Genomic DNA, 144,179 nt, shown 5'->3' on the forward strand with positions numbered 1-144,179 from the left:
CACATGTGCCTCCCCAAGTCCACTGATAGGGGAGGTCCTCCTCTCCCTCCCTATGATCATTGTCTATCAGGGCTCATCCCAGATAGCTTCACTGTCTTCCTCTTTGGCCTGGTAATGTTGCTACCCCCTCAGGGGGAGGTGATCAAAGAGTAGGCTAATCAGTTCATGTCAGAGACAGTCCCTGTTCCCATTACAATGGAACCCACTTGGACGCTGAACTGCTGTGGGCAACATCTGTGCATGGTTCTAGTTTATCTCCATCAATGGTCCTTGGTTGGAGAATCAGTCTCAGAAAATACCCCTGTGTCCAGATTTTTTTGGTTCTGTTGCTCTCCTTGTGGAGCACCTGTCCTCTCCAGGTCATATTATTTCCTACTTCTTTCATGAAGTTCTTTGCACTCTGCCCAAAATTTGACTACAAGTCTCAGCATCTTCTCTGATACTCTGCAGGGTAGAGCCTTTCAGATTCCCTCTTTGGTAGGCTCCTGTCCTGTTCCCTGTTTTCTCCCTCTTCTGATGTCCACCATCTTTGCCTTTCTGAATGAGGATTCAGCATCTTTGCCAGAGTGATCCTCATTCATAAATTTCTTTAGTTGTCTAGATTTTAGTATGTTTATCCTATATTTTATGTCTATTATCCACTTATGAGTAGTATATACCCTGTGTGTCTTTCTGCTTCTGGGATACCTCACTCAGGATGATCTTTTCCAGTTCCCACCATTTGCCTGCAATTTTCATGATTTCCTTTTTTTTATTGCTGAGCAATATTCCATTATGTAGATATACCACAATTTCTGTATCCATTCCTCAGTTGAGGGGCACCTGGGTTGTTTCCAACTTCTATTACAAATAGAGCGGTTACAAACAGCTATTTGGACAAATGTCCTTGTTGTATACTTGAACATCTTTTGGATATATGCTTAGGAGTGGAATATTGAGGAAGCAGTATTCCTAATTGTCTGAGAAAGTGCCAGATTGATTTCCAAAGTGATTGTACAAGTTTATATTCCCACCAGGAGTGGAGAAGGGTTCCTCTTTCACAACATCCTCTTCAGCATGTTTTGTCCCTTGGGCTTTAGATCTTAGCTATTCTGATTGCTGTAAGGTGAAATCTCGCAGTTGTTTTGATTTGCATTTCCCTGATGACTAAGGGTGTTGAGCATTTCTTTAAGTGTTTCTCTGTCATTCCTGTATTGAGAATTCTGTTTAGCTCTGTATCCCATTTTTTTAATTGGATTACTTGAGTTGTTGCTGTTTAACTTCTTGAGTTTTCTATATATTCTGGATATTAGCCCTCTTGTCAGATATAGGGTTAGTGAACATTCTTTCCCAATCTGTAGACAGGGTTCTTTGCTTTACAGAAACTTTTCAGTTTCATGAGGTCCCATTTATTGATTGTTGTTTAGAGCCTGTGTTGTTGGTGTTTTGTTACACCAGCTAAGACACAGGACCTGAGAAAGAGATTTTCCTGGCACAGGCAAGAAGAGCATAAGAGTCCTTTCCAAAGCAATGGTTTTCGTTAACAAAGCAATCACCGGAATTTACTTAGGGCATATAGATAAGTTCAAATGTGGATTCACCTACTCAGAGCCATTCTAAATTAAGTCCTATTCTCAATAATGTAAAAATAAGAGATAAAAAGCACTCTTGGCTCAAAGTCATGCAGAAATAAATGTAAAAAATTTAAAATTATGGACAGAAATGCCTCTGGAATGTTTTGACCATAAATTCTTATCTCAAAATGAAGTAAAGGAGGCCATGAAAGTAGATTGCTCAGGGAGCAATGCCATCTGGTAATAATGTCTTATCTATGAGGGGGATGTTACAATACTACAGTTTTCACTTACAGAAAGGACAAAGCACAATTTCAGAAAACTTCTAACGTCCCTGTGTACACTATCCCTCAGGAAAAAAATCTATACCTTGAAAGATAGTTTGCATTTTGAAATCATTTTGTAGCCATGCCTGTTTTAGAAGTGTCCGTGGAGATGTGCATGGTGGCACACAGCTGTAATCCCAGCACTCAAGGAAGATGAGGCAAACAGATTTATGTGATTTTGAGGATGGCTGGGTCTACAAAGTGAGTCCAGAACAGCTAAAGATACACAAGAAAATTGTGTCTCAAAAACAACCAAACAAACAAACAAACTGAAAACACACTCTGTGGAACAATCTGGCCTCAGTCTGAAAGATTAGCCTGCACTGAATAATAGATTTAGGATGACAGGGATGCATTTCTGAGCTAAGCTATGATTTTTAAGTGGTCTATCCTTGAATCAAGGAATTAAAGAATAAAATAAGATGTACGAAGGAACCATTTTCCTTTTAATGAACAGCAATAAGTCTTCATATTCTACAAATAATTTCTGTTATCTATAAATGGCTGCATTGCTTTGTTAACTTCATCATTTATAACCAGATACTAGACATATAAATATAGGGTAATCATACTAAAATCTGTAGGGCTAAAGAAGCTAATCAAGAAAGAGGACCCTGGGTAAGATGCTCAGTCTCCATTCAGAAATAGAAACAGGATGGACACCAGAAGAGGGAAAAAGCAGGGAACTGGACAGGAGCCTACCAGAGAGGGCCTCTGAAAGACTCTATGCAGCAGGGTGTCAAAACAGATATTGAGACTCATAACCAACCTTTGGGCAGAGTGCAGGTAATCTTATGAAAGAAGGAGGAGAAAGAAAGACCTGGAAGGGACAGGAGCTCCACAAGGAGAGCAATAGAACCAGAAAAATCTGGGTACAGGGATTTTTGGAGACTCATACTCCAAACAAGCACAAAGAATGGATATAATGTAGTACCCCTGACAGATTTAACCCATTGCAGCTCAGTGTCCAAGAGGGTTCCCTAGTAATGGGAACAAGGACTGTCTGTGACATGAACTCAGGGCCTGGCTCTTTGGTCACCTCTGCCTGCATGGGGAACAGTCTTACCATTCCACAGAGGAAGACAATGAAGACAGTCCCTGTGAAACCTGATAGATTAGGTTTAGATGGATGGAGAGAAGTACCTTCCCTATCAGTGGAGTGGGGGGGGATAGGAGAAGAAGAGGGAGAGAGGGTAGGATTGGGAGGGGATGAGGAGGGGTCTATAGCAGGGATACAAAGTGAATAAACTATAATCAATAAAAATAAATTAAAAAATGCTGGAGTGTGTTTGTGTATACATACATGTTATTGTGTATATGTGCTAGTGAGAGTACAACTTATTGCTGTTTATTATCTACATCCCATATATAAGTTCTTGACATGGAACACAATGAGTCTTTTGGCCAGTGATGACACTGGCCCTTATTTAGCCTGAAAATATATTTACATATCTGCTAGTGTGTGAATTTGCATATACAGCAACCCAACTATAGAAACATTAGAAAAATCCGTAGCAGTGATATGGACTACTCAGGGATTGAGCTCAAATCATCAGGCTTAGCAATAACTAAATTTACCCACTGAGACAATTCTCTGACATTCACTTGCAGTTTTGAGAAAGTCTTATGAGTAAGTCTTTACTCCTAAGAACCAACACGTTCCAAAATGAGACAGGAGTGTATAATTTTCATTTGCAAGTAGCATTTATTATTCAAATCATTTTATATTATTCCATTCTCTGATGACAATATATTCATAATCTGAATAAAATACAATATTGTACTGATGTAATGTTTCAACTAATTTTGTGCATGTCAGTGAGCTCAGTGGGAAGACTGTTATGCAAAACTGACAACATAAACTTGAAGATCATATAAGCATGACTAAAATAAACCCCACAAAGTGTCAGACAGTCTTCATATATCTGTCATAGCCTAAGAATGAATAGTCCACTAAACACACAACATGTTTTGAAATAAATCTCATTGCTGTTACATTAACTAGTACCTCTAGATAAATCTCTAAGAAGGCTAGATAATCTCTAAGAAAGCTAGATAAATCTCTAGGAAGATGATGTGCCATATAGTAAATGTGGGAAAATGCAGAAACATGGAACTTCAAACAACATATACATATATATACACACACACATACTATTGAGCATTTATTAATTATTGATATCCAAGCAAGGCTTAAAAACAAACATTTTAAATGAATTTGTGAAAACATAAAAAAAAAAATACCACACGTCCTCAGAGACCCTTCCTTGAAAACTATGATCACAGACTGCCTGATATAAATAAGCAATGGACCACATAGATGATGGGGATCCCATTCTATACATTGCACAGAAAAATACCTTTCACCAAGTGGAAATGCATTAGAATACGAACAGCCACCACAGAAGGAATATCAGAACAACCTCATAAACTTCTGTGAATAGATTTGCTACACATACAGCAAATTCAATCCCTACTCCAATGTTCAAAATTCAGACCACAATCATAAATGGTGTTCTGCTCCATTACATTTAAGGGAACATGGTAAATAATTTACTTCCTCCAAGGCTATGATAAAAACAGATACAAAAAAGGTTCTTTTCTTGAAAATGGATACATTTATTATGTACAAAGTAATCAACTCCTTTGTACAAATAGGGTTGCTCTCCTATGAATTCTTTTCTACTTCCTGACATCACGATAATATAAGATATTTACAGTACTAGAGACATGGCTTTGCAGTTAAGACAAGTTCATTCCCAGGACCTAGGTAAGGTTTTTGACAACTTTCTAGAATTCCTGGTATGAGAAGATCTGGTCTCAGAAAGACCAGACGATAAGGTCTGGTCTTCATGGAAACTAGAAAGGACAGGCACATCAAAAACACAAAGACAAACTGTTATCACATAATGGAAATTAAAACTAATTCTTAAATATGTTTACTCATGAATGTTTTACTTATATAAGCATTCATTACTGAACTCAGGTGTTGAGGCAACTACAGGCTTATCTATAAATGTTTTCTTCATCATGAATTCTTTCATGTAACAGAAATCAAACACGTACATTTGAAGTCAGAGAAATGAATCCTTCTCAGTTGGTGGTATCATTTGGGAATGTTTATGAAATGTATCCCTGCTGGAGAAAGTATGTTACCACATAGGTTACATTAATAAGGTTTCTCTCGAGTGTGAGCTCTTTTATGTATAAGGAGATGACTGTTACATGCAAAGCCTTTCCACATTGCTTACATTCATATGGTTTATCTCCAGTATGTCTTTTTTATGTCATAGGAGATTACTATTATGTCAAAATGCTCTATCACATTGGTTACATTTATAATGTTTCTCTCCAGTGTGCATTCTTCTATGTAGATGGAGATTATTATGGCATGAAAAGTTTTTCACACGTTGTTTACATTTATAGGGTTTCACTCCAATAAGTGTTCTTGTTCAAGATGACTCTTACATGAAAAGACTTTATTATGAGACTGTTGTAAAAAGCTGATTCCACATGGCTTACATTCATAAGGTTTTTCTCCAGGATGTGTTCTTTTTGTCTTCAGAGACTACTCTGAAATGCATAGACTTTATAGACTACTCTGAAATGCATAGACTTTATCACTTTGGGTACATTCATAAGATTTCTCTCCAGTGTGAATTTTTTTATGTACTACCAGATGACTGTTCTGTGCAAAGGCTTTACGACATTCATTGCATTCATAAGGTTTCTCTCCAGTGTGAGTTCTTTTATGTCTTAGGAGAACACTGTTATATGCAAAGGCTTTACCACATTGGTTACATTCATAAGGTTTCTCTCCAGTGTGAGTTCTTTTATGTCTTAGGAGAACACTGTTACATGCAAAGGCTTTACTACATTCGTTGCATTCATAAGGTTTCTCTCCCGTGTGAGTTCTTTTATGTATTTGGAGACTACTGTTCTGTGCAAATGCTTTATCACATTGGTTACATTCATAGGGTTTTTCTCCAGTGTGAGTTCTGTTATGTACTAGGAGAGTATACCTCTGTGCAAAGGTTTTACCACATTGGATGCATTCATAAGGTTTTTCTCCAGTGTGAGTTCCTTTATGTCTTATGAAATCACTGTTACATGCAAAGGCTTTACCACATTGGTTACATTCATAGGGTTTTTCTTCAGTGTGATTTCTTTTATGTCTTAAGAGATTACTGTTACATGCAAAGGCTTTATCACATTGGTTACATTCATAACGTTTTTCTCCCGTGTGAGTTCTTTTATGTATTAGGAGTTCAGTGTTAGATGTAAAGGCTTTATCACATTGGTTACAGTCATAAGGTTTTTCTCCAGTGTGAGTTCTTTTATGTCTTAGGAGATGACTGTTCTGCGAAAAGGCTTTACCACATTGGTTACATTGATAACGTTTCTCTCCTGTGTGAACTCTTTTATGTATTAGGAGAACGTAGTTGGATGCAAAGGTTTTACCACACTGATTACATTCATAGGGTTTCTCTCCAGTGTGAATTCTTTTATGTAGTAGGAGCTTTTGTTTAGATGAAAAGGCTTTAACACACTGGTTACATTTATAAGGTTTTTCACCAGTGTGAGTTATGTTATGTACTAGGAGAATATACCTGTTTGCAAAGGCTTTACCACACTGGTTACATTCATAGGGTTTCTCTCCCGTGTGAGTTCTGTTATGTAATAGGAGTGTACACCTCTGTGCAAAGGCTTTACCACATTGGTTACATTCATAAGGTTTTTCGCCAGTGTGAGTTCTTTTATGTATTAGGAGACCACTGTTGTATGCAAAGGCTTTACCACACTGGTTACATTTACAGGGTTTCTCTCCCGTGTGAGTTCTGTTATGTAATAGGAGAGTACTCCTCTGTACAAAGGCTTTACCACATTGGTTACATTCATAAGGTTTTTCTCCAGTGTGAGTTCTTTTATGTATTAGGAGACCATTGTTGTATGCAAAGGCTTTACCACACTGGTTACATTCATAGGGTTTTTCTCCACTGTGAATTCTTTTATGTCTTAGGAGATCACGGTTACATGCAAAGGCTTTACCACACTGGTTACATTCACAAGGTTTTTCTCCACTGTGAGTTCTTCTATGTCTTAGGAGATAACCATTATTTGCCAAGGCTTTACCACATTGGTTACTTTCATAACGTTTCTCCCCAGTGTGAGCTTTTTTATGTATTATAAGAGTACTGTTACCTGCAAAGGCTTTGCCACATTGGTTACATTCATCAGATATCTCTGCTATATGTGTCCTTTTATGTCTTAGGAGATGACTGTTATGTGCAAAAGCGTTACCATATTGGTTTGATTCATAGCGGTCCTCACGAATATGCTTACTTTCATATGTGTGGGGACTCCTGTGATGTGTAAAGACTTCACCATATTGAGTATCTTCAGGGGGTTTGTCTCCACTATGAGTATTTTCATACCTGCAAAGATAATTGATACATATGAAAACTTTACCACATTCATTACACTGATGAATCTAATTGTCCATGTCACTTAATTTTACAATTTGGTGTAAAGATAAATAGGAATTACATCTTAGTTTTCATCATTATTTTCACATTCACGGTTTTCTCCTTCTCTAGGGGGTGTTTTGCATATTTGAAAATACCTGTGATGGTGAAAATATTTGTCACCTTGCTCACATTTATACTATACTTTCTTACTTTATTCTTTAAGATGTTTTACCACATATTTGTACAAAACTGCAATACCTCAGAGTTTTAACTCACTGATTGGGTTAATAAATTTCCCTATACTGCACACCATGGTAAATAGGCAAAGTTAACTGTGAGAAACAGAATAATTTATATATTCCTAAAACTACATTTTCTGAAGTGTGATTTTTGTGAAAATTCCTAATGAAGTTGAATAACCAGTTAATTGATGTTGTCGTAATATTATGTGAAAGTGTGTCTGTGTATTGGAATGCTGATTGCTGAGACAGCAGAAAGCTAAGTGCTGAGCAGATTGCATAATTCTCTTTTTATGGTCCATCACCTGCCCTATATTTTGTAAACATTTGTCCTTCCTTACATTGGAAATAATAAAGAGCTGACAACTGATAGCAGGGCACAAAATGGAGGGCAGAACTTCTGAGTGAGAGAGGTTTGCTGGAAAGAAGAAAGCAAATGACAGGCGATTCACCAGCAGGACAGAGGGGTTAAGAGATAGACATGAAGATGAACAAAGAGGTAGTGCTGCCCATGCAGCAGGACACTGTATTAGGTTTGTGTTAGGGAAAAAGAGGTTTCAGAATCCAACCAGTTAAATTGCCTAAGCTTTAAAATATAAAGTAGTCTCTGTGTCATTATTTATACTGCTTGCATCTCTGAATAGTCCATATAAAGCATAATAGGTATCCCCATTTAAATATCTACTCATACTGGGGACTACTATTTATTTTAGTTGTTTTGAGTGGTATATTGTTTCTTTCAATATATCTATGACTTGTATTCATTGTGATATATGATATCCCTATTAAAAGAAGAATAATAAATGACATGGTTTCACGTTGCATTCACACATTTGATTTTTGTTCATTATAGATATGTGCTACAGGGATTATGGTTTTTCCACAACAACATTCCTGACTCTAAAAATCTGTCCTTCTCACAAAGCTTAGCAACATTATTACAAGTGTATGAGTAACCCCAGCTTTACTATGGACTACTTTAGTATAATGTTTTCTACATACTTTCAGCAACTATTTACTGTGAATACCTTTAGCAATATCTGAGTTGTAGGAAACTAAAGAAATGCAGCTCCACCTCATAGCGCTAACAAGGCTATGATTTAAATATTGATCTTGCATGAGGTATGGTTTCCTTGCATTCTTAGAGGAGTGCCTTGCAAACACACATCAAATACCTAACATGGAGGTAAATAGTTTAGTAACAAGTTAGTAATCATCAGTAAATATACTTAAAACATTCCATTTACACTGTCCCTTTTCTTTCAAATTTCCAAGACACATTAACATTTTCTCAGAACCATATTCATATCAGCTTACATATGAAAATTACCTTATATGTCTTCTAGAACTCTGACAATGCTTTTCAATATTATGATCTTCCCAACTGTAGCCTAAAATACAATACCAGAAAATGTATGTTTTATTATTGGAAATAAGGCAAAATTTAGGTCATAATCTATGATCAATCAAAGAACCATTCACTTTAGTCTTCCCCATGGGCAAGTGAAATTACAGAAGTACATCAATAATAAATAAAGAGTTCCTCCCTCATTTTAAAAAGTAAAGATTATTCACTCTCATACCTATAGCAGTGAGATTCCTGTAGGTCTCCAGCATCACATCTTGGTAAAGATTCCTCTGGGAAGGATCCAGCAAAGCCCACTCTTCTCGAGTGAAGTTCACATGCACATCATTGTAGGTCAATGCATTCTAAAATATTCACACATGTGTACAACAGAAAGCATGAAACGGACAAAGTATACTGGAAATGTATACTTCGTTTACAATATTTTCATTGAATTCTGGCATTTCTTCTACTTATTTTCTGATACACAGGTTCTAATGTAATCATGAAATCTTTTTAGGAGGAAACTGAATAGTGAGGTTCACCTCTCTAATTTCTGCATCCTTTCAGGAGGATATAGCCTTGCAAGAGAAATGCCAATTCACAGACATAAAGAGAGAGAGAGAGTAAACACTAACAGTAATGAGCACATATCAGATAAATAGTATGAACAATCCCTAACTAAAATAACAATGGACAAGCTGGGTGTATTTTCTCAAGTCTTTTATTCCAAGAACACTCAGGAGACAGGCCCAGGAGTATTTCATAGAGCTGGATGCTAGCCTGATCTATCCAGTAAGTTCCAGGACAGTCAGGGGTATGTAATAAAAACCTGTATATTCTGTAAAAATTAATCAATCAAATAAAAAACAGAGACACCTCTGTGAACACTACACCAACAGCTCAGACAATAAGATCAACAATTAACAAAGGGACACATGAAGATGAAAATCACCTGGAAGGTAAACAACTCCATCAATAGAACAAATGATAGCATATGGACTGGGAGAGGACCTTCACCAACCCTATCTCTGACTGAAGGATAATATCTAAAATAAAGAATTGAAGAAATTAGACACCAACAAACCAAATAACCCAATTAAATCATGGCATAAAGAACTAAACAGACAACCCTCAACAGAGGCAGTGCTAATGGCTGAGACCCACTTAAAGATATGTTCGTTGTCCTTAGTCATCAAGGAAATGCAAATCAAAAGGACTCTGCATTTTGAGCTTACATTTGTCAGAATGGCTCAGATCATGAACTCAAGGGATAGCACATGGTGGTGAGGATGTGGAGTAAGGAAAACACACCTTCAGTGCTGGTGAGAATGAAAACTTAAACAACCACTTTGGAAATGCATCTAGACATTTCTCAAAAACTTTACAACAGTCCAACATCAATACCTATATACCTGAAGAGCTATACTACTCCGGGGAATATACCCAAAAGGTGTTCTACCATAACACACGGACACTTGCTCAACTATGTTCATAGCAGATTTATTTGTAATAAACAGAAACTGGAAAAAAACTAGATGTCTTCTGTTGAAGAATGGATAAATAAAATGTGATACAGTTATACAACCGAATACCAATTAGCTATTAATAACAAAGACTTCATGCAGTCAGCCAGAGAATGGATGGAGCTAGGAAAGATTTTTCTGAGTGAGGTAACCCAGACCCTGAAAGACCCACATGGTACCTACTCACTCATAAGTGGAAATTAACCATAAAGTACAGGATAACCATGGAACAATCCACAGACCCAGAGTGTCAAGGAGAGCAAAGGGAGGATGTAGGAAACTCACTCAGAAGAGAAAATAATATAGGTATCTGAATTAAATGGAGGGAAGGAATAGGGTGGGAGAGGGAGTGAGGAGGATAATGGGGATGGACATCAGCTTTGGGGAAAGTAGAGGCAAGGAAGGAATCAAAAGAGAGAATAGAAATCAGGGTGGGTGAATTTGGAGGTCATGGGAGGCCCCTGGCAGGATACAGGTGTGGCCCTAGATGAGAAACCAGAGCAGCATGGGTTATGGACCATGAAGTTACCAAATGAGAAATATAATATGCTCTGTTAAATCTCAAAATTCAACATGTGGATGAAGATCAATTGAAGAACAGATTTGATATGTACAAATACCTACATTTCAGGTCATCAGCCAGTAATATAAAAACAAAACAAAATTACAAAGCTAGCACTCTAGTTTAAGATTCAGATGAATCTCTATGTCTGAGGCTTCTGATTTACAAACCTACTTACAGGACACACAAGATGGGAGAAATTTTTTCTTCAAAAACAAAACCAATAAAATTAATAATATAAAACAATAGATCAATAGTCCCTTAGAAAATGGAAGCAGTAATTAAAAGTCTGCCAAACACACACACACACACACACACACACACACACGCCCTGGGCTAGATGGTTTTAGCATTGACTCATACCCGATTTTCAAACAAAAGTTCATACCAATATTCATCAAAGTATTCCACAAAATACAAACAGAAGGAACATTGCCAAACTCATTGTGATGGCAGTCACCCTAATACACAAACCAAACAAAGTCTCAACAAAGAAAGAAAATTTCAGAGCAATCTCACTCTAGAACATAGAAAAAAACATATTCAATAAAATACTCACAAACCAAATCCAAAAACACATCAAATATATACACGATGAACGAATAGGCATCATCTCAGGGATACCAGGATGGTTCAAAATCCATCAGTGTAATCCACCATATAAAAAAACAAACAACAAAATCACATGATCATCTCATTAGATGAGAAAAAGCCTTTCACAAAATCCAACACCCCTTCATGTTAACAGACTTAGAGAAATCAGACATACAAGGAATTGGGCGCACATTTAACATAATAAAGGCAGTAAAAGGCAAGCTGAGAGCCAGCATTAAATTATTTGGAGAGAAACTTAAATTCCACTAATATGAGGTACAGGACAAGGATGCCTACCCTCTCCATATCTTTTCAATATACTACTTAAGTCCTAGCCAGAGTAATACCACAACTGAAGATGATCAAAGAGATACAACTTGGAAAGGAAGAAGTCAAAGTATCACTATTCACACATGATATGCTAGTATACATAAAGATCCAAGAAATTCTACCAGAGAATCCCTACAATTGATATATACTTTCGACAAATAGGCTGGGAACACATTTAATGAAAAAGATCATTAGGCCTTCTGCTTACAAATGAAAAATGGGCTGAGAATGGAATTTGGGAAACAACACCCTAAACAGTAGCCACAAACAATATGAAATATTTTGTAGTAACTCTAACCAAATGAAAGACCTCTATGACTAGAATTTCAAGTCTTTAAAGAAAGAAACTGAGGAAGATATCAGAAGATGGAAAGATCTCCCAAAATCATGGGCATGTAGGGTTAACATAGTAAAACAGCATTCTTAACAAATGCAATGTACAGATTCAGTCCATTTCCCACCAACATTCGAACGTAATTCTTTAAAGACCTGGAAAGAGCAAACAAATTTCATATGGAAGTTTGAAGTTTGAAGTTTGAAGTTTTCATATGGAAAAATAAAACACCCTTTTGAGCAGACCAATCCTGTACAACTAGAATAAGGACATAGAAATAAACCCACACGCCTACTGAAACTTTACTTTCAACAAAGACAAAACCATACAATGGGAAAATAACAGCATCTTCAACAAATAGTTGTGGTCTAACTGGATGTCTGCCTGTAGAAAAATGCAAATAGACCCCTTTGTATCCCCTGAAGAAACTCAAGTCCAAGTGGATCAAAGACCTTGACATAAAACTAGAGCCTCTAAATCATTTAGAAGACAAGGTAGAGAAAAGTCTGGAACTCATTAACATAGGAGACAATAGAACAAATCAGCACAGGCTCTGAGATCAACAATTAATAAATGGGATCTCAAGAAACTGAAAAGCTTCTGTAAGTCAAAGGACATTATCAAAAGAAAAAATGGCAGCCAACAGATTGGGAAAATAACAACACCAACCCTACATCAGACAGAGCGGTAAAATCCAAAAAGAAATCAAGAAATTAAACACCAACAAATCAACTAATCCAATTAACAAATGGGGTTCAGAGCTAAACTGAGAATTCACCACAGAGGAATCTCGAATGGCTGAGAAGCACTAAAGGAAATCATCAAAGTCCTTAGTCATCAGAGAAACAGAAATCAAAATGACTCCAGGATTTCATCTTACACTCGAATGGCTAAGATCAAAAACTCAAGTGACAACACACGCTGGTGAGGATGTAGTAAAAAGGGAACGTTCCTCCAACTTCTCTGGAAATCAATAAATCTGGTGCATTCTCAGAAAATTGGGACTAGTTCTACCTCCAGACCCAGCTATACCACTCCAGGGAATATATCCAATAGTTGTTCTCTTATATTATATAACAAGGACATTTGTTCTACTGTGTTCATAGCTGTTTATTCATAACAGCTAGAAACTGGAAACATCCTAGGTGTCCCTCAAATCTAGAAGAATGGATAAAGTACTTCTGGTACATTTACACAATGGAATACTAACCAGTTATTAAAAATAAGAAATAATGGAAACTGCAGGAAAATAGATTGAACTAGAAAAAATCATCCTGAGTGAGGTAACACAGACACAGATAAAAACACATAGTATGTACACATTTATGAGCGGATATTAGACCTATAATACAGGATAACCATATTACAATCCACAGACCCAAAGAAGCTAAATAACAAGGAGGGTCCACAGGAGGGTGCCAGAATATCACTCAGAACAGAAAACAGAATAGACAGCAGAATTGGATGAAGAGAGGGAACTGAGCAGAATTTTTTTTTCTATCTGTGAAGAATAAGAATAATATACTTTTTATTGCATTTGTATTGAGTTTGGGAATAGCTTTCAGTTGAATGGTCATTTTCAAGATTTTATCTTTATCAATCCAGGAACATGGGATGTCTTCCATTTTCCAGTGTCTTTCTTGATTCCTTAAGGTGTTTGAAGTTCTCATTGTAGGTATATTTTTTCTTTCATCTGTTTATTACTAGATATTTTACTTTCCTTCAGACATTTCTGAATATATGTTCAAGATCACCTTTGAATGTTTGATGTTGGTATATACAAAAGTAAATAGATTTGTGTACGCAGATTCTGTATCCTGTCACATAGGTATACTTTTTAATCATTTCAAAATTTTTTGTGATAGAATTTTGGGGAATTTTAATGCATATTATTACATCATCTGCAAAGAGTGATAGTTTGAATTCTAATTTTCCTATTTATATTTCTTTACTGCTTAAACTAACACTTTGAGCAAAATATTGAAAAGGACTGGGGGTGGTGGACATAGATGACAAACTTCAGACCTGAGTAAACTTGCCTGGACCTTTTCTCCATTAGGGATGATTCTGGATGCAGGTTTCTCACCTATAGCTTTTATTATGTTCAGAGGTGTTGCCTCTAGCCTTACAACTTTTGAAACTTTTATGATAAAGGAATGTTGGATTTTTTTCAAAGATTTTTGTTGTTTTTCTGTTTAAAATCTTGAGATGTTCATGTGATTTTTGTTTATACATCATTTATGTGATTTTTATATTTATTGACGTATGTTGTGCCATATCAGGGAAAAGAAATTTGTTCAGAGTGGATAATAATTTTGATGTATGTCTATATTCTCTTTACAAGAATTTCATTAGAATTGAGTCTATTTTTATTAATTAATTTTTCAATAAATTAGTTTATTCACTTTGTATCCCCACTATCCCACTCCATCATCCCCTCCCAATCCTACCCTCCCTCACTTATGTCCTCCCTTTTCCCACCACAAAACGACTAATTGGGGAGGTCTTCCTCCCATCCCTAGCTGACCCTAGCCTATCAGCTCTTGTCATGACTGGCTGCATCGTCTCCTGTGTGGCCTGTTAAAACTACAGTCCCATTAGGGGGAGGTGATCAAAGAGCCAATCACTGAGTTAATGTCAGACAGTCACTATTCCCCTTTCTAGAGAACTAACTTGGAGACTGAGCTGTCATGGGCTACACCTGTGTAGGGGTACTAGGGATTCTAGGTTATCTTCATGCATGGTCCTTGGTTGGAGTAGAAGTCTCAGAAAAGACCCATATGCCAAAGTTTCTTGGATCTGTCATTCTCCTTGTGGAGATGTTGTCCCCTCCAGGTCTTCCTACCTCCCCCTTCTTTTGTAAGATTACCTCCTCTGTGCCCAAAGTTTGGCTGAGTATCAGCACCTGCTTTGATATCCTGTCGGGTATAGTCTTCAGAGGCCCTCTGTGGTAGGGTCCTGTCCTATAGCCTGGTATCTCTCACTTCCAATGTCCATCCCATTTGCCATTCTGAGTGAGGATTGATCATCTAAACCAGGGTCCTCCTTCTTGTTTAGCTTCTTGAGCCATACACATTTCAGTATGTTTACCATGTATTATATGTCTAAAATCCACTTACAAGTGAGGATATGCCATGTGTTTCTTTCAGTTTCTAGGAAACCTCCCTCAGTCAAGATGAGCATTTCTAGGTCCCACCATTTGCTTGCAAATTTTATAATTTTTATAATACCTGAGCAGTATTCCATTGTGTAAATGTAACACAATTTCTGTGTCCATTCTTTAGTTGAGGGACATCTGGATTGTTTCCATATTCTGACTTTTACAAATAAAGCTACTATAAACATGTTTGAACAAATACCCCTGTTGTATTCTTGAGCATGTTTTGGATATATGCCTAGGAGTGCTATAGCTGGATCTTGAATTAAGAGCATTCCTTTTTCTCTGAGAACATGCCAGATTGATATCCAAAGCGGTTGTTCAAGATTACATTCCCACCAGAAGTGAAGGAGGGTGCCCCTTTTCTCCACATCCTCTCCAGCATGTGCTATCACTTGAGTTATTGATCTTAGCCATTCTAATGGCTATAAGGTGAAATCTCAGGGTTGTTTTGATTTGCATTTCCCTGATGATTAAGGAAGTTGAACATTGCTTTAAGTGTTTCTCTGCCATTCAATATTCCTCTATTGAGAATTCTGTTTAGCTTCATTCTGTTTACTATATTTTTAATTGGATTATTTTTGTTTAATTTCTTGAGTTCTTTATATATTCTGGATTAGCCCTCTGTCAGCTATTGGGTTGGTGAAGATCCTTTCCTAATCTGTAGGCTGTTGTTTAAGTCTGATGACAATGTCTTTTGTTTACAAAAACTTTTCAGTTTCATGAGGTCCCACGTATTAATTGTTGCTCTTAGAGCTTGAGCTGTTGGTGTTCTGTTTAAGAAGTACTCTCTTATGCCAATGAGTTCAAGGCTCTTCCATGTATATGTAGGCTTTTTGTTATTTCTGGTGTTATTGAAGTCTAGTTTTAGGCCATGTGGTCTGATAGGATACAAGGGATTATTTTGATCTTCTTGTATCTCTTGAGGCCTGCTTTGTGCCCGATTATATGGTCAATTTTAGAGAAAGTTTCATGTGGTGCTGAAAAGAAGGTAAAAGAAGGTATACTCTTTTGAGTTTGGGTGAAAAATTCTGTAGACATCTATTAGGTCCATTTGATTTAGGACCTCAGTAATTGTCATTATTTCCCTATTTAGTTTCTGTCTAGATGATCTGTCCCTTGGTGAGAGTAGAGTGTTGAAGTCTCCCAATATTAAAGTGTTGAGATTGATGTGTGGTTTAAGCTTTAATCATATTTCATTTGCAAATGCAGGTGCTCTTGATTTGGGGGCATAGACGTTCAGTGTTGTAATGTCCTACTGGTAGATTGTTCTTTGATGAGAATGGATTGCCCTTCCTCATCTTTTTTGATTAATTTTGGTTGAAAGTCTATTTTATTAAGGATATTGGCCTATGGTTTTCTTTTTGTGTAGTTTTAATGGGTTTGCAAATGACAGCAATGCTGGATTTCTAGAAAGGGTTTTCACAGGCTCCTTCTGTTTCTTTTCATTTTTTTCTTTTCTTTTCATGATAGTTTAGGAAGGATTATTGTAGCTCCTTTTTGAATGTCTGGTAGAATTGTGGTGTGACTTCATGTTAAGCAGACACACCCAAGTGGAGTAGATGATTAGAAATAATCAAATTCAGAGCTGAAATCAATGTATTAGGTACAAAGAAAACAATTCAAAAAATCAATGAGACTAACAGCTGGTTCTTTGAGAAAATCAACAAGATAGACAAATCCTTAGCCAAACTAAGTAAAAGGCAGAGAAAAACTATCCAAATCAGCAAAATCAGAAATGAAAATGGGAACGTAACAACAGACATTGAGGAAATCCAAACAATCATTAGGTCTTAATACAAAAGCCTATATGCCATAAAATTTAAAAAGCTAAATAAAATGGACAATTTTCTTGATAGATTCCATTTACCAAAATTAAATCTAGATCAGATAAATAAATTGAATAGTCCTATATCTCCCAAGGAAATAGAATCAGTCTTCCAAAAAAAGAAAGCTCAGGGCCAGATGGTTTCAGCGCAGAATTCTACCAGACGTTCAAAGAAGAGCTAACCCCAATTCTCTTCAAACGAATTCACAAAATACATACAGAAGGAACATTATCAAACTCATTCTAGGAAGCCAGTCACATTGATACCTAATCCACACAAAGATCCAAGAAAAAAGAGAACTTCAGACCTATCTCTCTTATGAATATTGGTGCAAAAATACTCAATAAAATACTTACAAACCATATCCAAGAACACATTAAAGATATCATCCACCATGTCCAGGCTAGAGCAGTAAGAAAACTAAAGGAGATCAAGTGGATACAAGTCAGAAAGGAAGAAGTCAAAGTATCACTATTCACAGGTGTTATGATAGTATACATGAGTGGACCCACAAATGCTACCAGAGAACTCGTACAGCTGATCAACACCTTCAGCAAAATTGCTGGATATAAAATTAACTCAAAAAAATCCGAAGTCTTCCTGTATACAAAAGACAAGTGGGCTGAGAAAGAAATTGGGGCAACAACAACCTTCCAATATTCACAAATAATATAAAGTACATCAGTTTAACTCTTACCAAGAACGAGAAAGATCTGTATGAAAAAAAAAAAACTTCAAGTCTCTGAAGAAAGAAATTGAAGAAGATATGAGAAGATGGAGAGATTTTCCATGCTTATGGATCAGTAAGAATAACAGCAAAAATGGTCATCCTACCAAAAGAAATCTAGAGATTAATGCAATTCCCATCAAAATATCAACACTATTCCTTACAGACCTTGAAAGAACAATTCTCAACAACATATTAAAAAAAAGAATAGTTAAAACAACCCAGTATGATAAAGAACTTCTGAAGTTAACTCCATCCCTGATCTAAAGCTATACTATAGAGCAAGAGTAATAATAATGACATAGTACTGGCGGAGAAAAAGCCTTGTGGATCAATGGAATTGAATCAGATATCCAGAAATAAACCCACACACCTACAGACAGGCAGGACTAAAGCCAGAAATTTATACACTGAACCCCCACGCTATGTCCTTCTCCCTATCAAGCTACTTAAGACCTCCATCCCCCGGTACTACAGCATAGACTCTCTACTTCCCCGCTCAATAGACTACCATATCAGTGTTCTGTCTGAGAGAAAAATCCTGCTTTTGGAAATGCCTGTCTGCTCTCTTTTAAGTCCATGACACCTGCATCAATCCTGATCTAACAGACACTGCAACATGCACTGAGGAAAGCTGTAAATCATTGGTTCATATTTTAAAAGTTTTCATTCAACTAAGCATTTAAATGCAAAAAAATTAATGGGTAGACTTCTAGATGTATAAAATCTAACAACATTAAATCAAGATGAAATAAATGATTAAAACAGAAACATAACAACCAAGATAGAAATGGTAACTTAAAAATCTCTCAAAAAAAAAAAGAGAGAGAAAAGAAAAGCCTAGGTCTAGAGATTCAGCATGAATTCTACAAGAGTTGCAAATAACTCACTACAATACTCCTCAAAGTATTCCATAGAAGGGAAAAGGAAGAAACACTTCCATATTTTTGTTAAGACACCAGCAGTATTATCTTGATTAGAAAAAAATCAACTTCTGAAAATTAATAACACAACCTAATATTGTGTTAACTAATTAATAACTCATGTTATAAACAACTTCTATATAGGTACTCAGTTATTCATACAAGAGACAAACTCACTCACCTAATACATCATGACTGGAAGCCATGATTACAGACTATTTCAATATCAATGTCAAATATTACTGATCCCCATAATACTAAATTATATAGTACACACTCACATTTCATCTTTTATTTACCTATCATTGACTGAATGAAAAGTTCAACTGACTTGCTCAACAATCATCTTGATATCCTACTTAAAGTTCATCTCCAAGATTCGTAAGTGTCAACGAGTCCTAGTTTATATCTTGTTGGTTTAAAACCCACACATTATACTCATCACTAACACACTGAGTTGTGGCCCAAGCTTATGAGTACTGTCTGTGTTCTAAAATTTATTAATGGAACCACAATTTTCGTTTCACATTCATCTTACCTTATTAATACTAAATCATCTGTGAAAGCAATTACTTTTCTGTTACTGCTGACTTGAGGACAGGGTATTTATTGTCCACAAAAGGATCTTTTTATGGTCTTTTGTCATAAATACAGATTGTATTTTAGGTGAAATGGTTGCTTTGCATATGAGGCCATAGTCTATATCTTATGTCATTGGACATATTCTATGAAATCATAAAAATTTTGGTTCTTGAACTTGCTATATTTTTACACTATGTATAATTGTATCTTACAGAATTTCATCTCACACTAGGAAATCATTTGTTGAAAAACATTCAAATTTAATGTCTTCAAATGAGTGCTTTCTGTCCCCAAATCATGTAATATATACTCATACACTTTGACAGAACCTATTTCCATTTTAATTTGTACTTGCAAATATAAGATGAAAATGTTTTATAGGTTTGAGGATAGTAATTAACAATAATATAAGATCCTGATGCTTCGCTTGCTTATGAGTGAGGCTTACCTGACATGGAAGAAGCCAGTCCATGTTTCTGTCTTCTTTAGGTCCCATTTCAATTTTGCTCAGCAGCATTTTATGAAGGGCATGGGACACTGCATACACTGCATTCCATATGGAATAGCTGGGCTCAGAAACGGTCACCACATCATTTTCTTCTGGTTTAATCTCTATAGAAATTGGGTATGTGTCATGATTTTCATATAGCACAGCAGGAGATGAGCAATCAAACCTGTCAATCCAGAATTTATGGAAGTAAAAATCTCCTGGGTACTGGGAGGCTGTAGAAGACTAGAGATAGTTCATTAAGCCAGGGATAGCTCTTCTCTTCGAATATGAGAAGCCTCCTCTGAAAAAGTTCATCAAGTCATTCCTATTTGATAGGGACTCAAAATAAACTGTATTGGTTTGCCATGTTCTACACCTTCCTTCTGGTTGAAAATAATTTATTTACCATGTGGAAAAACTTCAGTTACTTATGTGAGTACAGAATACCTGCACTTTTACCTGTGTATGTTGGTTCAAATTCAGGAAATCAACACCAAATAGTACCCAAGTTTTAATTAGCTGTTGTTTTTCTGCAAAACCACACAGATTTCTTTCGTTCTTTCCTTCCTTTTCTTTCTTCTCTCTCTCCTTCCTTCCCTCTTCTTCCTCCTCCATCTCTTACTTTTTCTCTTTGCCCATATGTATATGCCTTTAGAACAGCAGAGGTAGCCAGATCCTTCTGTACTGAGTCCCCAGCACCCTAACAACTAAGCCCAGTGCACCTACCTACTCAACCCCCAGCCCCCTAAACATTATTTATAGGATCCTCCCTGCTCGTGCACCCGCAGGCCAGCAGAGGGCGCCAGAACAACCAATACAAGGTCGTGCACAGCCTCACCCAGGACGGGGTGCACCCATCTCCCCCAGGAAGCATGCAGGAATGGTGGGAGCAGAGGACTGTGCCTCCTCTCTTCCCGCCATCCCCTGCCTGCAGTTCTGCACGAGCCTCTCGGGGACTCCAGGCGGATGGATGGAAGGCGAGGAGTGGACAGAGGAGGGAAGCGGGGAACCCCAAAATCCCTCCTTCTCCCCTTCCTCCCCGCCCCCACCCCACGTGTGAGCAGGACTATGAATTCATAACTGCTTGAGATAAGAAGATTGCTGACCTGGGAAAACCGTTCCGGGTAGCAGCGCGTCTCTAGCGGAAGTCCCGCCCCTTATGGCTTCGCTTCCAGATCCGCCCCGCAGAGAGCAGAGACTTCCGGGCTCGGAGGCACCGAGGCCACCCTACCATCTCCCTGGCCTGGGCTGTAAACACAAACCCTCTACTCACAGACAGACCTTTATCCATTCGTTTCTCACTTCGGAGCTCTTGCTGGTCACGGAAGTCCCAACGGTCCAAGATACATCGCCTCAGAGACCCACCAGCCTGAGAACTACAAACATGGCTTCGGAGGCAGGACTTCCGGGATCGTATCGGAGAACTACAAAAATGACGTCGACGTGGCGCGATGCATTCTGGGATTGCTCGTAGTCCCGAGTTTGATTCCTTCCCTGTCCGTTGCTGGACCGTGGACACTGAGTCGCCTACAAATCCCAGAATCCCGCGCGCGCTTTTTCCAGCATTATAAACGCTGGGAGGCAGAGATGCACATGGAGAGACCCATGACAGGCCCGGCTTCTATATCCCTCTGTCCGGAGTAGGCGTGGGTTGATGACGCACTTCCGGCCTGGTTTGTTTTTCTCCCGCTGGCGCGCTGGCCGGGGTAGTGAGCTGTGGTGGCGGTGCTTTGGAGGAGACGGTGGCCGTGCGCCCTGCTTTCCGGGAATCTCATCGGTGTCTCGGGGCCCCGGAGGCAGCGTTGGCGGCGGCCTGCGCGGTGGTGCTGGCGTTGAAAGCAGAAGCGGAGGAGGAAGAGAAGGACCCCGGGGACTGGCGGGACCCCGACACCTCCCGGAGACGCTTCGGGCGGCTGCGCCCCGGGGACGTGTCCGGCCCGGAGGAGGCGCTGAGCCGCCGGCGGGAGCTGTGCCGCCGCTGGCCGCGGCCCGAGCGGCGCTCCAAGGAGCAGATGCTGGAGCTGCTGGTCCTCGAGCAGTTCCTCAGCCTCCTCCCGCGCCGGCTGCGCCACCGGCGCCCCGAGAGCGGGGAGGAGGCGGCGGCCTGGGCGCGCTCCCTGCATTCGGCCTCCCCGCAGGTGAGGACCCCCCCAAACCCCGAGACCGTAGGCGAATGACTCTTCCCGCCGCTGTGTTAAGGGCTCCGAGAGGGAAGGGCTTATTTTGGGGTGTCAGGGTAGAACAAGAGCCACAGTCCAGGCCCAGGAAGGTGCAGCAGGGGTGGGGCTGGTCCCCTTGTTTCCCAATTAGCGGTGAGGAGGAGGTGGACGCCGGCGCTCCCCTTGTCTCCATTCCGCACATTCAGCTTAGTCAAAGCTGCCGGGAGATGCTGGCTAGCTCAGGCTAGTCCCGAAGCCGTGTTTCCGGGGTCCCTGAGTCCAGTCGAGGTGACGTGGGTCGCTTTGTTACCCTGCCACTCGGCTCACCAGCTCCTTGCTACTCAGCAGAGAAAGCGAGTACTAACTGAGGTCTTGCGCCCCTCCAGGGCACCCCGACTTTCAAGGCCGAGGCTGAATGTCCAACCCAGGGAGAATGGCAGCAGCTGGCTGTGGATCCCCAGAACGGCTCGTGCAAAGAGAGCGCGGAGGACTAAGGGAGCACGACCGTGCCGGGTGAGTGAGGCTCCTCTCTGACGCCCTGAGGTCCACATGGCTCTGGTGAGCCAGGGTCTCCTCCTGGATGCTGTGATAAAGCGTCCTTCCCAGAATACCCCAGTTCCTGTCCTGCCTCTGGAACCCCTCTTCTTCCCAGTATCCCCCAGTTCCCATCCCCCCCACCTCCCTCTCCCTAAGCGCTCAGGGGAACAGTTCTTATAGATTGACCCCCTGACCCCACCGAGACCTTGGGTCCTAACACTGACATTGGAGTCCCGGGCTGGGCCCCTTCTCTCTCTGCTCACATTCTCCCGTTTCAGGCCTGGAGAACCAAGCTGCCTGAAACCTAACCTGATCCCAAAGCAGTAGGAGGACTACAAGGAGGAGACCAAGCCTGCGCAGGCCTGGGTACAAGGCGCGCCCCCCGTCCCCCTGGGGATGGACTTCGAAAGGGAAGAGAAACCACCTAAAGATGCTGTTCTGCCACCGCCACAGCCCCAGGGTGCTCCAGGAGAGTCAGGGCACACAGCCACCTCTTGCGTCCCTTGTGCACCCAAGGAGGAAGGGCTTTGGAGAAGTGGAGAGCCAGGTGCACGGCCACCTCATAAATCCTCTGCAGGGCCAAGGAGGAGGGGCTTTGGAAAAGTGACAACCTTGAGGTTGCCACCACCCCTGCCCTTGCTCAGGATCAACTGTGCCACTTTTGTGAAGTAGTCCTCTTTGGATAACAAGTTTGCTGTGGGGAGTGGAGGCTGGCTCATCTCCTCAGTCTGCTACTTTGAGTCTGAAAACAACTGGTGAGCCATGCTAATCCCCCTTCCCTTTCTTTCTCCCTCTACCTCCTCCTTCATCCCTTCATTTCCATCCTTCCTTTTCCAGCCCCCCACTCTTCTTAATTCATGTAGGAAGCATTTCCTCCTGACTGCCTTGGAGCAGTTGACTCTATGTGTTTGCAGAGAGGTTGTTAGTGGACTGGACCTTACTGTGGTCGCAAATGTAGTCCCTAAACATGAGCTGTACGTCAGCCCTCAGGCCAGTGTGGTGCACAGGCCTGTAATTCTAGCTTGACTTTAAGAGCAGTGTGGGGTTCACAGCAAATCAGAGGCCAGCCTGAACTCTGTATAGGAAGCTCTTCCCTGACAGAGAGCAAGCCAGCCTTCAGCAGGAGCAGCTGTGAACTGTAGGGAGCCCATGAAAATACTCAAGCCTAAGTCAAAGGGCAGCCTTACAACATTAAAAGTGCCTATATGACTTATCTCTGTAAATGTAGCTAACGTTGCTAGTAGATTTCAGAATTGAAATGGTTTTTATAAACATATAGATCAGTTTTATTTGGAGGGGGTTTATGGGGCGTCTTGGCAAATGATGCTGTTTTTGTCTGTGAAGATTGTAAACTAGGTTTTCTCCTTCCTTAGGTGGGTGAGCAAGCACATTAAGAAGCTGATTCGCTCCACAGTCCTCAGGTTGGGCTGGCACTCCAACAACATTTTGCTGGCTGCAGGGTCATGTGACTTCAAATCCAGGTGAGGATAAATGGGCACTGCCTATTGCTCAGCACTGCCAGGTACCCTTTGGGCTCCTTTATTTGCAAAGTACAGTACCATGTGAGCAGCTGGGTGATAAAGAGAGCTTCTTCGTTTAGAAAAGGAGCTGGGGCTGAGATGTGGCTCAGCAGGTAGAGAACTTGCTGAGCTGGTTACCTTCCCCCAGCACTGCAGAAGCCCGGTAGGTGCTGCACGCCTGTAAACCCAGCACTAAAGCAGCTGCACTGGTGGCTGGGTGCACAGTGTCAGCTGCTCGGCCAGTGGGAGCCGCCTGCGACAGCACAGTGTCTGTGGCTGACACCTCCAAGAGTGTTCAGTGAGTCCTCGCCTGGCTGAGGGGAGGGTTGGGGGGTACAGTTAACGATCTGTACATGCTGGCCCTACACAGCAGCGAGGGGAAGGGTGGACAGCTACCGATCTGGACATGCTGACTCTCCTTGGCAGCTGGGGGAAGTGTATACAGCTGGCCACAGTCACTCTGGACACAGTAACCTAGAGCACTACAGCTAGGGGGAGTGTATACAGCTCCCAGGATAGAGCAGCTGGGTCTCACTGGGGGTCAGTAACCCACGCCCGCCCTTCTGGCAGCACTTGTAGACAGCAGGCCTGGTCCAAGCCGCCCTCATGAAGATGATGTCTGGGAGCTGGGAGGATGGCACCTCAGATGCCTGAATGTCTCCTCACATCTGTGGTCCCCACCAGCCCCCAGGGAGATGAGACAGAGCGTGGTGGCCCAGGATGCAGAAGCAGGAGGCTCAGAAGTTCAAGGCCAGCCTGGTCTTTGTCCCAGAAAACCAGAGCTGAAGCTGCTGCCACCACCCAGCACATGCACACCCTCAGCTCCTTCCCCTGACACCACCCCAAACAGGACAGGGGCCATCTTTCTCCTGCCTTCATGCCACCCCAGGTCTTCAGGAAGAGTCTGAATGGTGCTTTTTCACCAGACTGCGGTGAAGGTGGCTCGGTGGCAAGGGAAGAAGCCCAGAGTCCGCTTTCAGGCAGCTTGGCACTTGCCCTCCCATGGGCAGCCTAGGAATGTGCCTGGGTTATTGCCTCCTCCTGGCCACCCTGTGAGGATGCAGTGGCGTGGACAGTATGGATGTGGTCCTCCCCGTGCTGACTCTAGTAGTTCTCTTATGAAAGGGTCACCATGGCAGAACTGTGCTCTGCGACAGCTTTGCTGGTGTCAAGCTTTTATTTTGTTTTTTGGTTGTTTGCATTTTGTTTTGTTTTTAAATTAAATTTCTATTTTTATATTAACTATAGTTTATTTGTAACCCAGCTGTAGCTCCCTCCCTCCCCTTGTCATTCCTCCCATCATCTCTCCCTCCCTCCCTGTCATCCCTCCCTTTCTCCCCACCAATCCTCCCTCCCTCCCACATCATCCCTCCTTCCCTCCGCACATTTCTCCCTCCCTCCCCATCATCCCTTCCTCCCTCCCCATCATCCCTGCCACCCTCCCTTCCCGTCATCCCTCCCTCCCCATCAATCCCTTCCTCCCTCATCTCCTCCCTGCTCCTCCCCCAGTCCACTGCTAGGGGAAGTGTCCCCCCCCCTTCCATATGACCCTAGTCTATCAGGTCTCATCAGGACTGGCTACAGTGTCCTCCTCTGGCTTGGCAAGACTGCTCCTCCCTTGGTGGTGGTGGGGGAGGTCAAAGAGCCAACCACGGAGGTCAAGCCAAAGACCTTGGTGTCAAGCTTTCACCCTTCCACATGAATACACTCTTGCAAGCCAGGCACGGTAGTGCAGGCCCACAATCCCAGCATCCGGGGAGCCGAGGCAAAGGGATCATGCCTTTGAGGCCAGCCTGGTCTGCAGGGTAGGACCCTCACATGAAGGTAGCACTGCCCAAGTTTGGTCCTCAGTGTGCACTTCACAAAGGAGGAGAACCATGTGTGATGCGTGTTTCCCCTGTGCAGTGTGTCGAGTCTGAAGACAGAATTTCTGCCACTGCTCAGTTTGTCCTCAGAGAAGAGCATCGTGGCCGAGGTGAGTGTGTGCCCCTCCTGGGATGCCTCCTGTGCTGGGCCCAGGACTTGCCTCACACACCCTCCCGCGCACACACTTCCCCGCAGTGGGCACCCTAGCTGGGTGCCACCCGCTTGTGCCATTCCCAGGGTGCTCCCCTCACACAGTCCCCTGCACATAGTCTCCTGTAGTGTGCCCCTTCTCAGGGTGCCACCTGCCTGTGCCAGTCCCAGGATATGCTCCGCACACCCTCCCCCACACACAGTTTCCCGCACACAGTGTGCCCACTTGCAGGGTGCCACTGCCTGTGCCAGTCAAACAAGGCGCATGTGCTGTCCAGAGCCCACACGGAGAAGGGAGAGAACAGATTCTCATAGTCGTTTACTGACCTATATACCAAAAACACAGCTTAACGAACTAATAACAACCTGAAATGATTGTGAGTGTGTAAAGGCTCTTCTCACGGGCTGTGCTGGGGCCTCCACGCCTTGAGGCCAGCCAGGCTGGCATCTGAGGAGGAGGAGGAGTCTCTCTGGAAGCTCTGCAGATGGGTTGGCTCACCCGGGTATCCCCTGTCTGCCCAGTTCTGCAGGCATCTTGGGGTGAAGGCTCTGTAAGGAGTCTCCCTATTTGTTTGTTTCCTTTGGGGTTGTGGATTGGGATGGAACCTGGAACTCCTGAAGGCCGATTTCAAAAGCCAGGAAGGCTGTGGCTGCCCAAGCAGGCTGCTTTCAGAGGCCTTGTTGAGGACTGGTTGGCTTCAGCCATGCTCCGGTCACTTTTGAGCTTGGAAGGAAAAAGTAGTTCTTTGTGTCTGTATCTGCTGAGCCCTGTTCTGTCCCTACCAGCCCCATGCTGAGGCGGTGGCCTTTTCTCCTTCCTCCCTCCTTCCCTGTCTTCCTCCTGCCACCTTCCCCTCCCTCTCCTTCCCCCTTCCTCGCTCTCCTCTCTCCTGTATCCCTCTCCCTCGCCTTTTCCTTACTTCTCCATTCCTCTTCTCTCTCCCTCTACCTTCCCCTCCTTCCTCCTCCTTCTCCCTCCTCTTTCTCTCTCCCTTCCTCTCTCTCTCCATCCCTCTCCCTCCCTCTCTCTTTCCCTCCTTTTCCCTCTCCCTCTCCTCTGCACCAGATGGCTATGAGCCACCGTGTGAGTCCTGGGACTCGAATTCAAGACCTCTGGAATAGCAGCCAGCACTCTCAACCTCTGACCCATCCCTGCAGCCCCCTGACCTTGAACTTGTAGCCTTCTGGCCTCCACCTTCAGATAGGTAGGTCTCCATGCAAGCACCAGTAGCCAGTGTATGTGGCTTTGGGGACCTGGCCAGGGCCTGATGTAGTCTTGGGCCTACCACCTGGGCCACATCCTGGGTGAGTGAGCCCTCCCACTCTAGGACAGAGTCTCGTCATGTGGCCCTGAGGAATCTGGAGCCTACTGCACCCCCAGCCATCTGTCAGTGTGGGGCTTGGGGGAATGGCCTCACTCTCTACGGACCTCATGGTCTCGCTCTTCTTTTAGCCAGGTGTCCATTTACAAGGTGGACCAGCAGGACAGTCGAAAATTATGCACCACTGGCATCGACGGGGCCATGATGATCTGGGATTTCAAGGTATGACTCTCCAGTGGCAGTTGGCAGCACTGGGGTGCAGCCCGGGCCATGCATGCACTATCCACTGAGCCACTTTGCCACAGTGCCTGGCAGAAGAGCTGGCCCCAGAGTCCCTAAGACAGGGGGAGCACAGTCCCTGGCAGGTGGGTGGGTGGTGGTTCTTAGCCACCATCATCATAAGGAAAGCTTGGTGCCGTGTTGAAGCCAGCAGCCCACACAGCTGTGCACAGACACAGCTTCTCAGTTTACACAGTTGGCTATGGGCTCGGTCCTGGAATGCCCAGGTTTGGGAGGCTGAAGCAGAGGGATTGCTCTGAGCTTGGTGCTAGCCTGAGCTAGATGATAGAACCTTACCCCACACACACCAAAAAATAATGCAATGAGCCGAGAAGATAGAACATGCATGCAACACACAAACACACACACACATACATGCAACAAGTGTGATAATACAAAAAGTAGTATAGGGCCTGGAGTGATGGCTTAGCAGTTAAGAGCACTCGCCTAGGCCTCAGGATTTGGTTCCCGACACCCCCTTGGCAGCTCACGACCAGGCCCATGAACTCTGATGCTCTTCCACCTTCCACAGACACCAGGCACACATGTGATGTATGCAAAAATACGAACATACATACATACATACATGCTTACATGCATATATACATAAATTAGCTGGGTGGTATAGCACACCTGTGACACCAATACTCAGGGAGGCGGAGGCGGGGCATCTCTGTGAGTTCAGGGCCAGCCTGGTCTACAGAGCAAGTCCAGGACAGCCAGGGCTACATAGAGAGACCCTGTCTCAAAAAAAAAAAAAAAAAAGACATAAATAAATCCTGAAATACAGGTCCAGACTTAGGGACACATGTCTTTAATTCCAGGAGTCAGATGAAGATTGGTCTCCATGGAGTTGGAGGCAGCCTGGTATACAGAGTTCCAGACCAGCCAGGCCAGGCAGTGGGGGGAAGAAGAAGTGGGAGGGGAGGAATGAAGGGAGGAATGAAGGGAGGAGGGAAGGACGGAAGGAAGGAAGGAGTGAGGGAAGGAAGGAATGGAGGGAGGGAAGAAAGGGAGAGAGGGAAGGAAGGAGGGAGGGAGGAAAGGAGGAAGGCTGTGTAGCCAGAGGTGATGTGAGCTCTTGGGGGAAGAGATTCCATGCCCTGAGGCCAGGGAGTACAGCAATGTGGCGGAGAGCCAAGGTCTCCAGGGCTGACAGAGCTCTGCTTTCTCCAGACCCTGGAGTCATCCATCTAGGGCCTCCTCAGCATGTGAGGAGGAGCCACCCACACTAGGACCGGGGCTCCTTAAACAAAGTAACATGTCTTGGACATAGTGATACTCACTTAATAAAATATATACTTTAAATATTCAAACTGTATGAGCAGGGACAGCAGAGAAACCAGCAAAATAGCATCTGGTCCATTATTACAGTGAGTAATTTTTTATGGATGAGAGAGGAAAAATGTTCAGAGGCACATGGAAGAATTCAGATCAGAGAGAAAAAGAAGTAGACTTGATATGACCAAGACTATCTCAAAGAAAATAGAGAATATTAGGAGAAAAGTAGAGGTAGCTTAGATAGAGACAAAGTATGCTTTCATCAATGCACAGGCTGTACCTAGGGCCCCCCTCACTTAAGTAGCGGGTGTGCAGCTTGGGCAACATGTGGGTCCCTTAACAATTGGACTGAGAGCTTTCACTGACTCTGATGCTTGCCCTTAATTCCCTTCCCCTTAGCGAGATGCTCTTAGTCCTGCCTCATGTAATATGTCAGGGTGGGTTGGTACACATAGTGAGCCTCTTTGAAGAGAATGAGGTCATGGGGGAGTGAATAATGATGGTAGGACTGTGAGGAGAGAAGGGATGGGGGCCTGTGATGAAGGTATGAAATTAATTAATTAATTGGTGGAAAGAAAGACAGGGTAATTTCTAGAATATTTAGAAAATTGTGATAGTGCAGAAAGAGATGAGGCTGTTTGGGAAGGCACAGGAATCTAGATGGGTGTTTTGAGGTGTGTAACAAGTACATTTACTCCCCCTTCAGGCAACCTGGAAGCCACCATGGGTGTTAATATCCTGATAGGAGCCACAGGTCAGTAGAGAGCAGTATGATCCTTTCGTCACAGCAAGAAAAATGGTTATTTTGCTGGACAAGGACTATTTCACTAATTCTGGATGAATACTGTTTTTGGTATATGTATTTATTTGTTTGTCTGTTTTTGTTGTTGTTTGTTTCTAATCACCAGAATTCCTTTGATACTGCATGTTGAGCATTTTTGGATAATTGCACTTCGTGGGACCTAACAAGTTTAAACTTGTTTTTTAAATTATTTAAATTAAATAGTGTAATCAGGAGAGCCTGATTAAACTATTCCCACCTATTATGTCCTTTTAAAAAGTAATGGGTTTAGTTATCACATGCCACTTTAGAGATTTCCTTATGATGTGTTTTTATTTCCCATACTCAAATGTGTCATATTTTTAAAATTATAATTATTTGGCAGAACATCTTTATGAAGAATCTCACAGTCTGGTAGAATTTTGCTATCTTAAAGAGAACTGTATAATTAAATGTATTAATGAAATTATACAACTTTGCAGAAGTCTAAAATCATTACTATCACCAAATACAATCACCATACAGACAGGTAATTCTAATTTTGAATGGTTTGTTCATGGTTGTTATATTTCCAAAGTATACTACATATTTTATTACTAAATGTACAGAGCATCTCCCATGTTTCAGTTACAATTCTTTGTGTATCTAGGATTAATATATAAAATTTACTGTATACTCATAAGCTTGTGTACTCCTCTCCTTCAAGCTTTCTGACTTCTCTGTGCATGAAGCTTTCTGACCATATCTCAATAAAGCGCATTCATCTTTCAAGTATTCTATGATTTTTGCATGTGTTAGACTCTAAGTTTCAGAGTTTTAATGATTTTGCATGCTGCCTTTTTTTACCTGGGCCTTTAACAGGTTAAAAAATTAGGAATTAATAATCTTTGGAGATGAATATAAATTTCCCGATATTTTTACATTACTGTCTTTTAAATATTATTATTATTATTATTTATTTCAAGTTATTCAAATTATATTGTGGCTGTGGCCCTCTCCCTCATCTCAGATCCCACCCTCTTTCCCTCTTCTCCCCCTGCACCCCTCCCCTAGTCCACTGTTAGGGAAGGTTGTCCTCCCCTTTTATTTGACCCTGTACAAGTATTCCCCCTATTTGACCCTATATAAGTATTCCTCCTATTGTTGTGCTGATAGCATTATAGTTATCTATCCTTCTATCTAACATCTATTCTTTGTCTATTGTCTATATCATATATCTATTACACACGCATACACACACACAGTTTTGAATATTTCTTCAAAACACATGTGGCTCAATTTTTGTTTTTTAAATCAATGTCTTAAAGTCAAAATTTGAAATGCATGCGTCACTTTGTCAGTTATGGCCTGAGCCTTGGAATGTTGACATCACAGTGGTTTCTCCCCCTGACTACTACAGAATGTTTACACTTCAGGGGTTTATCTACAAACTGCTGTAGCCATTTTGGTTAGTGCCAGGAAAGAAAAGGATAATTTTTTGCCCAGTGAAAGGTTCTCCATTCCAGGCTCCGATGTAAAGGTATTTTAAAATGCTCATTATGATTTTCATGCTAGACTAATGGTCTCAGGAAGTGTTCTGTCTTGAGTTCTCTAGAACCTGTGACCTAATGCTTAACAGTTTTTTTTCATGAAAAGCTACTCCTGTTAGCAATAATCAGTACCATTCCCCCAAAGAAACAAAGTTATCATGACAGAGAGTAATGCTTTGAGTTATTATAAGGAATGATAGCCATGTACCTTCAAAACTATATGCCCAAGATATGAGAGATTATTTTCTCTTCATCTAGTTGTATTACCCATTGTGCCAACAAAGTTTTGTTGGAAACTGCTCAAATTTCAGCCCCAAATTCAACAACCTTCTAGTTTCAAATATATATTTCTCAATATGTGAACATTGATTCTACTAGATAGGAATGACTTTCCAGACATACTCATTTAATTTCAATTTTATAATGAAATTGCATTGGCAATATTTTATAAAATACCTTTACATTATTGCCAGATGCATTTGATGACAACCTTGGCTGATGTCTCTCTTTGACTGTTCAATTCACAGGGATCTTTAATCCTTCCCAAGTAAAAACTATGGCTTGTCAGTACATATTCCTTGAATGAAATGAAATGACTTAGGCATAGTAATATTCACTTAATAAAATATATATGTTAAATATTCCAACTGTATGAGCAGGAACAACAGAGAAACCATTAAAATTGTAGCCACTCCATTATTACAGGGAATAATTTTATTATGGGTCAGAGAGGAAAAATGTTCAGAGGCACCTGGAAGAGTTCATAGCACAGAGAAAAAGAAGCAGACGTGATATGACCAAGACTGTCTAGAAGAGAATGGAGAATATTAGGAGAAAAGTAAAGATAGCTTAGACAGAGACAAACTATGCTTTCATAAATGTACAGGCTGGACTTAGGTCCACCTACACATATGTAACAGATGTGCATCTTGGTCAGCATGTGGGACCCCTAACATTGAACTGAAGGCTATCTCTGACTCTGTTGCTTGCCCTTAGTTTCCTTTCCCCTAGCTGGGCTGTCTTGCCTGTCCTTAGTGAGAGAGGAAGTCCTACCTCATGTAATGTGTCAGGGTGGGTTGTTACACACAGTGAGCCTCTCTGAAGAGAAAGAGGGAATGGGGGAGGGAAGAATGATGGTGGGACTGTGAAGAGAGAAGGGACGGGGCCTGGGATGAAGATATGAAATTTATAAATAAATTAATTTGTGTAAAAAAAAATCAGGGTATTTCTAGACTATGCAGAAAATTAGGATAGTGCAGAAAGAGATGAGGCTCTTTGGGAAGGCACAGGAATCTAGACGTGTGTTTTGAGATATATAACAAGTCCATTTACTTCCCCTTCAAGGAACCTGGAGGCCACCATGGGTGTTGATATCCTCATAGGAGCTACAGGTCAATAGAGAGCGATTTGTCCCTTTTGTTGGAGCAAGGAAAATGGCTATTTTGCTGGACCAGAACTTTTGCACAAATTCTTGATGAATGCTATTTTTGGTATGTGTGTTTATTTGTTTGTTTTTTGCTTGTTTCTTTCTAATCACCAGAATTCCTTTGAAAATGCATGTTGAGTAGGTCCAGGACTGGCATGTTTGGATAATTGCACTCCCTGGGACCTAAATAGTTTATGCTATTAGGAAAGCCCGATTACTTTCTTTACACGTATTTATTACTATTTTGAAAATAATGGGGTTGGTAACCACGTGACACTATAGAGATTTCCTTCTGATGTGTTTTTATTTCCCATACTCAAATGTGTTATATTTTTAAAATCATAATTATTCAGCAGAATATCTTCATGAAGAACCTAACAGTCTGGTAGAGTTTTGCTATCTTAATTAGAAGTATATAATTACACATATTAATGAAATTGCACACTGTGCAGAAGGCAAAAATTATTACTGTCACCGAAATACAATCATTTTAAAGACAGGCATTCTAATTTTGAATGATTTGTCCATGACCATTATATGTCCAGTGTATACTACATTTCTTTATTATGAAACTTACAGAGTATCTCTCATGTTTCAGTCACAATTCTTTGTTTCAACAGACTTTCATTGTTTCTGACATATTTTACGTTCTTTGAAACCTAAATCTCAATATTTTGATACAGGTTCAGACTAGACAAGAACTGTTTTCCAAACATGCTCTTTTACTTTCAATTCTGTTATCATGAAATGGAATTGGTACTATTTTTAACATAACCCTTTACATTACATACGTTTCATTTATGTGTGTATTGAAGACCATTGGCTGCTATCTTTCTTTTGATACTTTCATTCATTTCATTAAGTGTTTTCTAACTAAAAGCTATACATTCCTTGTTTTTAGCAGAGTAATAGTCACTTAAGTACAGATACATTTTAAATGTTCAATTTAAATGATCTGGATAACAGGAAAAAAAAACCACCAAATCTTAGATGATTATAGGAAAGAATTTTGTTATGGATAAAAGATGAAAAATGTTCAGAGGATTCTAGAAAACTTCAGACCTGGGGGGAGAAAAAAAATTTCATGTGACCAAGCTGTCTATGAGAAAAGAAACAATATTAAGACAGGAAAGTGGAGATAGCTCAGACAAGTAAAGAAACTGTCTTTATAAAATATTTTGCTTGAATATTTTGGGAGTTAGCAGAGTGTAGGCTTGTTTGGGAAGTAACAGGAATACAGGTGTGGGTTCTGAGATGTATAATAAGTACTTTTACTTCCCCTTCAGTTGACCTGGAGGCCAGCATTGGTGGCTGATATCCTGATATCACAGGTTGGTGGAGTGCCATATGTCGCTTTTGCCAGAGGCAAGGAAAATGACTTCTCTTGCAAATTGAGTCCATGTTTTAAAACTATGCACCCTTTGAAATTTAGTATGGATATCAGTCTTGTAATTATCCACTGAATATCTGTTCTGTTAGGTTGAGACCTGTCCCAGGAGAATCCATATTTACCCACATGGAAGCCTATGAGGAGTTCACCAACGATGGAATATACTGGACCTTGCAATGCCAAGGCTCCAGGAAACTCAAGAGACAGAACAAGGAAAAAAAAAAAACTACATCTCTCCTTGTTTAATGATGTTTTGGTTGTGACTAATAACCTATGAGTATGTCCCTCATGCCTGCCATAGTATTAGAGGCTACACTTTGATTAGGCTTTACTGTACAAAAATAAAATAGTTTTTTGTTCTGTTTTGCTTTATAATTACTTCATTATTTCCCTATTTTATTTCTTATTACACATCCTCCCATGTTTCCTTACTTGGTCTCTTTTAAAATCATAGCTTCTTTTTTAATTAATAATTGTTACACAGATATATATGTGTTAAGGTACGTATATGTGTGTGGATATATATATGTATTCGTAACTACGTAATCAGCTCAGTCAGTATAATATTAATTGTATATATATTTTTCAGGACTGACCATTTGGTATTGATAGCCAATTAGTTGCTATTCCTATGAGAGGTATTTCTCTTACTCTCAAAATTGCACAGCGGCACAGACTTTTTGAAGTAGAGTTGAAGCTTAGTGGACTTTCTTCTGTACACATTTTCACTTTGTTATCACAAATGTTTCAGTCATATTTTAAAAAATGAATTATTTAAAGTGTGATTCTGCTGTTTGAATTGAGAAAAAATAGCAAAAATCATGAAAAGGAGAGAGGTATCAGCAATTATAGTTATTTTGAAGCTGACTTATGAGTATTGGAAGTTTGTGGACTACACTAAAATTTTTCTCAAAAACTGTTTAAAATATGAAAGATAAAATCACTGGTTATATTGGTTGCTCAAAGGGGATCATATATGTAAGCCTCTGAACTCATAACTTCCAAATTAGTGTGAAGAGATGAGAAGAAGACACTATCCCTACATTCATCAGGGGAACTGCTGGTACCAAGTAGGTCCTGCTTGGTGATCCTGCAGATGCTAAGGACTGCTGTGATTGGAGCATAGAGGTGTTTTTAGGACCACATCACATATAATCTCTAGGGGCCATGATCATAGCCTTCATATTATTCTGAGAGAAATAAAATTGGTCCTGACCTCATCAAGTACATATTTTAAGGAGTATTCTTATAAGTATGTAAATAGATTTTAGGACAGACATCAATAAAACAGTCTCAGTTTGGAGCGTAAATTTTCCAGTTATTGAGTAATATTCCTGAAGATCCATTTCATAAATTGTGAAAAAAATGAAAGGAGAGAGTTCTTCTATACATTATAGAGACAACCAAATGCATACATTTTTCTCTCAACCCTGAGAGAAAACTCAACCCTCAACATTTTTCTCTCACTGTAAGCTCCCACCCTAGAAAAGGGTGACTTAGTGTCTGACCAGTGTAGGCCTAAACTAAGTGAATGGCCCAGCTGTCTGTCCATCTTTGTCATTTCTCCTCAGCTCCACTTTAGTCCACAATTGGAAATCCTAATTTTATTTTGAAAGATAGTAATCAACTCATTTAAAATAAAAAAAAAAATACTGATCATTTTCCATCAATGTGTTTGTGAAACTGGTGAATTTCACTTTGACTTTTGAAGATAATGGAAACTAAAAAATGTTTGATTTTCTTAAAAGAAAATCTATTTTGTTCCTCTTTGAAAAATCTTTTGTTCCTCTGTGGTTGAATTGGAATAGTAATTAAAAATGTTTTGAGATTATCATTTATATTATAAAAAGAGGATTATCAAGCTTATGGGATGGTTATCATTTTTCCATTTTCAATGTAGATTATTTCTAATGAGAAATATTAGAATTAGAAGTTACAGGTTTCATGAAGCATTACTTCCCAATTTTGGTTCATATATGTATATGTATATGTACGTATATATATTATGTATATACATATATGTATATATACATTCATACATATATGCATAAATTCACAAGTCTTGAGGGTGGAAAGCAAATGTAAATATGAATATTTCATATATTTGAGGTGTTTGTGTGTATATGTGTATCCTGAAGTACATGTTACATGATATGCTTGTATTTTCACTATAGGATGTTATGTTAGATGGGTGGGAAATCTTTATTTCTTCACATTTTGGATTTTAGAAATATTTACGTGTAGGATTTTTGAATCAGGTTTATACTTGTGACCTAATTTCTCCTGAATCTGAGAGAGTCAGAGTCATTATCTTCAGTCCACCAGTATCCAATGAAGAATTCCAAATTCAGGTTTACATAACAAATGCCCCAGGAAATTCTCAGTCTGTCATAAAAATAATGCAAAAGAATCACAAATGTGGGAAGGAGAACTCTCAGGAGATAGGAGAAAGTGAGAAAAATTAATCAGAACACATTACATATGTGTATGAAATTCTTAACCAACTTCATATAAAAAGTGTAAAGAAAGAATGAGACTTAGGCTCCCACGTAATTGTTTTTCAAGAACAGTTTTGATAACATCAGAATGCTTGATAAGATGCCATTTGTAATCAATGGATGAGGTTATTGGAAAAAAGAATCCTCTGTGTTACTTGCACATCGTGGGTTCACTGAAGGAGCAACAGCAGTAGGCTGGCATGACTAAGTAAATTGTCCTTTACTTAGTACAGGGTAAAGGACAATGGAATGTGAATATTATTATGTCAGACAGTATTTCTATAGTATTTATTTTGAAAAGGTTATCAAAGTTAATATAAAATTCTTAACTAATTTTTGATATGGAAATAATGCAAAAAAGGTTAGTATTTAGCCAAGTGGCGGGGGGGGGAGAAATATTGAAAGAGATAGCTTTCTAAAAATGCTAAGCCTTTAAAATCCATAGTATACCTATACTACAAAACACCAATCAGAAAAAGACCAGTCTACAGGTATTTGTGACCGTTTGTGTGTACCGAGTGACTTTTTTCAACACAGGCTTTGTTGAGGTCTGTGTACCATGGCATAAGCTATGCCTTGATCATAGAGGGGGATGAGTCCTCCTCTGCTTTGGGACAGGAAGAACTGGGTCTTACTACAAGAATTCCAACTACAATGAAAAGCAAATTAACCGATACTTGATTCTCTTTCTAGACAGAAGAAAGGTTTAAAATAAGGGTCCATTTCACTGAGTAACTTATGGATAGATGACTTTGTGGACATATTCAGGACAGAGAGCAGTTCTGCTTGCAAGTCCATTCACCTGTTTTGTCCCAAGGAACATCTTGTTGTCACTTTTCGGTAAGACAGTTTGGATCTATGTTCAGAAAAAATCTGGCTGTAGAAATTTTGTGTCAGAATAATGGTAACTCACATGGAAAATATCTCTTCTCCAGAATATTTACTAAATAATTTATTAGTGTGATTGTATGTAGGCTGCCAACTCAAGTTTTCCACTTCTGTGATGACCGAGTGTGTCTATACTTTTCATCACACACATTTCTATATGTAAGTAGGTTTTTTAAGATTTTGATCTGTGATGTTCATCAGGACTCCACAAAATCGTTGGGGAGAAAATGAAGTGCATTGTGTTACCTGAAGAACATGACAGGACCAGGCCTTACCTCATTCTTCACATTCCTCACTGCAAAATGACCTGGTATTTTCTGTGTTTTGAAAGCACATAAATTAATCTCTCCTCAGTGATATTGCATAGTATAATTGATTTTGAAAAAATACTTCCTATACCCTCAAGTTAATTTCCTAAAAGTTGTATTTGATTGTACAGATAAAAATAGTTACCCTTAGACTGCAAAAGGTCTTAAATGTCTGTGCAGCAGAATATCACTGGTGTCTATATTCAACAGGTGAGGACCAGTGTCATTAGAATATCACAGGAGACACAGTTGATTTGTGCACTACAGGTAAATTTCAAATTCACATTCTGATCTTTCAAGAGAAGATGTGATCACGGTATACTGAGAATATCTTGAATATGAAGTTTGGAATCACAAAGATTATGTAGTGTAAACCTGTTCTATGCAAGTGTATACCAGAATTCATATGTCTTTTCCACATTAAGATTTAAAGACAGGCAACCCCCTTCATTCCTCTGTCCATATGTCTAGTCTCATTACAGAGTTGACTCAACACAAGTGCTTGCAAGTTGTATAAACTTCTGGGTTCTGTGACTTTACTCTTAACCTGGAAAGCATTTCTGTAGACTTGAGGAAGATCATCTTTGTGTTGTTCTCTCAATATTTTCTTGTCCTTTGGTAATATGTCTTGCCACAGACCGACCCAGTCAGGTCCCACAACCGCAGGAGAATCAGTGATTTGGATACTCAGGAAGGCACGGGTTCAGCGATGACAGACAGACACGACACCAAGAAGGTTTTGAATCTGTTGCGATTTACTGAAGTCAAGCTAACAATTTTATAGTGATTACATAAAGAAACACCCTGAAGTTGGCATACTTCCCTGAACATTTAGACTTTTACCAACAATACAAAGTTTACATTTTAACTCGAAAGTGTAACCAGGCATAAAGCAGTGCCCACAAGAAATCTTGGCCTAAAAGCTTTTAATCAAAGCAAACAAAGGACATAAAACCTCAAACTCATGGTTATTTATGCAGTTTCATTGTTACTAACCGGTGAAGGGGAAAGCCAGGGGCTGTTATGGTCCTCCGAGCCAAGTTGGCTAAAGATTTACGATCCTCCTTAGAGATAAGGCACCAAGGGGGACACGCTCGAGCCAGTCTGTCCATAAAACTCATAGTATAACATAAAACCTTCTGACATCCTATGTTTACCCATCTTATTCCTGCTTCATCATAAACACCTGTGTATGGTAATGGTTCTGCAGTAGTTCTGTACTTTCCCATGCTATCTTTTCCTAGAGGAGGAGCCCACTATTTTCCCCTAATCTTGTAATGCTTCCTTCCATGGAATGACTGCAGTGGGAACACCCAGAGCATTTATCTTGACAGATCCTGATGAAATATTTTCCTTAGAAAGACCTAAAGCTCTTTCTCTTTCATTATCTATAATGTCTGGATGTTCCACAAGCAGTTACTGATACTGAATCTGATTCACTACTTCTAAAATTTTATTTTTCTTCCACTCTATTCTTGCTAAAGCTTTTAATTATCAGAAATGTGTTTCCTTGAATAGTTAATTGTGCTATTCCAAGAATCATAGAGAAACAACAAAAAGCTCATTAATTCAACCCCTCAACCGAGGAAGCGTAGGAATCTCGGAGTACGTCTTTTTGGCTTAGGTGGCCAGGGGCAAGCACTTTGCCAGAGACCTCCAGGGAGCTTATTCCCGAGGGAAACGTATCTCCCGTCTGGCAGCACAGCCATTGTCATGCTACACAGACAATACTGGAGTTGGTGTGGCAATATCTGAAGATTTTCTATGTTAAATTACGGTGTTTCTCCCATCTGGAATATGAGAGAATATGTCCCTAGAATATGTCTAGGGATATATGAAGTATTTACTGACATTATTCCCATTAAACTTTTATTTTTATGAAGGAGTGAAGTTTGAAAGTCAAATTGACAGTAGTGCACATTCTATTAAATATGCACCAGGCATTTTCAATAATGCATATAACCAAATTCCTTTGATGTTTCTGTCTATGTCACCTTTTAATTTGGTGATATTAGATGTATTATCTGTTTACACTTGCATATTGAGGGCCACAAGCATAATCCACCCTTCTGATAAGTGTGGTTTCAGGCAGAATATAAAGTGGGTGAGGAGTTAATAGTGGAAACATGAAAGGTGAGAGTCTCTTGTCAAGAATCAGTCACAGAGAATTTCAGAATAGATATGCAGCTCCATTTATGGATGTAGAACCATGGCAAAAGAGAAATAAAATGTATCTGAATGTTCCTGGCAACAAGGATCATAATTTTCAGAAATTTGAAATAATTCACATTTTAGCTTATGAATGAAAAACAGTACCTGGCATAGGTCTATAAAATAGTAGAATTAAGAATAGTGGACTGAGTCTTTCAGTGGCCTTGTGTGGTAGGATTCTTTCCTGTTCCCTGTTTTCTCCCTCTTTCAATGTCTGTCCCATTTGCATTCATGAATGAGAATTGAGCATCTTACCCAGGGTCATCCTTCTTACTTAGCTTCTTTAGGTATACAGATTTTAGTATGTTTACCCTATATATTATGTCTAATATCCACTTACAAGTGAGTATATACTATGTGTATCTTTCTCCTTCTGGGATAACTTAGGATGATTTTTCCTAGTTCCTAGTATTTGCCTACAAATTTCATGATATCCTTGTTTTTATTGCTGAGTAGTATTCCATTGTGTAAATGTACCACAATTGCCATATCCCTCCATTAAGGGACATCTTGGTTCTTTGCAGATTCTGTCTATTATGAATAAAGCTGCTGTGAACATGGTTGAGCAAATTTCCTTGTATATTTGAGGATATTTTGGATATATGCCTAGGAGTTGTAAAGCTGGATCTTGCAAAGGAGATGCGGAGACTCATAGCCAAACTTTGGGCAAAGTGCATAGAACCTTATGTAAGAAGGGGGAGACAGAAAGACCTGGAGGGGACAGGAGCTCCACAAGGAGAGCAACAGAACCAAAAAATCTGGGCCCAGGCATCTTTTCTGAGACTGATTCTCCAAGGAAGGACCATGCATCAGATAGTCTAGAACTGCTGCACAGATGTAGCCCATGGCATCTCAGTGTCCAAGTGGGTTCCCTAGTATGTAGAAGAGGAGCTGTCTCTGAGATGAACTCAGTGGCTGGCTCTTTGATCACCTCCCCCTGAGGGGTTGTGGGCAGCCTTATGAAGCCACAGAGGAAGACAATGCAGCCAGTCCTGATGAGACCTGATAAGCTAGAGTCAGATGGAAGGGCAGGAGTTGCTTCTCTATCAATAGACTCTGGGAGGTGCAGGGGAAGAGAAGAAGGAGGGAGGGCATGATTGGGAGGAAATAAGGGAGGAAATTACAACAAGTATACGAAGTGAATAAGTTATAAAGTAAATCAATTAAAAAAGATTGTAGAAAAGAATAGCGAAATGGGTAAGGGTTGTACTTTGGATAAAAAAGATGTTCATCAACAAAATAATGTTGATGGTGATAAGACCCATTGAATATATCCAATATAACTATTGTCTAACTCATTCGACATAATACTTTTCACTTCATGAAATCTTAGTTTGCCACTTTCATCTTAAACCATTTTATATTTGATTGTTACATGCTACAATTAAATACAGGTGGGCTCATTATTAATTAGCACCAAAGGAATTGTTCTTATGTTTCACACAGATAAAGCACTAGTTTTCTAGGAACTAATGTCTCTCATGCCAATTCTATAATTCATATCAGAAAATAATGAACAATTTTTATCGTAAAAGTTGTTTTCCCTGTTTAAGTGTATGTTCTAACCAAAGGTCATATTCTTTATGTTTGCATTAGTGTGAATAATGAAATAATAATTCCTTTCTATGTGAACAAGACATTCCCAACCAGCATCACCACTATTGTTTAATTCCAATCATGTATGTTTTCCAGTGAAATAACAGATCTAACAGCAGCCAGTCGTGTGAAGAATGCCAGCTACACCTGCATGCTTACAGATGAAAATTGGCTTTATATTATTTTTAATAAGGAATAATATTAAATACCATAGAATTTTTCAATAGCCTAATTTTTTTCACTTTTTAAATTATAGTTTCATGGACTAGAAAGAGCAGTGGTACTGTTTTCTCTAAAGGTATTTTACTCATTTTAATTCCTCATTGATAAAGCAATGGCAGTCTGCTGTATTTTTTTAAATGTGTTTCATAGACTGTTTTAAACTATGCTGTTGATTACATGTTTCCTAGCTACTGCTTTAAATTTTCTTGTTCAAATGCATATTTTGCTTAATTATGAGGAAGTTCTATATGCTATGCTCTTCATCATCTCCTCTTTCTATTGGAGGAAGCAGTCTTCTCCAGACTTATTTTAATTTCCACTCAGTAGATGTTACTCTCCCATGTATGCTCAAATCATCTGATGCTTTCTGCTTTGAAGTCAAGGAGGTTTCTGCCCTTCCCTCACAGACAAAAATTTTGAAGACTGGATGTGCTTGCTAGATCAATGTGCTATTATATGACCATGTCTTTCTTTCTGAAACATTTTGAATATTCTCAATTCTAATAATGCATAGTCCAGAAGTTGTGTTTAAAGCTAAGATAATATTGATAAAATATTGACAATGATTAGCTTGTAATACTCTACTCATCGATTCATTTTATTGTATTGTGTTTTTTTTAAATTGCATTTGAGCAGAGCCATGAATGATGCCAAGAAGGGAAACAGGAAACCTCTTCCATTGAAGATATTCATTGAGGACATCATAAGCTGTGCTAATATATGTGAATATAAAACCAAAAATGACATTCTGTGTTCATGACTAGGAGAGAGACAATTTGTAAAATAATGAAATATGGAGATATAAGAAGAGGGTACAGGAGAGAGAGTGAGAATTTAGGCAGTGGTATGTAGAAACAATATGTATATTCCATGCACATAAATGTATTTACAGTGTGATATGTAGAAAGCAATATGAAGCAAGATTGTTTCATGTTAGCTACAGTGTCACCAAAGAGAAAATAATTTTATTAAATGATCCACTAACATACAGTTTCAATCCAAATGCTCCTACCATAATTAAATTGTTTTCTCCTGGTTGTTATTGTTTATATATAGACTTACATGTTTTTCCATTATTGCTTATATTGTAAAATAAATTTGTCTAATCATAAATGATTCTAATAATAGAAGATTAACATAAATTTTAAGCAAAATATTACCAAGAATTAACATTTGATCTTCATATTTACCTGATTGGTGACATTTTACATATTTAACTATGTCCTGTATTCTTTCTCTTTCTCTCAATATGCACTCTCACACCTTATTTTAAAGCCCAGCTATATAGTCTTGGCTTCTTTTTTATATATTTGTGTGACTCTCCTAGGCATAAGGATAACTTCTGCTTAAAAATCACCTTTATAGACTTGAGTGTGTGTGTGTGTGTGTGTGTGTGTGAGAGAGAGAGAGAGAGAGAGAGATACTAACTGTGTGTTTGGTGCTTGGGATAGAGTTCATGACCTCATACATACTATACACTGAGTTACACCCATATCAAATAATTTTCTATTCTTCTAATTCTAATATTGTTTTTACATGATTGGATTCAGTGCAGATCATCAGTTTAACTATTATGTAGAATTCAGAACATTCCTTCCTAAGAATTGGATGACACGTAGCTGAAAGAATCACCATGTTTTTTACTTTTGTAAATGCTAGTGGTTATAAAACACATTTGGAGTCAATATTCTAACATATCACTGTAGAAATTGTACTAGAGTAACAAAGGTGTTTATTATTAAAAAAATTTTAGATCAACAAAGTGATATGTTCTTCATACCAGTTCTAGGTTATACAAAACAGTAATTAAACAAAAAGTGTAGTATAAAGTTAAGTACTAGCCAGTAACATAAATTGGAGAGCACTCTCACCAGCTTTGCTGAACCAGATATGTCTATCTTCAGGAAAGAGAAAAAGAGATATTCCTGTATATGAATGTTCTCTTGCCTCTTCTTGATTGATTTTAACTGTGGCAAATGTTCAGTATTGTATGTCAACAATCTCTCTGATGTCTTTAAACAATATTGTGACATAGATTCAGTTCCTTTAAAATAATTATTTCTACTGATTTTCATTCAAGGTCCTAGTGGTTTTCTATTTTATCCTGCAACAATTTTTTTTAATAAAAATATTCCCAATTTGTTTTATTTCATAATATTTTCTTTAGGAGCGCCCATGAACAAGTTACATTCTGGAAAGGTTTTGATATGTTTGAAAAACTGTGTGCGTGCCTCACAGTTGAAAATTCTAGTGTCCTCCACAGCATCACAGATGGAGGAATTCTGTCATGAGCATTTATTCTTTTTGTCCTTGCCTGTGTATTCAGCACGCAAGAATGTTCTGACTGTGTAAGGATGACCAAAAATCTAAGCTTTGCTCTCTTTGTAGTTTACTAAGACTTAGAAGGAAAAAGACCTCTGTGTGTCATTTAGTTCAAAACTTGCAAATTGAGTCCACAGTCCTTTGGGCTTAAAATTCTCTAACAGCCTGGGAACATTTACAAAGAGATGCTTCTTGGAAAACTTAGTGATGCTTACTACTTCCAGATATATTGAAAGTTGAAGGCTGCAACAAATAGCCTTTTGTATAGTGCAGATGATTGAAAATAGATACTTTCAGCTTTTCCTTATGTGATAAAGTTTTATTTCTTTTTTTGTTCTTACAGTCTTATAAAACTTAAATACTTAAATATTCTCCACAATTTTTATTGTTCCATGTCCTTCACCCTTTTTTAATGTTTTTTTTTCTTGATTTTCTTTTTATAGTTTGGCCTCTTGAGGTTTGAAAATTATGCTTATAGTGAAACTATAATTTTTCTCTATAGAGAAATGAGGAAAATTTTTAAGCTATTCTTTAATATTTTATTTCTAATCTTTTTTGCTTTATTTTTTGTTTATTGCAGTTTATTCACTTTGTATCCCAGCTGTAGCCCCCACCTCCACCCCCATCCCACTCTCTTCCCAGTCTGACTCAATCTCTCTATGCCCCTCCCCTAGTCCACTGACAGGGGAGGACCTCCTCCTCTTCTATCTGAACCTAGCCCATCAGTTCTCATCAGGGATGACATCTTTCTCTGTGGCCTGTTAAAGCTGCACCCCACCCTCCACCCCCAGGGAGGGGTTATCAAAGGCTGACAACTGAGTCCATGTCAGAGAGAGCCCATGAACCCCTTTCTAGGGTACCCACTTGGAAACTGGGCAGCGTAGGGACTTCCTATATGCAGAGCTTCTAGGTTCTCTCTCTGCATGGTCCTTGGTTGGAGTACCAGTCTATGCAGGCCACCCTGGGACCAGGTTTTTTGGCTCTGTTAGTCTCCTTGTGGAGCACCTGTCCCTTCCAGCTCTTTTTATCTCCCCATTTTTCCATAATCTCTGCCCTCTGTCCAAAATTTGACTATGAGTCTCAGTGTCTCCTTCAATATCCTGATGGGTAGAGTCTTTCAGTGGACCCCGTGGAAGGCTCCTGTTTTGTTCCCTGTGTTCTGTTCCCTACTTCCAAAGTCTTATCCTGTTTGTCCTTCTGATCGAGGTTGTAGCTTCTTACATAGGGTCCTCCTTGTTTTAGCTTCTTTAGTACTATACATTTTAGTATGTTCATCTTATATGGCTATTATATACTTATAAGTGAGTATATTACATATGTGTTTTTTCTGTTTCTGGGATACTTCATTCATGATATTTTCTAGTTTCATCCATTTGCCTACAAATTTCATAATTTTCTTGTTTTTAATTGCTGAGTAGTATTCCATTGTATAAATATACCACAATTTCTATATTCATTCCTCTGTTGAGGGCCATCTAGGTTGTTTCCATATTCTGGCTATTAAGAAAAAAATGCTATAAACATAGTTTAGCAAATGTTCTTGTTCTATATTTGAGCATCTTTTGGGTATATGCTCAGGAGTGGTAGAGCTGGATCTTGAGGTAACACTAGTCATAATTTTCTGAGAAAGTGCTGGATTGATTTCCAAAGTGGTTGTACAAGGGTACATTCCCACCGTCAGTGAGGGTTCTCCTTTCTCCGCAACATCTCTAGCATGTGTCATCCCTTGAGTTTTGATCTTAGCTATTCTGGTGGGTGTAAGGTAAAAATATCAGGGTAGTTTTGATTTCCCTGATGAATAAGGACATTGAACATTTCTTTAAGTGTTTCTCTGCCATTCTATATTCCTCCACAGAGAATTCTCAGTTTAACTCTGTACACCATTTTTTAATTTGGATTACTTGATTTGTTGCTTTTTAACTTCTTCAGTTCTTAATATATTCTGGATATTAGTCCTCTATGAGATACAGGGTTGGTGAAGATCCTTTCCCAGTGTGTAGGCTATCCTTTTCTTCTAACGACAGTGTCCTTTGCTTTAGAGAAGCTTTTCAGTTTCATGAGATCTCATTTATTAATTGTTGTTCTTAGAGCCTGTGCTGTTGGTGTTCTGTTCAGGAAGTTGTCTCCTGTGCCAATGAGGACAAGGCTCTTCCCCACTTTTTCTTCTAGCCAATTTAGTGTGTCTGGTTTTATATTGAGGTCTTTGATCCACTTGGACTTTAGTTTTGTGTAGGGTGCTAAATATGAATGTATTTGCATTGTTCTACATGTAGACATCCAGTTAGACCAGCACCATTTGTTGAAGATGCTGTCTTTTTTCCGTTATGTGGTTTTGGCTGGTTTGTCAAAAATCAAGTAACTGTAGGTGTATGGGTTTATTTCTTGATCTTCAATTTGAGTCCATTGAGCCACCATTCTGTTTCTATGCTAGTACCATGTGGTTTTTATTACTATTGCTCTGTAGCACAGGTTGAGATCAGGGATGGAGATACCTCCAGACAATAGGTTGGTGTATAGGATCATTTTGGCAATTCTGAGTTTATTTGTTTTTTCATATGAAGTTGAGAATTTTTCTTTCAAGTTCCAGTTCTGGTGGTGCAGGCCAGTAGGATTTGCTGAAGGAGGCAGAGGCAGGTGTATCTGGAGTTTGTTTGTTTTTGAGAGAAAATTTGCTTGTGTATCCTTGGATGTGTTGGACTCACTTTCTAGACCAGGCTGTCCTTAAAGTCACAGAGATCTGCTTACCTCTTCTTCCCTGAGTTCTGGAATTACAAGTGTGTGCCACCATGCCGAGATCCACAGATTGCGTTCTGAAACAGCCGTGGCTATGTAGACATATCCTGTCTCTGATTGATTCCAAAAAGTTAGGCTATATCTCAAATAATGAATATTTTTCTAATATAATCTGACTGGTTTCAACAAAGCCTTTTGTTACATTTACTCATATCAAAAGAACTGTGGTAGCAATGACAATAAGAATATGGGAAGTCCATTCACAAAGGGAGAGAAATCCAGCAGCCATTTATCAGAGTCTTCATCACCTTTAAGTTCTAGGAGAGAGAAGGGGTAATGCAGCATCTTCACCCTCTGCATTATAATGACATCATTGGGAACTAGAGAGTTAGTGGTACTACTCCATTTTGACGCCAATTTTAATTCCTAGCACTTACATCAAGGGCTCAGAAGTGTATGTTTCCAAGTCCAGGATATCGAATGTAATCTTCTGGCATCCTAGAGGATAAGATAATGAAAATAGTGACAATACACACGCACATGTAATTTCCTAAAGTTTTCTTCTTCTATATGTTATTTTTTTCTTTAGAAATTAAAATTGATTTATTTTAGGTACATAAGTTTTGTCAGACCCTGTTGTGTAAGACCCTAGTTGTGTAACAATGGCAAGAGTGAGTTTTCTCCGATTTTCTGTGTTCTTTCATCTGGACATTCTTACTTTCCTTTTCCTTCACTACAGACACTATCACCTGATTCTTGTAACTATTTTTGACTGAATTCTACAACCTAGAGAAGTTTCTAAGGATTGTTGACTCAGGCAGCCAGTGTGTCCTTCAGTCTTGTAACAGTTTACATACTGACCTTGACTGCTCTTAAGTGTTTCTTGGTGTTGACAAGGCATGATTTCTTTTATGACATAATATATTTAAAATATATGTTTGCACAATTTAAAAATCTTCACAGAAATGCAAAACCATTAGTATATAAGATGCTGTCATTGATAATGGAAACAAAATGATGTTGGTGATTGCTGGAGGACCTGCCGTGGCAGAAGGCCCTGGCCTTGATTCTCATCATCACAGAACAGCCAACAGACAGGCTGGTAATGCATAAGGAGCACTGTTAAACAAACTGTTGATACTGAGGAGTTGTTGCAGAACCTCAGTTGGGGAACTCTGAATATAATTTTGTAGTATGACAATTCCAGATAGCCTCTGAGCTTGGTGTGTAACAGTGGACTCACTTTCTCAGTGGGATTCTCTCTTTGCCTGATCTGGGGAACCTCAGATCCTATAAGGAGCATCACATAGCCTTAAGTGAAGATTACAGGCCTGTCCTTTTCCTGATAAGAAACCTGTTCAGCAAGCACCTGTGGATTCCTGAAAATACTCCACCCTATCCTAAGGAGATCTTACCTGGAGATGTTCCCCCATGAATAGGATCATTAATTAACATATTCTCCTTGTAATAGTACTGTGATACTACATGCAAATGAGGTACTGTACCACAATATGTAAATCAACTATCCCTAGTATCTCTATTCCCAGGCAATCAAACACATGTACCCTTTAAGCCCCTCTCATGGCCCAAGGTTTATAAATCCTTGATATCACATGACAAAATGACAAAATTGTGTTTCATGATATAATCAGCTTTCCACCATGGCTACTTGAAATTTGTCAGTCATTTATCCTGGGGGGATGGAGTACTCCCCTCCTCTCTGGAGATTTGCCATTGAATTCCCAGGGCTTGGCCGCCAGCTCTGGTGGCTGGATAGTGCAGTATATCCACAAACTCTCATGACCTCAGGTGAAGCACCTACTGGGCTGAGACCTGCCTTTCAGTCCAAGAGGCCTGCACCTTACTGTATCTGCCTCCTGGCTTGCTGGACCTGAGCCTGGCCAGGCCTGTGATTTTTCTGCAATCCCACACCACTGATCTTAATACAGCAGCTTATCCAAAGAGATGGAACACTTCCACATAATCACAGGCACTGATGTGTAATACCGAAAACCTCATTTTAAAAAAGCTAACTAACACCTGTTGTAAACCTCATTTCCATCTCCCACAGTGAGACCATGTGCCTGGCCTAGAGCACAGGCCTTGAGCTTGAACTAGTTTTCTCCCTTGAAAAGACTTAAGTTGTTTTACAGAGAAATGGTACCTATGGTCTCAGGATCCCTCTGTTGACCAAATGCTTAGCAACCACAAGAAAATCTGAGTCCCATCTTCACCAATGCTTGAACTGAGGTGTGGTGCTGCACCCCTGGAATCCAAGCACCCAGGAGTTAGAGGCAAGATGATTGGATCAAGGTCATTTTAGTTTATATGTGATTTTAAAAGACAATACAGATGGGAGATCCTGTCACACACACACATCCACACACACACACACACACAAAAAAAAAACCTATCCTTTCCCCCTCTCACTTTCCTCTCTCTCTCTCTCTTTCTCTCTCTCTCTCTCTCTCTCTGTGTGTGTGTGTGTGTGTGTTTACAGAGGAATGTGGGTCCTCACGGAGGCCAGAAGAGGGTGTCAGACCACTTGGATCTGGTGTTACAGACCATTGGGAGTAGCCCAATATGAATGCTGGAAGCTAAATTCAATTCACTGGCAGGGCAAGAAGTCCTCTTAACTGCTGAGCTATCCCTCCAGTCCCGATTTTTAGCCTGTAATTTGTGACACTCATTTTCCTGTGGAGTTTGTGAAAACATACTCCAGTCAAAACAAGCGATACAGAAGGGAAACACTAGTCACAGATTGGCAGTAGAATACATTTATGTCTCCAGCAAAATCTTACGTTTTAACTTTGGGTATATATCATGTGTGCATGGTATCTTAGTTACTTTTCTACTTATGTGATTGAAGAGTTTAAGTTAGCTTGGGTGACTCCATTTTGAAAGGAGAAGCCACAGAGGGAGACAATGCAGCCACTCCTGATGAAACCTAATAGCCTAGGATCAGAAGGAAGGAAAAGAAGACCTCCCTTATCAGTGGACTTGGGGAGGGGCATGCGTGGAGAAGGGGAGAGGAAGGGAGGAATTGGGAAGGGAGGGCGGAGAGAGCTACATGGGGGATACAAAATGAATAGTGTAATTAATAAAAAGATTAAAAAAAAGTCCCCCTCCAAAAGAAGGCAGAGTGGTATTCATGTAAAAAAAAAATTATTGTCTGTGTCTGACTCCCAGGGACATAATCAAAGGTGCAGAGACCCAAGGACAAGCTACCAGGGACAGGACTTTTTACTGTAGTAGCAGGAGCAGCTTAAGTGTGTTGACTTCGTGGACAAGGGGCGGGGCAATGACGTCACAAAGCTCCTGCTCCCTATGACGGTATGGCGTGGCAGAGAGATTTACAGACACGGAGAGCAGGGGAAAGGCTGTGTGGGGTTGTGGGGTCTGAGGACAAAGAGGTTTCCCGCGCCTACTTCCACGCGCCTGGCCAAGCCAAATGGTGGTAATCCTAAGGAACACATGCAAATGATGCTGGCAACGGCACGCAGCGGATTCTGGGATTTGTAGGCGACTCTGGGGCCACGGTCCAGGCAACAGAGAGGGAGAGACGCAGGCTCGTGACTACAAACAATCCCAGTATGCATGGCGCCGCCTGGACGCCATTTTTGTAGTTCTAGTATACAATCCCAGAAGTCCTTGCTCCGAAGCCATGTTTGTAGTTCTCGCGCCTCTGAGTCTCTGCCGCGATTCATCTTGGGACTCTTGGGACTTCCGTGACCAGCAAGAGCTCCGAAGTGAGAAACGAAGGGATAAAGGTCTGTCTGTGAGTAGAGGGTTTGTGTTTACAGCCCCGTGGGCCAGGGAGATGGCAGGGCGGCCTCTGTGCCTCCAAGCCAGAAAGTCTGCAGGGCGGCTCTGGAAGCGAAGCCCTAAGGGGCGGGACTTCCGCCAGAGACGCGCTGCTACCCGGAACGGTTTTCCCAGGTCCGCAATCTTCTTATCACAAGCAGTTATGAATTCATAGTCCTGCTCACACGTGGGGTGGGGGCGGGGAGGAAGGGGAGTAGGAGGGATTTGGGGGTTCCCTGCCTCCTTCCCTTGTCCACCCCTGGCCTTCCATCCATCCATCCGCCTGGAGTCCCTGAGTGGCTCGTGTGTGGAGCAGAACCGCAGGCAGGGTGTTGGCGGGACGAGAACACAGTCCTCTGCTCCCTCCAGGCCTGCATGCTTCCTGGGGGAGATGGGTGCACCCCGCCCGGGGTGAGGCTGTGCACGACCTTGTATTGGTTGTTTTGGCGCCCTCTGCTGGCCTGCGGGTGCACGAGCAGGAAAGATCCTATAAATAATTTTTAGGGGGCTGTTGAGTAGGTAAGGTGCACTGGGCTGTTGTTAGGGTGCTGGGGACTCAGTACAGAAGGATCTGCCCACCTCTGCTGGGCTCAGGGCATATACATATGGGCAAAGAGAAAAAAGAGATGGAGGAGGAAGAAGAGGGAAGGAAGGAGAGAGAGAAGAAAGAAAAGGAAGGAAAGAACGAAAGAAATCTGTGTGGCTTTGCAGAAAAACAATCGGCTAATTGAAACTTGGGTACTATTTGGTGTTGAATTCCTGAATTTGAACCAACATACATAGGTAAAAGTGCAGGTATTCTGTACTCACATAAGTAACTGAAGTTTTTCCGCATGGTAAATAAATTATTTTCAACCAGAAGGAAGGTGTAGAACATGGCAAACCAATACATTTTATTTTGAGTCCCTATCAAATAGGAATGACTTGATGAACTTTTTCAGAGGAAGCTTCTCATATTCGAAAACAATAGCTATCCCTGGCTTAATGAGCTATATCTAGTCTTCTACAGCCTCCCAGTACCCAGGAGATTTTTTACTTCCATTAATTCTGGATTGACAGGTTTGATTGCTCATCTCCTGTTTTGCTATGTGAAAATCATGACCCATACCCAATTTCTATAGAGATTAAACCAGAAGAAAATGATGTGGTGACTGTTTTTGAGCCCAGCTATTCCATACGGAATGCAGTGTATGCAGTGTCCCATGCCCTCCATAAAACGCTGTTGAGCAAAATTGAAATGGGACCTAAAGAAGACAGAAACATGGACTGGCTTCTTCCATGCCAGGTAAGCCTCACTCATAAGCAAGGGAAGCACCAGGATCTTATATTATTGGTAAGTAATTCACTATCCTCAAACCAATAAAACATTTTCATTTTATAGTTGCAAGTACAAATTAAAATGGAAAAAGTTTCTGTCAAAGTGTATGTGTATATATCGTACATGATTTGGGTACTGAAAACACTCATTTGAAGAAATTAAATTTGAATGTCTTTCAACAAATGTTTTCCTAGTGTGAGATGAAGTTCTGTAAGATACAATTGAACATAGTGTAAAAATATATCAAGTTTAAGAACCAAAATTTTTATCACTTCATGGAATATGTCCAATGCCATAAGATATATAGGGCATCATATCCAAGCAACCATTTCACCGAAAATACAGTCTATATTTATGACAAAAGACCATAAAAAGATCCTTTTGTGGACAATAAATAGCCTGTCCTCGAGTCAGCAGTAACAGAAAAGTAATTGCTTTCACAGATGATTTAGTATTAATAAGGTAAGATGAATGTGAAATGAAAATCATGGTCTCATTAATAAATTTTAGAACATAGACAGTGCTCATGAGCCTGGGTCATATCTCAATGTGTTAGTGATGAGTGTAATGTGTGGGTTTTAAACCAACAAGGTATAATATAGGACTCACTTATACTTATAAGCCTTGGAGATTAACTTCAAATAAGATATCAAGATGATTGTTGAACAAGTCAGTTGAACTTTTCATTCAGTCGATAGGTAAATAAAAGATAAAATGTAAATGTTTGTATACTATATAATTTAGTATTATGCGAATCAGTAATATTTGACATTAATATTAACGTAGTCTGTAATCATGGCTTCCAGTCATATGTATTAGGTAAGTGAGTATGTCTCTTGTACAGATAACTGAGTACCTGTATAGAAGTTCTTTATAACATGAGTTATTAATTAGTTAACACAATATTAGGTTGTGTTATTAATTTTCAGAAGTTGATTTTTTTCTAATCAAGATAATACTGCTGGTGTCTTAACAAAAATATGGAAGTGTTTCTTCCTTTTCCCTTATATGGAATTCTTTGAGGAGTATTGTAGTGAGTTATTTGCAACTCTTGTAGAATTCATGCTGAATCTCTAGACCTAGGCTTTTCTTTTCTCTCTCTCTCTTTTTTTTTTAAGATTTTTAAGTTACCATTTCTATCTTGGTTGTTATGTGTCTGTTTTAATAATTTATTTAATCTTGATTTAATGTTGTTAGATTTTATACATCTAGAAGTCTACCCATTAATTTTTTTGCATTTAAATGCTTAGTTGAATAAAGACTTTTAAAATATGAACCAGTGAGTCTCTGCTTTCCTCAGTGCATGTTGTAGTGTCTGTTAGATCAGGACTGATGCAGTTGACATGGACTTAAAAGAGAGCAGACAGGCATTTTCAAAGGCAGGATTTTTCTCTCAGACAGAACACTGATATGGTAGTCTATTGAGAGGGGAAGTAGAGATTCTGTGCGGTAGTACTGGGGGATGGAGGTAGCTTGATGGGGAGGACATACCATGGGGGTTCAGTGTATAAATTTCTGGCCTTAGTCCTGCCTGTCTGTAGGTGTGTGGGTTTATTTCTGGGTATCTGATTCAATTCCATTGATCCACAAGTCTTTTTCTCTGCCAGTACTATGCCATCATTATTACTCTTGCTCTATAGTATAGCTTTAGATCAGGGATGAAGATAACTTCAGAAGTTCTTTATCATACTGGGTTGTTTTAACTATTCTGTTTTTTTTTTTTAATATGATGTTGAGAATTGTTCTTTCAAGGTCTGTAAGGAATAGTGTTGATATTTTGATGGGAATTGCATTAATCTCTAGATTTCTTTTGGTAGGATGACCATTTTTGCTGTTATTCTTACTGATCCATAAGCATGGAAAATCTCTCCATCTTCTCATATCTTCTTCAATTTCTTTCTTCAGAGACTTGAAGTTTTGTTTTTTTCATACAGATCTTTCCCTTTCTTGGTAAGAGTTAAACCAATGTAGTTTATATTATTTGTGAATATTGGAAGGTTGTTGTTGCCCCAATTTCTTTCTCAGCTCAATTGTCTTTTGTATACAGGAAGACTTCAGAATTTTTTGAGTTAATTTTATATCCAGCAATTTTGCTGAAAGTGTTTATCAGGTATAGGAGAGCTCTGGTAGAATTTGTGGGTCTACCTATGTATACTATCATATCATCTGTGAATAGTGATACTTTGACTTCTTCCTTTCTGATTTGTGTCCCCTTGATCTCCTTTAGTTGTCTTACTGCTCTAGCCTGGACATGATGGATGATATGTTTAATGTGTTCTTGGATTTGGTTTGCAAGTATTTTATTGAGTATTTTTGCATGTTCATGAAAGAGATGGGTCTGAAGTTCTCTTTTTTTGGGGGTCTTTGTGGGTTTTAGGTATCAAGGTGACTGTGGCTTGCTAGAATGAGTTTGGTAATATTCCTTTTGTATCTATTTTGTGGAATAGTTTGAAGAGAATTGGAGTTAGTTCTTTGAAGGTTTGGTAGAATTCTGAGCTGAAACCATCTGGCCCTGGGCTTTCTTATTTGGGAAGGGAGATTTGTGATGACTGATTCTATTTCCTTGGGAGATATAGTACTATTCAATCTATTTATCTGATCTTGATTTAATTTTGGAAGATGGAATCTATCAAGAAAATTGTCCATTTCATTTAGATTTTTATATTTTATGCCATATAGGCTTTTGTAGTAAGACCTACTGATTGTTTGCATTTCCTCAATGTCTGTTGTTAGGTCTCCCCTTTCAATTCTGATTTTTCATTTCTGATTTCCACTATGAACAAATTGCTTATACCTAATATGGCACAACATAAGTCAATAAATATAAAAACCACACAAATGATAAATGATGTATAAACAAAAATCACATGAACATCTTAATAGCTTCAACAACAAAAACAATAAAATCTTTGAAAAAATCCAAATGCCTTTATCATAAAAGTTTCAAGAATTGTAAGGCTAGAGGCAACACCTCTCGACACAATAAAGAGAAACCTGCATCCAAAATCATCACTAATGGAGAAAAGGTTTAGGCTAGTTTACTCAGGTCAGAAGCTTGTCATCTATGTTCACCACCCCCATTCCTTTTCAATATTGTGCTCCAAGTGTTAGTTTAGGCAATAAAGAAAAATAAGTAAAGGAATATAAATAGGGAAAGTAGAATTCAAACTATTATGTTGTAGGTATTGTTTAATATTTACTATTGATATATCTTCTGGTAAAACTTGCTGTTAATCCTAAACAGCTGTATACCCAAATCACCACACAGAGACTGGGCTTGTTTAGTTAACCTAGAACACAATGCTGGGCAATAGTTACTGCATCCTAAATCTCCAAACCGTCATAGTTTCCTAACATTTAGATTCCCCACATTATACTTGCTTTTTGTGAAATATTATATCCAGTCCATCTTCACGTAGTTCCAAGATCTCTCTCTCCTGCTTCTTTCTCCTAGCTTTTCTCTCACACCTCTCCTCCCACTCATTTGCTGCCCTCTGGCTCCTTGTCCCGACCCGAGGGACTTCAATGGGGTTCCTAAAGAAAGGAGGGTAGAGGGAATGGGGGAGGGGAGGAACAAGAGACACAGGAATGAGGCCAAGTCTGTTTGTCTGATCAAAGCCTCATTTATTAGAAATTTTTACCCAACTTATATAGGGAGAAGGCAGGAAAGGGGGAAGGTTAAGTAACTGCTGCAGGAGATAGGAAGAGTGCTTTCATGGGTTAAATATTGCACCTGCAATGTACCACAAGGATGTTTTCTTAAGAAATCTCACAGATGCTCTAAAACTGACAGATGGATGTTCTCACAATCTATCACCCATGATTTAGGGTCTTTGGTAACTCTTTCACTAAATAGCTTTAGGTCTCCACTAAATGACCTTTGCTCACTACTTGGCTTTGGCTTCAGTAAATATCTTTGTCTTCACTACATGGCTTTGGCTCACTATTTGACTTTGGCTTCAGTGGATAGCTTTGGCTCCCAGCATCTCCTCCATTCTTAAACTATTTAAGAGGCTAGCAGGTAGGTTTTGAACATGAGGTCTTTTGCAGATGGTGGACATTAACCAGAGGGGGGAAGTAGTGACCTGATCCTCCCAAGGCTTTTTGCAGCCTTTTTGGGGAGGAGAGGAAGACCCCATCAAAAGCTGAGGGCATCCCCAGCAGGTGTGGTTAGGGGTAATCACACACCAACCTCTATGCAATCAGGTTTGCTTCTCAGGGGACTCAGAAGTGGGCAGTTGGGCCCTCCCCTTCAATGTCATCTTGCACCCCCTTATAGGTACCCATGGTATAACAGGCGAGCATTTATCTGAGTTTCATGCTGTTCTCATGAGAGCCAAACGCAAGCAGTCAAGACCCATGTGATGTACTGTCACCAATCTTCCTCCATCTCAGCTAAGCCTCTGTCAGCCAAATCAAGTCTGTGATAATGAACTTGTATCAGTTTAGATACCAGAGAGTCAATTTGCTGTGTTACAAAGCCAGTAAGTCTTTTAATGGCCGATGGGCTGAAAGATACAAGGAGAAGGAAACCCACCAAGGGTCCCAAGATTGAAGGAAGGAGGGTGGTGAGCCAGGGAGAGGTTGAAAACCAATTTTGAAACCAACTTTCCTCTTGTTCTCTCTGTTTCTTTCTCTCTTCTAAGCTTTCCCTAACCTTAGCCATGCTGACCCTTTCAATTCCAGTATAATCTGTGTAAAAGCAGCACTCTTCCTTAAGGGCAGCACAGAGTCCCTCTTGCTGGAGGAAAAGCAATTCTAGCCCTCTTCGATTTTGTAAGACAACTTCAGACATTGAGATGAGGGATTTCTCCAGGTTGGTGATGCCAATCTCCAATATCTCAACATCCTTGTTTATTGTTCGGTGAAGGTCAGAGTAATGCTTATTGGAGAGAACGAAAGAGGTTATACCCATCCCAGCACCCACAGCTCCAGGGCCACCGAGGACAGTTAGTTTAACAGCTGTTATGGCCTCTCTTTTTGTTCTAAGCAATGCATTAACTGGGTCCCAAAACTGGGCACAATCTTCCCCAGAATAGTAAGTCAGGCAGGGAATTAATTGGACAAGGACACAGAAGGTAGTAAGATTGCTTTTGAGGGGTGGTGTGTGTATACAGGGAACAAGGCCATCACTGCAAGTCCACCAGCTATTGTTGCCTGGGAGGATATAATTGGGAAGGTGGCTTGATGATGTAATGGTTAAATTACAAAGATGTCTGCGTTTCTGAAGAATACTATTGCCTATGCATAACCCAAGGCCAGAAACAGAAGTCAGCATCAATCTAGCCTCAGCCTGTTGTGACCATCTGCATTTAGAATAGTCAGAGGAGTAGAAGATTTCCTCAGTGACAGCAATGCCTTCATAAAAGGGCGGGTCAGAATCATAACAAAGCCAACAGGACTCAATAAGTTCAGGGTGTGTATGATTCAGGGGTAAAAAGGTATAATTAACAAGGTCTAAAATAATATGGTGTGTATCCATCAAGGAGGGGATAGGCTTATCAGCAAAGGAAGGAGTCAGTGAGGCAGGGACATTTTCCTTCGGCTCTGTCCATGTGGGAAAATATTTTTTCTTGGGTTCTATCTGTATGGGAGGGGCGAGGACAGGATTGGGTCCAATAGCTATGGGTGGAATAGCTGATTCTTTCCTTAGGGTGATGTAAATGATTACTCCTGGCCCATTCTTGGCCCACCCGTAGTATAGGCGTAGGCCCCAAGTGAGGCCCTTATGCCAGGAACTGATTTTTGTTTTCCTTTAGAAGTGAAAGATAGCTTTAAGATGGGGAGCTGGAGCTGTTGTCAGCTTGAGGACTGTCTTAGCTTGTCACCGGTATTTGTCAAATAATAATGTGATTTCCAGGAGTTAATATTAATCTTAGATGTAACAGTTATCACAATGTAATCATCACTTAGTAAGGTGTCCCTAGCTTCCTGTGGCAATTAGAGCTGAGGTTTCACATCCCCAGGAGGTGCAGTAAGTCTCCAGCACCTCCACATCCCTTAATCCTCTTATAACCTGGGCAGGCATAGAGCCCAATTGCCGGTTCCCATTACTCACAGGTGAAGAGTGACTCAGGGGCACGAAAGGACATGTCGGGGTACCACTCGGTATTAGATGTGACTTGTGATTGTGTATAACAATACCTCACCATATTCTCCGGAAACTTCCCAAGTATACTTGTAGGGTTGGTGGAGATTGTTCTTCTGATCTATAATAACCTTCTGGCTTTGCATCATCACTCCGAGGAATATTATCCAAAGTGGTCTCATCTGTAAAGAAAAGAGAAGGTTCTCAGGGGGTCTCATCACCCTGAATGTCAGGAGTACATGGTTCTCTGGGTGGTTCTATTTTTTTTCTGCTGTTTAGAGAAGGGGCCGTCTATTTGTTTTACCAGCCTTTCTTGCAGCCACCTGGCTGCCCCCTCCTTGGTGTCAAACAGGCACACTGATCCTCAACCCCAGATAAGGACTGGGTCTGGGCCATTCCATTTGGAAGTGAGGGGGCCTTTCCACATGACTGTGGCATAATTTTTATTTGTTTCAGTGTGCCAAAGTAATCAGCAGCGGACTTGCCATAGGTGTCCAAGGTTAAGAAATTAAAAACAAACAGTGCATGATGAAGAATATTTCTTGGAGATCCTTTCATGGGATATAACTCCCCCCTTCTTTAACTTATGAATGGTGTTGTTAATAGTTTGATGGGCACGCTCAACAATGCCTTCTCCTTGAGGATTATAAGGAATACCAGTGATGTGTTTAATTTGTAATTGATGGCAAAATTCCTGAAAGTTTTTTTCCAGTGTAACCAGGACCATTATCCATTTTTAAAACCTTAGGTTTGCCCATAACGGAGAGGCAATTTAAAACATGAGCTATAACATTTTTTGAGGCTTCTCCTGTATGTAAACTGGCAAAAATGAATCCACTAATGGTATCTATAGTTACATGAAGATATTCAGGTAAGTGAGTAACATCCATTTGCCAGATGTCATTTGGGACGAGGTCTCTGAGATTAATTCTCAAATGGGGAGTGGGCAAGGGAGTGACACAGGCAGGACATTGTTTGACAATTTGGCATCTGCTCCCCAGTGATTTTAAAAGCAGTCGAAGTGTTTGGGCATTTAAATGATGCAGGGCATGTTTTTTTTCTGGCCTGCTCAACAGGGTTTACTGAAATGGGGAATGCCAAGCATGTGGCAGCATCGGTATACAAATTCCCCACAGAGAGAGGACCTGGAAGGTCTGAGCATGCACGGAGGTGACCAAGAGAAAAGGCTTGACTTCTAGAGTTAATTAACTCCTGGAGCTTGAGAAAAAGAGGAACAGCATTTGTAGAAGGTCTAATATAGGGAACCATTTCAAGAAGTGGAACAGAGTGGGCAATATAGGCAGGCACTGTCAGTGTGTAGATTAAAAGGGAAATTCTTTAGAACTTGAAAAACCTGATCTACTACAAGAAGTTCTACAAGCTCTGCCGATTTAAAAGGAGATTGGATAGAAGTGGTTTTTCCATTAATTGTATAGGCGGCAACCCCATTAGAAGATCCATCTGTAAACACTAAATGAGCTTCTGATAACGGTTGAGGGGAAGTAACTTTTGGGAAGATGAAAGGGTGGGTTTTAATAAATTGAAATAACTTACTAGCAGGATAATGGTTATCAATAATCCCAGAAAAAGAAGAACAGACAATGGGCCAAATATCGGTACCTAACTGATCTTGAGAATAGGGCAGTATTATTTTATCAGGATCTTTGCCAAAAAATTGGCGGCTTTGTTTGTGCCCCAAAAGGATGAGCTCTGCAACCAAGGTAGTATAGGGGGCAAGAACCTTAGTGGGAGAGGCAGAGAGATGAGTCCACAGCAGGGGATTATGTTGCCAAAACACTGCAGTGGGTGTATGGAATGAGGTACACACGACAAAGAAAAGGGGTTCCTTATAGGAAATAAATGTAACTCCCTGATTTTGGATAGCTGTTTCCACAATCTGAAGGGCCTGTGTCACTGCAGGGTTTAATGAGCGACGGAAGAAGAGGTTAGAGTCTCCTTTGAGAATGTCAAAGAGAGGTTTAAGTTCCCCTGTGGTGAGTTTAAGATGAGGTCTTACCCAATTGATATCTCCTAGGCGCTTTTGAAAATTGTTTAAAGTCTTTAAATGGCTAGATTTTAACTGGATTTGTGTGTGTGTGTGTGTGTGTGTGTGTGTGTGTGTGTGTGTGTAGTAATTTTTTGATGATGGAGCTCAAATCCTAAATAAAAATATGGGTCTTTTAATTGAATTTTATCTGGTGCAATTTGTAAATCATAATCTATTAGTTTTTGTGAAAGCTTTTGACAGCAATGAAGCAACAATGAGCCATCAGGTCCAGCTAAAAGGATATCATTCATATAATGTATTATATAAATAGAAGGCCAGAGTGTTCTAAAAGGATCAATAATCTGAGCTACAAACATTTTACACAGAGTCGGGCTATTAGCCATGCCTTGGGGCAAAACTTTACATTGGAAACAAGGCATAGGCCCTTTGAAGTTTGTTATTGGCAGGCTAAAGGCAAAGTGCTTTTTATCCTCGGGGTGCAGGGGGATGGTAAAAAAAAACAACAAAAAACAGTCTTTAAGATCTATAACTATCTTATAAAAGCCAGCAGGGATCACTACAGGGGTAGGCAGTCCTGGTTGTAAAGCATCCATGGTAAGCATAGTTTTAGTAACTTCTCTTAGGTCCTGTAATAATCTCTATTTGCCAGACCTTTTTCTAATAACAAAAATAGGCGTGTTCCAAGGAGAAGTAGTAGGTTCAATGTGACCAGTGGCAAGTTGTTCCTTGCCAACGCCATAGCCACTGCTGACTTTTCTGAGGTTAAAGGCCATTGGTCAACCCAAACAGCTTCATCAGATTTCCAAGTGACTTTGTCTGCATGGGGTACAGGGATGCTAACAGCCATTAGGGTAAAATTGTCATGCCTAATCCTGCGTGGTCAATGTTTTTAATTACCTAGATAGGTTCTCTTATTCCTTGTGAATGTTTTCCTAAGCCTTGTCTGTGAAGGAAGCCCTGCTTTAGCATTTGGTGGGTAACAATTTCATTTGGACTACACATAATGAGATTTAACTGGGAAAGAATATCCCGACCCTAGAGATTAACAGGCCAGGCACAACATAAGGTTGAACGGAGCCTGTGTTACCTTCCTCATCTGTCCATGTGAGGACTTTAGAACTTTGCTGGGGATTGGATGTTTGTGTTATGCCCCTTAGGTGGGTTTAGAAAGCTGTAAGGGGCCAGGAGGGAGGCCAATTTCTTTGTGAAATTATGGTGGCATCCGCTCCAGTCTCTACAAGCCCTTCAAAGCTTTTTCCGTCCCATTTTAAATTGAGGAGGGGTCTATCCTGAGTAATTGTCTGAATCCAGTAAGCATACGAGGAGCCAAAATTATTGCTGCTTCTGGATTTTCAAAAGCTTTTCTGGTTAAAATGGGTGAGGGGAAGCAGTAACAGCTGAGCAATTATTTGTCCCTGGTTAATAGTTAAGGGACCAGAAGTGGCAGAAGCTAGAATCTTTATCTCTCCTATTTAATCATTGTCAATAACTCCAGGAGAGATATGTAGTCCCTGGAGAGTTGAATTAGCATGACCAAGAAGTAGTCCAGAGGTACCAGGAGGCAGGGGGCCGGAAACTCCTGTATGCAAGACCTGAATTCTCATATCAGGTGTTAGTATTGTGTTGGTGGAGGAACACAAGTCCAACCCTGCGCTTCCTGCGGTTGCTCGAGGAAGGGAGGAAAGGCCTGATTGTTTGGGAATGGGGGAAATACTTGAGCTGCCTGAGCTTGAGGGGTTGATGTTTGGGAGACAAACCCTATAGCCCCAGGGGTTTGTCTCATGTTTGGGGCCAGGGCCAGGCCCCTTGAGAAGTTTCCCTGCTTTGGTAGGGGATTCCCTTGAGTATCCTTTTTAGAGTAACACTCTGAGGCCCAGTGTTTCCCTCTTTTGCACCGGTGACACAGAGTAGAAGGCGGCTGGTGCTCAGTTCTAGCAGCCTTGCATTCCTTGGCGAAATGTCCTGGTTGTTTACAATTAAAGCAAGCTTTAGGGAGGGAGCCCTGAGTTAGGCCCTGGAATGCAGCTCGAACGGCTACGCCAATAGAGTGAGCTGAGCTGACACCTGCACAGAGCTTGATATAATCAGAAATGTCCTTGCGTATGCAGTATGGTCATATGGCAGTTTGGCAGGCAGGGTTAGCATTTTTGAAAGCGAGATGTTTTATGAATTCACTCTCATTTTCAGGTGAGCCCTGAAGCTGTGTCAGTAAGGTGGCTGATGAAATTACTATAGGAATCATCTGGTCCTTGCTGGATTTGAGCTAGGGAGGTTGTTACAGCTCCCTTAGGGGGAAGCCTTTTCCAAGCCTTGAGTTCCACAGTTTGTATTTGAGAAAGAAGACCAGGAGGGTACTTCGCTTGTTGCTCATTGGTATCATAGGGGCTATGCCCTCACAATTTTTGCAAGGTCCAGTTTTTGGAAGTGCTGCCAGGCACCGCGTTATGGTGTGCGGTCTGTCTGCAAAATTCAGTAAAATCTGACTTCCAGAGGACAAAATCGCCCCCTGATAAAACAGCATGAGTCAAAAAATACCAGTCATTGGGTGTGAGCCACCGGTCACTCAGAGTTTCAATTATGGACAGTGTAAAGGGGGCAACAGGGCCATATTCTGAGACTGTATTTTTCAGTTCCTTTATATATCTAAGTCCAAGGCATCAATACTGCTGTTCATATATTCCATCCCCCTCCCCATCTGAGGTTGCAGAAATTTTGTTTTCGCCTGTAGTAGCCTCATCACTGGATGGGAGATTCTCCTCCTCATCCTCTCCTTCAATTACAGGGTCTGAGGTAGACCAAACCTCTTCGGCTGGGGGTTGGGCAGGAGCTTGCACTCTGCTACGAGTTACAGGAAAAGCCTGCAATGTATTAGGAGCCTTTTTCTTTGTCTTGGGCAGGAGGGAGGCAGCCACAGGAGGGAGTTGGGACAATTTAAGATCCAATTTCCGAAGTTCTTTAAGACGTGTTAAATGCTCCCTTTTCTTTTGAAGCAGTTCTCTGAAGGATTTGACCTCCTGACAGAGTTTAGTTTTAGCGTGCTGAGCAGCATCCTCTACGTCAGAATCAAAATGTAAGGCTAGTGTGCAGGAAGGATGAGCTTTAATATACGGAGGTGGTAAACAAGGGACACCTGCTAAAGCTGGGAAGGATGTGAGGGGTTGCCAGTCTAGGTTATGGTACCTGGCTTTCTCCTCAAGGGAAGTGGCCTTTTCAGTGAAAGGCTGGTCATTAGGACTGTCCCGTGTCTGCGAGTGGAGGGCTGTAAGGGTGGGGTAGAGAGAACAGGCTGCAGGCTGAACTAGAACTGGAGTCTCTGGTTCAGGCATAGGTATGGAGATAGAGTCTACAGAAGAAGCTCAGGAGAGTTGGGGAAGTGCAGCCTGGTCCCTACCTACTTCAAAGGATTTGGGACTGCCTCTAGAATTGTTCTTGAGGAACTTTTCAGTTTGAGGAACTACCCCAGCCAAGTCAGGTTGAGAATATCTGACTTGAAGAATATCATTAATCAAATTCCAGTAGAAAAATGCCTGGACAGGCACCTGAATCATAAAATTCTTTAAGACAATTTCCAACTCTCTGCCAGCGTCTTACATCAATAGTGCCTTCTTGTGGAAACCAGGGGCAAATATTAATAATAAAAACAAAGAAGCTAACTAAATCCTTTTTCTTAACCCTTACTCCTCGAGTCTTGAGACTCCTTGTGTCCCTATAAGAATAAGTCATGCTTACTCAATTCTTGTCCCATAATTCGTCATTCTGGCTTACCTCTTGGATCAAACTCACAGACAATCAGCTCTGTGGAGATCTCTTATGCAGTTTTTTGGTTTCCCGGTGGAAACACTGAATCCTATGTACTTTTGTGGCCATTGAAGAACAAAGTTCCATCCAGTCCTCCATACCTCCAGGTCACAGTGGGCACCAGAAATGTCCTGACCTGTGGGACTTCAACAGGTTCCTAAAGAAAGGAGGGTGGAAGGAATAGGGGAGAGGGAACAAGAAACACAAGGAATGAAGGCTAAGTCTGTTTGTCTGATCAAAGCCTCATTTATTAGAAATTTTTACCCAACTTATATAGGGAGAAGGCAGGAAAGGGGGAAGGTTAAGTAACTGCTGCAGGAGATAGGAAGAGTGCTTTCATGGGTTAAATATTGCACCTGCAATGTACCACAAGGATGTTTTCTTAAGATAGCTCACGGATGCTCTAAAACCAACAGACGATGTTCTCACAATCTATCACCCATGATTTAGGGTCTTTGGTAACTCTTTCACTAAATAGCTTTAGGTCTCCACTAAATGACCTTTGCTCACTACTTGGCTTTGGCTTCAGTAAACAGCTTTGTCTCCACTAGATAGCTTTGGCTCACTAATTGACTTTGTCTTCAGTAAATAGCCTTGGCTCCCGGCACTTTATCTGAGCAAAGGTCCCATGTTATCTTTATTCATGGTCCTTAGGTGGAATATCAGTCTCAGAAAACACCTCTAGGCCCAGGTTTTTTGGCTCTGTTGGTCTCTTTGTGGAGATTCTGTCCCTTTCAGGTCTTTCTATCTACCTCATCTTTCATAAGGTTTCCTGCCCTCTGCCCAAAGTTTGGGTATGAGTCTCAGGATCTCTTGTCAAAACCCTTGTGGGTAAAGTCTTTCAGAGGACTCCCGTGGAAGGCTCCTGTCCTTTTCCTTGTCTTCTCCCACTTTCGATGTCTATCCTGTTTTCCCTTCTGAGTGTGGTTTCAGCCTCTTCCCTAGGGTCCTCCTTGTTGTTTAGCTACTTTAGTATGTTTTCCTATATTATATGTGTAACATCCCATCCACTTATAAGTGAATATATATATATGACCATGTGTGTCTTTCTGCTTCTGGGTTACCACACTCAGGATGATCTTTTCTAGTTTCTGCCATTTGCCTGAAAATTTCATGATTTCTTTGTTTTTTAATTGCTGAGTAATATTCCATCATGTAAATGCACCACACTTTCTGAATCCATTCTTTACTTCAGGGACATCTAGATTATTTACAGATTCTGGATATGATAAATAAATCTGTTATGAACATATTAGAGCAAATGTCCTTGATGAATGGTGGGGCATCGTTTGGATATATGCCCAGGAGTAAAATTGCTATCCTAACAAAAGTACTCTACAGATTTAATGCAATTCCCATCAAAATACCAACACAATTCTTTACAGACCTTGAAAGAACTCAAGATCTATCCCAGATCTCAAGCTGTACTACAGAGCAACAATAATAAAAACTCCATGGTACTGGCATAGAAGCTGACTGGTAGATAAATGGAATTGAATAGAAGACCCAGTAATAAATCCCCACACCTATGGACACTTGATTTTTGACCAAAAAGTCAAAACCATACAATGGAAAAAAGATGAGCATGTTCAAAAAATGGTATTGGACTATCTGGATGTCTACATGTAGAAAAAATGCAAATAGATCCATTTTTATCACCCTGCACAAAAGTAAAGTCCAAGCAGATCAAATACCTTAAAATAAAACCAGACACACAAAAAAAGGTAGAAGTAAAAGTGGGGAAGAGCCTTGAACTCATTGGCACAGGAGACAACGTCTTGAGAAGACACTGAATTTGATAGAGAGATAGAGAGATCAGAGGGGAGTTTGGGAATGGTTGGAGGGAGGAAAATATCATAATTATATTATAATCTCAAAATTGAACTAAATATTAGCTCATTAAATTCATGATTTTTAAGTGAATTACTATTCAGTACTTTAAAAAATTAAAATATTCAGGTAAATTGATGGACCTACGAAAAATGTTGTCTTTGTAATCCAGACACAGAGTGGTAAAACTTTGCATATTCCATCACTATAGCTCCAAATTTGAGTAAATATGTATTCAGGAGTGAATCCATATCCTGCAGTAACTGCAAAAACCAGGAATGTAAAAAAGAACAATTTCTACAGTGAGAATTTAATTGTTGTGTGAGCAATAGCTTATAAGTGATTTGAAAGAGGAACTATACATGGTTAAGCAAATGTCCTTCTTGTATGGTTGAGCACCTTTTGGATATATGCCCAGAAGTGGTATAAATGGGTCTTGAGGTGGGGCTATTTTCTATTTTTTGAAAAAGTGATAGATTGATTTCCAAAGTGGTTGTACAAGTTTGTACTCTCCAGCAAAAATGAGAAGGGTTTTCCTTTTCCACATCCTCTCCAGCGTGTGTTGTTACTCGAATTTTTTATCTTAGCCGTTCTGATGGGTGTAAGATGGAATCTTAAGAGTTGTTCTGATTTGCAGTTCCCTGATGACAAAGGATGTTGAGTATTTCTTTAAGTGTTTCTCCATCATTTAATATTTATTTGTAATAGCCAGAATCTGGAAACAACCTGGATGTCCTTCAACGGAAGAAAGGATAAAGAAATTGTTTTGCATTTACACATGGAATATTACTCAGATATTTAAAACAACACAAGAAAAATCACTAAAGGAGGAAAGAAAAAGTGAAAGAATGGAAGGAAGGAAGGAAGGAAATAAGGAAGGAAGGAAGAAATTCAAACATTCATCTCTAAGACATTTTCTGTTATCATGAATAGACTTTCATAACCTTAGCAATTTATACACCTTGGTTGATGTTAGTAAGTTCTTTTTTTCACAAAAAGAAATTGTATTGTGGTACGATGTGAAGAATGCTATGGCAGATCTATTTTTCTTTTTTTTAAATTACAATTTATTCACTTTGTATCTTGTCTGTAGCCTGCTTCCTTGCCTCCTCCCAGTCCCATCCTCCCTCTTCTCCCCCTATGCCCCTTACCTATTCCCTAATAGGGGAGGACCTCCTTCTCGTCTATTTGACCAAAGCCTATAGGGCTGGCTACATCATCTTGCTCTGAGGCATGCCAGGGCTGCACCACTCCACCCAGGGGGAGATGATCACAGAACCAGCCACTGATTCCATATCAGACACAGCCCTTGCTCCCCTTACTGGAGAACTTACTTGGAAACTGAGCAGCCTATCTAGGGGATAGGTCGTTTCCATGCAGGGTCCTTGGCTGGATTATCAGTCTCTGCAGACCCCCTGGACCCAGGTTTATTTGCTCTGTTGGTCTCCTTGTGGAGTCCCTGTCTTCTTCTAGTCTTTCTATCTCCCTCTTCTTCCATAAGGTTTCCTGCATTCTACAAAAGTGTGGCTATGATTCTAGGCATCTTGTTCAATACCCTGATGGCTAGAGTCTTTCAGAGGCCTGCTGTGGCAGGCTCCTGACTTGTTCCTTGTCTTCTCCTACTTCCGATGTCGTCTATCCAGTTTTCCCTTCTGAGTGAGGTTTCAGCCTCTTTCCTAGCTTCTTTAGGGCTATAGATTTTAATATGTTTATTCTATATTATATAGCTAATAATCACTTATAAGTGAGTGTATATCATGTATGTCTTTCTCCTTCAGGGTTGCCTGAAGGGATTTCAGGCCAAGTCCAAAGTTGCAATATGGTGAGTGTGCAGCTGCTTCCCCCAACCTGTTGGAGGAAGTGACTAAACAGCAGGACCTGCTGTGGTGGGTCCTTCTTGGGGCTGGGTGGGAACCTACAGCCAGAAGCAGCTACAGAGAGATCCTTTGTCATAGCCATGACTATAGCAAGGGCATCTGGCAGAGCCATTTCCTGACACCTCCCTCAATCCTAGTCTCCTCAGGAGGACGGAGTGGACAGGGTCGAGCTGATCACCATCTGGGGTGGACGTGTGTGTAAACGAACCAGGCCATGGGGTTGTGCCTGGGGAGGGTCAGACAGGAGTCTTTGGGGAAAAATAATGAAATGAAAAAAAAAATAAAAAAGAAGAGGACAAAAAATGTGGAAAGCAATGTAATATACATTAATTAAAATGTATAAACATACATTTTAAATTAAATTGTGGCTAGGGAGATATTTTAGCAGTTAAGAATAATGGATATTGGTACAGAAGATACAGTTTCCATCTCCAGAAACCACATGGTAGCTAACCATTTGCTCTAATTCCAGTCCATGCCATCTCCTGCAATCTTCTAGCTTCTGTTGTTACTGAACATAGACACATGGAGGCAACCACCCATGTATATGAAATAAAAATAAAGCTTAAAATTGTAGTAATCTCTACAGAGGTATCACAGTAGTGAGACAGACAGTAGCCAGGGCTACTTAAAATGAACTCTTTCTGCTCCTGTATGAAAGTAGCTGCAGCATTCCTTTGAACCAACCATCTCATAGGCAAAAACAGGTTCATTGTGAAGTTAGACTAGCTCAACAAAGCTGTTCCCCTAAGAATAGTGTCTATGGTGCTGATAGGTGATTTCCTTGATGTTTTCTGAATTTGTATTCTTTATCTTTGTATGTGTGAGAAAATGGCCTTGATACTTATATCTGTGAAATGATACAACATGATTGAAAGTATAGGCTGCATGCAAACAATTTTTAGTGTTCTTTATTTTTATCTAAGACCTTATGGTACAAGATGAACATTACAGAGGCATTTCTGTCCATTACTTTTATAATTTACATATGTTTCTGCATGACCTTGAGCTAAAATGCATTTAAATATCTCTCCTTATATACTATTACCATGTTAAGAAAAGGATTTAACTTAGCATGCTTTAAAGTAGGCAAACCTATATTTGAACTAATCCAGATTCCCTAAGTAAAACCCCAAGCTTCCTTTGTTGAAGAAAATCATGCTTTGGAAAAGACTCCCATGCTCTCCTTGCCTGCGACAGAAAAAAAAAATCTTTCTCAGCTCTTCTCTTTTTTCTTCTGTTATGATGGCTATTCTAGGCAGCCAAATTGACTATATGTCTGGAATTAACTAAAACCCAAACTGTTGGGAAAGTGGAAAAACCCTTTCTTCAATCTAGATTTTTGATGTGATAAAATCCACCTTTAATCTTGGCCACAGTCTCTGATGGTAACATATGATATTGGAGATGGTAGCTCTTTCTCTTTGTCTGCTGGCCCTACCTCTGGCTGGCAAGCTAATTTTATTAAAACTGGCATTAAAGCCTACTTCTTAAGGAGTCTGGTATATACTGAAGACCAGCTGAGACATCCAGCCACACTGGCTGAACCATTACTGGCTTTTTTGTTTTGTTTTGTTTTTAAGCAAAATCCAAAAGATTTGATGTCACCAATAAAGATGCTGGAGTCAGATGCCTGGGTGAAAACTTACTAGCTCAGAAAGGCATAGAAAGCACCCAGCCTACCTTCCTACTCACCCTTGTTTGACCACTTGACCTATGGTTGAGTTTATTTAAGCCTGTTTTAATAAAGTGTTCATGGATTAAAGGTGTGGGCTTGCACTGAGGCATACCACAACTAGAGACGGATTTTTCCAGGACACCATCTCAGGGTTCACAGTATGATCAAATAATCTTTCATCATGTGAGCCATTCTAATAAACCCACTTTCTACACATGTGCATTCATTCTGTCAGTTCTGTTCATCTAGAGAATCTACTAATACAGATTTTTGTTTTATTTTGGTTTTGTTTTGTTTCCCTTCCCATTTGGGAAGATGTGGCTGCTAAAGACAGTGTTCCACAGAGATTGTCATCTGTTAACTGCTTTTTCTCCCAAGGTTTTCACAGGTACCAGGTGAAATGTAGGTGCAATTATCTGAACCAAGCATGAAGCCACAAAAGAAAATTCTTGTTTCTTGAAATTTCTCTAATAGGGAGGTCCTCCTCTCCTTTCATCTGACCCAAGCCTATCAGGTCTCATCAGGACTGGCTGCATTGTTTTCCTCTGTAGCCTGGTCAGGCTGCTCTCCCCTTAGGGGTAGGTGATCAAAGAGCCAGCCACTGAGTACATGTCAGAGAGAGACCCTGTTCCCCTTACTAGGAAACCCACTTGTATACTTAGTTGCCATGGGCTAAATCTGTGCAGGGGTTCTAAGTTATCTCCATGCATGGTCCTTGGTTGGAGTATCAGTCTCAAAAAAGACATAGAGGGGCATGGATGGAAATGAGGGAGCATGGGTGAGATTGGGAGGGAATGAGGAAGGGGCCTACAGCTGGGATACAAATTGAATAAACTTAATTAATATAAAAATAAAATTTAAAAAATCGTAACATTCAGAAATGAAATGTATGAGGAACACACAGTCCCAATCAAAATTCTGTTAGTAGCTTTTATACTTTTTGCCAAGAGTGCATTTTGCATTTATTATAAAATACAATGTCTGTTTTTCTTTCAGAAGAGAATATAACTCCTGTGGGAGTCATTTATAAAATCTAACAAACTCCTCTGAAATACTTGTAAATAACTATAAATAACTTGACATTCCTTCAAAGATGAATATGATTTAGCCTAAGTTAAGAATCCTGCAATCATTTCATCAGTATTGTTTGATTGTACTAAATATGTTCTCTAGACATGTTAATCATCTCACAGGAATGGGCTTTTTGGAGTATGTGATTCCTACCTTTTATATTTTATATTATATACATATATGCATATTACTGCTAAAGCATTTAAACACCATGCTAATTTAATAGAGAAGTCAGCTTAATTTGTATTTTGTTCCTTAATTATAAAATGTATGAATAATTAAAAACTTCACCTTAATTGTTAATATTCTAGGACCCCTTCCATTTGTGGAACAGATGGGTAACTCCACTGCAGTTGAGTAATGGGCTGTGGAAGGTTGATCCACCAGGAAGAAGAAGCAGAACTGCCTACTGAGTGCTGTGGGAGAGCTCAGGCATGTCCTGAGTTCTAGAGTTGGGGAGCCTAGGGCCCCTTCCCACAGAGGGGAGCAGCAAGTGGCTGAGCAGCCAGAGTGGGAGGGCTGGGCGGTCCCGAGGCTGGGTGTGCAGGCAGACAGAGGCTATGGGAGAACAGGCACTAGCACTGCTGAAATGCGAACCTCTGCAGATCTGGAGAAGGCGAGGGCACGGACTGGAAGCCAGGGTCAGGGACTAACTGGCTGTGTCCCTTCTGCACACTCTAACCCTAAGGAAGGTGCTCCTGTCACTCAAGACTCTCTGTCCAATCAGGGCCTCTGTCCGGACCTGCCAGTCAAGAAAGGGGGCGTGTTCTTCTAGATGCCTTTCTGCTGGTCCAGCTCCAGCTGCTGAACAGGCTCTCGTGGTTCCAGGTGAACCACGTGAGCAACCTCTCCTGTTGCTTGGGTGCTTGAGGGGAACTGAGGCAAGCTACAAAGTCGCAACATGGTGAGTTCAGGGAGGAGAAGGCAGCTGAGCAGCGGGAGCTGGTATGCGGGGTCTCTTCCGGGCCTGGCTGGTGAGCAGCAGCCACTGGGGAGAGACCTTGTGGTCCTGGGTGCTCGCTGGACTCAGAGGTGGCATCTGAGTCACTTCACTGAGGGGGCCGCATCCACACAGAGCGTTTGCAGCAGGGGTTTGTGTGCAGAATCATCCTTGTGGTGGGATGCCAAATTCGGAGTATTTCAGTTTCTCTTCAGTGTTCCAGTTTCTCTCTCATGTCTTCTACAAGTTCCGCTCTTGGCATTTAACCTTTAGGTGTGAGATCCATTCCGAAGTAGTTTTTTGGGGGTTGCAAACGGCATCTCGTGTGTTGGGTAGCACTCCAATATTAAGCTGTGATGAGGAAGAGTAGAATTGATGTAAAGGATTTCCAATGCTTGGGAAATAGTAGGTGACACTAAATAGAATTTAGCCGCGGGGAGGACTGCCTCTAAATCACCCCACAGGTAAACAGTATGCTAACCAGGCCTGTTAGAGATTAGCATGCTAGCATACACATGTTGACCGGGCTTGTCCCGAAATTTGCCTCCAACACTAGCAAAGGAGAGAGACAACTCTGATTTACAACCAGCTATCAGGCCAATCCTCATATCAAAGAATAGACTTCTACTGAGCCGCTGAAGTCGATCTTACAGGATCACAACCAACATTACAGCCTGTGGTGACATAAAGGTGTTAAAGTAACATTTATTCCCCTGATGTAATTGTCCTCCAGGAGCTTAGTGCCTTCATCTGCTAACCTAAGCCTAGTCCTGCAAGCTTCTAGCCTCCATACAATTAAATCTAGGCCTAGAATGTTTTCATCCTCTGAGACTGAATAAGCTCACGCTTTCTAGTTGTTTCTGAACTCTTACTGGCCTTTTCAATTCAACTGTTCTGGCTCAGACTCCCCTCCAAGTTGACTGAATCAACACGCCTTTTCTGACTGAATTGTTATAATATTCCTGATGGTTCTCATTCTCTGGCTCTGTCTGCCTTCACCTGTGTCTAGTTTCTCTCTTCAACTTGTGTCTGTAAAAGTCTCCCAGGGAAAACTTTTTCTGAATTCTGCAAACTCAACTTGAGCACACTGCCTCTCAACTCACTGACTTACCAGAACAGCCTGAGTAAAAATGTCTAGAACTCAATCATCTCCATGCCCCTGTTTCCTGAGGGCTAGGGTTAAAGTTTTGTACTGCCACACCCAAACCTAATTTTTTCTTTACCTGAAGCTTGTTCTACTGGCTGGCCTTGACCACAAAGACTGCTTTTCTCATTCTCCTGGGAGTAAAGGTATGCCTGTATTCCAACCAGAACATATAGACCTAGAAAGTCTTTGGATTTGATCTCTTGCCAGAATAGCCATGTTTTAAATTAAAATTCATTTACCTAAAGGTCCAGTTTTCTTTTTGAGAAAAGAATAGTTTTGCCACAGGGGCAAGCCTATACTGGTTTACAACTGTTTGAAAAGGAAAAAAAAAAAAGACGAAAAACAAAAACAAAAAAAAAGAAAAGAAAAAACAAAACAAATGTGTTTGTGTTCACAGCTGTCCTGATTAATGAAGGCATTCCATGAGGCCTTCATATAAGGGGAATGGCATAGTTCTTTCTCAGTACCATTAACATTTTTGTCATAGCCAGTAACAAACTGGGACCTAGGCCTTTGGAGCTTTCACTAAGTTCTCCATGTATTGAGAATAAAATGGAGTTCCTTCTCAAAAGCCTGGGATATGTTTGAGAGAGCCTGTCATGATCTGAGTCCCAGGCCTTTGGGGAGGCATTGCTTCAGATCATGAGATCCCAGCTCTTCCCACCACATGGGGCTGTGGTTGTCAATTCCAAGACCACTGTAGGCTTGGTTAGTAATGTTCTTGAGAGACCCTGCGTTCCTCTTAATGCAGCTCTGTTTCATTAGACTCCTCGTGAATTTGTTTCTACTTATGGTATTTTCTGCTGACATCACAGAAGTTAACCATTTCCTTCCATTTCCCCTGAAAGTAGTATACCAGATGCTATTTTTGAGAAGCTAACTTGGCCATGGACCTCTCAGAGGCTGAACCACCAACTAAATAGTATTCATGGGCTGGACATAGAACCCCTCCACATATGTAGCAGATGTGCAGCTTGGTCATCATGTAGCTCCCCTAACAGTGGGAGTCCTGGCTGTTTCTGACTGTGTGCCTGGGTTTGGATCACTTTCATTCCACCTGGACTGACTTGCCTAGCTTCAGTGGGAAAGGGAACAATTGGTTCCATTTAGACTTGATGCATCAGGGTATGTTGGTACTTAAGTGGGGAAGGGGATCTGCTTCTATGAGGATAGAGGTAGGGAGGAGTGGGATGTGGGGATGAGACAGGGAGGACAGGAGGATGGTGTTTTCCATCTGGCTGTCAAGTGATTAAATAAATGAACTGAAGGACAAAAATGCTTACTCGGCTTAACACATACCTTGCATAAGACCTCCCTGCCCCAGCTTTTATTTTTTCCAATGTTGCCTTTTCTGTCTTTTCCTCTTCTGGCATACTCACTTCAGGACCCTGTCACTGAAGAGTGACCTGCTGTTTGAGGGCACCAGTCTACTTCTGGCAATATTGTTGCCATGTAAATCTTTCTAAGTGGCTAGACTTAGAAGTCCCCAGCCCACATTTTAATTGTTGAAAACATAACCTGGGACTGAACCTAAAAGTGACTTAAGGGTTACAAGATATGTGTAATGCAAAATTCTGTCCTCGACTGGCTCCTTTTAAGCATTGGCCAGAGCTGAATGTATGCTGTCATTAAATGCATTCTGTCTTAATTACTCTTTTAATTGTGTTTGCAGTGATTTCTCCTGGGGAGGGGATATTAGTTCTAGAACAGTTGCATCTTTAGCCTTGTAGATAAATGTTTCCAAGGCAAGCTCTTCTGACTGAGGTCACCTTCATCCCACTCTTGCTTTACTCTTGATTAAAATTTCTAAATTATTTAGTTAAACAGCTGTACCACAAAAGAGCTTTATAATTTGAGTTAGTAATAAACTGTCCATTGTAGTTACAGTGAAAGGATTTGCATGTGGAGCATGGTTTGTGTCTTCTGTTCAGAACACGAAGAAAAATTTATTATGTTCAATTGCTGTGTGAATCAGGGTAGGCAATATCTAGATCAAAGACTAAGGCAGGCAGCTGCAGGGGTCACCCTATGAAAAGGGACATGATCCCCACAGGGTTAGTGATTTTTCAATTTCGAGCACGTATTAACTTTTGCATGTGAGTGAAATCGGACCAGATTGGTGGGTGTTCAATTTTGGTAGGTCAGATGGAGCCAGTGAATATTGAATTTCCAAGTAAGGTCTATCCTATGCATTTATTTACAGTCTTCATAGACAGGGCTATGTCTGCTCAAAAATTTGAGACTCATCTATTGGTGGTAGCTTTGTATGTCAGGTTACCAATCTCAGCAGCTAACACTGAAGGTAGAATCAAGGTCAAACAGTATCTGATTAATGCTATTAGCTCTACCAGAGAAGGGCCCGCTTATGTTCAAAGTCAGTATACCTACATAGTTTTTCAATTATATTTATCTTTCTAAAAAAGTCAATTGTTGGTATTACTTAGTAAGTTTTACTTTCATTATGCATCACTGCTCTAATCTCTTATTTCTTTCTCTTCTCCAACATTTACCAGTCATTAAGAATTTGATTCCTGGGACTGGAGAGATGGCTCAGTGGTTAAGAGCATTGTCTCCTCTTCTAAAGGACCCAGATTCAATTCCCATCACTCATGTGACAGCTCACAGCTGGAATGCCAATTCCAAGCAATCTAACACCTTCACACTAATGCACAGAAAATAAAATTAAATATTTTTTAAAAAGAATTTCATTCCTAATTAAAAATGGATTTTTTAATTATTTTCTGTTTAGAGCAATGTCTCCCAAAATTCAGCCTTTCTTTATGCTATGTAGTTAAGACTTGTTTGAACCACCCAATCCTGCCTTTGTAGCCCAGTGTCTTGCAACTCATTTCAGGCTGGACCTTAACCCGGTCAGTGAAATGGAAAAGGGACCAGTGAATGAGGTTCCTCAAACATCCCATGGCTTTCATGGGGTGAGTAATTACAAATAAAGAGGCACCTATGTATGAATTGAATTCAGTGACCAACTTTGAAGCTGGTGTCATCACTGCACAGAAAGGGATGGAAAAAAAGAAGGATGGTGAGAGCTTTTCTGCTTGAACAGAAATGTCAGTTATTCAATTTTAGATGATTAGGAAATGTCCAAACTGGCAATACTTGGAGTTCACAGACCAAGGCAATCAAGATTCTGGAAAAGCAGCTAAACTTATTTCTAGAAACCAAATTTCTGTAGTTATACTGATTCAACAAACACAGAAGACCTGGATAATCTGGTGTGGCCAAGCATAACTGGAATGTTATTATTCTAACAATGGTGCACCCCAAGGAAAAGGAGTGCATAATTTTTGGTGTGCTCTGCTATGCATGTCTAGTCCCAGAAAACTATTGGAGCATGAAGCCTGTTTTAACTTTTTACAACAATTTTTGGAGATTATAGTTAAATCATTTCAATCTCCTCATTCTTCCCTACTGTTAAGTCTCAAATGCTGGGACAAATGGCTGAGGTATCTATTTAACAAAGCAAAGCAGGCCCAGCTGCTGGTTCTCCCAGCATCCCTCTGTTTCTACCTGTGATTGGGTAATGGTTGGCATCCCCAGCCTTCTAGCCCAGGGGCTGAGCTCCACTTCCCCTGGATGGTCTTCCTTATATAATCCAACCATTTTCATTACCTGGCCTTTTTTATCTATCATTTATTATCCTGGCCCCTTGGTCTGGCTTTCCCCTCTCCCTCCTTCCTTTCCTCATAAGGCTCACAGTCATGTCCCCTCTGGACTCTCCCAGATGTCCTGGCATCTGGCTGTGCTGTCCCTTTTATCTAGAATAAACTTTCTACACTACCATATCTAGAATTATCCATGTCCTTTCCTTTTTATTTCTTGTTTTTTTTTTTTTTTTTCATTCATTAACCATTTACCACTCCTTACTTTCAAATTTATGGTCACTTTTTCCTTTAATTGTTGTTGACTTTGACTTGTTTGGATTTGGGATTTCTCAGCTATGGGGTAGAGATATCTGCACTGAACTTTGTTTGTGTATTGGAACGTGCACAGAAAGGACCCTGTGACTTTGAAGAGGAACTGTCTCCTTGTGTCTTGGAGACTGGAAAATTGTACTAAAATACAGATTTCTTAGAGTAGGGCTCTGTCTGCCCCTAAGATCGAAGGGTCCATCTGGGAAAGACTCAGATGTCTGAGTTGCTTGATCTGATACCCCAGTTAAGTAGCTGTTACTGTCCTGAAGCTCAGCTGGATGGCCAAATGAAATGAGGGACTCTGGGCAGATCTACAAATCAGCACACCAGTGTGAGGTAGCTCATAGTCTCTCTCCAAGATTCTTCTCTGATGCATCTGAAGAGAACTGTGAGGGGTGCCCCCATCAGGGGGGACTCAGTTATTGACCCGTCCGATACCTTTTTCTCAGAGGCGGGACCTGGGGCATCAACCCGCATGCAATCAGACATGCTCTTCTCTGGGTCCAAAGCTGGTGATCCTGAGTGCAGTGCTTAGCGTAACATTTTAGCTTTCTATGGTAGCCAATCATGCTTTGGGAGACTGTCATGCTTCAATGGCTGTAAAGGCCTGAATGGTCATGGCGGCATTACGCTGTTGTGAGACTCTAATCTTGCATATATACCACAGACAAACCAAGGAGACCAACACCAGAAGGCCTGCTAACGCTCCCATGCTCGCCCATTCCTTCAGATGATTCATGGCTGCAGCAATCCATGATGATATTCCTGTGGCTAGTCCTGCGTCCACTCTGGTAGAATTTACCATGACAATGGCCACTCTCAGCTGCTCCATCGTAGTATCGAGTTCTCCAGTCCAATTACCTAAAATATAGCTCGACAATTGTTTAGACAGATTTGCAGCACAGGGAAAATTCTTATGTTGTATGCTAGTGACTCAAAGTCCAGCATACTTTGACAGCCAAGTTGAGTGATTTGCCATAGCGTATCAATTTGCTCCTGCATGAGGTCAATCCTCTGATCGAACACCATCAAGCCTCCTTTTAGTTGAGCATTAATTCCTTTATGTACAACTAAGGCATGAGCTACATTGGCTAAATGATTATTCAGGGTCTGAGCAGTCTGCACAGTATGACTCATGGCTAATGCCACGGCGGTAGCTCCAACAGCCGTCAATGAGATGGCAGTAACAATGGCGGCTGTAATTCCAAGATCCCTTTTCTGTCTGAAGAGAGTCATAGCTTGAGGGGCATCAATGGGCACAGGCACCCAGTGAGGCATGCGAGTAACCAGGGCATACCTAAATTTACTAGCATTCCAGCATTGGGAAAAAAGCAAGTATCATTACCACAATTACTTGGCTCTATCTGGCTAATAATGAATAAAACTGGGGGATATAAACAAACAGGAGTTGGCTTATAGGAAATATTATGAGAAGCATGACACCTCAGTAGAGGACCTGGTGCTGATACATGCTCATGCAATGCTTGTCATTTATGTCTCTGTGACATTCCTGGCCATGAAGGGAGTGGATTCCATCCCATGGCTTAGGGTGCAAGTTCAACCAAACATTAGCTCACCACTCAAGCATGTTTGGTGCCACCACACCAACTTTACATCTTGCAAGCAGTACAGATTTTAGGTGGAGTGGTTTTTATTCTGGGTTTCTGTCCACGTTTCTCTTTCAGTAGCCTGTACAGTAGTCTCACCCTAAAGAGACTAGAATATAGGGGTGAAGTCTTTCAGCCTGCACCTGGTCCACCTCTCCACCTTCAGTGCACTGTGTGTAAGCTTTCCTCCACAGTGTGGTCCTGGTGTTATTTTTGAGAGATCAATGCTCTGTCCTAATATTAGCCTTGGCTTTTGGGCATTTCCAAATGACCTCCTGGGACAACAACTCAGTTGTCTGAGAAAATACAATGTTGGCTGTATTTGTTTGACCTCCATCCAACAATGAAGGAGTGTTTCCCTTCCCCAACACCTTTGTCAGTATGAGTGAGCTGTCGCTTGTCCTGTTAAACGTCACCATTCTGACATGTATAAAATTAAAGCTCAACGTAGTTTCCATTTGCATTTCCTTAAAGGATAAGGATGCTGAACCTGAACAGTGTTTCTCAGCCATTTGATATTCTCCTGTTGAGAATTCTCTGTTGAGATCTGTTCTCTTATTTTATATTTTTATTTTTTAAATATAAGTTACAGTTTATTAACTTTGTATCCCAGCTGTAGCCTGCTCCCTCATTACCTCCCAATCCCACCCTCCCTCCCTCATTTCCTCCCTACCTTTTTCCAAGTCCACTGATAGGGGAGGTCCTCCTCCCCTTCTATCTGACCTTAGCTTATCAGGTATCTTCAGGACTGCCTGCAGTGTCCACTTTTGTGGCCTAGCAAGACTGCTCCTCCCTCAGAGGGGGGATGACAAAGAGCCAGCCATTGACTTCATGTCAGAAATAGTCCCTGTTCCCCTTACTAGGGTGCCCACTTGGATGCCAAGCTACCATGGGCTCCATCTGAGCAGGGATTAGGTCATATCTATACATGGTCCTTGGTTGGAGATACAGTCTCATAAAAGACCCCTGTTCCCAGATATAATTGGTCCTTGTGGAACTCCTGTCCTCTCCAGGTGATACTAACTCTCTCTTATTTTATATGATTCCTTGCCCTCGGAGGATCAGACCCACAGTGCAAGTGGTGCTCAGCACAGAACTCACTGCCTGGGGAGATGTTTTTCAAAAAAATAAATAAATAAAATTTCTTAAGCATAAGAATAAAAGCTCTGATCTAAGAACTGTGAGGATGGCAGCAGTGTCTGATTTAATGTCTGTGCATGCACAGACACACATCTGTGCATGCACAGATAATAATAATCAGAGGTCCCCTCATCCACCCACTCAAAAATCTTATAAAAATTTAGTTACATAAGAAACCCTCCCTTAAAAAAATCCTTAAAAGTCTAAGGTCTTGCTAGTCATGCTTGCATAAGCCTTTAATCCAGGCACATGAACGGCAGACACAGGTGTTCTCTGTGAGTTCGGCCTGTTTGACATGGAGAGTCCAGCACAAACAGGCCTACACAATGAAACCTGGTCTTGAGAAATACAAAACAAAAAATAAAATTAAAACAGAAAATCTGGCATGGATTTGATGGCACAGGCCTTGAATCCCAGTCCCCTGGCAGGAAGAAGCAGGTCAGTCTCTGTGAGTTCAAGGTCAGCCTGGTCTACACATCTAGTCCAAGCAGAAGGCCAGCTCAAAATATATATATATGAATGTCTGTGTTAGCTATATACATCCAGAGAAATTTATTCTGTCATTTCTTTTCATGCAGAGAGCCTTCACTAGCACAGCTTTCTGTTTTCTTCATCTTCCCATTGAGGAAGCTGATTTACCTGCTGATAGTACTCCAAAGTGTCATGTTTTTCCTGCTTCCCCCCCCCCCCCCGGAGTTGTCTCTTATCTTCCAGGAGAAAAGCGGCTGCAGTTTACCTGACCTCAGTGTGAAGTCACCGAGCAAAAATCTTGCATTTTAAAAATCTCTTTTTAATTCTTAATACTCTTGGCACCATTCTACCTGTAGCACAGATTGTTTACTCTGGTACAGGTTGAATAATGGTTGTGCAGTATCCACTGTGATTCTCGTAGGAAGAGGGAAATTATGTCCTGAGTTCTGGAAGTCAGAGGGTAGGCTAGGGGAGACAGGCACAATTGATGATGAAATGCAAATCGCTGCAGATCTGAAGAAGGTTTGGTCCTGAAACTGAAGCCTGGGCCAAGAATCACTAACCTTTGTCCTTCCAGTAGAGTGTAACCCTAAGGGAGGTGTTCATGTCACTCAAGACTCACTGGCCAATTAGGATCTTCCATCCCTCCAGTTAGAGGAAGAGGTTGGTTCTTCCTGGCCCCATGCTGCATGTTCTCTCTGTAGCTAAGATGAATGGGGTTGAACGGTTGGTGTGCCACTGCTGTGTACTGTGAAGGCATTTCAGACAAGTTCCAAAGTCGCAACATGGTGAGATTGTGTCTGCTGCCCCCAACCTGGTGGAGCAGGAGGCTGAACAGTAGGAGCTGTCCTGTAGGGTCCTTCCTGAGGCAGAGTGGGAACCAGCAGGCAGAATCACCTACCTGAGAGGTCCCTTTTCCTAGCCCTGAACACAGTGGGGCATCTAAATGTCTTGACTACATTGGCTTCGGGTTGGGAGCAGAGAAAAGTCATTTGCCTGAAATTGCTAGGGGGAATGATCTACAGCTCCATAGCGCACTTTTCTGGTGATCTCCATTTACAAAGAGAGTACTAGAGCATGGGGACTTAAAAAAAAGATCAGTTGTATCTAGAAAGTAATATGAATAGTGTAGGGGTCAATTTGCATTATTTTGTGGGAGTTATTACATTTCTGTTTATCTAATTTCTATATGTATACAATCAGAGGTAACATTGGTCTACTTCAAGTTTTTCTTGGTTGAGTGTCCTTGATGAAATCTTGACTTTATTTTTGGGCTTCTGTTATTGGCACTTTTGCTGTATTCTTTCACAAAAAAATGTGCACAATTTTCATTGTTGTGTTGTAAAATAAGTACCAAAGTCATATTTGTCTCTATGTGTAATACGTCTTCATAAAACTGCTGAGAATTCTGAATTATTTTTTCACATGGTAAATTCAGTTGGTATCATGCCATCATAGAATGGCTGGTTGCCAGCATCCAAAGAGCGAGCAGGTGCTGACCTAGGCACACTACACATATTTAGCTGATGGGCAGCTTTGTCTTCGTGTAGGTCATCTAGCATTTGAAATGGGGGCTGTCTGTCACATGGACACAGTTGCCTGTTTATGAATAACTTTTCTCTATCTGGGCTGCCTTGTCTGTCCTCACTGGAAGAAGATGCACTTAGTTTGTATGTAACTTGATGTGTTGAGGAGAGTTGATATGGGGAGGCTCCCCTTCTCTGAGAAGAAAGGGAGGAGAAGAAGGGATAGAGGTGGGGAGGATGATACCAGAAAAGAGGAGATACAGAGCTGCAAGCAGGATATAAAGGGAAAAAATAAATGAAGTAATGAGAAAATGGCTGATTTCTATGTAAGTGAGAGATTGTGTTGACTGATGATTTCTATAGATGGTTCTTCCATTGAGAGTGGAATTATCCTTAAGCATGTGGCCCTGGGCTGGATAAAAAAGCTAGGTGAGTGTGAGACGATGTAGAAACAAGAGAGCAAGGCAGGAAACAATATTTGCCATGGTTTTTGCCTAAGTTTTCTTGAAACTTGAGATTCTATCCTAGGATTCCAAAATGATGGATTCTGATCTGAAAGGACCAAACAAGTAAACTCATTCATGACCTGAGATATTTGGGGTTAGGGGTTTCAATCACAGCAGCACAGTAGCAGGTTAGGAGAAAAAAGTTATGCCAAAAGTGACCTTGCTCCTGGACAAACCTGAAGATGTTCTCTTTTTTGAGGAATGTGGAAAATATCAGGACTTGAGATGGCAAAAGTCCAGACCTTAATTGGCTCTTCCTGTAGTACTTGGAAGTGCAGTGCATACAGAGGAAGTGGAGGTTATAGGATTTCAGTGGAAAATATGCTCCGTGAAAAATGAAGCTGGAGGTCATTTGTGTGGTAATTTTTCCTTAGATCTTTCTTATTCTGCTCATGATCTAAAAAATTAAGTAAGGTAGAGTTAAAAATTGGGGACTGATTTCTTAGGTGGTGATGTTTGTTTCATACCTGACTTGGATATTAGTAATTAGTCAAGGCTACGTTTAAATTCTTGATTCTCATGTGTCAGCTTCCTGAGTACAAGTCAAAGGATGGAAGATGTACCCCCAATGTGTTCTGTTTTGTCAACATATTTTACAAATGTTAATATTAAAATGCTTAATAGAATGTATGTATGTATGTATGTATTGTTTGAAGTCATATGCTTCTTTATGTTCTCATTTGTTACTACAGGGCACATCATGCTGAAGTTCTGCCTTGTAAGAGAATTTTCTAGAGGGGCTATATAATTCCAAAACAATGAGATTTATTTCAAAAAAGCATGTTGTATATGTGTAATATGACTGAGTTCTTAGGCTATGACAGATATATGAAGATTTGATAACAGTTTGGGGTGTTTATTTTGACCATTTTAATTTGATGGTCAAGGTCATGTTGCCAGTTTTGCCTCTTGATATTTCAGAGAATGTATTAATATTATTGTTTTTTTATTTTTATTTATTACATTTATTTCCTATCTCATATACAGCCCCCTCCCTATCCCCTCTCAAGCCCACTGTCTCTCTCTTTCTCTGAGTGTATTAAATTTTTTAAAGAGATTAGTTTGTTTTTTGACTTTACATCCAAAGGGCGATCCCTCCTTCCTCTGTTCTCAGTCCACCTCCACCCTTCTTCGTCCCCTCCCAGAAAAATGGAGCCCTACTCTCCCTGCATCACCCCATTACAGCACATCAAGTCACATCAGGACTGAACATATCTTCATCCACTAAAGCCAGACAAGGCACGCCTGACAGGGGATGAGGATTTAAAAGCAGGCAGTAGAGTTCATAAAAGAAACAGTCCCCTTCACTTACCATTTAACGCACATGGACCAAACTGCCCTTAGTACACAGATAAGTTCAATAGGCCTAGGTTCAGAACATATATGTTCCTTATTTGATATCTCATTTTCCGTAAGCCCTCCTGAGTCTGGGATACTTGTCTCTGTTGGTCGTCTTGTTGCTTCCTATACCCTCCACGTTCTTCTGTCTTTCCCCCAGTACTATTCTGTCTCCATTGGCTACTAGGTGGAGCCTCTGAGAAAACAGGCATATTTAGGCTCTTTTCTACATGCACAGCAAAACAACATTTACAATTTCATTGGCTGGCTGACTAGTTTAAGGTGGGTCTCAGGCTGGCCCAATTATTGGTTGGACATTCCCTCAGTCTTTGTTCCCTCATTATCCCTAAACTTCTTGTAGGCAGGGTAATTTTTGGATCATGAGTTTTATGGTTCAGTTGTTGTTCCCTCTCTCCACTAGTCCTGGGGGTAGTCACTTCATTTTCCATGTCTCTTTTCCCCTGTTCATTCGTTAGGAGTCTCAGCTAGGATCACACCCATATGCTATCAGGAACCTTCCCTGTCAAATGACTCCAAAGAGAAATGCCTTCAGTTTCCCTTCTTGTTCTGAGCCCTCTCACCTCCTACTACAATTCTCCCCACATTTGATACCCACATTTGTTTCCCACCCCATTCCAACTTCTGCCCAGTTCCCTCTCTTCATCCATTTCTGCTGTTTGTTCTGTTTTCTATTCTGAGTGACATTCTGGCAACCTCACATGGACCTTCTTGTTACTTAGCTTCTCTGGGTGTGTGGATTGTAGTATGATTATCTTGTACTATAGGTCTAATATTCACTTATAAGCAATGTGTTTCTGTGTCTGGTTACCTCTCTCAGGATGATCTTTTATAGTTCAGTCCATTTGCCTACAAGTTCCATGATTTCTCATTTTTAATAACTGAGGAGTATTCCATTGTGTAAGTGTACCAGAAGTTCTTTATCCATTCCTCAGTTCTGGCTGTTATGAATAAAACAGCTATGAACATAGTAGCACAATTGTCCTTATTCTATAATGGAACATCTTCTGGATGTATTCCCTGGAGTGGCATAGCTGGGTAATAAGGTAGAACTATTCCCAATTTTCTGAAAATGCACCAGTTTGATTACCAGAGAAGTTGTACAAGTTTGCACTCCCATCAGCCCTGGAGGAAAGTTCCCTTTTCTCCACATCCTCACCAGCATGTGTTTTCACTTGAGTTTTTCATCTTAGTCATTTGAGTGGTGTAAGATGTAATCTTAGAGTCGTTTTGATTTCCATTTGTCTGATGGCTAAGGACTTTGATCATTTCCTTAAGTGTTTCTCGGCCATATGAGATTCCTCAGTTGTGACTTCTCAGTTTAGCTCTGAACCCCATTTTTAAATTGGTTTATTTGATTAGTTGGTGTTTAATTTCTTAATTTCTTTGTATATTTTGGATATTACATTTTTGTCTGATGTATGGTTGATGCAGATATTTCCCCAATCTGTTGACTGCTGTTTTGTTCTATTGATAGTGTCCTTTGACTTATAGAAGCTTTTCAGTTTCTTGAGATGCCATTTATTAATTGTTGATCTCAGAGCCTGTGCTGCTGCTGTTCTCCTGTGTTAATACATTCCAGACTTTTCTCTACCTTGTCTTCTAAATGATTCAGAGTCTCTGGTGAAGGTCTTAGATCCCCTTAGACTGGATTTTCTTCAGGATGATACAAAGGCTTTATTTGCATTTTTCTACCTGTAGACATCTAGTTACACTACCACCATTTGTTGAAGATGCTGTCCTTTTTCCATTGTATGATTTTGGCTTCTTTGTTGAAAGTAAAGTTTCAGTAGGAGTGTGGATTTATTTCTGTGTCCTTATTCCAATTGTGTAGGATTGTCTGCTATCAAGGGTATTTTATTTCTCCATTTGAAGTTAATGTTTGCTTTTTCAAGGTCTGTAAAGAATTATGTTGCAATGTTGTTGGGAAATGGATTGAACTCATATAATCCATTTTTTAAGAATGCTGTTTTAGAGAAGGGGATTAAGGGAGTGTTTCATGGGGAGGAAGAAGTGGGCTACAGGGGGGAATTCAAAGTGAATAAAGTGTAATTAATAAAAAATTTTAAAAAAGAAAAAAAAAGAATGCTGTTTTACTATGTTAATCCTATATATCCATGAGTTTGGGAGATCTTTCCATCTTCTGAGATTTTCTTCAGTTTCTTTAAAGACTTCAAATTCTAGTCATAGAGGTATTTCACTTGCTTGTTTAGAGTTACAACAAAATATTTTATGTTGTTTGTGGCTACTGTTCAGGGTGTTTCCTAAATTTCATTCTCAGCCCATTTTTCATTTGTATACAAAAGGACTGATGAAATTTTTAGTTAATTGTGATCCCAGCCACTTTGTGGAAATTGTCAATTGTAGGAATTCTCTGGTAGAATTTCTTGTGTCACCTAGGTATACAAGTAATTCATCTGCAAATAGTGATACCTTGAATTTCCAATTTGTATACTTCCTTTCCAATTTGTATCTCCTTGATAACCTTCAGTTGTCTTATTGATTTAGTTAGGACTTAAGGAGTATATTGAAGAAATATGGAGAGTGGAGGCATCCTTGTCCTGTACTTCATATGAGTGGAATTTCTTTAGTTTCTCTCCAAATGGTTTGATGTTGGCTATCAGCTTGCTTTTTACTGCCTTTATTATGTTAAGTATGTGCCTGATATCTTGTATGTCTGATTTCTCCAAGTCTTTTAACATGAAGGAGTGTTGGATTTTGTCAAAGGCTTTATTTCATTTAATGAGATGATCATGTAATCTTGGTCTTCCAGTTTGTTTATATGGTGGATTACATTGATGGGTTTTTATATGTTGAACAATCCCTGTATCCCTGAGATTAAGCCTATTTGTTCATTGTGTGTATCTTTGATGTGTTGTTCTTGGATTTGGTTTGCGAGTATTTTATTGAATATATTTGTTACAGACAGCTATTAGCTGTCATGTGGGTGCTGGGCATTTAACCCAGGTCCTCTCGAAGAACAGACAGTGTTCTTAACCACTGAGCCATACCTCCATCCACCATGTTGCCTATTTATGATCAACATTTACATTACTAGTATTTTCATTTGTCCTTTTGTAATTGTTCAAACATACGTTTCATTTTAGCAAGATCGTATTAATATTACTGTTTAAAATGAGGCACTTAATGTTTCTAGACATGTCTGCACAACTAGAGAGAATGTATAACTCTTTGTAGAAAGTTGAGAAAGATCTTTAAGGTTTTTTTTTTATCTTGTTTGTTTGATTAATTTTTGAATATTATTCAGGATTTTATTATGTACCCCTGAGTGTCCTGGAACTTATTGCATAGAGCAGGCTAGCATTCAGCTCTATGAGATACACCAGCCTCTGTTTTCTTTGTTTTGGAATTAAACTCATCAGAAAATACACCCAGCCTGCCCATTGTTATTAGATTAAGGAATCGTTTATATTATTTCTTAGATGTGGACTCAGAATTGTTGATCTGTTTACTCTCTCTCTATCTATCTATCTATCTATCTATCTATCTGTTACTTGACATTTCTCTTGCAAATCTAAATCCTGGTTAAAGGATGAAAAAATTAGAGAGGTAAACTTCTCTATTCAGTTTCGTCCTAAAAAGAGCTAAGTTATTATATTAAAACTTGTGTGTCACAAAATAAGTAGAAGAAACACCAGAATACTTTGAAAATATTTTAAACGAAGTATACATTTCCAGTGTTCTAAGTATCATTCTTTCTGTTGTATACGTGTGTGGATATTTTAGACTGCATTGACCTACAATGATGTGCATGTGAACTTCACTCGAGAAGAGTGGGCTTTGCTGGATCCTTCCCAGAGGAATCTCTACAAAGATGTAATGCTGGAGATCTACAGGAACCTCATTGCTATAGGTAGAACAATGAATTTTCTTTACTTTTTAAAATATGGGAAAAAATTCTTTATTCATTATTGATCTGCTTCTGGAATTTCTCTTGAAGATGAGGAAGAAAGAGGTGAATGGTTCATTGATTGACCAGAGATCACAACTTAAATTTTGTATTACTTCCAATAATGCATCATACATTTTCTCTTACTGTATTTTAGGCTACAATTGGGAAGGTCATAATATGGAAGATCATTGTCAAAGTTCTAGAAGATATGCAAGGTAATTTTCATGTGTAAGCTGAAATGAATATGTTTCTGAGAAAATTTTAATATGTTCTGGAAGTTTGAAAGAGAAGAGGCAGTGTAAATGAACTCCTTTAAGTGTATTTATTGATGGTGACTAACTTGTTACTAAACCATATGCCTCCATGTTAGGTATTTGATGTGTGTTTGCAAGGTTCTCCTCTAATAAACAATGCAAGGAAATCATACCTTACACAAGGTCAATGTTTAAATCATTTGCTCATTATCTCTATGAGGTAGAAATGCAATTTGTTTAGTCTCCTACAACTTAGATATTGCCAAATGTATTCAGAGTAAATAGGTGATGAAAGTATATTCAAAACATTATACTAATCAACTAGTGCATAGTAAAATGGTGTTACTCATATTTGCAGTAATGTTGCTAAATTTTGTGAGGAGAGCAGTTTTTTAGACTCAAGAATGTTGTTTCGGCAAAATCATAATCCCTATAGCACATGTCTCTGATGAACAAAACTCAAATGTGTGAATGCATCATGAAACCATGTCATTCTTTTAATAGGTATATCATATATCACAATGGATACAAGTAATATATATATATTGAATGAAACAGTTAACCACCCAGAACAATTCAAAAGTACAGTAGTCTCCATTTTGAGTAGATGTTTAAAAAGTGATACCTTTTATGCTTTACATGGGTTATTAAGAGCTGCCAGCCGTGCAAATAATGACACAAAAGCTTTTTAATATTTTAAAGCTTAGACAGTTTTACTAGGCAGATACTGATCCGTTTTTTCCCCTAGTACACATAAACCAAGTATAGTGTCCGAATGCATGTCCAGCTCTACCTTTTTCTTCATGTTCAAGTCTGTCTGTTAACCTCACTGTCCTTCTGGTGAATTGCCTGTCATTTGTTTTCTTCTTCCCTCTCACTCAGAAGTTCTGCCCCCCATCTATGCCATGCTATCAGTTGTCAGCTCTTTATGATTTCCAATAAATAAGGACAAATGTTTAGAAAATATAGGACAGGTGATGGGCCACAGAATTAAAAATACTATGATCTCATCAGCACTTAGCTCTCTCCTGACTCAGCAATCAGCATTCACGTATACTGACACACTTTCATACAATGTACATCAACATCAACTAACTGGTTATTCAACTTCATTAGGAATTCTCACAAAATCACACTGCAGAAAATGTAAGTTTTAGGAAATATATAAATTATTCCGTTTGTTACAGTTATCTTTGCATATTTAATATGGCGCACAGTGTAGGGAAATTTATTAATCCAGTCAGTGTGTTAAAGCTCCGAGGTCTTGCAGTTTTCTACAAATCTATGGTAAAACATCTCATAGAAGAAAGTATTGTATAAATGTGAGCCAGGTTACATTTATTTTTACCATTATGGCTCTTTTCAAATATGCAAAACAACCCGTAGAGATGGAGAACACCATGAATATAAAAATAATGATGAAAACTCAAGATGTTATTCCTCTTTACCTTTACACCAAATTGTAAAATTAAGTGACATGGACAAAAATATTCATTATTGTAATGAATGTGGTAAAGTTTTCATAAGTGCCTATTATCTTTGCAGGTATGAAAACAGTGAAAGCGGAGACAAACCCTCTGAAGATACTCAATATAATGAAATATTTGCACCTCACAGTAGTTCCCACACATATGAAAGTATCCATACTGTTGAGGATCGGTATGAATGTAACCAGTATGGGAACGCCTTTACACAGAACAGTCATCTCCTAAGACATAAAAGGACACATATAGGAGAGAAACTTCATGAATGTACCCAATGTGGTAAAGCCTTTGCATGTAACAGTGATCTCCTAAGACACAAAAGAACTCACACTGGAGAGAAACCTTATGAATGTAACCAGTGTGGTAAAGCCTTTGCATGTAAAAATGAACTCCTAAGACATGAAAGAACTCACACTAGAGAGAAACCTTATGGATGTAACCAATGCGGTAAAGCCTTTGCACATATCAGTAGTGTCCTGAGACATCAAAGAACTCACACTGGAGAGAAACCTTATGAATGTAAGCAGTGTGGTAAATCCTTTGCACAGAACTGTAATCTCCTAATACATGGAAGAACTCACACTGGAGAGAAACCTTATGAATGTAACCAATGTGGAAAAGCCTTTGTTCGTAAAAGTCATCTCTTAACACATGAAAGAATTCACACTGGAGAGAAACCTTATGAATGTAACCAATGTGCTGAAACTTTTGCATGTAACAGTAGTCTCATGCTACATAAAAGAACTCACACTGGAGAGAAACGTTATGAATGTAATCAATGTGGTAAAGCCTTTACATGTAAAAGTCATCTCGTGGTACATAAAAGTGCTCACACTGGTGAGAAACCTTATGAGTGTAACCAGTGTGGAAAAGCCTTTGCAAAGAACAGTCATCTCCTAATACATGGAAGAACTCACACTGGAGAGAAACCTTATGAATGTAACCAATGTGCTAAAACTTTTGCACGTAACAGTAGTCTCCTGGTACATAAAAGAACTCACACTGGAGAGAAACCTTACGAATGTAACCAATGTGGTAAAGCCTTTGTACATAAAAGTAATCTCTTAACACATGAAAAAACTCACACTGCAGAGAAACCTTATGAATGTAACCAATGTGCTAAAACCTTTGCATGTAACAGAAGTCTCCTAGTACATAAAAGATCTCACACTGGCGAGAAACCTTACCAATGTAACCAATGTGGTAAAGCCTTTGCATGTAACAGTGATCTCCTAAGACACGAACGAACTCACACTGGAGAGAAACTTTATGAATGTAACCAGTGTGGTAAAGCCTTTGCTTGTAATAATGAACTCCTAAGACATGAAAGAACTCACACTGGAGAGAAACCTTATGGATGTAACCAATGTGGTAAAGCCTTTGCATATAACAGTAGTGTCCTGAGACATCAAAGAACTCACACTGGAGAGAAACCTTATGAATGTAAGCAGTGTGGTAAATCCTTTGCACAGAATTGTAATCTCCTAATACATGGGAGAACCCACACTGGAGAGAAACCTTATGAATGTAACCAATGTGGTAAAGCCTTTGTTCGTAAAAGTCATCTCTTAACACATGAAAGAACTCACACTAGAGAGAAACCTTATGAATGTAACCAATGTGCTAGAACTTTTGCATGTAATAATAGTCTCATGCTACATAAAAGAACTCACACTGGAGAGAAACATTATGAATGTAACCAATGTGGTAAAGCCTTTACATGTAACAGTCATCTCGTGGTACATAAAAGTGCTCACACTGGAGAGAAACCTTATGAATGTAACCAATGTGGTAAAGCCTTTCTACGTAAAAGTAATCTCTTAACACATGAAAGAACTCACACTGGAGAGAAACCTTATGAATGTAACCAATGTGCTAAAACCTTTGCACGTAACAATAGTCTCCTGGTACATTATAGAACTCACACTGGAGAGAAACCTTACCAATGTAACCAATGTGGTAAAGCCTTTACATGTAACAGTAGTCTCATGCTACATAAAAGAGCTCACACAGGTGAGAAACCTTATGAATGTAACCAGTGTGGTAAAGCCTTTCTACGTAAAAGTCATCTCTTAACACACGAAAGAACTCACACTGGAGAGAAACCTTATGAATGTAACCAATGTGGTAAAACCTTTGCATATAACAGTAGTCTCCTGGTACATAAAAGAACTCACACTGGAGGGAAACGTTATAAATGTCACCAATGTGGTAAAGCTTTTACATTTAAGAGTAATCTCCTGCTACATAAAAGAGCTCACACTGGAGAGAAATTTCATGCATGTAACTAGTGTGTTAAAGTCTTTGCATGTAACTGTGTCCTTCTACGACATAAAAGAATTCATACTGGAGAGAAACCTTAGGAATGTGATGAATGTCACAAAGCCTTTACACAGAGCAGTATTCTAAAAGATAAGAGAACTCACACTGGAGATTAACCTTATGAATATAACCAATGTGGTAAATAAAGCCTTTCCATGTAACAGTAATCTCTGAAAACATAAGAGAACTCATACTAGAGAGAAACCTTATGACTGCAACCACTGTGCTAAAACCTTTGCATGTAACAGTAGTCTCCTGGTGCATAAAAAACTCACACTGGAGAGAAACCTTACAAATGTAACCAATGTGATAAAGCCTTTACATGTAGCAGTAGTCTCATGCTACATAAAAGAGCTCACACTGGAGAGAAATCTTATGAATGTAATTAGTGTGATAGAGCCTTTGTATGTAAAAGTCATTTCTTAACACATGAAAGAACTCACACTGGAGAGAAACTTTATGAACGTAACCAATGTGGTAAATAAAGCCTTTGCATGTAACAGTAATCTCTGAAAACATAAGAGAACTCATACTGTAGAGACACCTTATGAATGCAACCAAGGTGGTAAAGTCATTACATATAACAGTGTCTCCTAATACATAAACTCACACTGGAGAGAAACATTATGGGATGTGTCCTATGTGTAAAGCCTTTTGCACAAAACAGTCATTTCCTTATATAGACTTGCTCTTCTTCCTGAAGATACCTGATAAAAGAGGATCAGATGAATTGGGAGGAGGTCCCCCCATCAGTGGACTTGGAAAGGGGCATGGTGCAGATGAGGGAGGGAGGGAGGGACTGGGGGGGAATGCGGGATCGGGACACGGCTGGTTTACAGAGTTAATAAAATGTAACTGATAAGAAAAAAATAAAATTCAAGAGAAAAATAACGTTGCTCTTCACAATCATGTCCAAAGTCATGAAAGAATTCATACTGGAAAGAAAGACTAGACTATGAGACTATTTAACATTGTGAAACTATTAAACATTTGTATAATCGTCATGAATGAATTTGTACAGAGAGAAACTTTTTGAACATGTTAAACTGTGAGGCCTTTGCACATATCTATATTCTACATCATCATAAAACTTTCAAAATGGAGAGAAAATCTAAGAATATGAACAAATGTCATCCAGGTACTACTGGTTGATTAAGGCCACATAATGTTCTTGGGATCTAAACTGTGATGCCTACCCAACAAATGAGCCAGAAAGTTACAGAGGTTCTGACCTTGAAAATCATAAACATCTTTGCCATTTTACAACTAAATTTTTAACCTCAGTCAGGTTTTAGGGGTATGGGATTTGTTTATGTCATTGAGGAAGTCAGCTGATGTAAAATGTAGGTTTTGCAATCAAAACAATCATCCATTTGTCCTTTTGTGATTAGGAAAAGGTAATATGGTTAAAGAAAGAGAATATGTGGTTTGGGTCTGTCATTATGTTAGGGGATCAGAAACCATGGTATGGAAATTTGATATTTTTGGGAACAAAAGTTGAGTAATGGATGCTGGTCAGCTATTGGTAATTTTACAGCTTTCTGAGGGACTATGAACCTTGGTTTCACCCTATAATTCAATGGAGGCTAGTATCAAAAAGGCGCTACTTAGGACAAATTTCTTTTGCTCATTCCCACATGCAAATTACTTTTTCAAGTTTTGCATCCCACAGTCATCCTCAAGTATATAAAATACAGATACTAGAAACCTCACCCATGTAATCAATATGATAAAGCCTTTTCTTAATACAGTTATGTCCATACAAGAATACATAGTGCAGTGAAACCCTATGAGTAAACAAAGTGGTAAAGCCTTTTCATGAAGTTCCCTTTGAAATCATGAGAAACAGTCATACTGCAAAGAAAAGCTATGGGTGTGGTCAGTATGGTAAAGTTTTGTGCTTCATGGTACCATTATAGAAGAGTAAAAAGTAAGTGTGTGAGCAACCAGTTAAAGCCTTTGCAGATTACAGTAGATTTTGAGAAACTTCAAGAACTAATTCTGAAAGAAATCTATTAGAATAAAAGATTTGTTAAGATCTTTGAAGAACCAAATTGCATTCAGTTAAAGGAGATTATATGGAGGAAACATTCTAACAAGTGTCAACAATGTATTCATGCTTTATGGCGTCCATCCTTATGTTGTTTCCAATTGAAACTAATATGGACAAAAGACCTCTGAATTTAAACAATAAGGCAACTCTTTTAGATTTCAAAGTTCTCTCCAATTGCATGAAATAAATCATCCAGTTGTAAAATTCTGGGGTGTGTATTATTGTCTTTTTCTGTGACAAAAAGCAATGTCTAAAGCAAATTCCAAATGTGTTTAATTTGCCTTATGGTTCCAGAGGTATATGGGATCACTATGAGATGGGTTTCACAAGTGTCACACATGGGAGCTAGGAAGTTTGGAACTCACATCCTCAACCTGCAGCATGAAGTAGAGAGTGGGAAATACAAATGGTATGCAGTTGAAAACTATTAAGCCCACTCCAAGTAACATACTTCCTCCAGGAGGGCTGCTTTTCCTAAGCATTCCCAAATGATACCACCAACTGAGAAAGGTTAATTTCTCTGACTTCAAGCCTACGTGTTTGATTGCTGTTACATGAAGGAATTCTTGATGAAGAAAAACTCTGTAGATAACCCTATAGATGCCTCAACACCTGAGGTACAGGAATGAATGCTTACACAAGAACAACATTTATGAGCAAACATTTGTTTACCAATTTCTTTTAATTTAAATTATGTGATATCAGTGTGTCTTTGTTTATGTGCCTGTGCATTCTGATCTCCCGATCTTTTGATCTTCTTGTACAAGGAATTCCAGGGAGTTGTCAAAAACATGATCTCGGTTCTGGGAATAAACTTGTCTTAACTGCACAGCCATGTCTCTAGTACTGTAAATATCTTAACTACTTTATATATAATCTTAATGTCAAACTGTAGAAACTAATTCATAGAAGAAAGCAACTGTGTTTAAGATTTGATATAAAATCTTAGTAGATTTTATGAAAGATTTGATGACTGTAGACATAGTTGATGTATTCATTTTCAAGAAAAGAACCCTTTTTAAACTTTTTCAACATAGACTTGTAAGAAGTAAATTATTCACCATGTTCACTTATAATGTCAATTGTGTTCTGTATTGTGAAACATTAGAGTAGGTATTGGAGTTTGCTGTATGTGTAGAAAATCCATTCACAGAAGTTTATTAGGCCATTCTGATATATTTTTTTTGTAGCTACTGTTCATCTTCTAATTCATTTCCACTTGGCGTTAGGTATTTTCCTGCTGCAGTGTATAAAATGGGATTCTCATCACCTGTCTGGTCCATTGCTTATTTATTAAGATGTTTTTTCAAGCCTGGCTTGGATGTCAGTAATTTGTCAAGGCTACATTTGAAGTCTTGATTCTCATGTTCCAGCCTTTGGAGTACAATTCCAAGGGTGGAAGATATTCTCCCAATTTATTCTATTTTGCCATATTTTTACCAATGTTAATGTTAAACTGCTTAATAGTGTGTACGTAGAGATGTATATGTGTTTGTCTGTATTTGAAGTTCCATGCTTCTTCATGTTCCCATTAGCTACTTATGGCACATCATCTTGAAGTAGTGCCTTCTAAGAGAATTGGCTAGAGGTAATAGACAGTGTAACAACAATGAGATTTATTTAAAAAAGTGTGTGTGTGTGTGTGTGTGTGTGTGTAATGTGACTATGGCCATAACAGATATGTGAAGACTTGGAGAGAGCTTTGTAGAGTTTATGTTATCATTGGTATATGATTTTCAAGGTCATGTTGCCAGTTTTGATTACCACAAACATTCCTCACTGAGCTCATTAATACTCAAATAGTCTCAGTTCACACATTTCATCAGTAAAATATTGTGTCCTATTCAAATTGTAAACATTGTTATTTAAGGGTGGAAGAAATAACCTGAATTATAAATGCTGTTTGCAAATGAAAATGATATACTGCTATCTTCTTTTGGAGTGTATTAGTTCATTACTAGGAGTAAAGAGTTGTTCTTTCTCAGAACTACAAGTGAATGTCAGAGAATTGTCTCAGTGGTTCAAGTTGGTTGTTGCTAAGCCTGATTTGAGTTCAATATCTGGGTAGACTGTATTACTCCCAAAGATTTTTGTTGTATCTCTGTTCTTGGGTTGCTGTAAACTAACACACGAGGACATAGGTAAATAATTTTTAGACCTAAAAAGGGCCCGTGTGGTCAATAGCAAAAAAGACCTTTGCATTTCATGTCAAGAACTCACATACGGGATGTAGATAATAAATAGCAATAGTTGTCTTCTCATCAGCACATGCATACCATGGTATAGGTGTATACACACAAACACATTCAAATGTTTTTAAATAGATGAAATTAAGCAAAGAACCCACTTACTAAAAATGACAAATCATTTTCAAGTGTAAATAATTGTAGAATTTGAAGAATTACTAATGTTCATTAAAAGAAAAGTGTTTCTTTGTATATTATATTTATTTTATCATTTCATTCATTGATTCAAGGATATTTTAAATACATATCTCAGCTTGACCCAGAGGGGCATCCCTGTCATCATAGATATGGTAGTCAGTGGCAGACTGACTCAATCTCTGAGATTGAGGACTGGTTTGTCCACAGAGTTAGTGCTCTTACTTGTTTGTTTTTGAGAGAGCATTTGTTTGTACATTGACTGGCTCTCTGGGACCCACTTTGTAGATCTGGCTGGCCTCATATTTACATAAGTCTGCCTGCCCCTTCATCCTTGAGTCCTAGTATTACAGGTGTGACATAATGCCCAGCTCCACAGATTGAGTTCTAAAAGATATAGACTTTATCTCAAATTATAATTTTCCCCCTTAGGGATAGTCTCCACAGTGCTGATAGATGTATTTTCATTGAAGTTTTCTGAAGTTGTGCTCTCTGTCCTTTGTGTAAGTGAGAAGTGTAGCATTGTATCATCCACCTGTCAGATCAGACATCATGATTACCAGATGGCATTGTCCCCTGAGCAGTCTACTTTTGTAGTGTCATTTACTTCATTTTTCAGCTAAGAATTTGTGGTCCAAATTAAACATTTCAGAGGCATTTCTGTCCATTTAATAAAATATGTATATTTCTGCAAGACTTTGAGCTAAGAGTGTCCTTATATCTCTGATTACATTGTGACCACATTCAGAATAGGTTTTTTTTTTTTTTTTTAGTATGGCTTGGATTAGTGGAACCTATATTTGCACATACTCGTATTCTCTCAGTGAAATCCCAGTACTTACTTTGTTGAAGAAAAACATTGCTTTGGAAACAAATCTCATGCTCTTCTTGCTTGCCTAAGGAAACAATTTTCTTATGTCTTCTGTCTTGATATTGTGATGGCTCTTCTAGTTAGTCAATTTGACTATATCTCTATTTAACTAAAACACAAAGAGTTGGGTACTGTTAGGAATCTTTCTTATTCGTATCTTTTGAAGAGGAAAACCCTTCTTTAAATTGAATATTTTGAAGTGATAAGAGATGATAAGATTCACCTTTAATCTAGGCCACAGCTTCTGGTTGCATCCTACATATATTAAGGACATTGACAGTATTAGCTTTTTTTCTGCATGAAGCCCTCGATTCATTTCTAGAAAACAAATGTCTGTAGTTAACGCTAGTTCAATCAACACAGGAGATCTGGTCAAACTGGTGTGGCTGGGCATAGAAGTAATGTGATGTTTCCTTTCTGAAAAAGCACAACCTGAGTGAAAAATGTGTGATTAATACTTGGTGTGTTCTGGTAAATATATCTAGTTCCTGGAAAATATTCTACAAAAAAAAAAGCCTGTTACAAATTTTTAAAATAATGTCTGAGATTATATGTAAATCAACCTTTTTATTTTACCCTAAAGTTAAGTCTAAAATATTAGGACAAATAGCTGAGGTGCCTATTCAGCATATTAAAGCTGACCTTCCAGGTTCTCCTAACATCCTTCTGTCTCTATCTGTTCCAGGGTATAGATGGAATACTAAGCCCTGTAGTCCAAGATTTGGTTGGTACTTCCAAAGGCTGTCCATTTGTAATCCAACCATTTTAGTTATTTGGTCTCTTTCATCTATCATTTACCCTTGCGGCCTCTTGGTTTGGCTCTCACATTCTCTCTCCCTGAGATGACTCGGAGTTATATCCACTGTAGACTCTTCCAAGTGTCCCTATGTCTGGCTATGCTCTCCTTTTTATCTAATATAAGCTTTCTATTTTACTATAACTAGGAATAGTCATATCTTTTCATTTTTATTTCTTTTTTTTCATTCACTTTCCAATTCCATCTCATTCATTTCAAAGTCATAGCTAATGTTTTCATTAATCATTGTTACTGTTTGATTTTGATTAAAGGTTGGCTGCAGGGCTTTTCAGCTATGAGGTAGAGATAACCACACTGGATATTGAGTGTGTGATGGATGTGGAAATAAATGTTCCTTTTAAGAAGAACATGAAGAGCTGTGGGAGACTGGACAATTATACAGAAAGAGATGTTTCTCAAACTGGGGCTCTGTCTTCTAGCTGGGCAGGCCTTAGCTGTCTGGGTCATTTTATCTTTGATCCCCAAGTAGAGGAGCTCCTGGTTGCTAGAGTCCTGAAGTCCAGCTGGGTTTTCAAAGTTACTAAAAGACTCTGGTGAGGCCTACTAATCAGGAGCACCAGTGGGAGGCCATGTGCATATTCTTTTTCCATATTCTCCTCTGATGCAGCTATTGGGAGCTCTGAGTGAGGCTATAAACCACAACATGGTATGTGTGTGATAAACACTTTCCCCAGGCCAGGACGAGCAATTCTACTGAACTATCTATTAGATTCTGCCAAAATGAGAAGGACTCTGAGTCAGATTGTGATTCTGTTGATCCATGTGGTGACTTGGGCAGAAGCCCTTGACTTCTGACCCTTCCTGAGTGTGGCTTCATTGGCTACAGGGAGGCTCTGCAGCCCTGGCAGTGAAAAAGTTTGGTCGTTATAATAGTACTGTCTGTTGGTGTGCACACACAGTCATTGCTCTGTTGTGCAATAGGAAGACAGATTAGAAAACAGAAGGTCTGGGTCCTTGAAGTTCTGAACCTTGCCTTCTACATTCAACTTTGTGTGACAAATTTTATGTGTAGTTTTGAAACCAGTAGACAGGAGGTGCTGGGGATTATGGTTCAGCAATACTTGATTAGATTCGCTTTTGCCTTTCCAGTACCACCAGGCACAAAGGTAAAATTTAGGGAGATTCAGTTTGAGGGTACTAAAGAAGTTTCTGAGATGCAGAGTTTTCTCTGTTGCATATGGTTTTAGGAAAGTGGAGAGGGCACATTTCACATCTTACACAATCCATGTGGGAAGAAGTTAAATCATTCTTCACCCTTGTTTTGTGTATGGGCTTCACTGGGGCTGGGTTTGCCTGAAAGTGCAAGTAGCTATGAAGGGCTGCAGAGCCATAGTTCATCTTTGTGATGACTTTCATTTTCAAAGAGACCTCTTGACCATGGAGCCTCTGTTTGCAAGAGAGATCAGTAGTAGCTAAAGGGTTAGAAATACAGCAGTTTAGGTGTCACTTTGATTTGTTTTTGTAGGAGGTGTGAAGTATGCATTATTTTTTTACACATACATTCAAAGTAACTTTAGTCAAATTCACACTTTTCTTGGCAGTTTCCTTAGGTTCTTTGATAAAAACTTGAATATATATTTTAGGCTTACATTTTTGGTGTTTTCTTGTCATCCACTCATTCTTTCAGAAATACTGTACACATTCATGAATGTTGTAAGTTTGTGGGAAGTACAGAAGTCACCTAGTCCTAATGTGTATACAATTTCTTTATAATCCTATTGAGAATGCTGAGGATTTGTACATGACACATAGCTTTCTAATCATCTTTCCTCTGGTGTATTTCTAGAACTTTTCTTTGGATTGTATTGGATTTATGCTGCAAATTGCTCTTTTTAAGACATAATTTTAGTGGTGTTTAATTTTAGTGGGGTAAAAGGTATTGTTCTACATAACCATTCATTTAGAAAACTACATTGTGTAACTATGAAAACTGATATGAAATAATGTACATAGCCATAAAAGGAGGAGACAGCAGCAGTTTCTGAAGCCTCAGGTGGGACTGCTGCTGACTGATTTATCTATATGAAGGTAGTTTGTGAGCTCCAGCAGCATCTCTGTGGCAACAATGTATAAAATAGCCATTCCCCTGATTCAGGGAGCTTTAGTTGGTCTGGCATGGTGAACTTGATCAGGTCTTTGCCCCTTCAAGATAAGTTCACTGTTTATTTGAGGAAAATTGTTTTGTTTAGCTCAGAAATGAACTCTGTGTATACCCAATGAGGCAGAAGTCAATAGGTCCCTCACCCGCACAGTGCTGTAACTGTTACAATGGCATTTCTGCTTCTGTAACTGTCACTAAGGCCATCTTGAGCCACTATGTCAGACCCACCCTATATTATGCTAAGTTTAGATGAAAACCCTAAACAAGAGTTCACTAATATCTGAGCAGGAAAACCCACCAATTCCTGAGCTACCCCCCCCCCCACATTATCCATGAGTTGGAGTTTAGACCAAACAGGAAAACCAGGAAATCCCGAACTTCCTTGAGTGCAGAAATTGAAATCCTCTCAATCCTCACTCTGAAAATCTCTACCCTATAAATCTCTACCCCATAACAAATCACATTAAAAGGTTGTGTCTGCTCACTTCTCTGCTGACTTCTCAAGGGAGCAGAGGCAGCCACTCCTGGATTTCTTCCTCCACTGGCTGGATCCTCTAATATAAACCCCTTTTATTAGATTTACTGCCAGGTCTGACAATCATTGGAAAGAGAAAAGAATCACAGCAGAGGAGAGGTGAAGTAGGAGTAGGACCAAGGCTCCTGATGTCCTTCCTCAGTTCAACTGGGGATACCCTCACATAGGAGCTACAACACCTCTGGTGAAGAGGCCTCTTCTCAGAATTATGTGCTTCTTTGACTCTCCTGCCTCAAGATTCCATTCCATAGGGACATTGTTCCACCTCAGAGCTCTTTGGTTTCTGGGCTCCCATATCTCAGGATGCCTTTTCATTGAGATACCCTCTCTCCTTAGATCTGTCTTGTTCCAAGGCTACCAAGTCCCAGGACAGCTTCCCATGTGAGCAGGCAGGCCAAGAATATGAGTTTTATCTGGAGGACCGATCCATTGGTGAGAGTTGCCTGTCAGGCTGGGAGGCAGGTTCTTCAGGAGTCATGCTGGAGGTTTTGCTCTACAGCTGATCAGGCTTGAATGAATCGGTGTGAAGTGCTCTGAACACTGCTGCTAGGTTTTGTGAGGAAAACTCAAGCAAATTCCAAAGTCCCAAAATGCTGAGTGGAGGGTCACAGCCCATAAATGGGCAGAACAGGCTGCTGAGCAGTGCTAGCTGGAGTGGTGGGTCCTGCCTGGTGGGATAGGTGGGAAGACAGATGGAGGACAGGCACAAGTCATACTGAAATGCAAATCTCTGCAGATGTGGAAAAGACACCGCCGTAGTAGCATTATCAGTTTGCTGTGTCTCTCAGCAAACTCTACCCCTAATGGAGGTGCTCATGTCACTCAAGACTCACTGGCCAATCAGGGAGTCTAGTCAAAAGAGAAGGCACATCCTGCTTTAGGTTCTGCTCTGTTTCTGAGCAAGCTTGAACATCTGCTGTGATGAGATGTGAGAGGTGCTGCTAGATGTTTTGAGGGAAGGTCACGCAAGTTCTGAAGTCTCAAAATGGTGAGTGGAGGGTCATTGCAGCTAGATACAGTGGTAGGTCCTGAAGCTGAATGGAAATACAGATTTATACACTGTCATAAGGGCTACTGTAGATCTTGAAAAGGCATGACCCTGAAAAGCCTCGTACTAGTAGTGTTATGTTTTTTTCCCGTTCTGCACACTCTAACCCTAAGTGAGGGGCTCATGTCATTCAAGACACACTGGCCAATCAGGGCCTGCAGGCAAAAGAGGTGGTGTGTTCTTACAGGCATCAAGCTGCAGGTGTTACTAGCTGTTGGAACAGATTGTACATATTACTCTACTCAAACCTTGCTCTTTGGACACCTTGACAGTCAGTGACTCCTACCCGCCCAATGGAAATAGTCCATTCATCTGTTTCTCCAGATTCTCCACTAGGATTTTTTCTGGAAAACTTCAGATTTCTACGCCTAGAGCCTGCTTTAAGAGCCTCTAAGTGTACAAACTTCTGTAACCAAACTTGGCTTCAATTTTCTTAGATGACAGATCCAAAGCAAAGCCTTCTTAATTACCACCAGTGATTTGGTAACTGGAGGTTCCCTCAGTTAAATAGAGACATCTGTATTTAAGTCTCTTTGACCCAAAGCTTCCAACTCTATTCTTTCGCTCTCAAAAGTTTTAAATGTACACCCAAATGAATTTTCTGCATAACCTACTTAACTTTGTCTTCTGCCTATATATGTGTATCCTGCCAAATGCAGATATTTCCTGTATCCACAACAGCACCAAAGCAGCTACCACAAGTGTTCCAGTCTGACCTCACAGACTTCCTCAAGCTGGACTTGCAGTTTGTCTCCCAGCCATAGATTGTCTCACAGACCCTGAACAGCATCAAAACAGCCTGTTCTTCCTGGACTTGACCAGTGTTTCAGTGTTTTGTCCTCCCTACAGAGCCCCCAGTGTCAGCAGGAAGTAGCCAGAAGAGAATCTACACCCATTAATCACTTATTATTAACAAAATCATGGAATTGTGTGCTTCAGGCCCAGGACAAGTAGCTCCAGGTTCTCCCAGCATTCCTCAGTCCTTACCTGTTAACTTGCATGGCTGGCAACTCTACAGTCAACCCTCTACCCTGAACTTTCCAGGGCAGTGGATTCTTCTCCTCCTCCTGACCTTGAAATCTGGATATTTTGTTATTATTTCTCTCTCTCTCTCTCTCTCTCTCTCTCTCTCTCTCTCTCTCCATCTTGCATGGCAACCAAGAGCTGCTTCCAATGAACCTAAATGTATATACTTTAACTTGCCTTACATGAGAAGCAGCCCAAGCTCCTCACTTTTTTTAATTATAGAAAAAGGGAAGAATGTTAGCATTTAGGCAGCCTGCTTCTCAGTGGCCTAGCTACCTATGATGTCATCATGTGTCACTGACTAAGTAGCTCACCTGGCAGGCATGGATATGTGTTGTTCCTTAAGAGGTTCAACCCACCACTTTGTCTCTCTTGCCCTCTTGCCCTCTTACCCTCTCCCCTTTTCTGTCGAGGCATCCCCTCCCTTCCCCCATCCTGTCTCCCTGTCTCCTTCTCTTATTCTCTTCATATCCATCCAATAAACCTTTCATATAAAATCTTCTGTGCACATCATCATTTTTTGGGCCCTAACAATCCTGGACTCTGTTAACCAGGCCGACATTGAACTCACAGAGACAGCCTGTGTCTGCCTCTCATGTGCCTGGATTAAAGGCTTGTGCAACCATGCCTGGCAAGACCATAGATTTTTAAGGATTTGATTAAGGGAGGGTTTCTTATATCCCAAGCTTTTTATAAGATTTCTGAGTGGCTGAATGAGGGGACCTCTATTATTATCTGTGTGTGTGTGTGTGTGTGTGTGTGTGTGTGTTGTGTTTGTAGTTATCAGGCAGGTGGACTTCTGTTGCTATGAATCTTGGAATGGTTGGTACTTCCCTGACCAGGGAGCACTCCAAAGTGAGACCTGAAAGGATAGAAGTCTGTCTGTGACTAGAAACTTTGTGTTTACATCCCGGGAGCAGAGGCCAGGACAGAGAGTTCGTGGGTTAGCCTCCGGAGCCTCTGAGCCCCATAGTGTCTGCCCCCATCAGGGTGGATCTGGAAGCAAAGCCTGAAGGGGCAGGACTTCCGCTAACCTGCGTCACTGTCCAGACTGGTTTTCCCTTGTCAGCATCCTTCTTATCACAAGCTGTTTGCCTAAACTCTTTGAGTCCCACTCACATGGGGAGGCTGTCCATCATTCTGTCTCCCTGAAGTCCATGAGCGGCTTGTGCATGAGGCTCCCACCATGTCTGCATGCATCCTGGAGGAGGTGGGTGCATGCTGCCAGGGGTTCAGGTTATGCACAACCTTGTATAGGTTATATAGGTGCCCTCTGCTGGCCTGCAGGTAAGCGAGCAGGCAGGACACTATCAATAATTTTAGGGTGCTGGAGATTGATTAGGTAAAGTGCTCTGTTCTTAGTGGTTAGGGTGCTTGGTCTCAGTACATAAGGATCTGGCCACATCTGTTGACCTGAAGGCATACACACATGCTGAACAGTGTACAAATAGTGTTTAGGGTGCAGGGGGCTGAGTAGCTAAGGTGCTCTGTGCTTACTGGTTAGGGTTCTCGGGACTCAGTACATAAGGATCCTGCCGCCTCTGCTGGCTGCATACATACGTGGGCAAAGAAAAAAGGAGGAGGATAAAGAAGAGGAAAGGGAGGAAGAAAACTAAGAAAGATATCTGTGTGGTTTTTACATGTTTCAATTGAAACATGGATACTATTTGGTGTTGATTTGCTTTATTTGAACCAACATACACAGTTAAATGTGCAGGTATTCTATAGTAATCTGAATAATTGATGTTTTTCTGCACTGTAAATAAAATATTTTCAACCAGAAGGAAGGTGTGGAACACGGCAAAACAACACATTATATTTAGAGTCTGTATCAAATAAGAATGGTTTGGTAAACTTTTTCAGAGGAAGCTTCTCATATTCAAAGACAAGAACTATCACTGGCTTAAAGCATTTTCTCGAGGCACCTATATTCTCCCAGTACCCAGAAGAGTCATAATTCCATAAATTCTGGATTGGCAATTTTGATTGCTCACTTCCTGCTTTGTTATCTGAAAATCATAAACCATACCAAATATTTCTATAAAGATTAAACCAGAAAAAAATGGTGTGATGACCATTTTGTGAGTCCAACCACAACATATGGGATGCAGTGTATGCAGTGGCCTATGCCTTCTGTAAAATGCTATTGAGCAAAACAGAAATGGGTCTATAAAAGACTAAAACAAGCAGGGGCTTCTACCATGGCAGAGAAGCCTCACTCATAAGCATGGGAACTGTTAGGATCTAACATCATTGGTAAGTAATTTACTGTGGTCAAGACAATACAACATTTTTTCTTATAATTAAATTTATAATTTTAAATGAGAAAAGGTTCTATCACAGACTATTTGTCTATGTCGATAATTATCTGACATGATTTTGGAACTGAAAGCAGTGATTTGAAGACATTAAATTTAAATATATTTCAGCAAATGTTTTTCTAGGGTGAGATGAACTTCTGTCTCTGACATGAACTCAGTGGTAGGTTCTTGAACACCTACCCTAAGCAGCCTGGCCAGGCCACAGAGGAAGACAATACAGCCAGTCCTGATGAGACCTGATAGGCTAGGGGCAGAAGGAAGGGGAAGAGGACCTCACCTATCAGTGCACTTAGAGAAGGGCTTGGGAGGAGATGAGGGAGGACACTACAGATGGGATTCAAAGGGAATAAACTGTAATAATATAAAAAAATTAATAAAAATGACAAAGAAGTCATAAAAAGATGTATGGGTAATCAATGTAAAAATATAACAAGTTAAAAAATTAAATTTTTATAATTTCATCCAATATGTCCAATACCATAAGATACAGACAAAGGGATCATATCCAAAGCAGCCATTTCACCTAAAATACAATCTATATTTATGACACAAAACTTTAAGAAGATCCTTTTGTGGATGATAAATAGCTTGTTCTACAGTCAGCAGTAATTGAAAAGTAAATGCTTTCACAGGTTATATAAGGTAAGTTGAAGGTGAAACTAAAACTGTGTTTCCATTATTAAATTTTAGAACACAGACAGTGCTCATGAGCCCAGGCCATATCTCAAGATGTTAGTGATAAGTATAATGTTTGGGTTTCAAACCAACAAGATATAAACTTAGGACTCATTTAAACGTACATTAAGCCTTCAAGGAGAGTATCATTGAGAAGATGGCTGAGCAAGTCAATTGAACTTTTCATTCAGTCAATGGTAAGTAAATAAAAGAACTGTGAATGTTTAGTATACTATGTATTTTTTAGTATTATGGGAATCAGTAATATTTGACATTGATATTGACATAGTCTGTAATCACGGCTTCTAGTCATAGTATATTAGGTAAGTTAGTACATCTCTTGTACACATAACTGTGTACCTATATAGAAGTTCTTTAACACAAGTTATTAATTAGTTAACAATATTAGGTTGCATTATTAATTTTCAGAAGTTTATTTTTTGTTATCAAGATAATACTGGTATATCAACAAAAATTTGGAATATCTTTCCTTTAATTTATCCTTTTCCCTTCTGTGGAATACTTTCAGGAGTATTGCAGTGAGTACTTTGAGACCCCTGTAAAATTCATGCTGAATATCTGGAGCTAGGCTTGCTTTCTTTTATTTTTACATTTAATTGAGAGATTTAAATTACTGTTTCTATTGTGTTTGTGATGTGTCTGTTTAAATAATTTACTTCATCTTGATTTAATGTTGTTAGATTTTATAACTGTAGAAGTCTACTTTTTTTACAATTTAAGGTTTAGTTGAATGAAGACGTTTAAAATATGAACCTATGATTCTCTGCTTTCCTCACTGTACATTGTAGTGTCTGTTAAATCAGGATTGTTGCAGTTGACATGGAATTAAAAGAGAGAAGGTGGGCATTTCCAGATGGAGGATTTTTCTCTCAAACAGAACACTGACACACTAGACTTTTGAGGGGGGAGTGGAGATTCTGTACTGTAGTACCATGGGCTGCAGGTTTTAAGTGGCTTGATGGGGAGAAGAACATATTATGGTGGTTCAGTGTCTAAATTTCTGGCCTTAGTCCTGCCTCTGAGGTTTCATTAATGAATTGTGTATGGTGGCAGTTATTCTTGAGCATGGGGTAGTTTGCGGAGAAGCATTTTCCAGTCTGAGATTGTTTTTCTTTGTTAATGTTTCTATTGCTATGATCCAACATTGTGTGTGTGTGTGTGTGTGTGTGTGTAATAACAATGAAAAAAGACACCATAATTTTACAAAAGAGCAATGAGGAATGGGAGTGTTTGGAAAGAGAAATGAGGAGAGGTAATGATGAAGTTATATTATGCTTAAAGTTATATCAGAATTGAAAAATAATAGAAATAAAAATAATAAATCAAATCACTATCATTGATGTATTAAACTTTCTTAAGGCAGCAAAAATTCTAATTGATTTTTTTGTTTAACAATCTTTGCCACTTTGTTGTAGAATTGAGTCTGTTACTACTGAGGTTTTACTGGAACATGTTTATAAATTTCCATTATTTTGTTGATTTTGATGTTATCCTTAGATTTTCAAAAAAATGATTATTATTGGTTGCTTTCATTCTTATATTTAACCATAATTTAACTACAATCACTTAGAACATTCAGTTTACTAATAAAATGATATATATTGTTCGGCCCTGAAAACATACATACAGATCGCATTATAAAAAAATCATCAGTTTATATTTCAAAATACATGTATATAACACATGAAATAACAATGAATAAAGAAGCCGTGAATTTGAAGGTGAGCAGTTGGGAACATGTGGGAAGGCCTGAAGGGAGAAAATGGAAGGAAGAAATTTTGTAATGAAATTACAGCCTTAAAATAATTTGTAACTGTTAATATCCAGAAGTCAATACCCAGGGTGGAAAAAGTGAGGCAGGTGAATTCAGGTTCAGGGACTGATATTTGAATCTTACTCTATACTAAAATTTAATTTATTTGGGCACCTTGATGAGGAAATAAATAGTTTTATTTAGGTGTGAACTCCCAACCTCCATATTCAGATTAAGGAAAACTGTCAAGTAATCCTTCAAATGCTTTTTTTAACACATTGAGCTCCTAGTTATATATACATTGTATGTTGAACAAAAATACACTTCCTTGTTTCTACCATCATGTGTTCTTCTCATTTTTCTTATTGCTTACAGTTTCAGTGGATATTTGTTACCCCATTTCTATCTAATTTTTCTCAGGGATCATGGAATAAATTAGATACCACCTCCATGGTCTATGGAACTATTCTGATTTGGTAGTAAATACACAACAGTTGCATCAACAAATTGCAGCTATTGGGTCAGATCAACCAGTACCTATCTCTGCTGTGGAAGTTGCATATAAATATCTGTAGTCTTTGACATCCTTTGACTCAGGATAAGACCCTTTGTCTTTCATTATTAATTTCAGATTAATCTTTGGAATTTTTCTAATTTTCATTCTTGTTGTTCTAGTCATCTTTTGAAGAATAAAAAATGCCCTACATGTCACACAATATGTCTATACATGTTAATCATTAAATCAGATAGGAGGAAATTCAGAGCCATATTCACTGGAATGGTGAGGCTGATGAAGCCAGCTCAGCTGTTTGACGAATTTCCAGCAAAGCTGAGCAGAATGTAACAATCACTGTTCTTCTTTCTTTCTTTTTTTTCTGTGTGTTGCATTACTAGGGACTTTCTGCACTGATTCATTTTCTGTTTTTTTGTTTTGTTTTTCTACAAAAAAGTTATGTTTTAGTCTTTTTATGAAAATCCTATACTTAACTCTTCCTTTCCACAGTTTGGAAATCGTCTTTATGCCCTGGAAATTATTAAGCACAGATAAGCAGATAGAAAGATGAGGCCAATATTTCAGGAATTTTCTTGGGGTATCTGCCTGTAAACAGTATATTTCAGGGTAAACAGAGACAATATGCAAACCTCAGCAGGCCAGGATATTCGATTATAGATTTAAGACATTCTTTTATTATAGGCTTAGAACTCCCTGAAAATGTAGTTTAAAGATAAGAGACCATAGAGAGTACACTCCTGATGGAATAAAATTCAGTTAATATGATATATTGACTAAAATAAAATTTCCTACTTCATAGCATAGATGATGATATTAGTATTTGCTATCCATAAAAAGAACAGTTCAGGTATTATCTGTTTGTATGGACTGTGGTCAAACTGAAAACACTGCCAGCCTAAAAGCAGACTTTCATATATTAAATGTGTTTTCTTGAAGGAGACATTCTTTAGATTCCTTAAATTAGGGTTATAGGGCTAATAATAATAATTAACTCTGTTATGTTTGTAATTTTTAAGTGTAACTCAATTTGTAACCCTGGGTATGTGATGAAAAAAAATTAAACACCCACTCTGTACCACTTGTGTAATCATTAGTCTCTGTTTGTACTGTGAAACTTGTATAAAGTGCCTTGTTGATAGTAAGTTAGAGCCACAGATATTCCTGAATTTCAGAAGTTGGCAGTGAAATTCTCCTGACTACTGTACTTCACTCACTCCCTTCCCCCGTAGTCCCCTCATCTGCTCTGTGGAGCAACCTGTATGCAAAGACCCTCCAACTCTCCTTTCCCTGCTGAAGATGGCCCCACAGAAAGTCTCTTGATACAATCTCATAGTAATGAACTGCCAACAAGAGAGCATGCATGAAACAGATCTGGGCTCTGCATATATGTAACAGTTATTCTACTTGGTCTTCATGGGGGACACCGAACAGCAAGACCAAGACAATCTCTGTCTTTTTGTCTGCCATTGGATTCCTTTCCCATAATTATACTGCCTTGTGTAACCTAAATAGCAGAAATTGTGCATAATCTTATTGCAACTTTATATGGCAAGGCTGCTTGATATACATTGGAGGCTTCCTTTTTTCTGATAAAGAAAGGGAGGAGTAGTACATTGGTTGGTAGGTAAGGTAGGTAAGGTTAGAAGGAGAGACTGGGAAGGGAGGTGTGAGCAGATGCTGCAATATTACATAAACAAATTAAATAGTATATTTAAAAATAAATAAAAAGATTATAATAGAAATCAATGAAATAGAAACAAAGAAAACAATACATAGAATTAACCAAAGGATGAGCTGGCTCTTTCTGAAGATAAACAAAATTAACAGATCCTTGTCTCAAGTAAATCAAATAAAGAAATAGAAGACACAACAGAATCAGAAACAACAGAAAAACATTACTACAGACACAAAAGAAATTCAGAATATTCAAAGGAAACATTAAAAAAATACTATATTCCAGTAAGCTTATAAATGTACATGAAATGGATGTTATAGAATTGCTGAAGCAACCATGATTCAAACATGAATTCAACAATAATTCAACAACCTAAATAGACCTCAACAGACCCATGAGGAAATTGAAAAGCTCACAAAAGTTTCCCACCATAAAAGAAAGGAAAGGTGTAAGATCAAAAAAGGAGAATCCACGATGGTGGAGACCAGTGTGCACTCTTTATGAGAAGCAGATGATTTCAGAGACTCTGAGACCAGTGAGTGGACAGATGGCTAAATTCAGAGCATCAAGTTTTGTGCTTCCTGTCCTGGGTGGGACATTCAGGAATGAATTGGAATCATTCATACCCAGGTCCTCTGTGGTCATGTCATGGATCCAGGAGTAGCAAACATTGGGCCACCTGACCTTCCACATACTACAGTGAGTTTGGACCTCCATATCCATGGACTCCCTGCTCTAGCAGCCAGACATTGGATCCCTCCTGCTCCCCTGAGGGCAGCATCAGGATTCCTGTGACAGCATCCCAGGAAACAAGACACAGTTCTGCTGGCCACCTTGTGGACACTGATCTTCAATTCACCAGCCCCCACCTGTTTTTGTGCCCACCACTGCCCTTCAAGACACTGGCATCTGAATCGCCAGCACCCATTCTTGAGCCACTGCACATTTCTTGTCTCCTGAATACTACTCTAGACTCCAAAGACAGGCGGATCCAGTCTCTTGTGTGGGTCCCAGGAAGAAACAGCTAAGGCTATAGACAACAAAGATGGCTAAAGCCCAGCATAAGAACATAGTCAACAAAAACCATGACATCATTGCTCCACCAGAACCCCTCCCCTCAAAAAACCAATGGATATTCTAATGTAACTCAAACACAGAAAAATGACATTAAGTTTATGTGTATGCAGTTGTTAGAGGCAAAGAAAAAAAAGAGGCAAAGAAAAAAATCTCTCAAAGAAGTACAGGGAAATACAATAAAAAAAAAACAGAGGCCATCATGGAGAGGAAACCACAACCAAACAGGTGAAGAAAATGAATAAAGTTATTCAAGACCTGAAAATGGAATTCAAATCAATAAAGAAAACACAAACCAAGAAATCCCTGGAGATGGGGTACTGAGAGAAAGAATCAAGCACCACAGAGAAAAGCATCACCAACAGTATGCAAGAGGTGAAAGAGAGAATCTCATGCTTTGAATATACAATTAAAGAAACTCATACATCCCTCAAAGAAAACAATGGAAAGGTTCCTTATGCAAAACATCCAAGAAATCAAGGACTCTATGAAATGATGAAACCTAAGAATAATAAGAATAGACTGAAAAGATGATTCCAGGATACAAGGTCCAGAATATATTTTCAATAAAATTATAAAAGAAAAATTCCCCAACCTGAAGAAAGGTGATGTCCAGAAACATACAGGAGACATATAGAACACCAAATAGAATAGACCAGAAAAGAAAATTCTTACAATAATCAAAACACTAACTCTACACAATGAAGAAAAAATATTAAAGCAGGAAGGGAAAAAGATCAAGTAACATATAAAGGCAGACCTATCAGAATCACACCAGAATTCTCAACAGAGACTATGAAAGCCAAAAGGCCTTGGGAGGATGTCATGCAGACATGAAAAGACTACAGATACAAACCCAGACTACAATACCCAGCAAACATTACAGTCAAAATAGATGGAGGAAAAAAGATATTCCATGATGAAACTAAGTTTAAACAATATCTATGCAGCACCCTGGACATAATGAAGCTACTAGCAGGAAAACTCCAACCAAATGAAATCAACTAAACCCAAGAAACACAGGCTATAGATAAGATCACAACAAAAAAAATCAAAAGAAAACAAGCACACATATACACTGTCCACATCTACTCCACAATACAAGGAACTAACATTCATTGGTCAATAATATCTATCAAAAGCAGTGTACTCAACAATCCAATAAAAATACACATCCTAACAGTACGCTTACAGAAAAAGGAGCCAGCATCCTGCTGCATACAAGAAACACACATTAGCCACAAAGATAGAAACTTCCTCAGAGTAAAGTGCTAAAGGATGGTTTTCTCATCAACTGGACCCAAGGAGAAATTGGCAGTACCCTCCTAATATGTAATGAAAGAGACTTCCAACCAAAATTAATCAAGAGATGAGGAAGAACACTTCATCCTCATGAAGGAAAAATCCACTGGGGACATCAATATCTTGAACAACTATGCCCCAGATACAAGAGCTCCTGCACTTGTAAAAGAAACATTTTTAAAGCTTAAATCACACATTAGTCCCAACATACTTATAGAGGGAGACTTCAACACCCCACTCTCACTAAGGTACAGATCATTGAGACAGAAGCTAAATGGTGAAATAATGAAGTTTACAGAGGTCACTAATCAAATGGACCTAATAGATGTCTACAGAACTATTCACCCAGACACTAAAGAGTATAAATTCTTCTTAGCACCCCACGGAATCTTCTCCAAAATTGACCATATATTTAGGCACAAAGCAAATCTCCATGGATACAAGAAGACTAAAATAATCCCTTGAATCCAATGACACCACCATGTTCTAAAGCTGGATTTCACTTATGACAGAAATAGCAAAACAAGTGTACACACTGAAACCCAAATAACTCCCTACTCAGCAACAGGTGTCAGGGAAGAAATAAAGATAGTAATTAAAGATTTCCTAGAATTCAATGAAAATGAAGGCACAACTTGCCTAAACTTATGGTACACAATGAAAGCAGTGCTTAGAGAAAAGTTCATAGCACTCAGTGCCTTCATAAGGAAATTTTAGATGTCTCATACAAGCAATCTAATGACACACTTGAAAGAACTAGGAAAAAAACATATAAACACACCCAACAGGAGTAGATGGCTGGAAATAATCAAACTCAGTGCTAATATCAATATACTAAAACCAAAATGTTTTAAACAGTCAACAAAACCAAGAACCAGTTCTTTGAGAAAATCAACAACATAGAAAAAACCTTAGACAAAATTACTAAAAGGCAGAAAGACACTATCCAAATGACAAAATAAAAAACGAAAAGGGGGACATAAGAACAGACACCAAGGAAAGCAAAAGAATCTTTATGTTGTACTTCAAAAGCCTACACATCACAAAATTGGAATGGACAATTTTCTTGATAGAGTCCACTTACCAAAGTGAAATAAAGATCTTGTAAATAAATTAAATAGGCCTGTCTCCCTTAACAAAATAGAAGCAGTCATCAAAAGTACCCTTCCTAAAAATTCCAGGGTCAGATGTTTTCAGCGAAGAATTCTATCAGACCTTCAAAAAAGTGCTAACTTCATAACTCTTCATACCATTCCACAAAATAGAAACAGAAGTAACATTACCAACCTCATTCTATGACCCCACAGTCATCTTGACACCTAAACTGCACGAATAGCCAACAAAGAGAGAGAACTTCAGGCCAATTTCCCTAATGAACATTGATGCAAAAATATTCAATAAAATCATCGCAAACAGAATCCAAGAACACATTAAAGATATCATCCACTACAACCAACTAGGCTTCATTCCAGGCATATACTGATGTTTCAATTCACAGAAATCCACCAATGTAATCAATCATATAAATACACTGAAAGAAAAAAAAAAACATGATCATCTCCTTAGATTCCTAAAATGAATTTGACAAATACCAACACCCAATCATGTTTAAAGTCTTGGAGAGATCAGGCATGTGAGGCATATACCTAAACATAGTAGAGGCAATATACAGCAAGGCTATAGTCAACATCAAACTAGACAGAGAGAAACTTAAATCAATCCCACTGAAATCAGGGACAGGATTTCACTGGAAAGGATGCCCACTCTCTCCATATTTCTTTAGCATAGTACTTGAAGCTATATAGCACACTGCAAGAAATTTATCCTGTGGTAGCATTAGATCTTAGAATATAAAGAATATTTAATTAATCTTTCAACATTTTATTATTTTAATAAAAGATAAAATATTCTATTTGTTATAAAATTATCTAAGGGTTGGCTTTTTTGAGTATAATAAATAGTAGATCCTTATTGTAATGTTTATTCCCCCTGACTTTATTTTTTTATAAAAAATTTCATTTAAAAAATAACATAATTACTTCTTTATATCTCTTCTTGTTCTTCTTTCTCTAGACCTTCACCTGGACCCACCCTACATTTATTCTCTCTCAAATTCACGGAATCTTTTTTTATTAAATGTTGTATTTGTGTCTTTGTGTGTGTGTTTGTATTCATAAATACAACCTGATCATTCCATATGATGTTACATGTACATGTTATCACATGTTTGACCACAACCTTAAACAGGCAGCCATACTTTCATTTATAAAGACTGGCTTTTTCTATTGTTGTTGATACTCAAAATGAAAATTATAAGTTTTTAAAATGCTGTTCCATTTCTTGTGCATTCAGGAAACAACTACAAATGTACATTCCCTGTAGTTATTTTCAGGAATGAATCATGAGGTTTGTTTATTACAGAAATACAGTTTGATCTTAGACAACTGAAGATCTCACATTCAATCAGGAGCCTATAACATGGATCACTTCAAGAGCTGAGATGGCCATTCCATGCACCAAAAGGAAGGATTTTTAAGTAGGTTGATTTTGACAAAATAGCAAGAGAACTCCCACTGAAACATTCACACATTGTGTGGAATCAGCAGTGGTTACTAATGGGTTCAGAGATAAGTGAAAGAGACATAGGAAAGAGCACTGCATTATGACACCACAGTCACTTCTTAGCTTTTCTCTTCAACATTCCCAAGCAGTTTGAGGAAAAGTATTAGTTTTCTACCTGTCTGGTTGGAAATGTGCTGCTCTGGACAAAATACACAAGAAAAACAGCAGACAGGTCTTTCTTCTTGTGTAACTTTCCAGAATCCTGGACCACAGTTCTGTGCACATACATATTGAGGAGTCTGAGGGCAATACAGAAAAACTGGTAATAATATTTTACATTAATTTAAAATACTTTAAGCTAAATAGCTTAAATGCATACATCCTATGTAAAATATATGTATTTATGAGGAACTCAGAGGTTTTAATATGGGACTGTAGAATGGAGTAATTTAGCACATTTCCCAATGCTAAATGTTCAACATCCCTTTATGGTGTCTAAACTATGACTCACTTCTTCCTAGCCTTTGTGAAATGTGTACAACATACATATATTCTCTCCTGTGAGGCACCAAGCCAGAATTCATTTTTCATATGAATTATAGAACAGTTGGATTGTCAGACAGAATCTCAGTCACTACTGCCTCATCTATTTCTACCTTTACATTTCTAGTCATGTAATAATACTCACACACTCTCTTTTAGCTGCAAAAGGAAGTTCAATTTTTTCATGAAAGATGGTTTTGTCTTCGGTGAATTATGATATATTACTGTGACTTTTACCTTTGACTACCAATGCTAGGAATAGTTCTATGCCTTTCTTTTCAAACATTAGTGACATTGCCATGTAAGATTTTTACAAGTTGCACTTTAGTTAATCACATTAACTACTAAACTTCTAATGCAACTTTAGTTTTTTATATGTTAGAAATTGTGTAGGAGAAGAATTATTTCTATCTATTCTTAGCCTCTTTTCTGCCTTGATTTGGATTCAGTTTCTGACTCATAAATATGAATATATTAACAGATATATGCTTCTGGATAACTGGCTCAGAAGTTAAGAGTGCATACTGTTTTTATAGAGAAATACCAAGTTCAGTTCCTGTCACACATATCTGGCAACTCATATACATTGGTTACAGAAATGTGTTGTATCCAAATCCATAGTTTATTGTTCATGCTAGTTCACAAACCTGTAAATCTATTGATGTGCTTGAGTATGAATTGTGTGAATGGAAGGATGCTTGAGCATGATCATATATAAATATATATATATATATAAATATATGATTATATACATACTTTTGTATGCAAGTTTGTGTACACACATAAAAACCCACACACCTACACACCTATATAACCATGAACATTCATTCATTCACTGTAGCATGAATGAACACACATTGAAATTCAATTCATCTAATTCTATCTACAAGAAGCACTTAACATTTTGAGTTTGTTTTTACATATATTTATATGTGTATAAATAATTCTGAAATATACATATACATAATCCTGAAATACTGGTTTATTTCTGAATTAAAGTAATCAAATAGGACTGAAGAGTTTAGTGTTTAACATGCTTGTCACATGAACATGAATACCTGGATTTGATAATGCTGATGGGATGGAAAGAAAAGTTGGCTGTAGAAAATATTCCTCTAACAGGAATTTTGTGATCATGAAGAGAGTAAGAAAGTCAAGGAAATTTTGTCCTCTGAATACTGCAAAATCAATAAGTAAAGGTTTCAGAGAGATAGCTAGCCTGTTAAAAATATAAGGGTGAGGAACTGAGGAAGATAACCAGTGTTGAGTGTGGACCTAACAAGTACATGTGTTCAATAACACACAAGCTCACAATAACAATAGAGCTAGGAGCATAGAATATATGAATCATTTTAAATTTTCAAAGAGACATCACACAATCAAGGAGACAAGGCATGTATCCAAACAAATAATGGCAATGTACAGCAAGCCAATAGCCATCATCAAGTTAAATGTTCAGAAACTTCAAGCGTTCCCACTAAAATCAGTGACAGGACAAGGCTGCCAATCTCACCATATATCAATACAGTGCTTGAATTTCTACCTAGAGCAATTAAACAAGTGAAGGAGATCAAAGGGATACAAACTGGAAGATAAGAACTTGAACTACCACTATTTACAGATGATAAGTGACCCCCACGATTCTACCACAGAACTCCTCCAGCAGCTAACCAATTTCAGTGAAGTTTCTGGATACAAAATTAACTCAAAAATTGAAAAAAATTCAGTAGACCTTCTGTACACAAGTGACAATAGGGCTGAAAAATAAATTAGGGAGACAACATACTTTACAATAGCCACAAATACTACAATATATCTTGGTGTAACTCCAACAAAGAATTTGAAAGACCTGTATGACAAGAATTTCAAGTCTTTGAACAAAAGAAAGTGAAGCTTTTTCGAAGATGGAAAGAACTCCCATTAATGTGGATCAGTAGAATTAAGATACTAAAAACAGCCATCCTACTGAAAGCTATCTACAGATTCAGTGCAATTCCCATTAAATTCCAACACAATTCTTTGCAGACCTGGAAAGTGCAACAATTAATTTCATATGGAAAAACAAAAGACCTAGATTAGCCAAAACAATTCTGTACAATAAAAGAAGTTCTGGCAGTGTGATCATCCCTAATTTCAAGCTATACTACAGAGCAAAAGTAACAAAAACTGCATGATTTTGGCATAGAAACAAATAGATTGGTCCACGAAGACAAACTGATGGTCTACCTGGATGCCTGCATGTAGAAAATGCAAATAGAACCTTATGTATGACTCTGCACAAAATCCAGGATGAGTGGATCAAAGACTTTGACATAAAACCAGAGACTCTAAATCTATTAGAAGACAAAGTGGTGAAAAGTCTGGAACTCATGGGCATAGGAGACAATAGAACAACAACAGCACAGGCTCTGAGATCAACAATTAATAAAAGGGATCTCATAAAACTGAAAAGATCATAAAACTGGAAGTCAAAGGACAATATTAACATTGAACAAAACGACAGCCTACAGATTGGGAAAAGATCTTCACTAACCCTACATCACGTAGAGGGCTAATATCCAAAATACACAAAGAACTTAAGAAAACAAACATGAACAAATCAAATAATCCAATTAAAATATGTTAAGAATTCACAACAGGAATGTGAAATGGCTGAGAAGCACTTAAATGCTCAATGTCCTTAGCCATCAGAGAAATGCGAATCAAAATGACTCTAAGATTCCATCTTAGTCCAGTCAGAATGGCTAAGATCAGAAACTCAAGTGACAACACATGCCAGAGAGGCTATGGATAAACAGGGAACACTCCTCTGTTGCTAATGGACGTGAAAACTTGTACAAACTCTCTGCAAATCAAGCTGGCACTTTCTCAGAAAGTTTGGAATAGTTCTACCTCAAAGCCCTGATGTACCACTTTTGGGCATATACCCAAAAGATGACTCACCATACAACAAGGAAATTTGTTCAACTATGTTCATTGCAGCTATATTTTTAATAGCCAGAAACTGGAAACAACAGTTATGTCCCTCAAGCAAAGAAAGGGTAAAGAAATTGTGTTATATTTACAAAATGGAACAATACTCAGCTATTAAAAATAAGGAAATCATGAAATTTGCCAGCAAATGTATGGAACTAGAAAAGATCATCCTGAGTGAGGAAACCCAGAAGCAGAAAGACACACATGGTATATACTCATTTATAAGCAAATATTAGAGCTATAGTACAGGATAAATATACTAGAATCCATTGACCAAAAGGAGCTAAGTAAAAAGCAGGTCCCAAGAGTGGGTGCCAAAATGTCACTCAGAAGGGGAAATAGATTAGACAGAAGAAATGGATGAAGAGGGGGAACTGGACAGGAGACTTAATTGGGAGGGAAACACTGGTGGGGATCAGATGTGGAGACAATGGAGGGTAGGAGGATCTAGGACTGGGAAAAAGAAGGGAACACAAAGGGAGTCATCACTTTGTCAAGATGGAGGCCAGTGACAGTGCAGGCTCCCTGGAGGATATGGGTGTGCTCTAGCTGAGACCCCTAGCAGGGAGGAAAACCTGAAGCCTGAAGTGACCACCTCCTAGCTAAGCAGCGCTAATGAAGTGAAGGGAAAACAACCCATCAACAAAAACTTTGATCTAAAAATTACCCTTCCAAGATAGAAAGACCTGGAGGGGACAGAAACTCCACAAAGAGAACAACAAAGCCAAAATACCTGAACCCAGGGAGGCCTGCAGAGACTGATGCTCCAACTAAAGACCATGCATGGAGAAGACCTATAAGCTGTGTTCAAAGAAAGCTTTTTGGCTGTTCATTTCCCAAGTCTTTTCCCTAGTAGGGGTAGAGGGATGTCTCTGACACGAACTCAGTTCCCAGCTCTTTGACCACCTCCCCCTGGTGGGTGAAGCCTTGTCAGGCCATAGAGGAAGATGATGCAGCCAGCCTTGATGAGATCTGATAAGACAGGAGGTCTTCCCCTATCATGGGACATGGAAAGGGCAAAGGGTGAGAAGAGGGAGGGTGCATGGGAAAGGGAGGAGATGAGGGAGGGGGCTGAAGAGGGGATACAAAGTGGAAATTTTGTAATAAATAAATATATAAATAAAATTAAATTTTAAAAAATTACCATTCCTGCAAGAAGTGTGGAAATAAAGAGGGAACAAAGATTGAGTGGAAAGTACAGCCAGTAATTGGCCCATCCTGAGACCCACCACACAGTAGAGTCTTACAGGACAGTTTTCTGGGAGGCTCCACCTGGAGGGAACAGAAACCCTACAAGACCAACAGATGACTAACTCAGACACATGGGAGCTTACAGAGATTGACACATTAACTAAGGAGAAGGCATGTGTGGATCTAGGCTCTCTGCACATATATGGACAATGAGTAGTTTGGTATTCATGTGGGTCACCTGGCAAGTGGAGCTGGGAGGGAGGGTTCTAACCTGGACTCTATTGCCTGCTTTTGGAGCACTTCCCCCTGGCAGGGCTGCCTTGCCTGTCCTCAGTGGAAGATGATATACTCAGTCCTGATGTGACTTTACGAGTTGGAGAGGGTTGATATGGTAGGAAGGGAGGTCCTTTTTTTTCTTGGTGAAAAGCAGAAAAGAGGGAGAAGCTAGGGGGTGAGGAAGGTGGGACCACCCTTGGGATGAAAATAAACTGAAATTAAAAAAAATATTTTAAAATTTCAAAGAGACATCACACAATCAATTTTAATAACTCTTTACATATATTTCTCTACATATTAAATATTGAAAAACTTCAGACCTGATTGAAGTTGCTTGGCCATTTAACTAGAACTTCATTGATGAAAAAGCCTTGATCTCATGGACTCTTGAAGATAAACTCTCCCACTTTAACTAGTAATGAATTATGCTTAGTATGTTCCACAAAATTTTGAATATCATACATTTCTATAATCTTGTTTTCATCAAAGCTTATTTCATCTCCAGCACCATTTGTCACTTTAATTTTCCTCAGAAATGGATGCATCTGAAGAGAGACATCATTTGATATGAGTGGGCTGTACAAATTACTGGTTGACGATCTTTAAGAGAAATCCATTCTCTCTCTCTCTCCCAAACATGCCTATCTTTCTGAAGAGGCTTAGTTTATGTGTCTCCCCATTTGTTTTGGTGAGACTGAAGAGTTTAAGTTAGCCTGAGTATAACTCCACTTTGAAATAAAGAGCCATCTTTACTAGGACCTTAATTCAGGTACCAGGAAATATCACAGAATGTACAGTTGGCAGAAAACAAAGTTATTTCTACTAGCAACAGCCTTCAGGAAATATTACAGAATAAATGCTTCATAGAAAATAGAGACAATCACCCTGGCAAAATTCAATGAGAATCGGTTGAGAATCAGCTGGGAAAATTCTCCCCAATGTTTCAGATATAGTTCAGAAGAATAGCAATTGTGATTGTATGCCTTAGGTAATTGTGATTCAGAGGTCACCTCACCCCTCTAACTTTTACCTAATTCTGTAACGTCAAGGCATGTGCCCCACCCCTGCTTACTGTCATGAAAACATTCTCCCCCCGCCAATTGCTGTCTTGGAAACCCCCTGATCACAGCCTTCCCCTTTAAAAACCCTGCTCACTCAGGGCTTGGAGTCCCACTTCTCTACTGCTGTGTTGGTGAGACTTGGGTCCCAAATATGATTGCTCTCTTAATAAAGTTTTCTTGTTATTGCATCAAATCATCTCCTTTTGGTCTCTGAGTGTCCTGTGATCCTGGCGTTACAAGATGAACAGTTCTCCCCATGAAAATAATGCAAGAGTTACTGAACACAAGAAGAAATGTGTACATTGTGGAAAACGTGAACCTTGTTCTTACAGGGAACAAGGTCTGTGAATGTCCTCAACACCAGAAAAATGTGTCTAATCAGAAAATGTAGATTTTTTTAGAGAATATTCTGTTTAATAATGTAAACAACATCATTTCAGTGGGTTCATATGTATTAAGATATGTCCATTTTTATGTCACACAATGAATATGAGTGTATTTCAAAAGACATGCATTTATATACAGACTACCTTGATGTGATAATATTAGTGGAGTTTATGTAAAGCTCCATATTGATTTAAAAATGTACATTAAATATGTACAAAACTTATGTCATTTATAACTCAGGAAACTGAAAAGAGACCCACTGCCTGCCTTCATTTCTCTTTGGTTTGTTTTCTGTCACAACAGTTGACTTTCAGCTTTGATATGAACACTATGTGGGACAATGTGCACTACAAACGTGCCTGGTGCCTCTGGGGGCCAGAAGAAGGTGCTGAATCCCCCCAAGTGGAGTTATAGGCAGTTGTAAGCTTTTATATAGATACCAGAAACCAAGTGTGAGTCTTCTCAAGAGCAAGAAGTGCTTCTAAACACTGAGTCACCTCAGCCACCTGGATATGGGTTATTTTTGCTTATTGCATACAAGTATATATATCTTATGGCACATGACATATTCCATGAATGTAAATAAATTTTGATTATTGAACTTGCTTTATTTTTACATGGATTACATTTACATCTTACAGAATTCCATATTGCACTACAAAAACATTTGTTAAAAGATGTACAAACTTACTGTCTTCAAGTCAGTGCTTTCAGTCCCAAAATCATATAAGACAATTACAGACATATACATATACACTGTGACAGAACCCTTTTCCATTTTAACTTATAGTTTTAATTATTAGATGAAAATGTTTTATTGGCTTGACCACAGTAAATTACTTACTACTAATGTTAGATACTGAACTTCCCTTGCTTATGAGTGAGGCTTACCTGCAATGGTAGAAGCCAGTCTATGTTTCTGTCTTCCATAGATCCCATTTCAGTTTTCTTCAATAGCATTTTGTCGAGGGCAGGGGCCATTGCATGCACTGCATTCCATATGGAATAGCTGGGCTCAGAAATGTTCATCATATCAATTTTTTATGCTTAATATTTAGGGAAATATTTGCTGGGCAAGGTTTAAGAACTTTACATGGCAAAGCAGAAAGTGAACAAAAAATGTCCATCCAGAATTTATAGAAGTAAAAATCTCCTGGTTTCGTGTAAGATCCTCAAGAAAGTTCTTGTAGCCAGGGATAGTTCTCTTCTTTGAAAATGAGACACTTCCTCTGAAAAAGTTTATCAAATGATACTCCTCTGCTGCAGACTCTAAATATATGAAGTGTTGCTTTGCCATGATCCACACCTTCCCTCTGGCTAAAATGATTTTATTATTAATGAAGAATAACAGCAAGTCATCAATATCACCATAGAATATCTGCACATTTACTTGTGTATGTTGGTTCAAGTCCACCAAATCAGCAACATTTTTTAACCTTCGCTTCCAATAAGGAGGGAAATTTTGTGTAAAAGCCACACAGATATCTTCTGTTGACATCTCTTCTCTCAGGTGAGAGAGGAACTCCTTTCCTTTCAGATCATCAACCACAAAAAGCCCCACCCAATTCCAGCCGAAGTATAGCAATAAAGAGATCACCCCATGGGTTAAACCTCTGTCTTTAGGAGACATCTGATAAAGGGCTGGGAATGTAACTTTGTCCCTTAGCTTGGTATCAAAAGGTCCATATGTGATCTGAAGAAGAAAAAAAAAGGTGATTTTGATGTTCTAGGTATTTGGGGTCATCACCCTAATAGAGAAAATTGATTCATTCTTCCCATATGAATTGTTTAACTGAGTGATAGTAATCAGAGTTACACTGTGGGCTTTGTACTCTTGATTTTTCCTGACACTTATACTCACCCAATAGTTTCTCTGTTTGTACTAATACCTTCTGATGGATGCTTTGCTTCAGTATAGGCTTACAATAGTCAGTAGTGGGAATATACCTAAGTAGATATTCTCTATGACTGCTCTTCTTAGGTCTATTATCCTGAATGAGATCTTAAAATTTCTTTGGAATGTTTTCACTGGTGATCATCATGTGGATTGTTCCAAATTTAGTTGCATTTTCTATGCTTTCTATTTTCTATGTCAGATATTGACCTCTGTATGAATTATGAGATGTTTTTATGGTAAATTGGGCACTTAGATATCTGTGTTTTAGACTTTGACTTGTGACCAAATACAGCCTTAGTATCCACAGTGCATCTTGCCAGCATTTGGATATAGACTTATGAATACTGCTAGGTGATCTGCTTCGAAATTCTCAGAATGTACTGCTCATGCTTTTAACCATGCCCTTTCCACTGTTAATCATTGCCATATCAAGGTAATTCATTCACTGCTATTTGAAATCTGCCTATAGTAAACGTAAACTACTTGTTTGTTTTCTTTTGGTAATATTTTCCGATGTGACTATGAACAAAAATACTCTCCTAACTTACTTGTGGGACTTTGTAGAGCTCCAAAAGTGTTCCAATAGCAGCAGAAAATTCTGGCCTGATTCTTGAAATAAGTCCTAGAACTTTGTGTTGTATTTTGCATTTGCAATTAGGGATAAAATCACTCCTTCCAGACAAGAACATCAGAGGGCCCTCCAATGTTCTTTTATTAGAATTAAAGGCATTGTAGATATGGAAGCCCATGGTCACATTAGGAAGCAGTTGTGAATCCTTATTGATTTCCTCAATGGCAAAGTATAGGGTCAGCATAATTTGATAGTTTTTCTATCTTGATCTAAACACATAGGGATAGAATGAGTATAGTCAGTCAAGTTTCTTCAGAAAGTCTTTATCAAATTCAGGAACCTAGAGGTCTTAGTCCTTGACTTTTCCTGTGACATATAAAGCTTCTGTGACTAATTCCCTGGCAACTCAGGAGCATCATGGAATGGCTCCTAAACTCTCAGAAATTAAACTGCATCTAGTAATTGTTTTCTTGCTGTGCATTGTCACTTGTCTGTGTCCTATGACTGCTGAATATATAAGTGCCGATGATGTTTCTGTTCATGGAAACGTTGGGGTATGGAAGAATTACTAAGGTGTTCACTAGGAATGTGAATAACCACCTCATGTCCTTTTATTTTGAAATGATTCAATCTCATACTCACTTAAAAAATGTAACAAGTTTATTTTTATGCATTCCTAGTGTTAAAGTGTCTTTTGGGGGATAGACAGATGTCCAGGCATCTAAGCACACTGACCCCTTTGAATAAAAGCTAGTATCAGTTCTCAGTGCCCACAGGGTGGCCTTGGAACCATGTGTGGCTCTAGGTCATAAGACCCTGTCTGGCATATTTGGGCACCAGGCACACCTGTGGCATCCACATACATATAAAAAAAAAAGTCAGCACTCAAGGACATGAAAAAATATATACCTGTGTAAAATAGTGTTCTGGGGCCTTGAGAAATGACTGATATATTATGACTACTTGCTTCTCTTGTGGAGGACCCTGATTCAAGTTGCAGTAGTTAGTTTTAGGTTCCAATAATATGAAACACCACTTCTAGGGGATCTGAGTCCTCCACTGGCCTCTGACAGAACCATGAACACAAGTGGTATATACACAAACATGTAAGCAAAACACTTGTAAACATAATGTAAAAAATAATAAATCTTTACAAAAATGTAAAAAGTAGTAACTAACAGAAAGGTATTTCTCAAAGTTTGAAGGAAACCCCCAAGTACATTAAGACAGTACAAAAGTGTTCTCAAGGGGAAGAAGTGTAACTTTGTTGCAGGTAGGTGGTCTAAACTGTCTCACTCATGGCCCTCAGTGTTTGTAGATTGGTTCTCAGAAGCTTCTTTCAAAACCTGTGTTAGAAAAGAGTCTGGGTGACAATTAGAGAGGGAGATTAACAGAAATCATGAACCTGAAGGCCACTGTGTTCTACTGAAGGAATGATTCTGCCTTCAGATCTGCCATCACCAGGAAGAAACACCATTTGGTTGTACTACAGTAACCTGAGATATATGGCCAGATGAGAATCTATTGGTCAACACCAGGCAATTAGGAACAACTGAGAGAAAGAAAATGAGTCTTTCCCAGGGGTTATCCCACAGGAAATATTGAACTGTATGAATGTGTACGTGTATCAATGAGATCTCCTGGAAAGACCTTTGTCTGCAAAGACTGGCTATAAAAACATTAATGATGTGGAGAAATTGGAATGTAATAGTTTTAGAGGTTCATTACCATAGTCCATGATACCTGCAGAACCCCAAGTAACCATTTCTTGGACACCTCTGCTTTTGAGTTGATCTCCTATAGATAATGAATAAAATAATTTTGGAATGTAGTAAGCCAACACACCTCTGGCTTCTGCCAATCTAAAAGATAAGAAAGGCATCATATAATATCTTGGGTCTGTATGGTAACTTTCTCCATCTTGCTGTTAACCTCCTCTCTGATGTTTCCAGCAATGTATTGGATTTATAGCTTTCTTTATTCTGTTACTATGAAAACTGCATGAAGCTGCTTCCATGTTATAACACGGAATTTGGGATAACATAAATTGTGTTCAAAGACTCTCAAATTTATTCAACAATAAATTCTCTCTTTTTTCAATTTTAGCTGATGGCTGATGTCTTTCAAATCACATAAAAGTAATACAAAAGACTAAACAATGGATCTAGTTTATATCCATATAATTATTCATTTATATATGTGTGACAGAAACTCCACATGAATATTATCAGGGCCACTCAAACAGGGACCAGGAGGTTCTAGAGAGTTTGAAGCACCCACCAAGGACAATGCATGCCTGGACTTAGGTTCTCTACATATAATTAGCTGAGGAGGTGATTAGGCTTGAGGTGGGCCCAGTAGTTAGGGGAGTGGGAGATATTTCTCACATGGACTATGTTTTCAGTTTGTTAATCAATTTCCACTAATGGTACTGCTCTAACAGACCAAAGCGGAGGAAGACAAACTCAGTCATAAGACTACAGGAGTTGGGGTGTGTAATTATGGGACAGAATAGGGGAGGAGGATGTAGGAGAGAGATTTGGATTGGAAGGAGAAGAGAGTGTGGCATATGACTAAGATGTAACTTGACTTAATAAAAAACATTCAAGTGAAAAATTATGGTAATATAGTAGATGCTCTCCCTCAAGTCCCTCAGAGTTCTGCTGAATATGGAATTAAGGAATTTAATGAGAAAGGCTTTCTCTGACAGACTTCATGAGTCATTAGCTATGCCTATCCACAAATAAGGTGGGAAGAAATGTCCTTTTCTTTGATCATATTTCAACTGTGGTAATGCTGAACCATGAATTGCCACATGCTTCTTCCACTAATACACCCCTGCCCAAACTATGGACAGTGTTGAGTTAAATGCCATACTTGGCCTGGCTAAGGTAGGATAATTTTCCCATGTTTCTTCTCCATAAAAAAATCTCTCAGTCCTCACGAGTCTGGTGTTTGGAGGCTGAGGATGCCCTGTGTGGCAGCTGAAACCTTAATCCTGTTTTGTATGGCATCCAAAAGCTGTCAACCTCTGCTCCCTACAAAGTCTTTGAGATTGCCATGGAGGATCCCAGACTGGGTGCTCAGGTGTCCGTTAAGTCTCTGTCATTTTGACTCATATAGAGGTCATTTGGATTATACTCACTGTCAATTTTACACCTCTCAGATCTCTTGATGTGTTGACAGCAAGTTGTCATGACAGAAATTTAGCAGAGGTAATAAAACCTTAGGCAGCTTCTCTGAACAAAGCTGCATCTGCACGGTCCATCTGTATCATAAATGAAAGTCAGGCCTTATTTGTTTCTGCAGCTCCTAGGTTCCCTGGTGAAGAAGGCATTACTTCGTGAAAAATCTAATATCACAAAATTAGATTTAAATGAAATTCAAACTGAAGCTACTAATACCTAACGGTTTGCTTTTTATGGTTCTTTCATTTAACTGAACTTGTTTGTCTATCATTTCTCCCAGTAATCAGACATCTTTGTCTCCTGGTAAATGCCTGTAGGAGGAACAAACACTTTAAAGTTGATGGAAATTTTGAATGTCTAAGAAAGTGATTTAAGGTATGTAAATGCAAGTGTAAATGTCTGAGAAGTGGATTAAAATATGTGAAAATGAGACTTAAAGATTTCAAAATTTCAGAGTTTTAAAATATGAATCAATAGAGTCCTGATATGCTATGAAAACCTTCAGGTGATAGCACTGGCTTCTCTCTCATAGTTACAGAATCAAACTTTTTAATGTCCTTCCATTCTTGCTGAAGATATACTTCAGTGCTTCTCATTGTGCTGAAAACTTATCTGTCATTACATATTCAAAGAGAAGAAAGGTTTTCCATTTTTTTTCTACCCCAGAACCATACTTTTTGGTGCCCAAGCTTTAGCTGTAAAGCATGAGTCTACTCCACGTGTTTACAAACACTTTCTTTTCCCACAATGGGGGTTTCAGTTTAGATTAGAGATTGTGGTCATGTTAATATATTTAAAACTTTTATATCTTCATGTAAACTTTAAAAAACTATGATTTAAGCTTCAAGGAATTGAGACTTGATCCACCTATCACAGGTCAAACAGAATCTAGATTAAGACATTTGTCAATTAACAATTCAGTCTTTTCTATCTCTTGTCTATATTTGTGCATGGGCTCTTTCATTCCTCCTGTGTTAGGATTCCTTCTCTCTCCAGATGGAGTGGGCTACTGAACTATGGTTTCTCTATCTTGTGAAAGCATTCCTAAGAGGTCTTTACTTCCAAAATAAATTAGGTATTTTTTCTATTCAAATATTCCATAACAATACAACTGCCTGGATCACAGGCTTTTATGTTTTTTTCCTGCTCAGAGAGGAAATATGTATTGAGGTTTCAAGAAGACACTTCTCAATACGTGACCATTCTAATCCTGAAACTGATGTTCAAATGAACAGAATTACCAATTATAGCATCTACAGAGAAACAGGCATATGAAAAGGCTTAATGATTCCTCCACATTATCATAAATAACCAACAAACTAACACACAGTTTCTCAGAGAGATAAAGTGGCAGATGAATACTTCAGAAAGTAAAGAGATGAATGACAGAAAATAAGACAGAACCAAGCAATGAATTTAACTGGGCATAGAGAAAAGTTTCAACAGTCTCCAGGAGAACTTGAATGAGGGATAGAATAAACAGCAATACACAGGAAATAGTACCATATAAGACAAATCCCAAGACAAAATTGAGATTCTGAGAGAGGAGAAGGACAAATAAAAAGGTTGGAAATGAAAATCATAAAGCCTCCAATCAAATCACAGAACATTGGGTTTCCAGCAGAGCTAACTAAGCAGAAGACAGAATATGGGCATGAAAGACATGATTTTCAGAACACTACATTATAATATCAATGATAAATAAAAAGTCATAAGTATGACCACAGTATCTAAACTCTGAGATACTTTAAAGATACTAAATAACACATGAAACTGGAAATTCTAAGATTTGTACTGGGGACATAGGGATATTCAAGTTCACTTTAGCAGAAACTCTGCAACTCTCTGGAAAGAAACCGATATTCAAACATAAGACATTTAGATGGCCAACTAGAGCTGAGAAGATGGAAACTTATCTTGACTTATTAGAGTCAGTGTTTTAAGTACATGACCATGGAATCACACTATGGGGCAGACACAAAAGTCGTTTTTATTTTATCCCTGATTTCTTTCTGACTGGAAACATAACAAAGAGAAGTGTAAATGTTTGCAGGTGAACAATGGAGCAGAAAAAAAATGTGAAACTGTTTTTCACATTGTTCTGTATCTAGTTTATTATTCTCAATGGAATTACATGTGTTTAGAAAGTCATGTACTATCTTGTAGACAGAAAAAACATAGGACATTCAAGCAAGTACTCACAGTTCAGCCTCCCATAGTCGACTTGGTTCTCTGTCAAAAAAGTTCTGGACGTTATAAGGTAGATCAAATGGGATGGAAATGGGGATAAATGTAGCAAGGTTAACATCTGCCTCCATGTAGGTGTTGGGCTTCCAGTAATGACCACAAGTGAACAGAGGCATACTCATTGATACATACACAGGTTGCAGGAGGAGGCTGAAGAAAAGCAAAGGAAGGGACATGTCAGACTCTTCACTACACAGAAACAGTCCCCTGCATTGAAGTGGATCCAAGGAGATTCTTGGCTTAGGTCCTGGAACAGGCTCAAACCTCAACAGTGTCAGAGAAGACTTTGTATGCTTCAGCTGCTTCCTACTGTTGCTTCAGGCTCTCAGTCTGTGTATACTCAAAGGTTCTCATGACGCGTCAGTAAAAACATTGTAGCAAAGTCCAGAAAACTGAAAGTACTGAGATATGTCTGTCACTATAGCCATACTTGCTCTGAATTTACTGTCTTTTTATTGTTCTGTTTCCCTCTCATTCATGTAGTCTTGGAATCCCGTAGCCCTAGGGCTCTGCACCTGGTTCCTCCATGTATGTGCAAAACATGTTTGGTTCTTTCTTTCTTCAACAACCTGTATGATTTCATCATGGTCCACAGTGACTTTGAAGAGCACCATAGTCTGAGACAAAATTGAAGGTCATCAAAAAACAGTTTGTTTATTTTGGATTGTTGTTGTGAAAGGTAGTTTGAATATTTGATTTCTCCTAGTAATGGGGGCAGGAGCAATCACTGGCATGAACTTAGTTGCCTGCTCTTTGATCACTTCCCCCAGTCATGATGGCTTTACTAAGCCATAGGAAAAGAGGATCCAGACTGTCCTAGTGAGACCTGATAGGCTAGGGTCAGATAATAGGGGAGGAGGACATCTCCTTTCAGTGGACTAAGGGAGGGCCATTGGGGATAGGAGTGGTGGAGGACAGAGAGGATATAAAGGAGGGGGGCTACAGCTGTAATACAAAGTGAATAAACTGTAAGTAAATTAATAATAATAATGACAAAGTCATCAAAGTAGAACACGTGATTTTAAAAAAGCCTTAGCTACCTTCTACAAAGCACACACTTATAATATTAAATTCAGTGCTTTTTTTTAAGAGGAGGAACTGGTGATGCCAGTTTCTAGTATCCACCCCCCAAAGACACATTAGCCTTGTATCTAAACATCCTTGCAGCTATAATAATAACACTGTAAAAAAAAGAGTAAGTATATTACAGTCAAGTGTAGATGGTAGTTTTCTACCTCACTTTTCATAGTATTAAGATTTTCAAACCTTAGTCTCACAGTTGTGTTTTGCTATTAGTACACTCTTGTACCAGCCATTCTACAATTACATTTTCAATAAAATACAATGCTGGGGTCAGAAACATCAAAACAATCCAAGAAGTTGCAAAACTCCATTAAAGTAATATCTTTATTTGAATTAGGAGGCAAAAACTGACCAGTCAGGGACAATAGCGCAGAACTGGGCACTGAATAATTCTCTAAACATTCACCTTAGTATAAATTTTTAAGCAAATGGCAGAATCTTATTGTACTCAGGCTGCTAATGATTGGTCAGTTCCTCATAACAGATTTGAGAGCTGAACTACACCTTTAAAGTGAAATTGTACAGCATTTTTACAGGATGGAATCACAAGTCAGGTTGGAGGAGAGTGGATTGTAGCATTTTCCAATCATACTTTGACACGAGGTTTTGATTGAGAAAGGAAAAACTGGTGACTCCGCCTTATCTAGGACACCTGGGCTCAGGGTTCTCAACTCAGCTTTTGCATTCAAATCTCCTGGACATCTGGCACCAAATTCAGAATTATACATAAACAAAAGAGGGGGAAAGTTACTCATAGTCATTTTAAGTCATGACAGGCAAAACATTTACAAATTTTGTGCCTTAGTTTAGATGATCAGCAACTTCCCTCTTTACATTTTTTCCATATTAACAGACAAACATGAAACATATGAAGAATCAGGATAGGATAAGGTTCTGGGGCCTGTGAATATGTACTCAGTTTTGAGTCTTGTAGCAGAAGCCCTAAGATGGCTGGAATCAGGCAACTGTCTTTTAACAACAACAACAAAATAATACTTCATCTCTATGCTCTTTCTACTTTTCCTGCATTACTGTTTATTATTAATACAATTGATGTAATTTTATGGTATTATTATATATTATTGGTATTATAATAAAATATATAGAATACAATGCAGATTAAAATATGATATCTCACTTATGAAAAATGCATTCATGAAAACGTGGCCATGATTTTCCAAATAGCAAAAATTACAAGAGGATTTGATGCGAAGAAAGTGAAAAAATAATGTAGTGATTGTTTAATATATAAACAAACAAAATAATTAGTTGATGTCTTCTATGCACAATCATACAAAATTTTGGTTACTAGAATTTTAAAAATATATACAGATTATATACACAAAACATCTCTATCTATCTATCTATCTATCTATCTATCTTTATGGATATAGAGAAACACTCATATATATAGTGAAATTTCTATGTATGCACCAGCATGATTTCTCTATGTTCAGTGAGTTGTGTAGGTGTAGGGCCTTACAGTCAATTTGTGGAGAACAACCTATAATCTTGACAAAAGTCTGCATTGTTTGAGCATTCCAATAAAACTCCTTTGGCCAACACCTCAAGTAGATATTACCCATTACCAGTATTGGAAACTTCATTTGATGACAAGTGACATCCTGTTGGTACTCGCTCATAATATTTTATTAAATCACTTTCAGATATGTATATTTTAGGAAGCTTCTACTGGATTAGGTTACAACAGTAACATTCAAATGACATTTAATTTTAATTGTGTTTCCCTGTATTACCTCCCACATTACCCTCTTTCCTCCCTACTTCCAATTTATTCTCCTTTTGGAGCCCAGCTTCTAGCTATAAATAAATATTTTATTACCCTATCCTAGGAAGATCAATTTGGTTCTTCTTGAACCCTAGTCCCTTATTCTGTTTGTATAATACATGTTTTTATGTGCTGTAGCATGCTTATAATTCACTTTACAAATAATGTTAACATGTTAGTAGATACATAACATATTTTTATTTTTGAACTTATATTACTATACCCAGACGGAATTTTTCTAGTTTACCTGTAAATACACATTTACTTTGAAATTACTTGGCTTACTTTTTAAAATGACTGAGTAATATTTTGTTGTGTAAATGTACTACATTTTCTTTAATTATTCTTCTGTTGATGGACATCTGTGTTATATCAATTTCTGAATATGTTGATTAGAGCAGACATAAAGATGTTTGAACAAATATCTCTGTGGTAGAATGAAGCATCCTTTGGATGTATGTCAAAGAGTGGTATGGCTGGTTCTTGGTGCAAAGCAAATCCTGGTGAGGAACAGCCCCAAATATATCCTTAGTGGCTAAACATGTTTGTCCTCCTAGCAGTGTATGAATATTCTTAGCCGTTGTGACTTTTTTTTAGACTATATCTCAAAATACTTTTGAGTTCCATTTTTCTGGTGACTAAGGATAATGAACATATCCTTATGTTCAATGGATGGATCATCAAGACAGAAACTAAGTGTGGAAATAAAGAAACTAATAGATATCACGAATCAAATGGACCAAAAGATATATACAGAACATTTCTCAGCAGTTCATGGATTCTTCTCTAAAACTGAACATATATTCAGTCACAAAGCAAGCCTTAGTAGATATAAGAAGATTGAAATAACCTCTGAATCTTATCAGACCACCATGGATTAAAGCTGGACTTCAACAACAAGAGAAACAACAGAAAGCCTACAAAATCTTGGAAATTGAACAACTCTACTCAGTAACTACTGGGTCAGGAAAGAAACAAAGAAAGAAAATATAGACTTTCTACTTTTCAGTGAAAATGAAGACACAACAAACCCACACTTATGAGACACAATGAGCACAGTAGTAAGAGAAAAGCTTATAGCATTTAGTGCCTTCATAATAAAATTGGTGAGATCCTGTATGAGTAATGTAGTAGCAACATTGAAAGTTCTCAAACAGCTTTCATGGAAAGCAAACATGCCAAAAAAGGAGTAGTGGATAAAAATATTCAAACTCAGGTTTACAATCAATATATTAGAAACAAAGAGACTGGTACAAACAATCAATAAAACCAACAACTAATTCTTTGAGAAAATCAACAAGATAGACAAATTCTTAGCCAAACTAACTGAAAGGCAGAGGGAAAGTATCTAAATTAACAAAATCAGAAACAGAAAGAGTGACATAACAAATTATGAGGAAATAGAAAAAAAAACATTAGGTCCTACTTCAAAAGCCTGTATTCCACAAATTGGGATAAGGAAACAATTTTTTGATAGATTTCACATACCAAAGCTAAATCAAGATCAGGAAACAGTTTTAAAAGTCCTATAACCACTATGGAAATAGAAGGAGTCATCAACATCTCACACCACCCCTCCAAAAAAAATCCCAGGTCCAGACAGTTTTAGAGCAGAATTCTAGCAGACATTCAAAGAAGAGCTAATACCAATACTCTGAAAAGTATTCTGCAAAATAGAAAGAGAAGCAAAATTGCCAAATTCATTCTAAGAAGCCACAGTCACCCTGTTACCTAAACCACACAGACTCAACAAAGAATGATAATTTCAGACCAATTTCATGCATGAACATCAATGCAAAAATACTCATTAAAATACTCACAAACTTAACCCAAGAACACATCCTATACATCATCCAACATGACCAAGTAGGCATCATCCGAGGGATGCAGGGATGATTCATTACACAAAACTTCATCAATGTAATCCACCATGTAAACAAACTCAAAGAAAAAAAATCACAGGAACATCTCATTAGATGCAGAAAATGCCTTTAACAAAAATCCAACATCCCATCATGATGAAAGTTTTAGAGAGATCAGGGACACAAGGTCCATATTTAAACTTAATAAAGGCTATATACAGCAAGCTGATTGCAAGCATCAAATTAAATGCAGAAAAACTCAAAAGTGATTTCAGTAAGATCAGGGACAAGTGAAGGATATCCACTCTCTAGATACCTCTTCAAAATAGTAGTTGAAGTTTTAGCTTGAGCAACAAGACAACTAAGGTAGGTCAAGGGCATACAAATCAGCAAGGAAGAAGTCAAAATATTGCTATTTGCAGGTGAGATGATAATGTATGTCAGTGTCCTCAAACACTCCACCAGAGAACTCCTACAGCTGATAAACAGCTTCAGCAAAGTAGCTGATACAGGATTAATTAAAAAACTTCAGTAGCCCTCCTGTACATAAGCGAGAAATGAGCTGAGGAAGAAATTAGGGAAGCTACACCATTCACAATAGTCACAAATACTATAAAGTATCTTGGTATGACTGCAACCAAACAAGTGAAAGACCTGTTTGAAAAGAACTTCAAGTGTCTAAAGAAACTGAATAAGATATCAGAAAATAGAAAAATATCCCATGCTCCTGGATCCAGAGGATTAACACAGTAAAAATGGCCATCTTACCAAAGTCATTCTATAGATTCAATGCAATCACCATCAAAATGCCAACACAGATCTTTACAGAACTTGAAAGACAATTCTAATCTTTATATGGAAGGAAAAATAATAGAATACCTTAAACAATCCTATACAATAATAGAATCCCTAGAGTTATCTCCATTCCTGACTTCAAGCTATACTACAAAGCAATAGTAATAAAAACTGTGTGGTACTGGTGTAGAGATAGACTGGTTGATCAATGGAATTGAATCAAAGACCCATAAATAAACACACATACCTTTGGTCAGTTGATTTTTGACAGAAGCCAAAACTACACAATTAAAAAGAAAGACAGCATCTTCAACAAATGGTGCTGGTCTAACTGTTTCTCTGCATGTAGAAAAATGAAATACTTCATATTTGTCTCACTGCAAAACAAAAACAAACAAACAAACAAACAAACAAAACCTGAAACCCAAGTAGATCAAAGACCTCACTCTAACAGCAGATACACTAAATATGTTGGAAGAGAAACTGGGGAAGAGCCTTGAATTCATTGGCACAGGAGACAACTTCCTAAACAGAATATCAACTGCTCAGGCTCTAAGATCAACAATTATTAAATGGGACCTCATGAAACTAAAGGAGGTCAACTAAAGGAGATCAAGTGCATACAAATCAGCAAAGAAGTCAAATATTGCTACTTGGGGATTTATAAAGAATTCATGATTTTGGCACTATCATGAAGCTACACATATCACTGGAAAGCACTCTGATGAATTAAATGTTCAATTAGTAAATACTAGCTGAAATTTTGATTGTCTTCCTCCCCAGAGATCAGCAGGAGTGCATCAACCCTAATCCTAACCTTAACCCTAACCTTAACACTAACCCTAACCCTAACCCTAACCCTGGCCCAAGTCAAGAGTACCCAAACCCTAAGAGAAACCACTGCCTGCCCCTGTCAGTGACGAGGTGACTTTCCTGTCATTTGAGGATCCCCTGGGCATGACTCTTTTATTTGTTTATATATTAATTCTATATTAAAATTATAAATAAATCATTTTTTTCTTTTACTTTTCTCTCTCCAAAGCCTCCAGCAAACACTTTTTGGTCTTTTAAAAATTCATGGCCACTTTTTCATAAACTGTTTTTACATAAGCAACATTTCAAAATTTTATTTGTATTATACTGTATACATTGTATTATAGTAACAGTAATATATAATATAACCATAAAATTATATCGAGCATATTTATGATAAACAGTATTAAAGACTAGCAAAAAAAAGTATAGAAGTAAAGTATTATTTTTAGTTGTTAGTAGATGGTTGCCAGAGTCAAGCCATCTCAGGAACAACCTGCTTCTTGCTGGCAGGGTGAAAACTGAGTTCATGTTTCCAGGACCCAGAGCCAACTCTTTTTTTTTTTTCAATGCAGTTTATTCAGGAACATTGAACAATCCTCGGACCCCGGGGAAAGCCAGCCCACAGCTTAAATAGCCTCTGGGTAGCCAACCCAGGCGTGCCACGGGGGCAATGCAGATAGGTCCACATACATGGAAGCAAGCCAGGTCCTCGGCCTTAGCCAAATGTGGAGTTGTTCATGACAGAGAGCACTCACCATCGGGAAGGTGGAAGGCGGAAACCAGCTCCATCTTTAAGGCATAGCATTCCGCAGCTCTCTACAGTTCCCCCTTTTTGTTTTAGACGCATCAGGCAAGAGTAGAGGTCTGATCTCTGATATTAGAAATAAATTGGGACTTTGTACAGATGTTCATTTAGGTGTCATCCACCCAAAGAGCATCAGACCCATCCGATACCTTTTTCTCAGAGGCGGGACCTGGGGCATCAACCCGCATGCAATCAGACATGCTCTTCTCTGGGTCCAAAGCGGCTGACCCTGAGTGCAGTGCTTAGCCTCGCATCCTGAGCGTATCAACTCTTAACCTTCTTCTCTGGTGTTTCATATTTGTCTGTTAACAGGTAAAGAAAGTAAAGAGGGAAGTTGCTGATCATCTAAACTGAGGCACACAAGTTGTAAATGTGTTGCCTGTCAGGACTTAAATTGATTATGAACAGCTTTTCCACTCTTAGTTCCTGTAAGGCCAGGAGGGGATGTGATTGCAAAAGCTTAGTCAAGAACCCAGAAATCATGTGTCCTGGATAGGGCTCAGTCACCAGTGTTTACTTCCTTGATCAAAGCTTTCTATCAAAATATGATTGAAAAATACTACAGCCTTCCCTGCTCACCCTTGATTTGTAGTTCCATCCTATAAAAATTCTGTATAATTTCACTTTAGCATTGCAGTTCAGCTACGAAGTCTGTTCTGAAGCCCTAATTGATCAGTGGCCTGAATGCAATAAGATTTTTGTCATCTGCTTACATATTTACTATGAGGAATGTTCAGAAAATCAGTCAGTACCCAAATTTGTGCTTTTGTCGCAGACTGGTCAGTTTTTGATGCATAATTCAAATAAAGATCATGCTTTCCTGGACTTTTGTGACTTTGGGGATTATTTTGTTGTTTCAAAACACAGCATTGGATTTATTAAAAAATGTAATTATGGAGTGGCTGGTACATGAGTGTGCTATTAGCAGAACACAGATTGTAAGATTAATGCTTGTGTATCTTAATACTATGAATGGGTGACATAGGAAATGATCATGTGGACTTGACTGTAATACTGTTACTCTTTTTTTTAAATACTTTATACTTATCAGTGAAAAGAGAAGATAACAGATAAGGGAGTCAAGATAGATACAAGGCTATTGTGCTTTTGAATGGCAGACACAAGAGACTGACACCACCAGTTGCCAATCTTGAAATATTTTAAGTGCAGTTTTGTGGAATACATTTAATTTTTTAAAATCACCTGTTCAAACTACCTTCACAACAGCAATCCAAAACAAACAAGCTAGTTTTAGATGACCTACAGTTCTGTTTAAGACTATGGGACTCTCCAAAGTCACTGTGGACCATGATGAAATCATACAGGTTGGGGAAGAAAGAAAGAACCAAACATGTTTTTCACCCACATCAAGGATTCAGGTGCATAGCCCCAGGGTTATGGGATCCCCAGAACACAGGTAGGAGAGGAAAATACAACAATGAAAATCCATGGAATTTAGAGTGACTCTGGTTAGAGTTAGAGAAATATCTCAACACCGTGACCCACAATCTATTGTCTGGACTTTGCTTCAGTTTGTGAGCAGGCTGTCATGAGAACCATTGGTTGTGCACAGACTAAGAACCTGAAAGTAACAGTAGGAAGCAGCTGTAGCATACAAAGGCTTCTCAGGCAAGGTTATGTCTGAGCCTGCTGCATGACATAAATCAACAATCTTCTTGAATCATCATAGAAGCAGGGCATTGTCTCTGTGTTGTGAAGACATTGACATGTCCTTTCCTTTGCTTTGTCTCTTCGTACTCTTGCAATCTCCATTTACATCAATGGAGGTGATGCACCACAGCTGTTTTGAGTGCTGGCAGCAGCCCAGTACCTACATGAAGGCAGACATAATCCTAGGTGCATTTATCCCCATTTACATAACACTAGAAGCACCCTTCACGAATATTTTTGACAATGACCCAAGGCCACTATGGGAACTCTTTCTGTGAGTACTTGTCTGAATGTGGTATGCGTGTTCTGGCTACAGGATAGTACCTGCTCTCCTGTGCACATGCAATTTCTTTGAGAATATTGAAGATGATACAGAGAAATGTAAAAGTTTTAACCTGTCCTCCTTCATTACACATCTACAAACATTTCCACTTCTCTTCCTTATATGTCCAATGGGGAAGAAATCAGAGAGAGAAACCACCAACTTTTGTGTCTAGTTCACTGTGGAATTCCATGCTCAGGTTTATATATTTTTGACACATTTCCTCTAATCTATCCAGAAAATATTCCACTCTGCTCACCTTTATTTGGGCATCTAAATGTCTTTTGTTTGAATGTTTCCCCAGATTTGGAGATTTTCAACTAAAATGAACTTGAGTATCCCCATTTCCTTAGCACAAATCTGAGCCTCTCCTGTTCTACATGATTTAGTCTCTTTAAAGTGTCTCAGAGTTTGAACACTGTGGTCTCAGTTATGACTTATTTATTTCTCACTGATACTTTAATGCAGTGCTATGAAAGTCATGTCCTTCATGCCTGATATTCTGATGTCTACTTAGTTCTGTTGGAAACACAGTGACTTGTGGTGTGATTGGAGTCTTAGTGGTTTTAATTTCCAATGTTAGCATTTGTCCTTCTCCTCCTCTAGAATCTGAATTTTGTCTTAGGATTTATCTTTTTTGGTACTGAGTGTTTTATTTGTATTCCTTTTTTTTTTTTTTTTTTGATCCCTTATCCAAGTTCTCCTGTGTACTGTTTATTCTTGTCTCAATGCCAAGACAAATTCCATGTTTGATCCCATCTTCCTTTGGGTTATTCACCTCTTTACTTTCTGAAGTATTCACTGGCCACTTTATTGCTTTGAGTATACTTGTGTTCATTTGTTGGTTGTGAAGATATTGTAGAGGAGTCATTCAGCTTTTCCATATTTTCTGTTTTTCCATTCATGCTATATTTGGCATATTTGTTCACTTGAGTAACAATTCTGGCTTAAGATGATACTTTACTGGGAAGTATCTTCTGAAAGGCTCATTCTATGCACCTCTTTGTGAGCAGGAAAGAAGCCTATAAACCTGTGGTCCTCGTAGCTGTATTGTTATGGAGTATGTGAAGAGAAAAATCCCAGGATGCCTGATTTATTTTGCAAGTTAAGTACTCTTAGGAATGCTTTCACATGAGGGAGAAACTATAGTTCATTAGCCCCCTACAGCAGGAGGTAGAAAGTGTACCAAGACCAGAGAAAGAAAAGAACCCCTCCTCAGAGATAGGCAAGAGACAGAAAGAATGAATTATTAATTGTCAGAAGTCTTAATCTAGAATCTGTTTGACTTGTGTTAGGGGGATCAAGTCTCAATTCCTTGGAGCTTACAGTATATTTTTAAAACTTTACTAAAGAAGATGAACACTTCAAATATTTTAATATAAACACAATACAGAATACACACTGTAACCCTCATTGTAAGAAAAGCAAATATCTGTAAACAGCTGGGTTAGATTCATGCTTTACAGCTATACCTAAATCTTGGAGATCAAAAAAGGATGGTTATGGGCTAAAGTCATGAAAAATGAACAGACATAGCTCTGTCTATATATATATAATGACAGATAAGATTTCTGCACAATAAGAAGCACTGTGTCTTCAGAACAATGATAGGACATTAAAAAACTAGATTCTATAACTATGTGAACAGGAGCCACATCTTTCATCAGGTGGTTTCCATAGGATATCAGAACTCCACTGATTAATATTTTAAAACTCCAACATTTTGAAATCATTAAGTCTCATTTTCTCATACCTTAAACCACTGTCTAAGATATTTACAACTTGCATATAGATATCATAATTCACTGTCTTAATCAGTCAAAATTTATATCAAGTTTAAAGCCTCTGTTTCCCCCTCCAGCCATTTACCAGGAGACTCTGGTAATTAAGCAGTGCTTGAAAAGCAAGTTGTTTTAATTAAAAATTCTAACAATTAGTTGATATATATTAATAACATGATAGCTTTAGTTTGAATTTCATATATATTTATTTTTGTGTGATTATGTTGTTCAGTGTGATGCCTGTCAGCAAGGCAAACCTGTCTGGCATAATGCCTCCTTCAGCAGGTCACCTGCTAGCTGTAGAAAGAACAAGGATTGATTGTCACATATGGTATGGACTGACCAAAAATCTGCAGCCTTGTTTTAAAAATATGCCTCAAGTTTCCTGATTGCTGTTCAACTTCTATAGTGACAACATGCTGTCAACACCACCAGAGACCTGATAGGGTTAAATTGAATAAGCAGTATAAACCAAATGGCCTCTGTATCAGTCAAAAAGTCTGATACCTGTACACCCAGTCTAGGGTCTAGGTTCCTCCATGGTGTTCAAATACTTTGTGGCGAGCAGACGTTCTTTGAATGTCACCCAAACAACATTAAGACTTCAGTTGCAACATAGGGAATCAACAGATTTCAAGCACCAGACCTGTAAGGTCTGAGAGATGTTTTATGGAAGAGGAATGTAGAAAAACTAACTTGTCTTGGCCAGGAACATTAGGGTATTCAACTCAACAGTGTCCAGAGGTTGGTCAGGGATATAATGATGGGCGAAGCATATGTCAATTCTTGGTTCAATTGTCAGCATTACTACAGTTCAGATATGATCAAGACAAAGGCTATTTCTGCCCATAGTATTTGTGAATTGCCTTAGCTTCTGACTGGAAGTGTATATTTTTGTTTACCAGAGGGAGACTTTTTCTTTAGATTTCTTAAATCCATATTTAGAAGAACTCTCTGAAGGGTTTGGGGAACAACATCAAATTTGTTAACCATATTTTATAGTAAATAAATTTCACTGATATTCAGTTACTTATGTAAGGTTTGTCCTTGATTAGACACAGAGACACTTTTCTCTCTGTAGAGGCATTATGTTTATATTGTGCATGATAATAAGCCTACCTCTGAACATGTTAAAGTATTTGGTCATTTGTAAGGTGTCTGACCATTATCCAGAATATTAATTATCTTTTACAGTTTTCAACAAGTTCACAGCTTTTAAGATTAAACTTTTGCACTTTTACCCATGGTAAGTTTGAGCCTTACCATTTTGATTTGAAGATTTAGGTGAAGATCTTTTACAACAAAAAAGAACCTTAAAACATAAATAGAGTTCACAGAAAGACTAGGAATGTCATTTTCCAGATCCATTTGTAGTGTATCTTATAGAATATTAGTTTCTTATATGACCCAGTTTATCCAAATAGTTAAACATTAACATATTAAGCAAAGACAGAGAGGTTATATTTACATCTTCATGTAAAATTCTGGGATCCTGGATAGACCTTAGGAATTTATAGACCTTTGTTGCAGAAAATTAAAAAAAAAGATTGTTAGGCTCTATACTATTTATTATTATTTGCCAGAACACTATCACTGTGGTGTTATTTACCCCTTATCACAAATAAAACACCGATATTGGTTAGATTTTATAATTGTCTTATTTATTTTGGGCCAGATAGATATTTCACATATGCTGGCTCAATAACCTCACCATTCATCTCCTAGCCCCCATCCAATGCCTTCCAATTTAATCCTCCTCATCTGGTCCACCTTCCATCTATAATCCCATAGTACATACTAGCATTCTACATATGAGCCTTTTCATGCCATTATTAGAGTCCTTCCTTAGCCCACATGGTATTTTCTCCACAATAACCCATCATGGCATCCTTCTTCCTCCTCACTTCCCGACCATCTGTCTCATGATTCTCCTTTCCCAGAAGCCCCAGAATCTTTGTCAGGCCTAACCCATTCTGCCATGCCCAGAATAGGACATTTAATCAAACAATCAGGTCTGATTTAGGCAGGTTTTCAAAACTAAGATAGGTGTAACAGATCTTGAGTGCCAGTAACACACATCAGAACAACCTCCAATAGACCTCATTTATAAAACATAACTTAGTTATTTAACATCCGTTGTTCCTTACCTAGGTTTTTCAACAAGCCTCATTTTGAACACAATTAGTAGAGATATATGTGTGTTTTTAGACAGTTACAAACTTAGACATACATTTCTAAGTCAGTCTCTGTTAACCTGAATAGATATTTACATAATGTTGTCAAACATTTGATGTTAGTAAGTTCTATTTTCTAGAAACAGAAATTGTATTCCCATAACATATACACTATGTTCTGACATGTTTATTTTTCTAAATATGAATTGAATGCAAATAATACACAAGCATGCTGTAGTTTTTTAGCTATTAATATTTTTTCTTACAATTTTTAACCTGACATTTTGTTGGTGATTTTACAGAGTTTTAAACCAAACCCAAGAATTTACAAATCCTGAGTTATAGAATCTATACAAAATATTCTTAGAAATCTTGAAATAAATTTTTTATATAAGCTACAAGTTTTTCTTCATTATTTTATATATTTATTAATTTTACATTCTGATAGAAGCCCTCCCATTATACTCCAGTCCCTCCTCTCACACACTCTTTCTCCCATTTTCCCTTCTCCTCTTCAGAGCAGGGGAAGGTTCCACATGGGTATCAACCAGCTCTGGCACATTAAGTCTCTATAAGACCAGGATCATCTTCTCCCACTGAGGCCAGACAAGGCATCCCAGCTAAGGGACTAGGATCAAAAGTCAGATCTCAGGTAGCCAAAGGTTAAAATCATCAATGAAGATTTTATAGCCAGTCATTGCAGACATAGCTCTTTCCAGTAGTTATCATTCATACATGTACACATTCGCACAGTTGAATATTTGGTATTGAGTAATTCCTGGGAAAGACTAATCCTCCCTCTGTCAATGGTTGCTAATTGCATGGTTTAGAACAATAGATTCTCTTCACAGCATCTAGCCATAGATCTCAGTTTAATATATTGCAACCAAATGAATTTCTACTTGGTGATGGCAGGAATGAAGGCAGAATCTTTCCTTCAGTAGAAACCAGTGGACTTCAAGCTAATGATTTCTGTTACTCTGCCTCTATTGGGCCAGGCAGGCTCTCACCTACCAGGGGTTTGGAAAGAAGCATATGAAGACCCATCCCCAAACATGGACGTCTATGAGTGAGACAGTTCAGCCCAACTACCTGCACCAAAATTCCATTTCCTCCTATAATTAGTAATTTTTTTACTACCTTATGGAACTTGTGTTTTCCTCTTTTTTTTCTTATGCTAGGATAACTTACTCTTTTATTTCACTGTCTTACTTTACCCAGGAAACTCTACTCAGCAATTTAGATTGAAAACTTATAGAAACACTTTTCCTTTCGTTATTACTTTTTACATTTTTATAAAATTATTTTGTATTTTTATTTTGTGTTTATGAGCTTTTTTGTGTGTGTTTTGCCTACATGTTTGTTTGTATACCACAGGTATGCTTGGTGTGTGCAGAGAGGAGAGGAGGACCCCTAGAACTGGTGTTAAATGGTATGGTAATCCAAAATGTGGCTACTGTGACTGAATCAGAGTCCTCCACAGTGCAGCAAGTACTCATAACATCTCAGTCATTTCTGAAGTCTCAAAACACTATTTTACACAGGTTTATTTATTTTTATTTCATGTACTTGAGTGATTGCCTTCTTGTGTGAATACAAAATGTGTGCCTGGTGGTCTTAAATTCCAAAAGGGATCTCATGACCTAGAGCTACAGATGGTTCCAGGACCTCCTGTGGGCACTGAGACTGATACTCTTCTTTGTACAAAAAGGGGTCAGTGTTCCTAGATGCCTGGATGTCTATCCACCCTGCCATGCAACACTTTAACACCAAGAGTGCATATAAATAAAGTTGTTAGAATTTTTGTAAATGACTATGAAAATGAATAATTGCAAAACAAAAGGACATGAAGCTCTTATTCACATTCCTAGTGAACACCTTAGTGACTCCTCTATATTCCAATGTTTCCATGAAGAGAAACATCATAAACACCTATATATTCAGCAGTCACAGGACATAAAAAAGTGACACAAAATTTTTATCCACAAAATCTTCAGCAAGGAAACCATTATTAGTTATAGTTCAATTTCTGAGAGTTTAAGAGCCATTCCATGATGTTCCTGATTCGTCAGGGGCTTATTCACAAAAGTTGTACATGTCACAGTAAAAGTCAAGGCTTAACACTTCTAGGTTCCTGAATTTGATAAAGAGTTTCTGACAAAATGGGCTGACGACACTCATCATTCTGTTCTTCTGGTTTAGACCGAAATGGAGAAACTATCTATATTTGATGACCTTATACTTTGCCATTGATCAGATCAATAAGGACTCACAACTGCTTCCCATTGTGACCTTGGATTTCCATGTCTACAATGCCTTTAACAGCACAGAGCAGACTCTGTACACTCGCTTCCTAGAGGGTGTCCGATATTTTGCCAGCATTTGTCTGCAAATTGGTTACCTGTCTGTTGCCTCAGTGCCACACTCTATCATCAACACAAGCAGGCCCTGGCTTTGTCTGTGGAGACTGACTACACCTTCCCAACTTGCTGAGAAGAAGGTCAAGGCCTTCTTGGCTGATCCATCTGCATTTGTGGCTGCCGCACCTGTGGCCGTGGCCACCACCGCTGCTGCTGCTGCTGCTGCTGCTGCTGCTGCTGCTGCTGCTGTGGCCCCAGCCAAGGCTGAAGCCAAGGAAGAGTCAGAGGAATCAGATGCATATATGGGATTTGGTCTCTTTGACTAATCACCTTCCAAAGCAACCAGTTCAGCTAGCTTATTTTGGAAAACATGGAAATAAAGGTTTACTTATCTTAAAAAAAAAAAAACAAAAAAAAACCCTGGAAGGCCCTCTGATGTCAATGTCTGGAAGAACTGAGTATGTTCCTAACTACAAATGCAAAACACAACACAAAGCTCTAGAAATCATTTCAGGAACCATGTCAGAATTTTCTGCTGCAATTGGAACACTTTTAGAGCTCTAAAAAGTCCCACAAGTAAGT

At 39.1% G+C, this 144,179-nt stretch overlaps 2 protein-coding genes and 1 long non-coding RNA gene across 9 annotated transcripts; 2 read left to right on the forward strand and 1 right to left on the reverse strand.

Annotated features, from left to right (window-relative positions):
• Positions 1-3,564: 3,564 nt before the first annotated feature.
• On the reverse strand, positions 3,565-21,353 carry LOC132651138 (zinc finger protein 431-like). The gene is made up of 5 exons (XM_060376419.1): positions 21,092-21,353; positions 19,944-20,107; positions 9,170-9,296; positions 8,917-8,977; positions 3,565-7,314 (listed from the first exon to the last, which is right to left on the reverse strand). The coding sequence occupies exons 2-5, from the start codon at positions 20,010-20,012 to the stop codon at positions 5,469-5,471; spliced, it is 2,103 nt and encodes a 700-aa protein (XP_060232402.1). The 5' UTR covers positions 20,013-20,107; positions 21,092-21,353; the 3' UTR covers positions 3,565-5,468.
• Positions 21,354-22,959: 1,606 nt separating this feature from the next.
• Positions 22,960-44,090, forward strand: LOC132651173 (uncharacterized). Of its 6 annotated transcripts, none has more exons than XR_009589015.1 (9): positions 22,960-23,436; positions 24,055-24,162; positions 24,350-24,499; positions 26,107-26,176; positions 27,671-27,761; positions 29,806-29,853; positions 32,754-32,899; positions 34,122-37,563; positions 42,585-44,090. It is a non-coding gene; the product is annotated as an uncharacterized LOC132651173 (long non-coding RNA). The 6 variants fall into 6 exon arrangements; XR_009589014.1 differs by lacking the exon at positions 24,350-24,499 and adding an exon at positions 27,284-27,422; XR_009589016.1 differs by lacking the exon at positions 24,350-24,499 and adding an exon at positions 27,284-27,422 and having other exon boundaries at positions 27,675-27,761.
• Positions 44,091-50,670: 6,580 nt separating this feature from the next.
• Positions 50,671-91,849, forward strand: LOC110540591 (zinc finger protein 431-like). Of its 2 annotated transcripts, none has more exons than XM_060376422.1 (5): positions 50,671-50,773; positions 51,929-52,092; positions 86,848-86,974; positions 87,168-87,228; positions 88,813-91,849. In XM_060376422.1, the coding sequence occupies exons 2-5, from the start codon at positions 52,045-52,047 to the stop codon at positions 91,040-91,042; spliced, it is 2,466 nt and encodes an 821-aa protein (XP_060232405.1). In that variant the 5' UTR covers positions 50,671-50,773; positions 51,929-52,044; the 3' UTR covers positions 91,043-91,849. The 2 variants fall into 2 exon arrangements, with proteins under 2 accessions (XP_060232405.1, XP_060232404.1); XM_060376421.1 differs by having other exon boundaries at positions 50,683-50,781.
• The last annotated feature ends 52,330 nt before the right edge of the window (positions 91,850-144,179 follow it).

The sequence above is a fragment of the Meriones unguiculatus genome (genome assembly GCF_030254825.1).
Source record: "Meriones unguiculatus strain TT.TT164.6M chromosome 13 unlocalized genomic scaffold, Bangor_MerUng_6.1 Chr13_unordered_Scaffold_40, whole genome shotgun sequence".
Classification (NCBI taxonomy): Eukaryota; Metazoa; Chordata; class Mammalia; order Rodentia; family Muridae; genus Meriones; species Meriones unguiculatus.

Coding starts and splice junctions, on each gene's coding strand:
- LOC110540591 (XM_060376422.1), top strand. CDS start 52,045: ATGGGACCTAAAGAAGACAGAAACATGGACTGGCTTCTTCCATGCCAG. Junction 52,093..86,847: donor ACTGGCTTCTTCCATGCCAG/GTAAGCCTCACT, acceptor TGGATATTTTAG/ACTGCATTGACCTACAATGA. Junction 86,975..87,167: donor CAGGAACCTCATTGCTATAG/GTAGAACAATGA, acceptor ACTGTATTTTAG/GCTACAATTGGGAAGGTCAT.
- LOC132651138 (XM_060376419.1), bottom strand. CDS start 20,012: ATGCTGCTGAGCAAAATTGAAATGGGACCTAAAGAAGACAGAAACATG. Junction 8,978..9,169: donor CAGGAATCTCACTGCTATAG/GTATGAGAGTGA, acceptor ATTGTATTTTAG/GCTACAGTTGGGAAGATCAT. Junction 7,315..8,916: donor AGTTCTAGAAGACATATAAG/GTAATTTTCATA, acceptor TTATCTTTGCAG/GTATGAAAATACTCATAGTG.